This window comes from Urocampus carinirostris, chromosome 3 (genome assembly GCF_059441175.1).
Source record: "Urocampus carinirostris isolate Australia breed hairy pipefish chromosome 3, RoL_Ucar_1.0, whole genome shotgun sequence".
NCBI lineage: Eukaryota > Metazoa > Chordata > Actinopteri > Syngnathiformes > Syngnathidae > Urocampus > Urocampus carinirostris.
Genome location: NC_142351.1, coordinates 19504882 through 19626777, shown reverse-complemented (window position 1 = coordinate 19626777; position 121896 = coordinate 19504882). Strand labels below are relative to the sequence as shown.

Below are 121896 nucleotides of genomic sequence, written 5' to 3'. Positions count from 1 at the left end.
AATAACAATTTAAAAACTGCATTTTGTATGTCTTTGGGTGTTCTCAGTATAATATTAAACTTTGTTTGATGATCTGAAACCTTTGCGAGCAATAAATATGCAAACAACCCGAAATTCAGGAACGGGGAGGGAAAATATTTTACTTTTGCCACTTGCAATGCTTAGTATAAGCCAAGAAAAAGTGAAAAAAATGTACTGTATACCCATTTTTAATAACTTTGTTTTCTTATTTCTCTAACATTTGTATCTGGTTCCATGACTAAAAATAGTGTGATAATAAGACTAAACTTATTGCCTTTTTCTATGTCATCTATATCCCTAGTGGTCTGGTGGTCAGGATTCAGCGCTCCATCCATGCCACGATTGTTTTAATTTACTTGCGATCGGTAATAATTATCGATTGATCAATATTTGTACAAATACGATAATACACTGGTGTGCATTTACATTTTTTTTAGTACATAAGGCGCACGGTCAAATTTATGGCCGATTTGGAGTTTTTGGGTGCACCTTATAGTGCGGAAAATACGGTACTTTATTTATATTCATTTTTACACTAAAGCCCAAGTGTTTACTCTATAAGTCTAGCTTTGATCAATCCTAAAGTCAAACAATATTGTATGAGCCTCTACTAGTCTATAAGTACATTCTCTACCTAATGACCAAAATTGGCTCAGTTTTAGAACACTGGTGAACCATGATCTCCATCTCTCTCACGCCATGTGGAAAAATGTTCTGCCACAAGAAATATTAATTAATACAGTATGTTTCGCACTATAAGGCGCACAAGATTATAAACCGCACCTCCCAAAAAAATGGCCATATTTTTCATATATAAGGCGCATAGAACTACAGTAAGAGCTACTGTATGCATAACCGTTGCACATCTTATACAATATTTATTAGTACAATTAGTCAAACATGACCAGAATTGCAAAGCATTGTATGCAACGGGAATCGAACCCAGACCACGACACAGCGCTGGATCCCAACCACTACACTAATAGTGGTTTAGGTAGCGTATGAAGAGATTTTGTGTCATTATCACACTATTTTTACTCGGTGCCAGAAACGAATGTTAGATAAAAAAGGTATAAATAAGCGCAAAAAAAACACAAATTTTTGGTGTGTCTGATGATAAATCGAACGTTGTGTTTAATTATATCTTTCAGGACGACTTTGTTTTCTCTATTCTCTAACTTTCCTTTCAGCACAGTAACAATAGTGTGATGATTAGGTCAAATGGCATGCCTTTTCATTTGTCATCTGTATTAATGGCATTCTAGTCTGGTTAAGAGTCGGCACTCTCACCTGTTGCATACAATATTTTGTGAATTTGGTGAGCAATATTTTTGGATTGATCAATCATCGCACAAATTTGGTAGTGTACCGTAAAACATTGTGTAGCGACGCATTTACGCTAAGTGAAGTTTGAGTTTTTTTTTTTGCTTACATTCTACTGACTCAATATTATTCAAAACTCTGTTTCTAGACTAGTAGAGGCCCATTAATAACATTATTGTTTGGTCATCAATGTATTAAATTCCGCTTCTATGAGCTTTTGATCTTGCGCCCGTAACAACTCTTTAACAGTCTTAGAACTGATTTTTTCCACACATAGTAAAAGAGCTGAGGTGTCTCCACAGACTCATGCTCAAGCATTTGCTCATTTATCTCATTCTGATGTGAAAGGTGAAATCCAATATTGTCTTTCTCTGTTTCACATTGGGTGATTACATTTCTCACCTCTAAGTTTTCAATTAGACAAAGATGATCCGATTCCTGCTCCCTCATCAGCTGACCTTCGAAACTTCAACTCGGACCTGGTCAAGCGGCGAGAAAGCCTTGGCAAGAGATTGCGCTTCACATTTTACAATCAACCTCGAACATCTGTCTTTTGTGATAAAACCGTTGACTGGCAGAGCTCCTGGCAGAGTGTGTTCCGGTTGTGAACCGGTTTCTGGCTGAGCCTTGATTCCAGACTACATTTCTCAGTTGAAGAGCCACATTTGGCTTAAACAGTGGTCTCATACTCCAGCACCTCTTTGCTGCCCATCATGCTACTCCTATACTGTATCCTAGGGCTGGATGCTGATGTAGTTTCCAGAAGCAAAATGGTCTTGCGGAGGCGACGGTCGATGAAGTGGGCGTCCCAGGCCGGGTACCTCTTCCTCGGGAGGTCGATCCGGATCACGGGGCCCTCTTGCGAAGTTCTGTGGAGGAGTGCCGGTGAGGATGAAGGCGACGGACGCACCTGGAAAACAGGCAGGCAACTGTCCCGATCCCTTTCTTGCTCTCCGGGAACTATGTCCCCCGTGTCTTTAGTCCTTGGTAGAGTCCTCGGAGGACTGGTGATGACCATGTCCGTTTGTGAACCTTGGGACGGTGTGAGACAGGCGTCGATCACACCAACCACTCCGCTAGCACTCACTATGCCCTCATCTACACACCCTGCCCAACTTGTGCCCAGGACTGGCCCGTCGGGATGCAGCCAGCAATAGTAGACCAACATGAAGAACGTTCCCAAAGCGAAGCTGCAGGCCATTAGGCACACCACCACGAGGGCGTAGGAGTCGGAAGTGTGAGGGCCACGGTAGGTGTACCAGGCAGTTGTCAGGGCCACATTCTCTGCCAGTGTGACCGTGTAGTAGACGGTCATTCGGACCCGGCTGGGCCCCTCCTTGACGTTGAACCAGCAAAAGATGTATATGATGCCCACCACCATGTTGTAGATTATCTCCTCCCACTTGGACATGCAGAAGTCAGTCTCACCTTGGATTATCCAGAATGTCATTATACACCTGAAAGTCAGAAAAATATCAAAGAACAACGAAAATTGTTTTGATCGTTACCTAAGTAAGACTTAAGTTTGGCTTGGGGATATCGGTCATATAGTGGGATGTGGAAATGCTACAAAAAAGCGCTGACATGTGTTTATAGACAGAGCTAAATGTCAAGTTGGTTTGTAATGAACTTGCCCATCAGGAATGCTTGAAAATTCTCAGTCGAAATATTGCTTTTGAATTTTTTTTCCAAATCTCTCTTTTCTTCTGTCTTTTACTAAAAATAATTCTTGAAATAATGCTTATTTTCTCTTGTTTTACTCAAAACACTTCTTAAATTATACTCACAATAATATTCTGGATTAAAAATGAATAGAAGGGACATTGTGTAATATTTGACCATTAGATATTGTTGTGGTTCAAGCCTCGCCCGAGTCATTCCTAAGACTTAAACATTGGTACCCGTTGCCTCCCTGCTTTCGTTCAGCATTAGGGGTTGGAATTGGGGGGGTTTGGTCACCTAATGACTGAGCGAGGGGGCTGGGAATCCCCTCCTCTGAATCAATCTCCCAAAAAGAGTCAGAAATGACTCTAGCCACCTCCCACTAGGGGGATATGGCTGTGGTATATAATAATAATAATAAAAATATATCGCTGTATTGTGTAGTGCAACCGAAAACAAGGTCTTCTAAGAAATTACAAACTACGGAGACTCAACGTAAACCAATCACCATTTCACTAATTGTTTTTGTTTTTGTTTTTCCCCCCTGGGATTTTGGGTACCCATAGCAGCAAGATGGCGGAAAATTTATGTCAGCCATTTTAGGTGAGGCTCATCTTGTATTAAATGAACGTTAATTACTTGACCTACGATCATTTAAAAAAAAAAAGTTTTATTGTTCAATTGTTCGATTTTTTTTCCTCATTATTTAAACAAATATTGTTTTTTCATCATTACTTTTTTTTTAGCTATAAGAGGCTAACTCATAAACAGATTTGTATATGGTTAAAATAGTTTAACAATTAAATCTATAGACAAAGTTCACGGTTCACGGATCCCTGAACGGCATGGGTCGCCGGGGCACTAATGAGGATGCAACTCCGGAAAGCTTTCTCCACTGTTGTCGGTCCCTGGCTTGTTTTTGGGTTGTGGCAAAGTTGGCACCAGTCCATTCCATAATGTTGTTTTTTGGTCTCCCTCTCTTCCTCCCCCCTTGAACTGTGTCCTAGAGAATTTTCTAGGCCAGTCCTGAATATTTTGCGACCATACCACTGAAGTTTATGTCCGCACACAGTTGAAAACAGTTTTTCGTAGGGTCCAATGTGCCCTCTGATGGTGTTGTCACATGGGTTAAGTAGCTGAAACCTAGAATATTCCTGTAACATCGCATCAGCCTGGCCTGGATTTTCTTTTCCAGTTTTGCTGAGAGAATCCAAATCCCGCAAGTGTAGAGGAAGATGGAAGTAACTAGCTCTTGCATCTGAGTCTGATCTTTGAATTCGCTGCTATGCTCTTGTCCCTCCAGATGGGTTTGAGTCTGGCAAGTGCGGCTGTGGGTTGAGCTATCCTGCCCATGATTTCTGGTTCTGATATGACGGCTCCAAGATATTTAAATTGGGTGACATGTTCTAGCTCTCTGTGGTGATGTTTGTGGTAATACCTTGGGGATTGTTGGTCATTACTTTAGTTTTTTTCTGTGCCGATTTCCATCCCATACTGCGACTGACCAGATCTCTGACTTCTTCGTCTCCTGCCAATCTGGCAATATCATCAGAAAAACTGAAGTTAATAATGTTGTGTCCCTCAAGAGTGATTGTACCTTCATGTTGCTCCAGAGCTTTGGACATAATCCTCTCCAGGAAGATGTTGAATAAAGTTGGAGGAGAATGCAGCCTTGTCTCACACCGGCTGTGGTTCAAAACCACAGCCAGTTCCATGAGAATTCTTAATTCTCAGGGTCTCCCTGTGTCAGGTGGTTGTAGAGTTTGGAGCAGTATTCTGTCCATCTATTGAAGATCTCTTTTTTTTCAGGTCGCTTAATTACTGCCTTAGCCTGAATGCTGCCAAATATTGCCTGTTTCGTTAGGGTGAGGAGTTTTACAAAATCAAAGGATTTCTTAGAATTGTTTTTGTTGAGAAACTTTTCTAACTCCGAGCACTGGTCTCTGATCCATTTCTCCTTTTCTCCTCTCAAGCTTTTTCTACCTTTCTTGTTGGCTGCTAGATACTTGGCTGCTCCTCCAGGGCTGTTTCTTTTCTTCTTTAGTTCTCGTCTCGTGTCGCACTTTTGGGGAATTTCGTTTGTAAACCATGGCTTGATCTTCTTCGGGTGCTTTCCTAAAATGTATTTTGCTACTTCAGTCACCGTCTGAGAACTTGGTGGTCAGGGTTTCGAGATTTTCCTGCCAATAATAACCTGGAAGCTCTCGACCACGTGTGGGTCTTTCAATTGTCAAGGTCAAACTTGATGCTTGGGTTCCGTTACTACTTGACCTTCTGCAAGAAAACGCAGAAGTTCATTATGACCAGGCCGTGATCGTTTCCCATTTCGGCTCCTGGATATGTGCGCATGCCTGCTGTCTTGATTCCACTTTGTGGACGTTGTGATGCAGTCCACCTAACTGTGGTGGATTCCATCCGAATGGTGCCATGTCCATTTTCTGGAGTTCTTGTGGTTGCCAAGAGTGTTTGCCAGCACCAAATTGTTTCAGCTAGCTTGTTGAAGAAGCCATTGTCCTCTGTCATTGTTTTGTAGGTTGGAGCTTGTTCCACATGTTTTCCTCCAGTCTCTGTGAGCATTCACACCAATTTAGGCGTTCCAGTTGCCTTGCAAGATGACGATATCATTCTTTGGTGCTTTGACAATTGTGTCTTGCATAGTTAAAATAATACCGTAAAAGGAATAATAGTTGAAATATTTTACCATTAATTTTAAGTAACATTTAGAGTAAAATTTGAAAATACGTAAAATGTGCTAAATTACCTGCAATCTGGCATAATTAAAGCTTTGGAATATTTAATATTATTTTCTTATTTTACCCGAAATTCTAATGAAAAGCAGAGTGCATTTTTTAAAAATCTTTTTAAGTTTTATTTTAGATTTCTTTCGATTTAGTAGTTATCATTGTCTCCTATGTTACCCGGTAATGTTGTTACTATTATTAAATACTTTATAAAGTGTCCCATCTTCTAGCAATTGAGGACACAATCCAACCATGCTCAGAAAATAATTGCAATTTGCTCAAATGAGAAATACTTGTCTAATTGAAAAAAGTCATTGTGAGTGGTTCTGAATAGGCAGATGGACAAGCTACTATTAGGGAATTCTTTCTCACGAGTAACAAAAACACCAAGCAATTTGTGATGTTGCATGACAGCATTCTCATGTTCCTTGACAAAATATAAGCTTATTCTCTACCCTGGAAGTAATGATTAGTGACTTTTAAAAACTTATGATGTGTTACTAAACTCCAAATGTATCAGAAACAAGCCTTACTCAAAAGTTGACGTCCTCTGAGGAAAATATCAAACTTCGTCATTTTCGCACCAATCAACAAAATGTGGCCTAATTAAAACCTGTGGCATGTTAAAGTTATGAAAACCGTTTTTTCTACAGTTAGACCTTAGAAACTCCCAGCACGACACGGGGAGCAAATGTGCCATTATTCAATGTACTGTATGTTATTTGTAAAGCAATCAAACTCGGGTTCGCTGTGGCATGTGTTGATTTGACACACCAATGACTGACGATGAAGATCCCGAAATAGAGCTGGAAGACGGAGGCAAAGAGGGCAAAGGCCACGGTTCGGGCCCCAATGGTAAAGAGGTGCCAGAGGATCTGGGCAATGACGGCCTTGTAAGACATGGGCAGCTTGTCATCACGCGAATCCCTCAAAACCTTCTGGTAGGACGCAATCATCCAGGCCAACGACACCAGTGAAGCTGAGGCTGACAGACCTGTGCCAAGACAATGAATAACTTTTATTAACCGAATTGCCTTAAAAAAATGACAGCTTTTTTCACCCTTTAGATTCCCCGATTTTGAACCAATTCCTGTCTACAGATTTTGACAAATATACTTTATTTTTGGACGATAACTAACGCACCCATAAACCCCAATTTGGCCTAAAATGTAAAAGTGTGCCTTATAATCCAAGTACGCCTTATGTATCGCAGGTTACGGTGGATAAAATTGGTAATGCATACTGTGATTATGGGGTTGTTGTGCAATGGCTGATTCATCGATCAAGATCGCTGACGCAACGGGAATTAAACCCGACACTTAACAACTAGACCACCACTGGTACGGTGATATAAAAAAAACATTAGAAGTTATCTCATTTTGGATTTTGTTCTGCATTCTGATAGGTTAAACAGTCTTTTCACTTTTTCACCAGTTCATCAATTACTTTGCGGTTTGATTTGTTATATATACTACAGCCATTTCCCCCTAGTGGGAGGTGGCTAGAGTCATTTCTGACTCTTTTTGGGAGTATATACATGTATATACATGGAAAAGCTTGTATAGTCTTTTGTTGAAAGACTTTCTATTATCTCTATTTTCTAACTTTTGTGGAATTGAAGACAATTGGAGAGACCGTTTAACCGAGTGACAATGAAATACGCTCAAATGCATTTTCATATGGAACCTACATCATTGATGGTCTAGTGGTAATGTGTCACTGTTATTTGGTTTTGAGTCCCGTTGCATACAATGGTATGCAATTTTTGATCAGCAATGTTTAGAGATTGATCAATCTTTGCTTTGATACATACCGTAGGTGTATAAAGAGCCCAACGTTTACCCAAAAACACGCGATAGCTCTTACTGTACTCTCAATTTCATGCACTTTATAGTCTGATGCTCCTGTATGTATAAAAGATATGACAAAAGACTACTTTTTGAGGTGCACCTCATAATCTGGTGCACCTTATAGTGCCGGAAACAAGTTACTACCGGTATTAGACATTTTGCAGTCACACACAGTAATTTTTGTCTGTGACTATAGTTGTCGATCTTTGTCAATGTTCATATTTTTTTGAAAAGAGGTATTTTCCAAAATTCTAGGAACATATCTTGAGTATTATATATAAGTAACGAACAAATTTCACAAACAGTTACCAAAATTATTTCATACCTGTCAAGCTCCATGGCTCCATGCCCGTACAAACTGTTGTATTTTCCCGTACAAAATACAAAATAATCGTACACCATATATATATTTTTTTCGGAATGATGCATGATGGGAAATCCCAAGGCGGCAGTCGCATGCGACAGGTATGTTATTCGTTGATTCAGTTTCAACGGAATTGTCCCAATTTAATCAACTCCTTAATATATTAACTTTTATACATAAGCATTTGCACTCATTCACTCACATACACACCAGCACAGATTGTGTAAAAATACACAGTGAGGCATAGCAAAACAATACGGGAAAAACACCCAAAGGAGGCTTATCTTCCTGGACAGCCCACGGCCTAAAAAAATAGACCAAGACAGGCCACATCAGTTTCCTGGGCCCAAGCAGCCCCTATAAAAAACCCTAAATTACCTTTTTTTGTCACACCCAATTCAAAAATGAAGTACACGGATCAAGGAAATTCATGCAATGCACAAAAATTGCAGAGATTTGAGAAAATAATACAATCCAATCAAAACAATAACTAGCTGGGATAATTAAATAAAACACACAAAATGTTCACATTTAAACAGATTAGAGTAGCAAAAAGAGGAAGTTTTTAAAAAAAAAAAAGTTCAATGTTTTCCCTCCATAAATCCAAAGTAACATTCGGCAAATTTATTATTATCAAAAAAAATAAATCATACTACTTACTGTAGTTTTTCTTTTCAAAAATATTAGTGTTTCCGGAATGTGTCTGCAGCCATCAATCTCAACTCCCGCTGCAGCCAACATTAATTGAATTGGCACTAATGTACTCGCAGGAGGGCGGCACGGTGGATGAGTGGTTAGCATAACATAGCATAGCGTACGCAGCATAGTTCTGAGGTCATGTAATCAGATCCAGCTACCATCCCTCCTGTGTGGCGTTTGCATGTTCTTCCCGTACTTGCATGGGTTTTCTCCGGGGGCTCCGGTTTCCTCCCACATTCCAAAAACATGCGTTTCAGGTTAATTGGCGAGTCCAAATTGTCCCAAGGTGTGAATGAGAGAAAGAGTGGTTGTCTCTGTGTGCCCTGCAACTGGTTAGCAACCAGTTCGGGGTGTTCCCTGCCCACTGCCCGAAGACAGCTGTGATGGGCCCCAGCACCCTTGCGACCCTACTGAGGATAAGCGGTGCAGATAATGGATGGAAGGATGGATACGATTTATTACATTTCAAAGGGGATGTCTACAATGTTCCCCCTAATTTTCCACGGTGAGCGTTCACACAAAGTCGGTGAGCAACGCTTAAAACAACAGTGAGCAACAGCAACCCCAAGTGTGGCAACTAAATCATTATCAAACATGTCCAAACCTTGACATCAAGTTACATTTTGCTGAGTCTCTGGCAATGCACAAATTTTTTTCATTTTCTTTGAATTGACTCATGTACGATTGCAACGGTTGTACGGCCTACAAACGTCATTTGTTTTTACAACAATTCTTTCACAAATTTCCATTTCTTTTTTTTCCCTGATATATTTTGTCGCATAATACAAACATTTTTGGGGGCTTATTTAGACGGTTGCAAGATACAGAACTGTACTTAATCACATTTTTTAGAGGAAGTACAATGTTGGCAACATGATTCACTTGATATAATTGGAAATTATTTGAAAGCAACACAAACCTTTTCTTCTTTTTCCGTGTTTCTTTCTACTTTTTAAAAATTCCTTTAAAAAAATCTCTTTGTGTCTATTTTTTTCCTAGCTGTAACTTTTTCTTTTTGTTCTCTATTTACTTTTTTCCTACATTTCTTTCTTTTCTTTTTTTCTGGCTTTTTTTCTAAATTTACTTCTTTTTTTCGCTTTCTTTTGTTTCTTTTTTTTCTCAGCTTTTCATTACTTTTTCATTTTGGTATTTTTTTTCTTTTTTGTTCTATTCCCCCCTTCCCTTAAGTCATTTTGTGCATAATTTTACATAATATTTGGTCATGTTGGGATTAAAGAAGCAAAAACAACCCGAAGAGCCGTTTAGGACCCGGAAGAGTCGGTTCCTTTTAGTGAGCCGAGCCGATGAAGCCGGTTCTCGAAAACTCTACTGACTTTACTCAACTTCGTTCAACTCCGACATTGACTTCAAAATACCGCATTTAGAACACAGCGTGTATTTTTACCTTCATGCACTGTAACTTTAACTTAATTCGCTTCTTAATTAGCAATTTTGAGCCCTGATTTGTGAGCCGGCTAGATTTGCTTGTGCGCTGAGAATGTGCGGGCAGTGCGCAATTGCGCACGCGCGCAGCTTAGAGGGAACATTGGATGTCTATAATGTTTATATTCTGTGTTGGCATTACTGGCCTATGCTGATGTCAATACATCAAAATCTTCGACTGTCTCACCTTGCAGCGGGAGGACGGCATTTCCATGGATCATGATGCTCAGCTGGAGCACAAGCTGTGGTGCCGACTTAAGGAAGGCCTCCAGGAGACGGAGCATGGTGATGTCAGCGCTTTCAAACATCAGCCGCCAGTGGAAGCGGCCATTGGAGCCGTCGCCATGCCAGCGACTCTGGGCACCAAGGTAGAGTGCGTGGATGTACCTGTTGAATAGAAAGATATACAGCTTTGTTCATTACCGCAATAGAGAGACAACAACATTATCTAGGACTCCTCTCATCTCAGCTAAGACCCCTTTGACCAGCTGCCCCCTGGTTGTCGCTACCGGTCCCTTAAAACAAGGTCTAACAGGCTTAGAGACGGTTTATTCCCCAGGGCCATCACCACCCTAAACAAGCGCGCGAGGCTGGGAAAAATGTACAGTATATCTTTTCTATTTTAAAGCAGTTTTAGGGTGTTGGAGTATATGCAATGTGGGCGTGTATGCAAGTATATACAGTATATGATTTGTACCAGTTGTGTTGAATTGGGGGGGAACTGTTATGTTATGAATTGGTCCCCATCATTTCCAAGACCAAACCTACGCCCTTGGATAGAAACGCATGACCAGGCAAAATGATGTGGGAGGAAAGGATCAGAGGAGGAAGAAATACTGTTTATGAGCAACATCATTTGCAATTACTTACTTATTCTATTCTTTTTAGAAACATAAGCCTCCATTTTTTTAGTCGCTCCGGGTGAGTCATAACTAACTTTGGGTGAGTTGGGTATACCTGCCGATCACAGGACCTATACAGAAAAGTATTTGTTCACACGTCTGTGAAAAATAGCAAGCAGGTGAAGAATATAAATTGGAGGTGGATACAATGAGAGAGAATGGAAAGACGACTGAGCTGCCACCTCTGCTGATCCATCACAGTTTATGGAGCACTCCCAGAAAAACTGGGAGCTGAAGATGAATGGGTGGACGCGAGAAGGAGAGAAATGAATGATAATAGGCTCATAAAAGTGATGAATGTGGATTGTCGTATCCTTTTTTCTTGTTGCACTTTTCAGCACTTTCATCCATGCCTCTATTCATCCATTGTGCCAGGAACATCTCAGATTTAAGGAAACAATTCCCTATTTGTTTGGAAGGAATTGGTCTCTTACTGTGACTGTGGTCCACATCAGGCATCGGTTTGACAAAATATGAAATCTGATTTGAGGTTTTCAAAATTAGTGACCAACAATCCCCAAGGTATCACCACAAACATCACCATCACCCGCAGAGAGCTAGAACCTGTTTACAAATTTAACCATCTTGGAGCCGTCATTTCAGAAGAGGGGTCAGAACCAGAAATCATGGCCAGGTTAGCTCAAACCCAAACCACACTTGCCAGACTTAAACCCATCTGGAGGGACAAGAACATAGCAGTGAAATCAAAGATCAGACTCATGCAAGAGCTGGTTACTTCCATCTTACGCTACACTTGCGGGATATAGATTCTCTCAGCAAAACTGGAAAAGAAAATCCAGGCCATGGAGAGGTGATGCAGCAGGAAACTTCTAGGCATCAGTTACTTAGCCCAGAGTGCGCAACACTATAGGAGGGTACATTGGACCCTACGAACAACTGTGCGCGGACAGAAACTTCAGTGGTATTGTCCATCACAAGATCATCAGGACTGGCCAAGATAGTTCTCCAGGGCACAATCCAAGGGAGCAACAGGAGAGGAAGACTGAAAAGAACTGGGCCGACAACCTTATGGAATGGACTGGAGCCAACTTTGCCATGACCCCAAAATAGTGAAAATGCATTTATAATAAAGTCATGTTGGTGCCTTGGTGCCCATAAGTGCAATTGATTGTGTGTGAAACAGTCCGAAACTGTATAGCCCAGGTGTTCTCAAGATTTTTGTTGTGAGGGGCACATAACTTTTCCCATGGTCATTTTTAACAGAAAAAGAGTGACAATTGCATGAGTGCCTGAAGGTAAACAATATACTGTTTCCCAAAAGCCACAATCAAATAACCCTTCTGGCTTTTTCACAAAAAAGTCAATAAATAAATAATAACACTATTAAAGAGATAAAACCTAGCCCAAAACAAAACTTTTGCTAAATTCTTCACAAAGAAAAATCACAAAAAAATAATACTATTTATCGAATAAATAGTAACTAAATAACGCTGTGCATTCTTCACAAAAAAGTCCACGGAACATAAACTCTCCGTCGTGCTGGGAACAGTCTTTACAGTTCCAAGTTTAGCTTAGTTATCAGAGCACAGGAGATATAGATGACTTCCCAAAAGGCAGTAGATTTTATCTCATTATCACACTGTTTTTAAACATAGTAGCAGAGGCTAATTTTAATTTCATTGTGCTTTTCACATGCTACAATGACAACAAATTCCGTGTTCTTCTTTTCGAAGCATTGTCAAATTTAATTTAATTGTACTATACATGTAAAATGCATAACAAAGTTATTCTTCTCTGGTACTGTTACTAAAGTTACTGTTATCATAAGGTCAAACCCAGTCCGTTTTCATTTGTCATCTATACCAGTGGTTCTCAACTGTAGATAGATGGATAGATAATGTTTCTGCTATATCTGTGTTTGGCCATGCTTGAAATGTGTAAAAAAAAGCTTTTTTTTTTTCAGTGGTGTGAAATGTGTGTAGCATTTGCAGGGAATTATCGCCATCTACTGTAAAGGAGTTTAACTGATTGTTATTTTTTTCTGTTCCTTGCATTATTTTGCCAAAATAAAGGCCTGCGACCCATTGAAAACAGGGCTGCAACCCACTTTTGGGTCCTGACCCACCAGTTGAGAAAAGTTGATCAATATCTCTGGTAGTCGAGTGGTAAGAGATCTGCTCTCTTGCTTCCAGTACCTGGTTTCAAAACCAAAAACGCGCACCCAGGTTTTGAACTGTTTTCAAGTAAAAAAACAAAACAAAATGCTCTCTGGTATTCAGGGAGTCGGACCAAATGTGGAGGAGGGCCCTAGTTTGGGGACCACTGGTACAGCCTCTTAAAACACATTACCACCAAGATTACATAGCAACAAGAACCACCGCCAAAACATTGTCATGAGCATCCATCTTTAAAACACATAGACACACAATTTCATTGGCATTTTAGGTTAATGACTATAAAGAATCTTGAATTCCCAAAGCCGCCTCTATACACACACTAACATGCACACAATTCCAATCAGACAAACTATAAATATCCACGTGCCACTCAAAGTGAATCAGTTGTCTATCCTCAAGCTGCTGTCCCACATAGGCACTCAAGTGAGCCGTGTGAGTGTGTCTGTGTGAACGTTTGAGCTATTTTAAGCCGTGTGTTTGAAATCCAGGGAGAGGGATGTGTTGTGTGTGCAATGTTCCTGCTGTGGTTGGATTATTTTTTTGCAGTATAAACACGGCGTCCCCTGCTAGTGATGCAGGCATCCCTCAGGCCAATCAGGGTAGGGAAAACTAACGGAGTTCTAACCTCGGGCGCGAGTTACTGAACAAAGTCTAGATTGAAAAGATGCAAATCCTAATAGACTGACACCATGGGCGATGGCAGCCAGTGCTTAAATTATGGAAATTGAATTGATGAAAAGTAAAAGGTTTGATAAGTTAATTCAGTTTTTCGTATCAAACAAGTGCAAAGGAGATTTCATAGCCAGTTCCTTATTTGAAAGATTATTGTGCACTCCTATATGTTGTTTTGACTGTTACAGTACATGATTGTTGCTATCAACCAAATATGTTGTTGATGGATCCAACATTGCAAACAAATATGTTGCTGTACATTTTTTTCCCCAGGTTTTTCTTTTTTTTTGGGATGCCCTTAGAAGCAAGATGGCGGACAATAATGTCTATGTAAGACACATTATAATCAATAAATTCAAATTTCTTGACCTATGACTATTTTGTCCTCCTTCCATCACACTATACCCACTGCCTGTCTCAGCTTAGACACTGCAAAAAAAACCCCTGAAAACTCGTGCCAACACTACCTCATACTAATATAATGGTACTCATGTCTATGTTCTTGCACATGTCGACTGCACTACGTTTACTGCTCACCTTGCACAATGTCTGACCATTTCCTTTTTCTGCACTATGATGTCTATGTTTGCACCAATGCATATGCTGACTATTTTTTGCACTATGATGACTTTGCACCAAATGCAATATTGCACAACCCTTACGATACCAACGGTATCACGATAACACTGTATGTAACATCCCACATGCCGACATTTCTTGTGTAAATACCATGTAAATTATAACTATAGCCTTATCCCCCTTGTTTTATAACCTTATCTTCTCTGTTCCTTTATCTTCTTGGCTCATACCTCACTGTGAATGTGTAAAACTGGAGTGTCATGCCCAATTTCGTTGTCACAATATGTTAACCCATTTTGTAACAATGACAATAAAGGTATATTCTATTTTATTCTATTCCATGGGGAGCAGAGCTTTCAGCCGCTCTGTCCCCCAGCTCTGGAACTCATTACCACCTGACCTCCAGAATTCCATCACCCACTTTCAAATGCGGACTCAAAACCCACCTTTTTATACTGGTCTATTCATAATTATCTGCATCACATACCGACCCAAGTTTTTAAATTTTATTTTGTTTCATAAAGGTACCTATTTTTGATTGTTTCATTCTTGTTTTACTGTTGTTTGATATACTGTGTACAGCTGTCAGAGTTGCCATGGCGCCCAATTGGCCCCCTCCGTGTGGCACCAGCTTCTGTCACGGTTGGGCCCGCCCATGGCTCCCTGTCAATATTTAAACGCTGTCCTGTCATTAGCCTTTGGTCGGTGCGTCTGAGAATCTCCGTTTTTCCTTTGTTTTTGCTCCTGTTTTTCTCCCGCCACGATCTGATTGATTTTTACTTTTTCCGTTCCCGACACCGTCATCGCTACCCACGGAAGTCCCACTTCCACGGCTGAGCAACCTACTCCCCGCGACCAACGATCTCTGGATCGAGTGTGCGCTCCTTTCTCCTTTCCCCAATAAAACTGTGAGTAACGTTACGCGAGTGGGTCCTGTTTCCTGTTCTGGTCCTGACAACAGCGACCTTGGGTGTCCTGAAAGGCACTTTGTAGTAAAATGTTTTTTCAACGAACTGTTTTTTTTTCTTTACCTCAAGTAGGTACTAAATAGCAAACAATGTCATTTTAAAGGCTTTTTAATTAAAAAACAAAACAAAAAAATTAATTAGCATTTCCATCCCTTTACAAGAAAAGCCAGGTTCTTACTTATTACATTCTAACCAGCATTGTCTGTGCTGCTGCTGAAAAATGGCCAAATCACAGCGGGAACTAAACAGTCTCCCCACTAAAGTACAGAATGAGATTCCCACCCACAGATAAAAAGGAGGTTGGAGACAGAACCGGTAGAGGAAGCGGAGGAAGTGCTGTTTCTAATTTGGGAGGTGAAATGAGCAGGCAGGTTAGGACAAATAACACCCAAAACTCAAAAAATAAATCCCTTAAGAGACGATTGCGAATGACGGCAGATTATTTCCTCACATTTTCCTCTCTGCTTTGCAACTCACAGAAACGATTCTGCAGCTGTTGCGCTATTCATCTCTTTATGGCAACTGTGAATGCTTCTAATGAGGAGCTAGGTTATGAATGTATCAGTTAGTGTGTGCGAGTCTAAGTTGCTGTAAACTACATAAACCAAAGAAGTGGCAAAAAGGCCAAGATGAAAAGAGAGGAGGCAAGAAAGTGTCTCCAGTAACTGTACAGGAAGCTACATTCACGTTTTTAAAACACAACTCTTGGTAGTTAATGACTCAAAGCATCTGTGCATTAAAGCTCAAAACTCAAAAGGGTCCAAAAGAATAACCCCAAAATCCTCTTTGACGCTGTAGCATCGCTAATGAGGCAACAGATTATTCCAGATAGTTCTACCCATTCATGACTTTATGATCTTCTTTAATAAGAAGATTCAACGATGAGGAAAGAGATTTCTAAAGACCATGTAAATACGTCACATGTCAAAGGTCAGAAAATAATAGATGGTCTGCATTTATATAGCGCTTTTCAAGTCAATGAAGACCTACCAAAGCACTTTACAATGTACTTCACACTTTTCCCTTTTACACACGAATTAACTGATAGCAGCATCAGCTATGCAAGGCAACTACCCGCTATCGGGGCATTAGGGATTCAGTGTCTCGTCCAAGGACACTTCGACATATAACAAGGAGGAAATGGGAATCGAACATGCATCCTCTTGATGTCAAGACGAGCGCTCTACCTCCTGAGCTAATGCGGCCCCAGATGGGCGAAGTGGTGGCGTTTTGTGGATTTTTTTTCCAAATTTAGTTATCAGTCACGGCCGGTGAGTACAGCCAAACCAAATAATTGCCTGTTTGACCCGCTTCCGGATTCGCTGATATAGGTATTTTTGGGGTCCTGGGACCTTCAGTTCTAAATATTACAGTCTACACAAATCACTCTCTTCAGTTGTGGTTCCAGCGGCTTTTAAATTCGCTGTTATTAAACCTACACTTAAACGATCCAACCTTGACCCAGAAAACTTCATTGTCATTCCAGACTTGTCAAACCTGCTGTTTCTTTCTAAAGTACTTGAAAAAGTTGTGGCACAGCAGCTGAATGATTTTATATCTGAGAATGATCTTTTATAATCTATGCAATCAGGATTCAGGGCTAATCGCCTTACTGAGAAAGCCCTGGTTAAGGTAACAAATTTTCTTCTACTGGCAATGGACTCCGCCGCTTCATCACTGTTGCTGCTGCTGCTGTTGTTGTTGTTGTTGTTGTTAGATCGCTTCAAGTCGTCTAAAGATGATCTTTAGGAACGACATGGAACGCTTCGGTTGTGTTACGAGTTCCGCGAATTGGCCGCTCCGAAAGCGGATGAGGTCAGCTTTGGGTAACTTGTACCGAAGCGTTCGTGTAGCGGGTGGGAGACGCATTCGTTGGCCATGTGGCCGTCCACAGGACACCACGTGGAGGTTGCGTTCCTTGTCCTGCTGCTGCTGCTGCTGGACCTTAGTGCTGCCTTTGACAGTGTGGACCATAATATCTTACTAGAACAGTTGGAAAAATGGATTGGTCTCTCAGGAACCGTCCTCTTATGGTTCAGACCCTACCTCTCAGATAGGAAACATTGTGTTAAATATGGCAAAATGACATCTGAGTCTATTAGTGTTACTTGTGGTGTTCCGCAGGGTTCAGTACTTGGTCCCCTTCTTTTCAACATTTACATGCTTGTATTAGGTGATATTATTCACAAGTATGTTATCAGATTTCATTGCCACGCAGATTAAACTTTATCTTCCGAAGGAGGAATCTGCCCCACTAAACTGTGGAAATTGCCTCACTGAGATAAAAACATGGATGTCAGTTAACTTATTGCGCCTCAACTCTGAAAAGACCAAAATGTTCATTATTGGTCCATCTAAATGCTGTGACTTGTTCTCAAAAACTGCTCTGAATATTGACGAATTTAATATTACCCAAATTGACTCAGTCAAAAATTTAGGAGTCACACCTGACCCCAATCTGTCCAAACTCCAAACACACGTGAAGAATATTACTAGAACAGCTTTTTTCCCCCATCTTCCCAATATTGCAAAATGCTGTCCCGGTCGGATGCGGGGATTGTAATTCATAAGTTTGTTACCTCCTGTCTCGATTACTGTAATGTACTACCCTCCGGTCTCCTGAAGTCCAAAACCAAGAGCCTGCAGCTGGTTCAAAATGTTACAGCAGGGCTTTTAACAAAGACAAAACAGTTTTATCACATTACCCTTAGTTTAAGATGTGATTTTAAGATTCCGTTGGTATGATACAAAATCATGCATGCTCCCTCATATCTTTCAGATTCAATTGCCCACTATGTTCCTGTCCGGAGCCTCGGCTCGAAAACTTCTGGTCTACGAGTGATACCAAGAGCCAAGTAGAGATGCGCAATTCAAGAGCGTTCTCGATTCAGGCTCCGGTGCTGTGGAATGCTCTGCCCTCAGATATCTGATCTGGAACCTCAGTGGAACCGTTTAAAACACACTTACATTCTATAGCTTATGAATAACCTATGTTTCATGTTGACAATATTTGTGTATTAATTGTTATTGCAACATCTATTGAAGCCTGGTCATTCTGGAAGCGGGATTATCTCATGTGCGGCCCCTTCTCAAGGATTCTTCATTTTCCTCATGTTAAGGTTTTTAAGTTTTTCCTTGCCCTCATCTAGGTTTTGGATCAGAGGATGGTGTAATAATAATCTGTTGTTTGGAATAATCTGTGGTCTGTGCAGCCCCTTGAGACTCCTTGTGATTAAGGGCTATACAAATAAAAACATGACTTGACTTGATTTAAATTTAATTTTAAAAGATACTTGTTTTTTATGATTTCGTTCTCTCATAAATTCGTCACAAGTTATATAGATCATTTCATTTCATTTCATTTCATATTTTATTTTTTTCTTTCATTATATTTATATTTACATTTTCATTGTGTGTTTTGTATTGGTTTCCTATTTTAAGTCCTTTGTATGGAAAAAGACTTATTTTTTTCACAAATTTGCAAGGTTATTTTTTTTATACATGTCACATATATGTACGCGTGTAATAGTAGTAGGTAGTCTGTACAGTCCTTTTAGACGTCTTGTGAGTCAGGGCTATACAAATAAACATGACTTGACCATTTCTAGAAAAACTAGCACCTGGATCAGGGGTGTCAAACTCATTTTAACTTGGGGGCCACATGATAGAACAAACATTCTGTCCGGACTAGTAGATTAAAGAGAAAGAAAAAGAGAGATAAACAAATAAGGGAAAGAGGGAGGGAAAAAAAGAGTGGGTGGGACAAAGAAAGAGAGAGAGGGAGAGAGCCTGAGAAACAAAAGAGGTAAAAAGAGAAGTCGTGAGAGAGGGGGAAAGAAATCCAAAGAGAAATAGAAAGACAGAGGAAGAGAAAAGAGAGAAGAAAGCGCGAAGGGTAGGAAGAGACAAAGAGAAAAGCGAGAAAAGAAAAAAAGGAGGTTAGAGCAAAAGAGGTTAAAAGACACAGAGAGAGAAAGAGACAAAGAGCAACAAAGGAAGAGAAAAAGACAGACAGAGAGAGTGAAAAAGTCAGAGACAGAGTGGGAGAAAAGGGGTGGAAAAGAAAGAGAGAGAGAGAAATAAACACAAGTACAGTGTCTTTGTGAGAGACACCTGGCTTTGGCAACATCAAGTTGACATATTTCAGCCTTCAGTTTGTTTTTCTCTTTCGCTTCTCTGAGTGTTGTCTCGCGGGCCGGATTCAATCCCTTAGTGGGCCTGATTTGGCCCGCGGGCTGCCTGTTTGACACCGGTGACCTGGATGATGGCCTTGCACAAGGACCGGAAGAGTAGAGGAAGAACATTAACATAAGAGCATGACGCAAAAGCAGGAAAGCGCAGCCAGCCATCTGATGCAGCCGAAGGCTTCAGAGCTGCCAAGCAGGTAAAGGCAACAACCCAGGAACCACAAATACATTTTGCGTTCACTTTTCAGGTTAAATCCAACAGAAACACGCTTTCTTAAAATTATGGAATTAAATAAAAGAAAATGACGATTCTTGTCAAATTTATCTGGGAAATAAAAACTCTGGACCGAGGAGTGTTGAATAGGTGCCCTATTGGAGTAGAGTGAGGAATTTTAACTAACAATATATCTTGAAAGCAAAATGAAGTTTGTAAACAAACCAGAACTTGTATCTTATTTGGACCTTTCTGTGGTTAACACAATTTAAAGAGTGAAGATGAGTGGTAAGAGATTGAATGAGTAAATTAATTCAATATAATTTTTTTTATTAACAGAGTGCATTTGCATAATTTCAAAACACAAAAAAAAATGAAGGGCAGCACGCTGGTTGAGAGGTTAGCGCATCTGCGGCACAGTTCTGAGGTCATGGGATCCTGTGTGGAGTTTGCATGTTCTCCCCGTGCTTGCGTTGATTTCCTCCCACATTCTAAAAACATGCATGTTGGGTTAATTGGCTGGTGTGAATGGGCAAGTGGTTGTATTTCTCTGTGTGCCCTGCGACTGGCTGGCAACCAGTTCAGGGTGTCCCCTGCCCACTGCCCAATGATAGCTGGGATGGGCTCCAGCACCCCCGCAACCCTTCTGAGGATAAGCGGTGGAGATAATGGATAGATGGATGGATGAAAAAAAAGGAAAAAAAAGGAAAATTGACTAATTGTAATCTGTACATTGTGCTTATTGAGGAATTCATATCTTTGACAGTTAAAAAAAATACCTAAAATGGTGGATTGCATAATTATGTGTGCGTGTTTCAGCCGGATCACAATTTTCTTAACAATAAGCACAAAAAAACAACAATTTGTGACACCGACGGAGATCAAAATTGTTTTTTTTCCAAACCTCAAAAAAGGCCCGATTTGCAGTCCCATCCAGAATTTGGGGAACTTTTTGAGATTTTTGTAATAAATAAAAAAGCCAGATGTTGCATAAGTTTTCTCGAGGTTTATATGGCAATTTTATTGCAATAAGTCAGTGTTGGGAAAAAAATGCTATTTTCCCTCTTTGGAGTTAAGTTGAGGGATTCTACATTTTCAATATTCAGCTTTCACTGTGAAGAAATAATACACATAAACCCAAAACATTTATATTTCGAACATAAATGAGAACATTTCTGAGCTCTCTACTTATTTTTCTAATACTCTCACTGTTGGGACATTATAAGGAAAATACAAAATATTTTAAGTCTAATATATTTGAGCAGTATTGAAGAGACATTGTGCCACTTGGAGAGGTATTTATTTATGAATAGTTCCAGGGTTCCAACCTGGTGCCCGCGGGAACTAGGGTGCCCCCTAAGGACAGTGGGGGTGCCTGTTGAACTCTTCTAAAAATAGCTCACCAGTGCTGGATCAATGAGATGGGTAAATGTGTTTTCTTTGTTGGTTGACTGAGTCTATTTAACCCCTATTTTAATAATTAACATGGTAATAACATAGTCATGACATAGTAATATCACAGTAATAAAATGATAAAATTCTTGTTATAGAAATTAAAAAATAAATTCCAGTTCATGAACTTATTTTGAAGAAATTTATTAAGAAAGTAGAATTTTATTATATTTGCGTATTTCTCTGATGTATTTAGTCACATCTTTTTTTTTATTTTATAGGAAATACAACAAACTAAATTCAAATTTATGAGTTTCATAAAGCGATTGAGCAAACAATGTGAGTTTTTTTATTAGTTAGCTATCTGGCTATCTTTTTAGCTATTTAGCAATCTAGCTAGCTAGATCTTTTGCATTTGTTTGCTAGTTATCAAGAAAAAATTTTGGGCTCCTTTTGTAGCTTTGTAAACGTTTTAATCAAAAGAAAAAATTAAATCATGAGAAGGATCAAGATAAGTCTTTTTCGAATAGCAGTAACAATATTTTTGTGACATTCAGTGGATGGTAAAATGGCCAACACGAGAGATGAATGAAAATGATTAGATGTTGCTTCTAAATTATCATTCTACGAAGCCCTATATGAATCTCATTAGTGTGTTTAGACTTATGGGGATCAAAAACAAAATTGGATAGAATGGAAAATCTTCAAGTTGACTTTACCTTTCAACATTTTTCCACTTACTCGTACGCAAAAGTCTGTACTTTCGCAAACGTTTTCTTTTGTGTATGACCACTTGCTGTTATTTTTCAGCAACTCTCTGTGAAAAATGAAATGTCATTGCCAAGAGTAATGTGATTTTTGTTCATTGGGATTCACGGCATTTTCTTTAGAGGGGACCTTTGTAACATTTGTAAAAGTGGAAACTGCAATTGATAAAAGTCAAACTATGCAGGTAGGAACCAAAGGCTGGCCTCGGATTAGAATCCGGGTTCGATTTATGAGACTGAAAGGCTGCAACTAAAGACTATTTTAATTTAATTTTAATATCTCTGTATTATTTGTGATTGCAACATCCTTTGCTGTCTGGTCATCCTGAAAGGGGGATGCCACATGTGCGGTCCCATCTCAAGGTTTCTTCATTTTCCTCATGTTGAGGTTTTTGAGTTTTTCCTTGCCCTCATGTTGGCTCCAGATCAGGGGATGGCGTAATAATAGTCTGAAAAAATAGTCTGTGTGATAACCTGTGAAGCCCTTTGAGACTCTTTGTGATTAAGGGCTATACAAATAAAAATGACTTGACTTGAATAGTCGACTAGTCACCGACTACTGGAAGGATCAATCGAATAATCGAGTAATTGTGATTTTCTTCTTAAATTTAGCATAAAGCGGATTTAATTATTTGGAAAATGGGTACAATAAAAAATATCCAAATTTTATTGAGCAAACTGTGTAGATTGTACAAAAATTCAATAAAAAGGCCCGATCTAAAATCAATTAGGCACAGTGCTCAGTCAGTAGAGACATACGGTAAATCCATAAATAAATAAATCTTTGGGCATTTTTTAGACACAGGCACATCCATGAAAAAGTAAAATCAAGTTACAAGAAATCTATCCCTGTCCAGCAAGAACAGGCTCGTTAGCAGCGGGAGAACGCTAAATAAAATAAATGTGCATTTTGTGAAGTGGTTTTCAGTAGTCCACTGCAAACTCTGTAATAAAAGTACTTACCTATTCTCACCAGATTGAAATCAAACTGTTTTAACGACTGACAGTTGTCATTTTCAACTTTTGAACAACTGACGTTAGTTCTTCGGAATGCATGCATTTACTGTAATTTTAAATACATTTGTCAGGCACACTCTGGCATAACGGTCAAATGCTCCTTTATAGCAAATCACAGTACACGACGATAAAATGTACAATGCATGTTATCAAAACCTAATAGGATTGAACGTTACTTAAATTTTACCGAGGCGAGTCAGACTCTGTTCCGTTCAACTGTCCGACGCGCTCTTAAAATGTTGGTGTGTCACCCAAGCTGCTGCAATGACATGAAAAGTCTTATTTGCAAACTTTTCAATAAGTATTTAAAGTTTTAGCACGCAGCCATTTCTGTATGTTTATGTTACCGCACCAGATGCTATTTTGTATGGGTGACTTTCGGCAGAGATCCTATTAATGTAGAGATGCCTTTGTTGGAAAAACATGTCTGGAGACAATGGATTGGTCTCTCAGGAACCGTCTTCTTATGGTTCAGATCCTACCTCTCAGATAATTGTGTTAAAAATGGTAAAATGACATCTGAGCCCTGTAGTGTTAACTGTGGTGTTCCGCAGGGCTCAGTACTTGGCCCCCTTCTTTTCAGGATTTACATACTTCCATTAGATGAAATTATTCGCAAGTATAATATCAGTTTCCATTGCTACGCAGATGACACTCAACTATATCTTCAGATGGAGGAATCTGCCCCACTAAACCTTGGAAATTTGAAAATCCTGCCTTGCTTGGATAAAAAGATGGATGTCACTTAACTTCTTGCGCCTCAACTGGAAAATACTGAAATGTTAATACTTGGTCCATTTAAATGCTATGACTTGTTCTCAAAAGCTGCTCTGAATATTGTCAAATGTAATTTCACCCAGAGTGAATCAGTTAAAAATTTAGATGTCACATTTGATCCCAATCTGTCCTTCTACACACACGTTAAGAATATTTCTAGAATAGCATTTTCCATCCCCGCAACATTTCTGAAATTCGCCCCATGCTGTCCCAGTCTGATGGGGAGATTATTATTCATGCGTTTATTACTTCTCGTCTCGATTACTGTAATGAACATCTCTCTGGCCATGCGCAGTCTCTTCTCAAGGTTTCTTCATTGTCCTCACGTGGAGGTTTTTCCTTGTCTTCGTGTAGGTTTTAGATCAGGGGATGGTGTAATAATAGTCTGTAGTTTACAATAATCTGTGGTCTGTGCAGCCCTTTGAGACTGATTGTAATTAAGGGCTATACAAATAAAAATGACTTGAATTGACCTAAACCAGGGCCGAATGAGCACAACATAATAGCAAGATGCCGGAGAAACATTTTCGACTATTCCCATTATCGATTTTGGTCGACGGCATTGACTAATTGTTGAAGCCCTTAAAGACTACCTTTCGCGGTTGTTTCTTTAGCGACATCCACAGACTTTCTGATTGCTCTGTGCCTGATTTTGAGAAATTGATTCTTTCGACTCCACTTGTTTGTCAAAACTTTTTGTGTCCTTGTCTTGTCATTCCACCATCACTTGACTTCTTTTTCATCTTCAATCAAAAAGGAGTCATTTTAATTGTTCCTCATTTTCCCTCACTCCCAGCTTCCTCATCTCCTCCTCCCCTTCTCCCAGCCGTTCCCCGCCTCGCTATCTTAATTGAGTTGAGTGTTAGAGAAAATAGCGTTGCTGGACTGCCTGCTGCCTGTATTTTCAGTTCTCGTTTTTATTGCGGCGAGCAGAAAACAAGAAAGTCTTTTGTTTCCCTTTGATTGGCACCCCAACAATGGCTGTTGCAAAATAGAAAAAAAAAATGTTGCTCAGTGACTTCTTCCGCTTTGTATTGGTGAAGTGACACATTATTCTACATAGGGTTGATTATTAGAGGCTTGGAATAATTTAGTTTTACAACAAAGCTTGACAAATACAAGGCAAAGGCTTTATATCATAATTCATAGAAGCAGGCCGGCTGACTCACGTTGAATTCCTTCTCTCACACATGGTAACTAAAAGGAATGATAAAAAAATGTATGTGCATGCTTTTGAAATGTGCGAGATCGCTTAGAGACTCTATTCAAGATAGTTTAACACAAACTGAGAACCTTTAAATATTTGGATGAAAAAAGCTCAAGTGTAGTAGTTTAAAGGACAGCAACTGAAAGGTACTTTTTAGTTAGAGCGGCACATATTATTTAATCTTGAGTGATCACTTTCTTCACCTATGGTTGACTACATTTTCTCACAGTCCACATATAAATAAGGGAATTGTTCTCATTTGCTTTTATGTGTTTGAACGTAACTTGCTTACCGGCCTTTTAGAAAATAAGGGGTGTTTTTTGTTTTCTTTTTTATTTGATAGACAAAATCGTTCAACAAAATAGGCAATTGTACATGGTTTTGTTTTTCTCCCCGTTGCAAAGATAAGACAGATAATAAAAACTTTTCTTATTCAATATTCTCAATTATACAATATACTCAAAATTCATGGAGATGCAACCTCCCCAAACATACAAGCCTCTGAGATACCGAAACACAAAAAACAAAAAATAGCACATATTAAACAAAAACAAAACAAAAATGAAAATATAAATACAAATTATATACATACACATACATACATACATACATGCATGTATACACATGCATACACACATATACACATGTACATACTGTACATATATCATCTCATCTCATCAGCTGTACCGCTTATCCTCATTAGGGTCGCGGGGGGGCTGGAGCCCATCCCAGCCATCTCCGGGCAGTGGGCAGGGGACACCCTGAACTGGTTGCCAGCCAATCGCAGGGCACACAGGGACAGACAACTCATTCGCTCATTCACACCTAGGGACAATTTGGACCGGCCAATTCATCTGATAATCTTAAACTGCTACTAAACTAAACATTATACCTTTACTGCTTGTATCTCGTTCAGCAAGTAAAACCAATGTTTCAGTTACCCAGCCTTGGACCTAATATATGGATCCACTCCAGTTTGTCTACCAGCCTGGCATTGGGGTGGATGATGCTGTTAACTTCCTCCAACACTGAGCTCTCTCTCCCCTGGAGAAACCTGGGAGCCCTGTCAGAGTCAAGTTCTTTGACTTCTCCAGTGCTTTCAACACTATACCGCCTGCACTTCTGGGGGACAAGTTGGAGAACACAGGGATGGACCCTCACCCCGCAGACTGGATTTTGGAAAACCTTACCAACCGTCCACAATATGTGAGGACCCAGGACTGTGTGTCTGACACAGTGGTCTGCAGTAAGGGGGCCCCGCAGGGAACGGTGCTGGCTCCTTTCCTCTTCACCCTCTACACTGCTGACTTTTCATTTTACACACCCACCTGTCACCTGCAGAAGTTCTCTGATGACTCGGCAATCGTCGGACTCATCACAGATGGGGACGACACTGAGTACAGAGAACTGACACAGGAATTTGTGGACTGGTGCCAGCGGAACTGCCTTCAGATCAACGGGGGGAAAACAAAAGAACTGGTGGCGGACTTCCGCAACCAAAGACTATACCCCGCAACAATGGTGAACACTCAGGGAATGGATATCGAGAGGGTGAGATCCTACAAGCACCTGGGCATTTAACTGAATGATAAACTGGACTGGACCCATCACAAAACTGCTCTGTACAAAAAAAGGGCAGAGCAGACTCTATCTGCTTAGGAGGCTAAGGTCTTTTGGAGTGCAGTGGGCACTCCTGAAGAACTTCTATGACACCGTAGTGGCATCAGACATCTTCGACGGAGTAGTCTACTGGGGGAGCAGCATTTTGATGGCTGACAGGAAAAGACGGGAGAGTCTGATCAGGAAGGCCAGCTGTGTCCTGGGATGCTCCCTCGACTCAGTGGAGGTGGCAGGGGAGAGGAGGATGATGGCTAAGCTGTCATGAATGACTAGGAACATCTCCCATCCCCTGCAGGACATTGTATCTGCTCTGGAGAGCTCCTTCAGTGACAGGCTGCTTCACAGTGTGTGAAGGAGCAGTTCGGCAGGTCCTTCCGTCCTGCAGCCGTCAGACTATAACATAAGCAGTGCTCTCGATGGACTGCACACATGTCTCAAACATGTTGGCCTGCCACTTCATATACAAATTCAACACTGCCATCTAGCGACTGGAGGGAGCATTTGGTTTGCATTTATTCAAAAAAAATCACAACTTTGGATATAAATGACCTAGAGACTCACTTTTCTTTGACATACACATTTATGGCGGGCCAGCTTAAATCATCTAACAGGCCGGATTTGGCCTGCTGGCCGTATGTTTGACATGCCTGGTTAAAAGGTTTGGCTCCCCAGTTTTATTTGTTTTGTTAGAAGAGGTAACTCTTAAAAACATGCATGACTTTGGCAAATATGAAGCGACTCTAAAACCGTGACTGTGTAACAAATTAATAGAAACTTAATATGTTCATTACAGAGCCCCCCTTTAGATTTCTAATCCATTTATTGAAGTTACTCAATACTTTTCTTGCTTAGGCATTGTGGGAATGTCGTTATGCCTAAAGTCTGATTTAGCAGTCGAGAGAGTGTATCGTTTTTGGTAAATGTGTAAAAGTGGGGGATGTGAAAACAGAATTCAATGAAGTGTGATGAATATTTGTGCCCTTTAAAGTTTAGCTCCTGGCAAACAAGCTCTGTGAGTCAAGTAAAAGCAGAAGCTCCACTAGGTTGATGATGGATTGTTTGGGCTTGGTGCTTATAAAATTTCCTCTGTCATTAGGATTGGGCTGGGCCTGATCCTATTGCAACATCCATCAATAGAGCAGACATAATAATTAAATAAATGCTCTCAAATGAGGCAATTACTTTGTTTCCCTGCGTTGCTTACTTCTTTTGCAAAGTTTGATCGAGTTTAGATTTGTTCATATGAAGCTACCTCAGAATAAAACTGGATGGATGTGATCGGTGGGTGTTTATTTAGGCCCAGGTTGGTTTCTCGGTCCAATTACCTCTTAAATACTAAGTTAATATATGGGGCGTTTTTTTTTCTGATGCAGAGGCCCCATCAAATCAAAAATTTTGCCTAAAGAGACAGTGTATAATATTTAGTGCCTTCTAGTGGTACAAACACCTTCATTCAGTAAACAAAATTATTTGAATAGTCAAAAGTACATGAACTACTGTACCAATGTCTCTTTTTATTAATATTATTTTTTATTATTTTCATTTGTATTTCTTTTATATACTGTAGCGGAATCCATAGCTAGTAGTCTGTCGTTTTGCTGTTACGCAGTGCTCATTTGAAATTGGTTTTCATTCTAATTAGACAACACAGAGTCATTTAACGGTCAAATATTACACAATGCGAACATTTATGAGATCCGGTCCTAAACTAAATTGACTCGTGTATTTTATGATTTTGTATTTGTGTAGCAAACAGGAACATTTCGTAATGGGATCAAGCATTTTTCCTTTCGCCACCAGGTTGTAGTTGCCCAAATAACACCACAGGAAATGGTGCCACTACTCCCCTAGTGGTTAAGGGATACATCCACACCCACCCACCAATCGTTCTTAATTAATTAATTAAATGGTGGGTGACATTAATCAAATTATCATTTAGTAATTGTAAAAATGTGGAAAGAGAATATGCAAATGAATGTCATGGTTACGGTATATTCACAATCATGTCTACAGTCTTGTCACTGTTCAAAGTGAATACATTCTCTATTAGGTATGTGTCAACAATCTCCAACTGAGTTCAAAGAGCCCTTGTGCATCTTCATCCCTCTGCGCCAATCTGCTGTTACTTTTTTGAAAACCCCAAGAAGGCTGAAAAAGAAGCATTTATTCGAACGCGTCTAAGATATGCGCATACTTGCACACACTTCATAAGGAGCTTGACAGAGTGGTTGGCGCGAGTAAAAAAAGTTCAGTACAGCTTCTTGAAGTCATTATTATGAGCAAATCAAACAATGTTTAATTAGTTATCAATTACAATAAAGGGCAGCACGGCGGCGCAGTGGTTAGCGCTTGTGCGGCACAGTTCATGTCATGGGAACCTGTCGTGGGTTCAAATCCAGCTCCAGACTTCCTGTGCGGAGTTTGTAAGTTCTCCCCGTGCTTGCGTGGGTTTCCTCCGGGCACTCCGGTTTCCTCCCACGTTCCAAAAACATGTATTTCAGGTGAATTGGTCGGTCCAAATTGTCCCTAGGTGTGAATGAGCGAATGCGTTGTCTGTCCCTGTGTGCCCTGCGATTGGCTGGCAACCAGTTCAGGGTGTCCCCTGCCCACTGCCCGGAGATGGCTGGGATGGGCTCCAGCCCCCCGTGACCCTAATGAGGATAAGCGGTACGGCTGATGAGATGAGATGAATTACAATAAAGACAGTTCAAGTCCACGTAGAAAGCCAGTGAGGTATCTTATCTCAGAAATTAAAGCTGGTTCACAGCATAAAAAGGAAGATTTAACTACATTACTAAATAATTACAAGGAATAGTATTGTAATGTCTGTTACTTTTGTTACTTGTGTTTATTTTTGCGTATGGACCCTCTATGGAAGACAAGATGCCAGGGTGGAGGGAGGTGATTGGGCAGAAGTTTGGCTCTGTTGGTTTCAGATTGTGTGTGGACAAACGGGTGTGAGTTACGGCCGACAGTAGCTCCTTGTTAAATGTATTTTTACAACTGATATTTGTTTATTAAATCGGCGATCAGACCTCATCAGCTGTTTTGTGCATCTTTGACCACATGTTCGGGCATTCCATTGGGGTCAGAGGTTTTGGATTATCGCATACCAAGTGTGCATTAGAGAATTGTCAGCAACCCACTCTGCAATGGGAAATGAAGGAAGAAGCCACGGAGTGCGTGATCGACATGTCAGGTTGCACCGAGAGCAGTAGCCGTAACACCTGTATTTCACAAAATCTATCGGCTCAATGAGGGGCTTGCTAATATTGTACTGTGTGACGACATATCGCAGGATGTCGCGGTGGCACAGCTGGGTGAAAACACGCACGACGGTGCCCAGCAGCTCCAAGACCTGCCATTAAAGGGCCCAAGTTCTCAGGTAAGGGGAATTGGCATTCTTATAAAGCACAATCTGAATTAGTGGCTGCAAGGTGGTCAGAAAAATGAAAGCCGTGCTAATGGGGCTTTCCCTGACTTATGAGAATACATTCTGTTTGCTGCCTCTGAATAACATAGAGACTAGATTACTGTGCACTGGTGGGGGTATTGCAAAGCGTTATGGAGAGTTTAATTTGAAAGACTCGCTGCGTAGCGAATTTAAGCAGCGTGTTCAACAGCCAGGGGAGCCGCTCCGTTGCCTGGCTCATGAGATTGAGAGTTTAGGTCGGCGGGCATTTGCTGGAATGCCCAACGCAGTCCAAAAGGAATTGATACTCGACCAGTTTATTCAAGCTCTTAGACCACATGAGCTGCACCTGCATGTCCAGCCTGCAACCCTGGTAGAGGAGCTTTTGTCCTCTTAAGCTGTGTCACTCAATATTTGGGGGACCTTAAAAACTCCTGTGCAATAACACACAGAACCATGCAAAAAGATATAGGCAGTTTGTCTTTTCCTCCTTTTTATCTCTTGAAACAGAGAAGGATTGGGTAGTGGATCCTATGAGGCGTCACAGATTTCCAGGTCGGATGGGCCAAGAGCTGTTCATCTCATAAAAGCTGTAGAGAATCACAGCTCATTTCTTTCAGTCTGCATTTAATGGGCTTCAAAAATTATTTCGAGCTCATTTCACAGCAAAATAGTTTAAGCACAGTTTGCCTTTCAAACAGCATTAACTGCTTAAGATTTAATTCCACAGCTAAATTGAAGCAATTCTGACAGAGTGCATCATTTGAAGCAAAAGGTTGTAAAACGAGTGGAACGTTAGTGGTCCCTGAGGAGTAGATAGTAACAGAATTTATCCGTTAATGAAGATGAAGTAATTTACTGAGGATAATTTTAACCACCGAGGTAGGCTACAGTACAGTTTTGTCCCCAAACCATACATTAAAGAAACAAGATGATACAAGAATAGCACAAGTTTAGTACAGACTACTACAATGATTTAGCCTGTAGTCACGTGACCTTTTGAAGCATGCCAGCGAGCGCTATTTATGGCCAGCAGAAAAAAGGCAAACCTAGAGAACAGTAGGCTAAGGGGCCGAGCCTGGTTTTCTATGCAACTTTTATGGGACAATTGTTCAGGTATACAGAAAAACAGTATATCAATGTAAACCGGGATCTAGGGCCGTAACCAAACAGTTTTCTTCAACCAAAAGTAAGATTGAAACTCTGTAAATTAAGTAAACTTTCTTTTTCTATTCATATCTGCACATTATATACGTCAGTTTCCTACAAAACTGAGCTTACCGGAGGAAAATGCACCCAAGAAGAGAAAAGAACACTCCACACAAAATGACAGCCGAAATTTGCACCTACAACCTTAGAGTGACTGTAAAAAAACATTCTCAAACTATTCAAACATCAACCTGCCGACTGTTGAAGCCATTCAAGGACAAACAATTAGAAACCAAGGTAACTTCACAAAAATCAATGGCACTGAGTATTATGATGTCTGACTAAAATAGACAACCACATTAAAATGAAATCATTTACAACTATTAACGAATATCCGTTAAACAATTATTATGACATGAGTTGTTTTTCCATTACGATGATTGGCTAAAGAGGGTCCTCCTCAGTGACTTCACATTGCTTGCATCTACTGCTGCTGCTTGGACTGTTTTAAATAGAAGACGAAGGTATTGATGGTGGTTCCAAGGTAAATAAGTTTTGCCTGAGAAGTTCCAAATGTGGACACACAAGTCAACAGCTTTATTGGGGGTAAAGGGAATTTTACAAAAAGTGCTCCACATGGGGAGAAAACGATAAAAAGGGCAACACAAAACACAGTTTAAATTTCATGGCTGGTATTCTCATAAAATGCTTTTATAAGAAATATTTTGTGCACAGTACGGCGAGTCAGAATCAAGCATGGGAAGGAAGGAACAGCCTCAGTAAGTAAAGCCATGATCCGACAGAGGAAGCTGTCAGTGCAGTACTTTTATTTAGCATCGTTAATGAGCATTAGGTGTGGGAGATTGCCTCAGAAATTGAAATACTGACCCTAATGTTGCTTTGAAGTAAACGCGCTATGGTAGTAGCAAAAAGGCCATTCAAGATAATTCAGTCAAATCCAATTAAAATGTTTATATTTTGATTTTGATATAGAATTAATACTAGTTCAGCCCATTTTTGTTGAATGAATTGATGGCTGTGCTATCAATGAACACCAGACCTACCAAGTCTTCTGTGGAATCCTTGAAGGTCCATATGAGAAGGGATATAGGGTGTTCGATTCCCCCCAAAAAACAATACATCAGAAAAAAAAGAAATAACATGTTAACCATAAGAATATTTTCATTGTGTAATGAAAACCTCTGGCACATGTCAAAAAGTATGTCAACTTAGAGATCATGTACGGGCAATCCAATCTGACCTGTGCATACCGAATTTTAGGTGTGGAAAAGCCAAATAAATAGTGGGCCTCGAACGTTTGACGCATAAAAAAAACACAGGCCATTTGATTGACAACTACCCACGGGGCTGTTGTGAATTATTCAGCAGAGTCTGACAGACAAATATCAGTTGGTGCATCAGACAAGCAGGTGGCTGCGGATCATCAACACTTTCCCTGCAGGCAAATTTTTATTCATAATCAATAATCCGATCGAATTTTACATGAGCCTCTGTGCATTCAGGCACTGACACCATCACGTATTTAATGAAAAAAATCATTTTGAAAGAAATGGCTTGATACACTGCTGGCCATTGCCAGAATGAGGGGCTACAACATCGATTCCCTTGTGAATGGAAAGATAATTGTCCTTGGCTTTTAAGAGTTTCTTGGGAATTTATCAAGGCCTAAAAAATGTTGTCAGTTAAAAGATTAATCAACTAGTCCACCATTTAACAGAAGAAGGCATTTTACATATTCCGTCTTCTGATAGTACAGCCATGCTCACCTCCTTACTCTACTAGCATCAAACCCCACACACTTGATGCCAGTAGTGTGGATAATTTGGCTTTCAACACCATTGGCTTCCGACCGCCTCTGGCAGTGCTCCGTTTTCAGCTCGACTCCAAATTGTGCCTGTCTCGTGTTTTTTCGGATTTGTGACCATTCAAGATGGTGACTTCGACAAATGTAGATAGTGACTATGAAGACAAGCGCCTATTGTTATGCATTCTAATACGTCAATGAAAGAGAAGATGAATGAAGGCTGCGTTTCATAAAATGTGGTGTAAGCCATATATTACTAGAAAACAGCATCAGGGCGCTTTCAGCTTCCCCACAATGAATCATACAGTGAAGAATAAGGCTAGATTACAGCACAGACGTGAAAAGCAGTATTTTTCTGTCGTTGTCATAGGTGGTTGCCACGGTGTCATCATTCCTTAAGGATTAAGGGGAACTCCAGCGACAAGACCATGACTTATAGGAAACTACAGTATATGTGTAGCTTCCTCCACTGTTTGATTACAATGTATACATTTAGGTCTTTGCTTGATTTGTGGGTAAAACTCGTGAATTATTGTGAGTACATAGTACATATATTGAATAGAGTACCATCGAACCACCTGTTATAGATAAAACTAAGAATTTTGGCAACTGAGTAATCTTCCAGAAGCGCGACTGAAATGTTTTCAGTCGTCACTCCTGACACCGGGGTGTCTTGTATTTAGAGCAGCTGGTGGTTTTCTCCTGTGCCTCACACTCAGGAGGAATTTTGGAATCAAGTGCTTGAATTATCAAACATGTTTGATACTCTACACCTTTGGCACCGCACTGTTTTGGTCCCAAAAGTGTCCTCGCGCACCCACCGCTGAAAGAAAAACTCTGCCAGATAGGCTAGTCACAAATAGCAAATGTTCATATTTAGCCGTCAAGTAGCCTGACCATTTGTGGACATGGAAATAAAGTTGTAATTCGAATTCTCTTTATTATCATTGATAACATTGAACATTTGCAATAAGATTAAAATCGGCACTCCAGGATAAACTTAAAAGAGAAAAATACAATTAGAAAATAATAATAGGACAAATAAGCAAATATAGAGGAGTTATTTTTGCAGTTTAGTAGTACAGTGGAACCTCGGTTCTCGACCATAATCCGTTCCAGAACCCTGTTCGAGAACAGATTTGTTCAATCACCGAAATCATTTTTCCTATTAAAAATAATGTAAATCGTTTTAATCCGTTCCAACACCCTGAATGTTTACCATGAATGTTTAACGTAAACATGAAGCTAACCCAGGCTAATCGTACGTTCGTGTTATCTTCCGTACGAAAGATTACGCTAACATGAACGTGTAAAAATAAAAGAATCAGGTCGTTTACAAGTCATTTAGCACCACAAGTGGCTAGCGCTTCATTGGAAAGGGGGCTCCGTTCTAACACCCTGAATTTTGGGCTCAGTTCCAACACCCTGAATGTTCAACGTAATCATAGAGCTAACCCAGGCTAATCGTACGTTTGCGTTATCGTAATCTTCCGTACGAAAGATTACGCTAACACGAACGTGTAAGAAACAAAAAAAAGGATAAAAAAAAAAAATTATGAAAAGGATTTCTTACCTTAGTGGTGGTCAGCAGAAGGTGCATGCTGTATTCCGTAGCAAGATCGGAAACTCGCACACCTCTTTCATATTTAGCTATTATGTCTTTCTTAAAGGTAATAGTTCTACGAACAACTTTTCTTTTTTCGCCTGTCCTGCTTGCACCGACCTTCTTCAGAGGCATAGTTAGGGGCTAAAACACTCCGTTCACCGATATTAAAAGCAAAAGCAAAAAGAGGCAAGTGTGGACGTGATAACAGTTGGTCACGAGGGGTGGGGGCGATCTACACGATCTACACCCGTACGCCGCTCAGCATCGCACTCTAGCGTACGCACTCACGCATTACCGGCGTTCGAACTCCGAATTTTTGACCGAACAGCGAAGCAAGAATTTCTCAAAATTTTGGGTCGAACACCGATTTGTTCGAACTGAGAGGCGTTCGAAAACCGAGGTTCCACTCTAGTTATATGTTCAGTTTTCATTTTATTTGGGTTCTAGAAAGTTTAACTGTCTAACTCACATCAAAAACCGGACTGTTTAGTCACTTTGAGTCGCCATAGTTTTATTCTTACTTGTGCTTTGTAGCAGGGGTTTTCCGCTATACTAACTATACAGTGACACATATTGGTAAAATACGAGTGTCCCTTTAAGAGCACAAATTTCAACACCTACTTCTTATGCACTGTACAACAAAACCAGCTCATTCATCTATGACGTGCATGACAACCCTTTTTAATGTTTGACTTGACTTGAAGAGAAAATTTGTTAAATCATTCATTTTTTTTCCAAACCACTTATCCACCCTAGGGTACCCATCCCAGCTGACATCGGGGAAGTAGGCAGGGGACACCCAGGACTGGTTGCAAGCCAATTACAGGCCATACATCGACATAAAACCCATTAGAGTCTAATGATTAGACAGACAACCATACCTAGGGATAATTTAGAGTCACCAATCAACCTGATATTGTAATGTGGGACCAAAGTGCCTAGAGAAAACCGATTTAAGGGAAGAACATGCAAACTCAAACCAGATAGCGAACCAATAGCTGGAATTGAACCCAGGATATCTGAACTGTGAGGCAGATGTGCTCACAAGTCAGCAGCCATGCCGCCCTATGGTTAAATCAATAAATCAATTTTTATTTGGTTGAAGTGCACCTCGCCTTGGCCGACACATTTCTCACGTAATTTTTATTAATCGTGAACGATTTGGTATCAACCTGAAGGGGCATTGAAGAAAAACTATAACTAAGCCATAAGTGTGATTGTTTGTCTCAGGAGGTAGTGCGCCTGAGGGCTCTCTGAATGTGCAGCATCTCACCTTTCAGATAGACTTCACAAAGCATACAGATGAAATGACTTTTCTATCTAAAACCCTTAGTGGAACACAATGGCTCTCACCCTAGACAACCCAGCCTATCCTGTTGTGATAGAATTGCTGCAGCTCTAATGGAAGTATTCTACTCACTGACGACAAAATGAGGTGTGACAGCTTAATATGCAAGGATGTGATTGCCCTAATGAAGCACCGGCGAGGGGTAAGGCAAAAGTTAAGTAATTGACTGTGAGCTCAACTACATTTTGCTGTTCTAACAAAAAAGATCAAGAACAAAACCACAAAATTTGGATCTTATGGCCGAGTGCTGTGTTTTTCAACCTTTTTTGACACAAGGCACACTTATTTTCCTGAAAGAAATTTGAGGCACATCGTCCGTAGAAAATGTTTAAAGATGAATGCCAGTACCAGTTTCATGTTGTTTTTTTTCTTAAATTATCATGTTGACAAAGCGACAGTATAAAGCAGGGGTCGGCAACCTATGACACGTGTGCCAGCAGTGGCACGCGAAGGGTTAACCAGTGGGATGCGAGCACACGGCAAAATAATATTTTTTTATAAATGCGCATTTTTATCTGATGTTATATATTTTCAATTGCGCGCCGTGTTGTTTAGAGGCATTACGGTAGCGCCCCTCCTCTTCTTGTCGTGATTGCCTAAGTGAAGTCACCGGGGGCAATCGTTTGGCACGCTGGAGCGCACTTCCTGATTGGCTGACGTTCTCCACTTAAGCGGTCTGCGTCCATAGATGGACGTCCGGGTATACTCTTCGTATCCCTGAGTGTTTCTCCAGACTACAAGATACCCACGACTTCTCTTGCCTGATTCATGCCTGTCTCTCGTTTTTGACCTATTTCCGTTCCACGTTTTGCGACCTACTCTTCCGCCCCGGCCATCGACTTACCTGCTAAGCTGCACCTTCCGTCTGTCCGTGACGGAGCTGCCATTCCGCCCGAAGAGGCTGACGACCAACAAGCGCCGACGTCCCAAGCCAGCTCCAACAACTCTTTCAAATAAAACCCTGAAACTAACGCTATTGGATCCGAGAGTCTGTTCTGGTTCATGACACTTCTGCTCCGTGTGCGAGTGAAATCCGTGTTTTGACCTAGCTACAGAAACACCGGCGCGCGATAAATGAATGAATGACAGCTCCTTCAGCGAAAAAAATCTCGTTCTTTGACTGACGACTGGGGGCTTGTGCAAAAAATGACTGTGCTGTTTGTGTGTTATGCCTCGAGAGCGTTGTACCTCCCACATCCAGTGTTAAACGTTATTACGAGACGAAACATGTATTCAAGGCGTAGACATTAAAACACGCTGCGTCGAGGTACAGAGACCCTAAACACCTTTGTCACTGCTAAAAACACCACCACTGAAGCAAGCTATCACATTTCTCACTGCATAGCAAAGCATGGAAAACTATATCTGAGAACAAATCAGCTGTTAATTCTGTTGCACTTATTTTTAAGTAGCCTTCTGCCTTGTTGCTGTTATTTCAAGTTTTTATATTTTCTGCAATAAGATTTCATTGATGAATGGTATGGTAGTTGTCCATATAACTTGTTTTTGATTGTAGTTTATGTTGATGAAGAATTTTTGATTCAGGTTGATTCTTGTGGTAAAAAGTTGAAGACGTGGATGTCTACAGGCCTCTCCACATGTTGCTCACATTATTTTTTGAACAAGAATAGTGGAAGATAAATTGGTCAGTTATACTATTTCAATGTATATCCATGTTGTATATTCGGACAGGTGTAAAATTACAGCTCTTTCGGACATAAAAAAAAAATCTTGTGTGAGTCATTGATCTTGGTGTGGCACACTGATTTACAAGGAAATTTGAAAGTGGCACTCCACACCAAAAATGTTGCTGACCCCTGGTATAAAGTATAGGAATAAGCACTTTGGTACATTAAAAGGACGGTTGTAAAGGGCTGTGTAAATAAAGTACTGTACATTTTTATCATTCATTCTGGTTAATAATTCTGCTGTGATTTCGGATTGTATTACAGTATATGTTTCATCTGTTTTCAAGTTTTACTATATTTTTATGATGTTTTTCTCGAAAAATAATAGACTAAAAATGAAAAAAATATATATTTTCTAGTGGAACAAAACATGTTTCACTAAGTTCTAACTCTTTCAGTCCTTTTTTTGTAAAATATCAAGATAATATTTAAATTATGATTCTTACTTTTACATTTATTTTATTATTTTCTGTTGAAAAATGTTAAACAGCTTCATTAAAAATAAAATATGTGTTCAATATATGTACCTGTTCTGTCTTATCAGCAGATAATTGCTTTATAAAAAGAGAGAAAGTAAATGCTGCCACCTACCGGTATGGATGAATGTTACAGCAGGGTGATCAATGGCAGAAAGCTATTTTTTTTAAATACTAATAAAATACTAATAAAACTGGGCAATTTCCTGTGGCACACTAGACAAGGTGTCACGGCACACTAGTGTGACCCGGCACACTGGTTGAAAAACACTGGTGTAGTGCTCAACAACCCAACATTAGCTGACGAGTTTGGTGCCTTGAATTCCGATTAAATTCAATGCAATATAAAAATGCATCTCAATGGCTGTTTCTCATGTAGTCAAATACACGCAGTGTATGAAAAGCACAATTACGCGTGGGATTCTGCCTCAAGTGGGAAAATGCTGGCTTTGTCATTTGGTTAGTACAGTGGAACCGTGTTTTAGCCCCTTATTATGCCTCCGAAGAAAGTCAGTGCAAGCAGCAAAGTTGCTACAGGTGAAAAAAGAAAAGTAGTGCGTACAACTATTGCATTTAAGAAAGAAATAATAGCAAAATATGAAGGAGGTGAGCGAGTGTCTGATCCTCTCCCCACCGTCCACCTGCGCCTTCTGCTGACCACCACAAAGGTAAGAAATCCTATGCATAATTATTTTCTTTATACTTTTTAAAATTGTTACACGTTCATGTTAGCGCAATCTTTCGTACGGAAGATTACGATAACGCGAACGTACGATTAGCCTGGGTTAGCTTCATGTTTACGTTAAACATTCAAGGTAAACATTCAGGGTGTTGGAACTGAGCCCAACATTCAGGGTGTTGGAACGCAGCCCCCTTTCCAATGAACCGCTCACCACTTGTTGTGAAGACCCGGGTGCTAAATGACTTGTAAACGACCTGATATTTTTTATTTTTACACGTTCATGTTAGCGTAATCTTTCGTACTGAAGATTACAATCATGCGAACGTACAATTAGCCTGGGTTAGCTTTATTTTTACGTTAAACATTCAAGGTAAACATTCAGGGTGTTAAAACGATTTACATTATTTTTAATGGTAAAAATGATTTCGGTGATCAAACAAATCGGTTTTCGAACAGGGTTCTGGACCGGATTAGGGTCGAGAACCGAGGTTCCACTGTATTATCGAAGGCTTGCTACCCATGGAGGGCATTTTTAAAACCGTCCCCTTGACAGGCTGGCAAAATTCAAATGAAATGTGAGGGCAGAATTTCACACACGCATGCACTCTCACACACACATAGATGAATGAGCCTGCAGTGCCCCACTTTAAACCAACGGTCCATTTCAAACTGCTCAGGACAGTTGAACTCTACCATCAATCGTATGTACTCCAATTGAGACAGCTGGATCTCTGGTTGGTGCCAATTCAGTAGCAGGCAGATTGAAAACAGGTAAGTCCAAATGGTGCAAACCAGGTTTTGTTATAGAATGTGTATCAATCATTAAAGTACAGTATGAAAATCAAAGGAGGTCTGTTTGTTTCAGATTCGTTGAAAATACTATAAAACGACTGTATTTTCCGCACTATAAGGCGCACCAGTTGATAAAGTGCACCCCCTAAAAACAGTATCATCATATGTTTCATTAATAAGGCGATCAAATTGAAACTACAGTAAGCAATACCTTATTATTTGATGCACAATTTATACACTTCGGTGTATATTGAAAAAATAAGGCTAAAAATGTCTCTAACCAATATTGCATAACATTGGGCGGCAGTAGCTAAGGAGGTAAAGCACTCATCTTGGGATCAAGAGGTCGCAGGTTTGATTCCTGGCTCCTCCGTCTTATATGTCAAATGTCCTTGGGCAAGACACCGAATCCCTCAATAAGATGATAGTTGCCTTGCATGGCTGACGCCGCTATCGGTGTGCGAGTGTGTGTGAATGGGTAAGTGTGAAGCTTTGGGAGGTCTTCATTGACTTGAAAAGCGCTATATAAATTTACATTTACATTTACTGTATTGCAACGGGAATTGTACCTGGGTCACGATGATGAGAACGCCAAAACCTAACCACCTGACCACTAGTGATGCAGATAGCATACAAAAAAGTATTAGCTTTAATCTTATCATCACACCAAAAAGATTTAATGTAGAAACCAATTGTGGAGAATGAAAAAACAAAAGGTTGTCCTGAAAAACATAAATAAGTGCAAGAAAAGCATTACTAGAAAACAACTCTGGTGAATCTGATGTTAAATCGGATTTTGTGTTTATTTGTATCATTCATGAAGACTCTCTGTTTACTTCATTCTCTAACACTCGTTTCTGGCACCGTGAATAAGAATACAATTGAATGCCTTTTCACATGTCAACTGTATCACTGGTGAGAAAGTGGTTAAGTTTCAGTGCTCTCACTGCTGAAACCCGGAATCGATTCCTGTTGCATGCAATGATATGCAATATTGGTCAGCAATGTTTTTTAATTGATCAATTATTGCACTAAAGGGGGTATACTGTAAAACTTTGTGCAGTAACGCACATGTAAAAATACAATATGCTTTTCCAAATTTCTCCACCAATAATTTGCAGTATGTAAGGTGCATAGGTTTAGTAAGAATGCTTTCAAATTTCTGGCCAATTTGGGTTTTTTAAATGTGCCTTTTAGTCAAGAAATTACAGTAATAAGAAGTAATCTGTCTGATCTGTTGTTACATCTGCAATCTTTTTGGAATTACAATTGCTTTTATTGTTATTGATAACAATGTTGTTCACGTTGTTTACTATATTAGACACGACAATCCAAGATAAACGCACAATAGTTGGCATGATTACTGATGCGGGACACCTGAGTCTGCTCCTTTGGCGCGAACTGCCTCGGACGCTGATTGGCTGCCTGTCACTTTTTAAACCCCCCGTCTTCCCGTCACCGGTTGTCAGTCCGTCTGCGAACCTCAGCTCACGCTAGGCAAGCCTTTCGACCCTGGCTCTTTCCTCTTCTGATTCGCGTCTGTTTCCCGGCTCCGACCCATTTTCTGAACTTGACTACGATTTTTGCTCCCCCGTCCCGGCCACAGATCTGTTTTTTTCCCGCTCTCGACACTGGCTTCGCTCGCCACAGAAATACCACTTCCGCGTCCGAGCAACCTGCTCCCCGCGATCGACGGATCATGTGTACTATCCTTTCCCTTCTTCCAAATAAAACTAAGAGAAACGCACACAAGTGGTTCCTGTCTTCGTTCTGGTCCTGACAATAGTCTTAAAACTGAGAAACGTAAAATAAAAAGAAGGTTCGGATAAAAAGGCAGAAATATTTGCAAACTACTGTAGTGCTTGCGGATTGGCCCAAGTTGTGGTAATAGTGCAATGAAAAAGAGGGAATAGTTGACATCTAGTATAAGAGCAGTTACATATTGTATTCTATCCTTGCAAAAAATAAAAACTGTGCAGTTTTATTTTACTTTGAGATGATTTAACACAACCTTATGTTTCTTGTTTTTACACCGTGATTCAGTGACGTTTACAAGTTTCACATAGCTCGAGTTTAATATTCTGATTAAGCACCCAATTATCATCATCCACTTAATGTACACCTCTCTGCGAGTTATTGTTGATTATTAATGCACTTTATTACCATCTATGCATATAATTATGTAAAATCCCACGTGCCCTCTTAAGAATTTTGCTGGCGTATAGTGAATCACAATTTTTTTCACTGTGTTGTGGCCACTCATCTCTCAAGGTAACTACTTTTATTTAACACTCAAGTATTTATGTAGGTAAAAAATAGGATACGGCACATGTGCTTATTCTTTTTATTTGTATGACTAATATTTCATAAAAATTGTCCACATAGACTTCTAAGAGTTTGTGGTGAGTTTATGGTGGTAAAACCATTACTGTCTGATACAAATGTATTTTTTGATCAACTGCAAAAAACGTTTTTTTTCAAGAGACCATCTGAGTATTATGTATACTAACAATACCACAACTTTGTGGGGATATTTACAATACAGCAAACAGAAAATATCTCAAACAACTAAGATCATATTAGAAAAAAAAAACGCTTATAATATTGTGCTTTTATTGATAACACTAGTGAGTGGTAGGGCAGCACGGCGGTTCAGTGGTTATCGCGTGTGCGGCACAGTTCTAAGGTCTTGGGAACCTCCTGTGTGGGTTCAAATCCAGCTACCGGACTTCCTGTGCGGAGTTTGTATGCTCTCCCCATGCTTGCGTGGGTTTCCTCCGGGCACTCCGGTTTCCTCCCACTTTCCAAAGACATGCATTTCAGGTGGATTGGCCGGTCCAAATTGTCCCTAGGTGTGAATGAGCCAGTGAGTTGTCTGTCCCCTGTGTGCCCTGCGATTGGCTAGCAACCAGTTCAGGGTTTCCCCTGCCCCATGCCCGTTGATTGCTGGGATGGGCTCCAGCACCCCCGCGACCCTACTGAGGATAAGCGGTGCAGCTGATGAGATGAGATGAGACTAGTGAGTGGTCCATACATTTCCAATTAGCTCATAGTTGTATGGTGTAGGAGTACAGGTAACACACATTAATCTAGAAAATGACATACAATCACCCGTTTTCTAATGCATTTACATAATGTATATGAACGCAACTTGTAGACACGTTACTTCTTCTGCTTGATTTGATAATGAACATAAACAAGCACAATGACCGGGTGTTGACATTCTACTTGATCGATGTTTTTGGGGTCATGGTTTGTTGAAAAACCATCCCGGAGCAACTAGGGAGTGCCAAACAGCTGCATGCAGCTCCAGGTCTGCTTGTACACAAAAGCAGATGATTATCGATCCTGTTGGTATTTATTAGGGGCACTTTGACAAGAAAACTAGCTAAAGACACTTCCAGAGGCCTCAAGTATTAATGTGTAAATTTTTGCCAAAATTGGTTCAGCCGTTTCCGAGCCTGTGAGCTATTTTGCATTAAACTGCAAGCGTTTTTGTCATCTTGGGAGAATAAACGTATTCAAGAATACTTTAATACATATATGCTCCTCTCCCTGAGAGGGTGGTACCATGAAAAGTTTTTTAATGGTGAATTTCTTTAAGAAAAATTAGCTGCAGATTTGGCTTCTCATGGTTTTATTAACATGGCAATGGCTGAGTTGAAAAATGGAAAATTTTACACAAACCAATATCGTAAAACATACCCATTGTCAGAGCTAAAAAAAACAGTAATACAGATGCTGCCCTACTTATGAACGAGATCGTTCGTAAGTTGCTTCAGTGTTATATTTTGTATGTTTATGGCTTGTATAAGTAACCTGTATTGTTTTGTACTGAAAATAAAGTTTAATTTCCTTTTGGAATATGCGCTTCAAGAGGTCCTCCTCTGTGGTAAAAAGTGGTCGAAAAAAGCGTTCCAACCATTTTTTTTCAACCGCACAAAGCTTTCTTAGGCCACTTTCATTTCAAAAGGGACGGCTCGCCCATTCTTTACATTTTACACCAACTATATTGAATGTATGCAGAAGATATTAAACAATAAAAATGTCAAAGTTCTTAGTGCGCTGGAGATATTATAAACATAGTAAGACTGTATAGAATGTTTACATACGAACTAGAAAGAGGAAAGGGAATTATTTTTCTTCAGGGTGGATGATGGGTGACCTCTCACAGCGCCACACGCCAGTAGCGGCGGAAAGAAACACTACAGTTATGTCCTGTAATCGGAAAAAGGTGCACACAATACAAAATCTAACTTACAGCAATGTCTGGACATTTTTCGACATCCCCCAAAAATGTTCGTATGTATCGTTTTTCGTAAGTCAAAAGGTCGTAAGTAGGGGAGCGTGTGTATGTATTCGTATTATAAAACACAAAACATATGCACACCAACCACTTTTCATCCTGGATTGTATTTAAACTGTCCACATACAGATAACAGCCTAACATTTTTAGCATTTTATTTACACACTTTGATCTTACTAGTGTCTTGATGTTTTAGTAAATGTAGGATATATCGTCTGTGCCAGGTTTATAGTTTTTATTTATCACAATAGCGTTAAAGCGGTATTTATTTTAAAAAACAGATGCTGTCTCTCTCACTGCTTTGTCAGTCTCATTGTAGAAAAAAGAAAATCAGCCCACAAGCTTTTAAACATCAAGATAATAGATAATTTCAGAGAAGTAAAAATGCCAAATAAGTTCATAGTCTACAACCTTGAAGAAAAAATGGGAAGAAATCAGGACACAATGACATTTCCCGTTTAGAATTTCAGAAATGTGGCATACCGGACACACTTCATATTGTATATGTCGCAAAAATGTGCTCTGTAAACAATGTAAGGTATTTCTCAACAATGAAGTTCTGTACATTTGTGTTTCCCAAATGTATAAAATCAATTTCATGATTTATGGCTTCACATAAATAACATTTGTTATTTATGACATTGTTGGTAGATGGACTGCATTTCTATACCACTTTTTAACCAGACCCTGTAGACCTCCCAACCTGCTTTACAATGCACTTCACTCACACATGCATACACAGCAGTCAGCCATGCAAGGCGCCTAACTGTTTATCAGTGGCATTAGAGGTTTGGATGTACTCTTGTAAAGAGCCAAATCTGGCTCTCCAAACATCGGTTTCTAAATCAGGTTTTTCATCAAAAACAACAGTGACTAGACAATTAAGTTGGTGGATCTGAGTCATATCAATAAGCTTCTCCTGCAACTGGTATCCATAAAATACAGTACTATCCGTTTCATGTGAGGGAGGAATCCCCTACCCCAAGGACACTTTGACATTTAACCTGGAGGGAGCCAGGAATTGAACCGCCTACTTCTTGGTCCCAAGAGCAAGCGCTCTATCTCCGGCCACCCTGGTTGAAGGGCAAATTAAGATTACCGTAAATTCCGCTAAATTTTTCCCAAATCTTCAACCCTGCGACTTATTCAGTGACGCGGCCAATCTTTTGCCTGCTGCTATCAATAAACAGCAGCTTGCACACCCCAACGGAGCTTTAAAAAAAAGAGGGGCGGAGCAAACGCAGGCTGATGGGAAGTGGGGTAAAGGTGAGTGAGATGAGCCCTGTTGTCGCGGCGGACCATAGTGGATATATATTTTTCCCACCCTTACCTTTGGAAATATAGACTTTTTTTCCTTGGATTAGTTTCAACTGATACCCGGACTCTGCAGGTCTGCATCAAACTTTAAGCACCGGTATCATTCTTTGTTCATTTTGCCGGCTGTGGTTTTTGGCACAACCCTACTTTATATTTAGTTACAAGCGCGGGACTCAAAGCCAGGTTTGGGCTAATTTTGTGATTGTGTCATATGTTAAAATGTGGGCACATGCGGCTAATATACAGGTGCGGCTTGTGTAAGTACAAAATCGGTTTTCCTCTTAAAATGTGGTGGGTGCGGCTTATAATCAGGTGCGCTCTATAGTCCGGAATTTACGGTAGATGCAGAAAGATTGTTGACCTAACCAGCCACTTTCCTGAAGGACAAGATTGACCATAAGCAGATAGTGGAACTTGAAGCTCTACCACACGGCATATTGAAAAAACACATGTTTTTACCATGGAAGTTGTACCACCAACACAACAGCGAACACAATTTTTAGAAGGGAGTTATCTGCCGAGTTTGTGATTTTGCCTGGCTTTAATTTCGACCTTGAAGTACTTAAAGGAGCTGTACGGAATTTGGAACTTTGTTACTCTCTGCCGCCATCTCCTTGCTTAAAGTTCTGATTGCAGCTTTAGTCAGCTAATTCACTCGTTCATCAAGTACATGAATTTGTTAGACGTGGTCAGAAAAACTCATCTTTCGTCTTTTGGGGGGTTTGGGTTGGAAGCGTTTTCTTAGTATTACAATTTTAATGCTACTCTGACAAATGAAAATAAGAAATACAAAATATCAGAACTAACATGTTGTCACTCTCCAGCACTCCCCCAGACCATATTCCTTGAACCTAATGTGGGAGGAAATAGTAAAAAAAACTGACACAACAATCGAGTTGAAGAAGGAAATGATGGCAAAATATATGAACAAGTGAAGGTAAAGTATATCGTTTACATTTTTAATATTTCTAGCTCATTACTAGTATATTATTCCTTACGGTCTACTTTATTTAATAATTGTCATATTTTAGGTACTTGTTTTATCAATGTTTTGAATTTCTTTTAGTATGTGGTAATTAAAACAGATATAGGGTGTCGCTTATATGCGACAGGCTTATATGCGACATAGGCTTATATGCGACATAGGCTTATATGCCAGTATATATCGTACTTAATCTTAGTATTTTTTGTTTAGAAAAAAAGGGAATATAATCTACGATCTCTGTTTTAATGTCATACCTGTCAACCTGTACATGTTTGCCGTACAAAGTACGTTTATTATGCATTTTAAAACGTTTACGACGTACGAGAAAATCTGTACGGAAAAACGCAAATTTGTCAGTTATGGGTACCATCCGGTATACACCGACTATCACGAAACGGCAAATCAATCAAGTCAAATGAGTTCGAGTTGTGTAGTGAAAGGAAGTCCGTCTCTTTTTAGAGAACCGGCTTTTTCGGCTCAACTCATTAAAGAGAGCCGCCTCTCAAACGGCTCACTTGCTTTGATGCATTATATTACGAATATTATGTTGTATAAAGAAGTTAAGAAAAAAAGGAAGTATAAAAGGAGAAAATGAAAAAAGACAGTTTTGTGGTTATCCCTTTAGTCAGTATATTACCAACAATAATTTAATGCAGAAAATGAATGAATAATTTGAATAAGAAAATTCTACTTAATTATATTTGCATGTTTTTTTTCCTTCTACAGTGAACGTCCAAGCTACTTAATTTTTGAACTTTTTATAATAAACCTCTTTCATGTCCGGCAACTCAGTATCTCACAACAAAATGTTAATTAACCATATATACATGATATAACAAAACACATGTAGACACTGAACCCCTAATGCCCCCAATAAGCAGGTTGGCGCCTTGCATGGCTGCACGGCCGCTATTGGTGTGAGTGTGTGTGTGAATGGGTAAATGTGAAGCACATTGTAAAGCGCTTTGGGAAGTCTTCATTGACTTGAAAAGCACTATATAAAATGCAGATCATTTCATTTCATGTGCAATATAACATGTTAAACTACATAAATAAACATGTTACCTAGTGTGTACTATGCTTGTGTAAAGTAATGCTAATTGTGATTCACCCTGGTCATCCTCGAAGGGGGATTACCACTTGTGAGGTCCTTTCTCAAGGTTTCTCTTTTTCCTCACGCTGAGGTTTTGAGTTGTTCCTTGCCCGCATGTTGGTTTAAGATCAGGTAATTATGTCATTGTAATCCTGTGCAGTCCTTTGAGACATTTTTGTGATTAAGGGCTATATAAATAAATGTGACTTGACTTGACGTTTGAAAACAAATATGGTATACGATTATTTTGTATTTTGTAAGGGAAAATACAACAGTTTGTAAGGGCATGGAGCCCTGGAGCTTGACAGGTATGTAATGTACACAATCCTTTCATACAAGTCAATAAAATTATGACTCACAAAACGTGGTAAGCTTTCTCTCCTGGCTTTGATCTCTTTGATATCCGGCAAAACTAACATAAAATGCGACAGAAACAAAATGAAAATAAATCCAAACAGCTTGCCAACATCATTTTTGCCATTCCATGTATTCCGTTACTCCCCAAGCCTGCACAAAATTTAGTCATTTTATTCATATTTAGTTTCTTTTGTCTTTTATTAGCATATTTGGTATTGGAGTAATCCAAAAGTAATTGAAAGTAATCAAGTTCAAGTATCCCTACCTAACCCTGAATATATTGGAGGAGTAATTTTTTTTTTCTTAAATTGGGTCGCAGCTTGCCATTAGGGTGAAACGATGGGTCCAGTTTGATTGAGAACCAAGCAGAAATGTGCGAATGGAGATTGCAGACACGTGTGTGTATAGAACAAAAAAAAAAAAAAAAATCAGCATAGCACACACACACAGACACATGCACACAACCGCATGGATGCACGCATGCCCTACCTCCACACTTGTCCCAGCTGTAAGGCGTGGAGCACCGTCTGAAAGACCCACATGCACACGGTGCAACATCTCCGAGGCGGCCCGCCCCTCTCGGCGGTCGCAGCCGGGCAAGAGGAGGCGGGGACGGCGGTGGCGTTGGCCGGCAGGTCGCTGTCCTTGGTCCCCGAAACGGCGTCGCCGCTCGCTTGGCCCGCCGCATTCAGCTCCGTGTAGTCGTACACAAACCACCTGAAACTGAGAACCTGGACGACCGCGGAAGGCACCACCACGAAGACGAGCGTCAGCCCGAACCACCAGTAGTCGTCTCGCAGGTAGTAGTCGGCGGCCAGCCACAGGTCGGTGGCGCCGTCGGAGAAGAAGACGAGAAGGGCGCAAAGAACCCAGCAGCAGTCCAGCAGCGTGTAGGCCTGCCCGCCCGGGGGACAGCGCTGGGGCCGGGCGGAGGTCGCGTCAGAGGCGGCGGGGGTGGCTTGGCCCGGCTCCGAGAGGCTCTTGGGCGGGTTGTCGTCTTCGGCAGCCACCGCTGCTCCATCAGACTTAGCGGCCATGTTGGTTGGGGTAGGAGAGAAAGACGGAGGAGGTGATGGAGGTGGGCAGGAGGAGGAGGAGGAGAGGGAAGGGATGACGTCATAAATAGCCTCATCAGCAGCCAATTAAGCGCAGAGGGTTTGGAACCCTTGCAAAAGACAGCATCGCGATTTGGGCGGTTTTGTCGATTTATACTGTATGTTTCCCACAGATTTTGTACGTTTTTTCATCATTTGAACAATTTTAGTACCAAACATATACATACCTGTCAACCTCCACGGCTCCATGCCATCACAAACTGTCGAATTTTCCCTTACAAAATACAAATGAGTCTTACACCATATTTTTTTCTCAAACGTGTTTATTTATGTATTTTTATTTTTTATTCGTTATATCATATATATTGTAACATTTCGATATATATATATATATATATATATATATATATATATATATATATTTGTTACAATATATATGATACATTTTTGTTGTGAGATATTGAGTTGCTCGACATGAATGAGGTTTATTATAAAAAAAGTTCAAAAATTAAGTAGCTTGGACGTTCACTGTAGAAGGAAAAAATACATGCAAATATAATTAAGTAGAATAATACATTTTCTTATTCAAATTATCAATTCATTTTCTGCATTAAATTATTGTTGGTAATATAATGCATCAAGGCAAGTGAGCCGTTTGAGAGCCGGCTCTCTTTGATGAGTTGAGCCGAAAAAGCCGGTTCTCGAAAAAGAGACGGACTTCCTTTCACTACACAACTACGACATGAAATCCGAGGCGACAGACGCATGCGCACAGTAGCATCAAACCGCTCGCTTCGTTTGCAACGAAAAAAAAACAATAGAGAAAAAAAAGGCTACCGCGGCGATCTGGTTTGACTTGATTGATTTGCCGTTTCGTGATAGTCGGTGAATACCGGATGGTACCCATTATTGACAATTTGCGTTTTTCCATACAGATTTTCTTGTACGTCGTACATGTCTTATAATGCATAATAAACGTACTTTGTACAGGTTGACAGGTATGCATATACTGTACATATTATTTTTTGTCGTTTTATTTTTTTGTTAGACCCATCTGTCTTGCTCTAACCCGGATCATCTCGGTCACTGGTAGCAGACGACGTCATCTAGTATATTATGTGATACTCAGGCATTAAAAAAAGAAAGAAAAATGCAACCAGCTTCATTTGGGTTACTGATATACAAAAAGGATTTGTGTTGCTTTATAAAATTACGGTAAAAAAATTCTTATCAGTACCCCTTGGCGTTAGGACACAAACACACACACACATCCACAAAAGTATTTATCCCTCATATGGTTTGAAAATACTGTTTGATGGTTATTATTATTTTCTTCTTGCCCATTTTTAGAAAAGGACTCAGTTTGTCAAAGGATAAACGTGTGTTTTATATATATAAAAAAAAAACAATAAAAAAACAAATAAAAACTAGTTATTTATTTGTCTGTTTTTCATTATTCCACATTTATTTCCTCTGAATGGAGTGATTCCATATTGTATTTCCTTGTGCTTGGTCCATAAGAGTAGCATTTTCTGACCACCACAAAAAAAATTAAATCATTTTTTTAGTGTTTCTGAATCCCAAAGAGGTGCATTTTTATGTATATTTTACGCTTTTCATCTGAGTTTGTCCTACAGAATAAAATGTCAGAACGATTACATGTCCAAGACTGATGATGCCATATTTTTTGCTTGGGGTTGTATAACTGCAATGTGACAGTGATATTAGTGAGCGCGACTATACGTTTTAAACGTGTGAAAAAGGGATTATTAATGTTTGTGTCAAAAAGGCTGGATTAACTTTGCACCTCAATTTAATTTATAAGATGACAGAGAAGACAAAATCTCTATAAAAACAGGGAATGCGATCATTCCTATCCCAATATGTTGATCTGTATTTTTGACATGAACCTGGAATCAAATACGAACATGCAGAAAAGAAATACAGTTTCGACGCAAGGAGGAAAAAAAAACAACTTTATTAAAAATTGACAGAGATTTCTAATGTGGTTCCAAGGTACAGTAATTGCTTTAGCCATCCTCCCAGCTCGGGCGTCAATTCCCTCTTGCGCCTTAACTCTGAAAAAACCTAAATGTTAGTTATTGGTCCATCTAAATGCCGTGACTTGTTGTCAAAAACTGTTCTGAACATTGAGAAATGGAATATCACCAGTCAAAATTTAGTCATATTTGACTGTCCATTAAAACACAAGTTAAGAATATTACTAGAACAGCTTTTTTCCATTTTCGCAACATTGCTAAAATTCGCCCTATGCTGTCTCAGTCGGATGCAAAGATTATAATTCATGCGTTTGTTACCTCCCGTCACGATTACTGTAATGCACTACTCTCCGGTCTCCCGAAGTCCAAAATCAAGAGCCTTCAGCTGCTGCAAAATGCTGCAGCGAGGCTTTTGACTAAGACAAGAAAGTTTGATCACACTACCCCGATTTTAGCTAACCTGTGTTGGCTCCCTGTAAGCTTAAGATGTGATTTTAAGGTTCTGTTAGTATTACACAAAACCATGCATGGACTTGCTCCCTCATATGTTTCAGATTTAATTTCGCCCTATGTTCCGGTCTGGAGCCTTCGCTCTGAAAATGCTGGTCTACTATTGATCTCAAGAGCCAAGAAGAGATCCGCAGGTTCAAGAGCGTTCTCCATTCGGGCACCAGTGCTATGGAATGCTCTGCCCTCTGAGATCCGATCTGCAACCTCAGTGGAACTGTTTAAATCTAGGCTTAAAACACACTTCTATTCTATAGCATATAAATGACCTATATTTTATGTTGACAATATCTGTGTATTATTTGTTATTGCAACATGAAAACGGAAGGAGACCAAGAGGGAGGTCGCGATTGACGTGGATGGATGGTGTTATGAGTGCACTGCAGGAAAGAGGTCTTATTCTAGTGGAAGCCAGCGCTCTTGTTGGTGATAGGAATGAGTGGAGAGTTGTTGTGAAAGGATAGTGGCATGTTTGGACACCTTTTAAGGGATGGAGAGGGCATCTGTATGATGCGTCAGGGGTAAACCAGTGAAAGCTGACGGGCCCTGCTATTGAACAGAAGAGTGTGTTGTGTCACCCTGACCCAAGTGACATGGCCGCTTTCTTATGTCCCGTTTCATCTGGTGGGACGAAAGCATGACCTACTTCGGTGCCGAGGTGCCTAACTTGTTTGGGTGTTCGGGCATTTGGGTTGGCCATGGTCCAAAAAATTTTTGTTTGTGTTTTTTGCTATGTTTTCCCTTTTTTATTTTTTTATTTTATTTTTGTTTATTTTCTTGGTCATTGTATGTGTTTGTCTTGCTGTTGGTCAACCCTCTTGAGGGATATGACCAAGATAGATAGATTGCAACATACATTGCAGCCTGGTCATCCTGGAGGGGGGATTGCCTCATGTACAGTCCCTTCTCGAGATTTCTTCATAGTCCTCATGTTGAGGTTTTTGAGTTTTTCCTTGCCCTCATGTAGGTTTTAGATCAGGGGATGGTGTAATAATAGTCTGTAGTTTGCTATAATCTGTGGTCTGGAAGTCCTTTGAGACTCCTTGTGATTAAGGGCGTCACAAATAAACATGACTTGACCTGACTTGACCTTATAAGAACCACAACCAGAGTTTACTAATGTGCAAAAATCACAATTGAATAGCTGCTTAATCTCTATGAATTTTATATATACAGACGCTGCCTTATTTACGAACGAGATATGTTTCAGACGATCGTTCATAAGTTTAATTTGTTCAAAAGTTGCCTCAGTACTATATTTTGTATGTTTAAGGTTTTTATTAGTATGTTTAAGGCGTGTATAAGTAACCTGTATTGTTTTATACTAAAAAAATAAACATTTCATAAAATAATATTCTCTATAAAGATAAAGAAAGTTATGTTTAACTTACTTTTGGAAGATGAGCTTTGCGACTTCCTCCTCCGTGATAGAAAGTGGCCGAGAAAAAGCGATCCAACGATTTTCTCAACCGCATCAGGCTTTCTTATTCCAATTTCATATCAAAATAAACTGCTCTCCTCTTCTTAATAGTTTACACCAACCATATTGAATGGATGCACGAGATATTAAAAAATAAAAATGTCAAACTTTTTAGCGCGCTGGAGATACAGAATAGAATATTTACACATGAACTACGAAGAAGAAGCGGATTTCTTCTTCAGGGTGGATGCTGGGTGACCTCTCATACCGCCATTCGCTGTTAGCAGTGGAGATAAGCACTACAGTAACGTCCTGTGCTCAGAAAAAAGGTGCACACAATACAAAATCGAATGTACAGCGATGTACGGATATTTCTCAACATCCTGAAAAAAATGTTCGTATCTACCGTTTTAAGTAAGTTGAATGTTCGTAAGTAGGGGATCGTCTGTATGTATGTGTATATATAATATGCTTGTGTGTGTGTATGTATAATTAAACTTGCATCAGCACCTTAATTCGCACACCAAAATGTAAACATGTATTTCTACTATTGACGTACTATATCCTGTTTGTTTTGGTCAAGAGTCGTGGTAATGTTCCCTGGACACAAGGTAATGCTTAATAAACATGCCATAATGAGTTTGAGAGAAGAGGAAGCTCATTAAAAGGTCTCAGATCAGTGGGCAATCCTACACACAGAAACCCAGGGATGTTTAATTCATTGGCACTGCTCCAGCGTTGCTTTGAATATTGATTTAATGTCTATGCAGGCATACTATACTAACCTAAATCACCATAAAGTAAGCATAAGAAAAAATGTTGAATGTATACTAATTTATTTTTGGATTTATCTCTTTGTTTGTGCCGTCCAATTAAAAATAATAATACGTTTTTCTTGCATGTACAGTCAGTAGTTTGTATGTAAGTGTATATAATAAAACATGATTTTTCGTGTATGGGATTTAATGATTGGCTGTTCTGTGACTTGGTTCAGTGTTTCAGGGAAAATGCACCGTATATCGAAAGATAGAGAACTGAATTTACATTTACAGATTTGCTGACAGTATTCTACTGATATTTAAGAAACTTTTTTTTTGTTTATTTTTTTTTAAATACATTTTATTGATTTTCTGTTCGGTCTAGGAAAAACTACAAAAAACATCCATTATCCTTTGCTTATCCAGGGTCAGGTCATGGGGGCAGCAGCCTTAACAGGGAAGCCCAGACCTCCTTATCCCGAAGCCTTCCCAGGCCAGCCTAGAGACAGAGTCTCTCCAGAATGTCCTGGGTCATCCTTGGGCCTCCTGCCGGTGGGACATGCCCGGAACACCTCTCAAGGGAGGCTTCCAGGGGGCATCCTTATCAGATGCCTGAGCCACCTCTCAATGCGGAGGAGCAGTGGCTCTTCACAGAGTCCCTCCCTGATGACTGAGCTTCTCACCTTATCTCTAAGGGAGAGCCCAGCTACCCTGGGGGGAAACTCATTTCAGCCACTTGTATCCGGGATCTTGATCTTTTGGGCTTAAACCACAGTTCATGACCATAGATGAGGGCAGGAACGTAGATCGACCGGTAAATTAATAGTTTGACTTTATAGCTCAGCAACTTTTTCACCTCAACGGACCGGTACAGGGTCTGCATGATGGCAGACGCTCCACCGATTCGTCTGTCGATTTCCCGTTCCATCCTACCCTCACTCGTAAACAAGACCCCGAGATACATGAACTCCTCCACTTGGGGCAGGATCTCATCCCCAACTCGGAAAGAGATTACCACCCTTTTTCCGGCTGAGTACTATGGTCTCATACTCGGAGGTGCTGATCTTCATCCTAGTCGCTTCCCACTCGGCTGCAAACGGCTCCAGTGAGAGCTGAAAATCAAAGCCTGAGGAACCTGACAGCACTACATCATCTGTAAAAAGCAGATAGATGCTGAGCCCCCCAAATTAGACACCTTCCCCACCAAGGCTGCGCTTAGAAATTCTGTCCATGAAAGTTATGAACAGAATCAGTGACAAAGGGCTGCCCTGGCAGAGTCCAACTCCCACTGCAAACAAATCCGACTTACTGCCGACAATGCGGACCAAACTCTGGGACCAGGCACGCGGGGAACGCACAGCCCGGATAAGATTCTGCGGTACCCCATACTCCCAAAGGACCGCCCACAGGGCTTCCAGAGGAACACAGTCGAATGCCTTCTCCAAGTCCACAAAACACATGTAGACCAGATGCGACCCTACAGAGTGTGCAGAGCTGGTCCGGGACGAAAACCACACTGCTCCTCTTGAATTCGAGATTTGACTTCCTGACGGAACTTCTTCTCCAGTACCCCCAAAAAGACCTTACCACGGAAGCAAAAAGGGACCACAAATTCGGACCTGATTTCAACAAATGACTGTTCACACCAAAAGTGATTAAAAACAATGTTTACCTTGCACTTTCCGATGCATTTCTTTCCCCATTCAAAGGAGTTCGTGCCAATTTAATTCAATAAAAGCTGCGGAAACCCAAGACAATTAACAGGATGAATTTATGAGTTTGAAAAAAAACACCCAGGCTGATGTGGCTTAGTTCACAGCCCCTCTGCAGCAACTCAGCATTTCAGTCTAAATCGCTGCAAATGTGATGAACACATTAAGGCATCATTTTTGTTTTTGCTTCGTCCTCAAAGTCGTTTACATTCACACCAAGAATCCACATGAAGTAAAATGTAGCCACCACAAATCGGTTCATACGTGGGATTTTAATTACCGGTATAAAGGGTGAAGTCAAAAATGTATTGAAGCAAACTTGTTGATGGTGTCACATTCGGTAACATGTCACAGCATGTATTTTATCTTCATCTGTGACTAAAATCCACAGGTAAAGTAAGACGGTTAACTCATGTAAAACAACGTACTTCTTTCCTCATCAAGGGCAGGAAATAAATAAATGAATACATTAATAAATAAAGGAAGAAAGAAAGAAAGAGCGAAAGCAAAAAGAGAAATGGAATGAGAGCAAGAAAAAAGAAAGAAAGAAATTAATAAATGAATAAAATGATAAATTAATATAGCAAGAAAGGAGAGAGATAATGAGAGATAAAACAGATAATAAGAAAGAGAGAAACACAGTGTGTGATAAGATAAAAAAGAAGTAGAGAAAAAGAGGGAGAGGAGGAGAGAGGGAAAAGATGGATAGCGAGATAAAAAGGAGAGATTTAGAGAGAGGTAGAAAAAAAGAGAGGTAGAATGAAAGAGAGTCAAGTGGTCATAACTAGGGGAGCGTCTGTACTCCGTTTTTGCCCGGAGGCCACCAAACAGCATTATAAACATACTTTTGTTTTAGACATGTGTTTGGAAGAATGAATGATACGGAATTATTTCTGTTCAGCTTACTATCCCTTAAATGTCCCTTCCTCAGATCTTCTTCTCGGTCAACTGTCTGAGCACGGATTTCTCCTCGCAGAAAGGCGGGAAGGGCCTCCCGTTCAACCGGTAGATCGACACGTACAGCTATGAATCTTAAATAAAGAAACAAAACGGTACAAAAGTCTGCGTGCATTATTGCCATCAAAGGGAACCACTCAGATTACCAAAGCACCAACCGGCCATCATGGGATGTATTTTCGCAAAGCTAACACAAGAGAATGGTTAACTAGAAATGTATGGTTGCTGAGCAACTGTCCATTACACCTCTTTGATATGTGTAGAGGAAAGGGGCTACAAGACAGTGGCATTAAAATAGTCAAGTCATGTTTATTTGTGTAGCCCTTAATCACAAGAAGTCTCAAAGGGCTGCAAAGACTACAGAGAGTAACAGAGTTCCAAATTACGTACAGCTCCTTGGATGTTGTAGTATTCTTAATAATCCTCGACATTCAACTACACCCACAAGCATGTTTCTAAACCTTTTAGCTTTAACCTAGTGCATCAATGTTTAAAGTTGAAATTTGACAAGGAAAATCCAAGTATGTGTTTGTACAACTGCATGATTTAGTATGAAATGAAATTACCGTAAATTCCGGACTAGAGAGTGCACCTGATTATAAGCCGCACCCACCACATTTCGGGGGGAAAACCGATTTTGTACATACACAAGCCGCAGCCGCATGCGCACACATTGAAAAAACGCAATACAAACACGAAATTAACCCATACCCGGTTCAGTCCAAAAAACACAGCCGTCAAAATAAACGGAAAATGATACCGGTACTTAACATTTAATGCAGACCTGCAGAGTCCATGTGCCAGTTGAAAGTAATCCAAGGAAAAAAGTGTATATTTCCAAAGGTAAGGGTGGGAAAAATATATATCCACTATTGTCAACTGCGTCCACAAACACGTCTGACCTTTATCCACTTCCCGTCAGCCCGCGTTTGCCCCACCCCTTCTTTCTCATTTGCTCGTACAAAACATATCAGAATATGTTTCTAAAATAAATACATTACAAAAATGTACAGTTGCAAAAACATATTATACATGGTTACACATATTTACAAAAAAAGACATCAAGAGAGTTTTCAAAGCTTTAATAATAATATTATTACTTTCATCCCAAACCGTGCCTGTGAAGGGTAGCAAAACGCTACTAGGAACACGCTCGCAACACAGCAAACAGCTCTGTTAAAAAAACATACCGTCCTTGTAGTGAGAGTAAGCCGTCCTCATCGACCTCCTTATAACTGACGTCATCAAAGTCGTCTTTCTTTGATCTGGGAAAGAGTCTTTGTCATATAGTCGTCGTCCCACGCTCCCTTTTTCAAAAACACGTTAGCCTCACGATCGCAAAGTAAAGTTTGCGCACGATAGTTCTGTTTCCTTCTATATCGGACTGCCTGATTGTGTTTAGCTTGAATGTTGCGTCATTTTCCTTTCTTTTTGCAATTTGCATGATGAAGATATGTCTAAGCCGTTAGAAAAATTACATAAATTGGCCGCATCACTGAATGAGCCGCAGGGTTGAAAGTTTGGGAAAAAAGTAGCGGCTTATAGTCCGGAATTTACGGGTACATAGCATTGATTTGTTTTTTTTGTGAGTTTGTCCGACTAAAAAGTCCTATATGAAGTCAATAATTTGTCTTTCATGGTTTCATGGTCGCATGTAATTCATCAAAAGCACAGAGTATGAGGTTGCTGAATTTCTCCCCACTTATATTCTGATATTCTCCCGACCGTATATACTCACATTCTAACAAAATTTAAAACTATAAAATAGAATACCAAAGTCAGGGAATCAGTTTATGTGCGTATATTATAAATACATGCATAAAATGTGAATAATTATCTTTCAGAAAACAAAATACACAAAAGAACACGCCAACACCTCGGGATAATGTTCTAACCACTCAATGATTGTGCTGCCTAACAGAACAATGATTTATAAGGAAATGGATGTGTCAGTCTAGGCTGAAGTCTATTTTCAGTGAAGTTATAAAATCTTTTACAGCTAAGTAGTACCTCATAAAACCATATAACTGTCGAAGAACGAGTCCAGCACCAGAAATGAACCCATCTCGGCATGTTGAACGTAGCTATGCATTGTATAGCGCATATCGGGAACAATAAAAGCAGGAGGAACACAAAGACATTTTAAATCATCCTCTATAAGACTGCCCCAGTTGTAAATTACCATAATCATATATCTCACGAAATGAAGCGCTACAGCGATGATTTACTGTATCCCGTGTGCTTTTTCCAAATCTTGCTTACGTCACATCATTTTGTAGCCTCGACATAGCCCTTTTGCCTTCTCCCGACACAGGCGTATTTTTAATTATTTAGCCGCAGCAGTACGATGAATTACTCGTGTCCCAAAATGGAACCAGTCTCGTTATGATATTAATGGCCCCCCGACGAGGGGAAGATAAATGACCTGCGTAGGCTATTTTGCCTACTACACATACTAAAATATTGAAATATAAATGACAATTTTCCCGCTCACTTGCCTTATTTACTAAAGCATGAATGAATGAAAATGTGTTTTTTTTAAATTTGTTATTTTTTTCAACAGCCTTTCGTATAAAAGAAAATTAGAAGTTTCTTATTAAAATACTTCATTCAGCTAAGCCTATGTCAATGTCAAGCATTGGAAGTTACAGTGAAGAAAATAAGTATTCGAACATCCTGCTATTTTATCGTAGGTGCATGTCCACTGTGAGAGAGCTAAACTAAAAAGAAAAATCCAGAAATCACAATGCATGATTTTTTAACAATTTATTTGTGTGATACAGCTGCAAACACCCGAGAAAATAAATGTTAATATTTGGTGCAGTAGCCTTTGTCTGCCATTAAAGAGGTCAAACGTTTCCTGTAGTCTTTCACCAGATTTGCACACATTGCAGGAGGGATCTTGGCCCAATCCTCCACACAGATCTTCTCTAGATCAGTGAGGTTTTTGGGATCTCACTGAGAAACACGGAGTTTGAGCTCCTTCCAAAGATTTTCGATTGGGTTCAGGTCCATGCTAGAACCTTGATATGCTTCTTACGGAGCCACTCATTGGTTTTCCTGGCTGTGTCCCTCAGGTCGTTATCGTGTTGGAAGACCCAGCCACGACTCATCTTCAGTGCTCTGAGGTTGTTCACAAAAATCTCACAATACATGGCCCCAGTCATCCTCTCTTTAATGCAGTGCGCTCGTCCTTTCTCATGTGCAGACGAAAAACCCCAAAGCACCCCCATGCTTCACAGTAGGGATGTGTTCTTTGGATTGTACTCTTCATTCTTCTTCCTCCAAACACACTTAGTGGTATTATGACCAAAAAGTTATATTTTGGTCTTATCTGACCACAAGACTGTCTCTCATGACTCCTCTGTATCATCCAAATGGTCATATGCAAACTTAAGACGGACCTTGGCATGTGGTGGTTTAAGCAGGGAAACCTTTTGTGCCATGCGTAATTTCAAATCATAAGGTCTTAGTGTATTACCTTCAGTAACCTTGGAAACAATGGTTTCAGCTCTTTTCAGGTCATTGACAATCTCCTGTCGTGTAGTTCTGGGCTGATGCCTCACCTTTCTTGGAATCATTGTGACCCCACAAGGTGATATCTTGCATGGGGCTCCACTCCAATTGAGATTATCCGTCATGTTTAGCTTCTTCCATTTTCTAATGATTGTTCCAACAGTGGACCTTTTTTCACCAAGCTGCTTGGCAATTGCACCGTAGCCCTTTCCAGCCTAGTGGAGGCATACAATTTTGTCTCTGGTGTCTTTGGAAAGTTCTTTGGTCTTGGCCGTGTTACAAGTTAAAGTCTTACTGATTGTATGGGGTGGACAGGTGTCTTTATGCTAACAACCTCAAACAGCTGCATCTGATTCAGGATCATACATGGAGTGCAGGTGGACCTCTAAAGGGTGGACTAAAAGGTTTTTCCAGGGTCAAAATTCTAGATTATAGACAGGTGTTTAAATACTTTTTTGCAGCTTAGCACACAAATAAATTTTTAAAATATGGATTTTGCTTTCTGTTTTTTTCTTTTTAGTTTATCCCTCTCACAGTTGACATGCACCTACGATGAAAATTTCATCCCTCTCCATGAATTTTAAGTGGGAGATATAGCAAAATAGGGTGTTCAAATACTTAATTTCTTCACTGTAAGTTTGATACCTCTCTTCGGGTTAATATTATTGAACTGGTCTTCTCATACTTGGTTACTGCAAAGTTGACAGAATATCTCATCCACCCATCTATCTATCTATCTATCTATCTATCTATCTATCTATCTATCTATCTATCTATCTATCTATCTATCTATCTATCTATCTATCTATCTATCTATCTATCTATCTATCTATCTATCTATCTATCTATCTATCTATCTATCTATCTATCTATCTATCTATCTATCTATCTATCTATCTATCTATCTATCTATCTATCTATCTATCTATCTATCTATCCATCTATCTATCTATCTATCTATCTATCTATCTATCTATCTATCTATCTATCTATCTATCTATCTATCTATCTATCTATCTATCTATCTGTGCGCCCGTCTCCGAGCACACAAGGACAAGATAACATCCAACTATTCTCTATTTCAGTGGATCTATGATCTACGTGTTCTGACATGGAAGAAGTAGCTTCAACCTCACAAAAAAGGTTTGGAGACCTAATTTTAAAGGGAGAAAAAAGCCGTCGGAATGTTTATTACAGTTCATCAGTCACAGCATCACGGTTGACTATCATCTTTCGCCGTCTAGTGGGCAAAGTCTGCAAGTACACAAAATCAAGCAAACCTCATGACCGTAAGCTCGTTGGGCAAAGAGATGAACGGAATACGTTCTTGCGATAGGCACAGGGTTGGGTAGGGTTACTTTAACTGGGTTACTTTCAATTACTTTTGGATTACTCCAATAGCAAGTATGCTAATAAAAGACAAAATAAACTAAATATTAATAAAATGACTACATTTTGTGCAGGCTTGGGGAGTAACGGAATACATGGATTGGCAAAAATGATGTTGGCAAGCTGTTTGGATTTATTTTCATTTTGTTTCCGTCGCATTTTATGTTAGTTTTGCCAGAGATCAAAACCAGGAGAGAAAGCTTACCACGTGTTGTGACTCATAATTGTATTCATATTTAGTTTATTTTGTATTTTATTAGGGCAGCACGGCGGCGCAGTGGTTAGCGCTTGTGCGGCACAGTTCATGTCATGGGAACCTGTCGTGGGTTCAAATCCAGCTCCAGACTTTCTGTGCGGAGTTTGTATGTTCTCCCCGTGCTTGCGTGGGTTTCCTCCGGGCACTCCGGTTTCCTCCCACATTCCAAAGACATGCATTTCAGGTGAATTGGCCGGTCCAAATTGTCCCTAGGTTTGAATGAGCGAATGAGTTGTCTGTCCCTGTGTGCCCTGCGATTGGCTGGCAACCAGTTCAGGGTGTCCCCTGCCCACTGCCCAATGATTGCTGAGATGGGCTCCAGCCCCCGTGACCCTACTGAGGATAAGCGGTACGGCTAATGAGATGAGATGAGATGAGATGTATTTTATTAGCATATTTGGTATTGGAGAAATCCAAAAATAATTGAAAGTAATCAAGTTAAAGTTAAAGTTATAGTCTCAAAGGGCTGCATAGACTACAGACTATTATTACACCATCCCCTGATCTAAAACCTACATGAGGGCAAGGAAAAACTCAAAAACCTCAACATGGGGAAGATGAAGAAACCTTGAGAAGGGACTGAACATGAGGTAATCCCCCCACCTCAAGTAAAATAACATAGGAATGGGTTTCCTCAAAGTTCTCTGGTTGATTAATGGCAGTCAGCAAATAGAACTACATTACATTGAACGGTTAGTCTGTGAGTGGCGCCTGGCTTTGGCACTAACCAGTGGACATATTTATAACTGCAAGTCATTATGTGAAGCTTATTTTTCTCATGTGCTTCCCTCAGCATTTTCTCGGGGGCCAGTTAAAATGTGCTTTAGCTGCAGTGACCGTTGTTGCCTGCAAGCTGCATTGTGGGATTCAAAGTTGTACAGATGTTGACCATGCTAGGCTAAATGTGTTATTTTTAGATACACCTGTTGTGGTATCAGAGGCGTTTCCTCCAACAGGATGTTTGCTGCCTGGACTTCCTCCATTTCCTGTAACTCTTCCTTTTCTCATTCTCGTATGATTCTCCCTTCCTCTCCCAACCCCTTGTCAGCTGTATCGGACCCTAAAACAGATGCTCCTAATTTTCTGAACCCAATATTGGCAAGGACATAATGCTGGAATAAACAGTGGAGGACTAGTGTTAAAAGAGAAATAATTCTCTGGTGTTAGTTCTATTTTGAATGTGTTTGTTCATTAGGTACTAAATGTTATTTAATTTCAATCAATAACCAAAGCAATGCCCTGTGACACAAGAACTTCAAATCAGCTTTTTCTGTCAGAACCGGAACAGGAGGAGGACCCAGATGCGTAACATTTTCAAACAAGCTTTTATTTTACGGGGATGAGGCAGTCATGCGCGTGAACACAAACGCCAGTGATTCGGTGATCGCTGGGCGGAAGAAGTAAGACAGAAGTCTGGCGTGTAAAAACAGGAAGCCAGAGATCGATACCAGATACACGAGCAGATACAGGACAGGCGGGCGTTGATACTGGACAGCATGGGACAGACAGGATCGATACCAGATACTGGAGGCTGGGGCTAGATATCATACAGGATGAGACAGGCGGAATCGATACCTGATACCAGAGACTGTGGCAAGATATCAAACAGGACGAGACAGATTAGTTCGATACCAGACACTGGAGACTGGAGTCAGATATCAAACAGGACGAGACAGACGGGATCGATACCAGCCACTGGGGACTGGATTGAGATATCAAACAGGACGAGATAGACGGGATCTATAACGGACAGGATACACAAGCAGGATACCGGACAGAGTCAAAACACACGTTTTGCGGGTGCAGGGTTTCGTTGACTGACAAAGGGTGAGTGAGAGTACTGAGCTTAAATAGGAGGGAAGCCAATCAGGCAACGAGCCGCAGCTGGCGCTAAACGGGCGGGGCCAAGTGAGGGCAACTGAAATAACTGGCGAATTACATTACACAAACCAGGAGTTTTTAGAACTGGAAAAAATGTTTATTATGTACGTTGGATGGAGTTAAAAATGAAATAAAATACTGTCAGTCTACTTTCCTTCTCCTAGAGTGCTCTATTTTCTTTCCCACTAGAAAGCATTAGAAAATGTATGTATGAAATCACTGCAATTGGGTCTTTTCAAATGATAAAGAAATGTCTTATGTGTATTACTATGCCATCTGCTTGTCAAACTTACTGTACAAAAAATAATGATAAAAGAAGCGCTGAGTTGTGTGTCATCCCCACAGTTCAGAAGTCCAGGAGTCAGTTGAAGCTACCAGTGTGGAGCTTGCGTGTTATCCCTGTTCTCCCACATTCCAAAAACATGCATGGCAGGTAAAATGGCCAATCCAAAACTTGTTCCTAGGTATGAGCATGCACGTGAATGGTTGTCTGTGTCTGTTTGCACTGTGACGGGCAACCAGTCCAGGGTGCCCCCTGCCCACTGCCTGATGTCAGCTGAGATGGACTCCATTATCCCCAATTTCTGGACAAATTTCTAAATTTCTGTTATTCTATTGATATCCACTATGTTTTGTGTACTGCTACCCAATGCTAAATCTATTGCACCCTGTTCATCCTGGAAAAGGGATGACCACTTGTGAGGCCCCTTCTCAAGGTTTCTTTTTTCCTCGCGCTGAGGTTTTGAGTTTTTCCTTGCCTGCATATTGGTTTAAGAACAGGCGATGGTGGAATTGTAACCTGTGCGAACCTTTGAGACATTTACTGATTAAGGCCTTTCCAAATATTTGTGACTTGACGAGTGTTGCAGAGTATGCGTTCTGACAGAGCTCTGTCATCATCTTGAGAACAAGGTAATTTTTGTGTGGTGTCAGCTACGGTACCTGTGAAAAACAAAATTAATCTCATTGTATTCATCTCTTGGTTTCGTTTTTCAAGAGTTACATACGCTCCCCTACTTACGACCATTCAACTTACAAAAAACGGTACATACGAACATTTTTCTCGGGATGTCGAAAAATATCCGGACATTGCTGTAAGTTAGATTTTGTAGTGTGCACCTTTAAGTGCAGGACATTACTGTAGTACTTCTCTCTGCAGCTACCGGGATGTGCTGGCGCTATGAGAGCTCACCCAGCATCAACCCCGAAGAAATCCGTCTTCCTCTTCTTAGTTCGTGAGTAAACATTCTATACTGTATCTCCAGCATGCTAAGAACTTTGACATTTTTATTTTGTAATATCTCGTGCATCCATTCAATATGGTTGGTGTAAAGTGTAAAGAAAAGGCGAGCTGTTTCTTTTGAAACGAAAGTTGAATAAGAAAGCTTGATGCGGTTGAGAAAATGGTTGGATCGCTTTTTTTCGGCCAGTATGAAGTCGCCCAACTCTTCAAGCGCATTTTACAAAAGTAAGTTAAACTTTATTTATCTGTACAGAGCATATTATATTATGAAATGTTCATTTTTTTAGTACAAAACCAGACAGGTTACATATACACGCCTTAAACATACTTCTATAAACCTTAAACATACATTCCATAAAAATAGGACTGAAGCAACTCACGAACAGATCTCGTACGTAAGAAGGGCAGCGTCTGTACTTGAAACCAATTATAAAAACATAAAGATTAAGGAAGACAAATGTACTGTAGGTCAGTTTTTGTGAAACTCGTTAAAGGATTGCATGCTAATTGTGTGTGACGCTGGCTCAAACTGTAATCATTTTTCAGAATTCTCACCCCAAAATGTCACAATTCAACTAATTCATCCTCAAGTTATTGTGTTTGGCTTCCCGTTGGCAGGGTTGGGTAGGGTTATTTTAACTGGATTACTTTCAATTACTTTTGGATTACTCCAATACAATGTTCCCTGTAATTTTCCACGGGTCTGAGCGTTCACACAAAGTCGGTGAGCAACGCTTGAAACAACAGTGAGCAACAGCAATCCCAAGTGTGGCAACTAAATCATTATTATCAAACATGTCCAAAACGTGACATCACGTTACATTTTGCTGAGTTTCCGGCAATGCAAAATTATTTTTCTCTTTTGAATGAATTGACTCATGCATTATTGAAAATGGTTGTACGGCCTACAAACGTCGTGGGGGCTTATTTAGTCGGTTGCAAGATACAGAACTGTATTTAATCACATTTTTTAGTGGAAGTACAATGTTGGCAACAAGATTCGCATGATATAATTGGAAATTATTTGAATGCAAAACAAACCTTTTCTTCTTTTTCCCATGTTTTTTTCTACTTTTTTAAAATTCCTTTAAAAAAAATCTCATTGTGTTTATTTTTTCCGAGCTGTTCCTTTTTCTTTTTGTTCTCTGTTCACTTTTTTCCTACATTTCTTTCTTTTGATTTTTTCTTTTTGTTTCTCTTTTTCTCAGCTTTTCAATACTTTTTCATTTTGGTATTTTTTTCTTTTTTGTTCTATTCCCCCCTTATTTTAAGTCATTTTGTGCATCGTTTTACATAATATTTGGTCATGTTGGGATTAAAGAAGCAAAAACAACCCGAAGAGCCGTTTAGGGCCCGAAAGAGCTGTTTAGATTTGATGACCGGTTCCTTTTAGTGAGCCGAGCCGAAGAAGCTGGTTCTCTACCAACTCTACTAACTTTACTCAACTTCGTTCTACTCCGACTCGACTTCAAAATACCACATTTAGGCACGACGTCAGGGGTACCTGTGTATTTTTACCTTCATGCACTGTAACTTTGACTTAAGTCGCTTCTTAATTGGTAATTTTGAGCCCTCATTTTTGTGCGCCGGCTAGATTTTCTTGTGCGCTGAGAATGTGCGAGCAGTGCGCAGCTTAGAGGGAACACTGCTCCAATACCAAATATGCTAATAAAAGACAAAATAAACTAAAAATGAATAAAATTACTAAATTTTGTGCAGGCTTGGGGAGTAACGGAATACATGGAACGGCAAAAATGATGTTGGCAAGCTGTTTGGATTTATTTTCATTTTGTTTCCGTCGCATTTTATGTTAGTTTTGCCGGATATCAAAGAGATCAAAGCCAGGAGAGAAAGCTTACCACGTGTTGTGAGTCATCATTTTATTCATATTTAGTTTCTTTTGTCTTTTATTAGCATATTTGGTATTGGAGTAATCCAAAAGTAAATGAAAGTAATCCAGTTAAAGTAACCCTACCCAACCCTACCCGTTGGAATGTGATGGAAACAATCAGGACGGGTATGGAGCACCAGGGTATGAGTTGCGGTGGACTTTAATACTTCACACATGGAGCTCACGTGACCTGGACAGGGGGGTTAAATGACAGAATGAGAGAGCTGACAGCAGACCTAGGAAGAGAGTGAGGTTCCCCACAGTCCATGAACATCACCAGCGGCTAACCACGCACTCCATCTTGTGGCTTCAGACACACATACAGATCCATGCACAGGCGCCGCCGATAATAGGATAGGAATAGCTTGCAGGAGGAAGAAAATACAATGGCGCCTAACTGTTATTCTAAGAGGCAACCAGGACCAGTGGACATCTGAAGTAGAGTGGCTCAAACAATGGATCAAAGAGTATCATGTAGGAATTTTCACACGGATGAGAAAATTACAGTCCCTGATTAATTGTATTTAGTTTTTTGCATTCAACGGGTATTTTGCTTTCAATCTGAAAAGAATAAAACTACAACAGAAATGCTGTTACAGAAACACTACGACATAAATACTACAAAAACACTACTGAAATAAAACAAAATATTACGACAGAATTACTGTAAAACAATTTCTAGCTTCTAGTGGGATTCTGAAAAAATAGTACGAAATTAACACTCAAATACTACTACTGAAATACTGCAAAAAAAGATTTAAAATAGTACTACAGCAATACTGAAAATACTACTACAGAAATACTACAAAAAATATTTCAAGCTTCTTGTGTAATACTACAAAAATGGTACAAAATCAACACTAAAATACATCTACTGAAATACTCCAAAAATATTACTTTAGTATTGCTATAACACAGAAATACTACTCCAGAAATCCTACAAAAATAATGTTGTACAGCAACAGCATTACGAGAAAAAAACTATTACGGAAATATCACAAAAACAAAAAAAAAGACTGACAAAAATAACATTTTTATGGTTGGTAGGTTGGATCCCTTAACCGCTAGGATCTAACGGGCACCATTTCCTGTGGTGTGTCTTGGGCAAGTCCAACATGGTGGCGCCATTTATAAAAAAAAAATGATACGAAACAAAATTTGAATTTTGGAATTAAAAAACAGAGACCTAATGTATTTGGTTTAATTGTGAATGTTTCAAAATCAACTTGATGACGAATTATTAAAGGGATAGTGTGTAATGTGTGGTGCCTCCTAGTGGTACGAAAACAACTTTATTCAGTAAAAAGACATTGATTTGAATAACAGGCAAAAATACATGAACTATCATAACAACATTAATTTGTGTAAACATTCATAGATTGAGAACATCGTATTTCTTCTACATGGCGGAATCCATACCTAGTAGTCGCCGCCATGTTTCTCTGGCATTTTGCTGTTATGTTGTGCTCATTTGGCCCTGGTTTAGGTCAATTCAAGTCACGTTTATTTACATAGCCCTTAATCACAAAGAGTCTCAAAGGGCTACTTAGATCACAGATTATTGCAAACTACGGACTATTATTACACCATCCCCTGATCTAAAACCTACATGAGGGCAAGGAAAAACTAAAAAAACCTCAACATGAGGAAAAAGTAGAAACCTTGAGAAGGGACCGCACATGACGTAATCCCTCTTCCAGGATGACCAGGCTGCAATGGATGTAGCATTACCAAACAATACAAAGGTATTGTCTACAGGGAATATAGGTCATTCATGAGCTAAAGAATAGAAGTGTGTTTTAAGCCTAGAAACATTCGCATTAGACAATTAAACGCTGTCTAGTGGTCAAATGTTACACAATGTACCCTGTAAAAACAACTCTAAAACAAATTATAACAAAATCATGCATGGACTTGCTCCCTCGTATCTTTCAGATTTAATTTCCCCCTATGCTCCAGTCCGGAGCCTTCGCTCTGATAATGCTGGTCTACTAGTGATCCCAAGAGCCAAGAAGAAAACCGCAGGTTCGAGAGCGTTCTCCATTCGGGCCCCGGTGCTGTGGAATGCTCTTCCCCCTGAGATTCAATCTGCAACCTCAGTGGAACGGTTTAAATCTAGGTCTACAACACACTTCTATTCTATAACTTATGAAAGACCTATATTTCATGTTGACAATATCTGTGTATTATTTGTTAATCCAACATCTGTTGCAGCCTGGTCATCCTGGAAGGGGGATTACCTCAAGTGCAGTCCCTTCTCAAGGTTTCTTCATTTTCCTCATATTGAGGTTTTTGAGTTTTTCCTTGCCCTCATGTAGGTTTTAGATCAGGGGATGGTGTGATAATGGTCTGTAACTTGCAATGATCTGTGCAGCCCTTTGAGACTCCTTGTGATTAATGCCGTCACAAATAAACATGACTTGACCTGTATGTATATTTTTGTCACAAATAAAAAAGTTAGGTCTCCAGGGACCGGCTCCCTGGGCAAATTTTTTAACCCGGAGCGGCTTTCTCCTCAAAACGTTTGCCCACCCCAAATATACAGTTTTATCGACTGTGTAACAACTCATCTCTGGTTCATTTAAACAACAATTCCAAGTCCAGAAATTTCAAACATCAAATCATAACATCACGAGCAATGTTCCCTCTAATTTTCCACGGGTCTGAGCGTTCACACAAAGTCAGTGAGCAGCGCTTGAAACAACAGTGAGCAACCATAATCCCAAGTGTGGCAAGATAATTACCGTAATTATCAAACGTGTCCAAAACTTGACATCAAGTTACATTTTGCTGAGTTTCCGGCAATGCAAAATAATTTTTCTCTTTTGAATGAATTGACTCATGTACTATTGAAAAAGGTTGTATTGGCCTACAAATGTCGTTTGTTCTTACAATTCTTTTAAAAGATATCCATTTCTTTTTATTTCCTGACATATTTTGTCGCATAATATTAACATTTTTGGGGGCTTATTTAGTCGGTTGTAAGATATGGAACTGTACTTAATCACATTTTTTAGTGCAAGTACAATTTTGGCAACAAGATTCACTTGATATGATTGGAAATAATTTGAATGCAACACAAACTTTTTCTTCTTTTTTCCTTTTTTTTTCCCCGCTTTTTAAAAAATTCCTTAAAAAAATCTCATTGTGTTTATTTTTTCCAAGCTGTTACTTTTTTTCTTTTTGTTCTCTATTTACTTATTTTCTTTTCTTTTTTCCTGGCTTTTTTCAAAATTTTCTCTCTTCCTTTTGTTTCTTTTTTTCTCAGCTTTTCACCACTTTTTCATTTTGGTATTTTTTTCTTTTTTGTTCTATCCCCCCTTTCTTTTAAGTCATTTTGCGCATAATTTTACATAATATTTGGTCATGTTGGGATTAAAGAAGCAAAGAAAACCTGAAGAGCCGTTTAGGACCCGAAAGAGCCGGTTCCTTTTAGTGAGCCGAGCCGAAGAAGCCAGTTCTCGACAAACTCTACTAACTTTACTCAACTTCGTTCTACTTCGACTCGACTTCAAAATACCGCATTTAGGACACAACGTCAAGGGAACCCGTGTATTTTTACCTTCATGCACTGTAACTTTGACTTAAGTCGCTTTTTAATTGGTAATTATGAGCCCTCATTTTTGTGCGCTGGCTAGATTTTCTTGTGCGCTGAGAATGTGCGAGCAGTGCGCAATTGCGCACGCGCGCAGCTTAGAGGGAACACTGTTCACGAGTGTATTTTAGCCAGAAGGCATTCTGGGCTATTTTTCCCTTTTCTGTTTTTTTTTTTTCAGTTTCCCACATTTTCTCTTTGTGTCTGCTGGCAGTGGCGCGCTCTTACCGCGGCGTCACTCTGCAGGGCCACGCTGCAAAGCCTCCCACGTGGAGTCAGAGCTTCTTATAGTGACCAAACCATCCATCTGACAAATATAGAAAGACTGGCTGAAATTCCATTTATTTTTAGTTCGATTTCCACTCTTGCTCCCAAAGCCGGTGTTTAGACCCACGCATGTCGATTCGGGGAAACCGAGCCATCCAGAAAGATAAATATTCTGAACTATAACTGAGAGTTTGGACACAGAAATAGCTTGAAGGCTGGAGTTGAGGGTTTACAAATAGATGTTGCGGATCACAGAAGGCCTCCGTTCCTAAAAATGCAACACCGTGGGCTACTGCGTCTTTCGGGTTATGCTACTTTTGTCCAGATTTGAATGTTTCTAACTAGACATAACATATAACTTAAGAACGACTTAAAATGTTTGATTAATTAAAACCATAAATTCAGAGCTGATTATTATCAATACCACTATTATATGGACAATAATAATAATAATAATAATTTCCTTTGTATTGTCATTCTTTGTAACAATGTACACAGAACGAAATGTCGATGCACCTGACCCGTTGTAGCGAGTCGGTGCAGCCGCAGCCAGAGGGCGCCGCCATTATACCAATTAGGTATGTCTCGGCCGAGGCGCGAACCAGCGACCTCCCAGTCTCAAAGCCGGCACACTACCATCTAGGCCTTTAGATAAAAATAGGATCGCTATAATATAAAACGGTTAACTTTTGGGAACTATTTCAATAAAATGGATGTTACACAACATCAGTCTAAACAGAGTATTATTAATAATATTGTGATAGAAAGCAAAATCCACCTGTATTTATTATTTTCAGCCAGGAAGCCTTAATGAGATTTCTGTCAAGTGTTAACGACCAATCGGAGTTAACCTGAGTTGTGATGTCATTTTCAGTGGACAGAAAGTTTCAAAATGGCTGTTTTCCTAGTAATGGATTCAAACAAGGTTGACATTGCGTCTTGACTCCTACATTACGATCACAAAATGCAGTGTTCAGCATGGTTTATAAAACACAATATTGACTTCTACTTTATTTCGCCTGTTTAAAAGAAATATTCTGAACCTTGGAATTGTGAGCATAATGTCTTCCTCTCCAGCTTTTATTTTTTTATTCTCTCTCTCTCACATTCTTTCTTTCTTTCTTTCTTTCTTTCTTTCTTTCTTTCTTTCTTTCTTTCTCTTTTTCTTTTTTTCCCCTTTTCTCTATCTCTCCTTTTCTCTCCTTTTCTCTTTGTCTCTTCTTGTCTCTCTCTCTTTCTTTCCCTCTTTTTTCTCTTTCTCTTTCTTTCTATCTTGCTTTCTTTTTCTTTCTCTGTCTCTCTTTATTTGTCTCTTTCTTTCTCTTTCTCTTTCTTTTTTTCTTTCTCTTTCTCTTTCTCTTTCTCTTTCTCTTTCTCTTTCTCTTTCTCTTTCTTTTTCTCTTTCTCTTTCTCTTTTTCACCCTTTCTCTCTCTGGCTCCCTTTTTTTCTGTCTCTCTTTTTTTCTCTCTTTCTCCCTCTCTATCTCTCTTCTATGTCATTCTTTTATAATATGTTCTCTAAAACAAGACCAAAATAAATCTCTTATGTACCTATAATTAATGAATAAGAGTCGAGGAAAAACCCAATAAAAGTAACTTTCAGCATTTTAACCCGGTTTCAGCAGCCAAAAATAGTTTGCATATTCTGAAATGATATATAATCTCATGGAGTTGGCTAAGGGATACACTGCACTCCAGAATCGCTTCTTGTTCAACATAACCAGAAATATCTTTGCTGCTGACTCAGATGCTGGCTGGACGCTTGGCTAGCTGTTGCCGCTGTGATAAATGGCCCCCACTAGTCAGTCAGTGGCTTTTCGGGGCTCGGGATCTCAACCCGCAGCCCACGAGACCTCGGGAGCCAAGGCCACCAAACCGAGCGAACTCGGAGCTTTGACACCAAAAACCTGGATCACAGTGCAAAAAGGGGCCAAGCAATGTGAGATGATTTGAAATGACCTGTTAAATGTACACTGAATTTAAAGATATGTATAGTAGGTCAATTATAAAAGTGAGCACAAGGAATAACAACAGATTAGACAACATAGCTAAAACCCAAGTCCGTGCTCACTTCTACCTTTCATTATGTAAGATAGGACAAGTTACCTGTGTTTGTAAATGAACACGTTATTTAATGTGATATTCTGTAAATTAGCATGTACATTAATCATCATTAATAATGACTAATTCATTTTAACATTTTGTTTTAATTTTATATTAAATATATAGCTGAATGAAACTACTTGGTAGCGGTCAGATGGGGCGTAAAAAATCAGCCCGACCTGACCCGCGGGTATACAAGCCCGAACCCGCCCAAACACGCACGAACCAGTCCGATTAACTCGATTTGAAGGGTAGATTTTGTATTGTGTGCACCTTTTTCCAAGAACACGACAGTACTGTAGTGCTTCTTTCCGCCACTACCAGCGTGTGGCGCTGTGAGAGGTCACCCAGCATCCACCCCGAAGAAGAAATCCGGCTTCCTGTTCTAGTTCGTGTGCAGACATTCTATATTGTATCTCCAGCGTGCTAAGAACTTGAAAATTTTTATTGTTTAATATCTTGTGCATCCATTCAATATGTTTGGTGTAAAGTATTAAGAAGAGGGGAGCAGTTTCTTTTGATATGAAATTGGAATAAGAAAGCCTGATGCGGTTGAGAAAATGGTTGGATTGCTTTTTTTCGGCCACTTTCTTCCACAGAGGAGGAAGTCGCAAAGCTCATCTTCCAAAAGTAAGTTAAACATAACTTTTTTTATCTTCGTAGAGAATATTATTTTATGAAATGTGTAAAGTGTCAAGAAGAGGCGATCCGTTTCTTTTGAAATGAAAGTGGAATAAGAAAGCTTGATGCGGTTGAGAAAATGGTTGGATCACTTTTTTTAGACCACTCTCTAACTCTTGTTGCTTATCTTTCAAAAGTGAGTTAAACTTCAATTTATTTATTTTTATAGAACATATTACTTCATGAAACATTCATTTTTTAGTACAAAAAAATACAGGTTACTCATACAAGCCTTATATAAATAAACCTTAAACAAAATGTACAAAATAGAGCACTGAAGCAACTTAAGAACAAATTCAACTTACGAAAGATCCTCCGAAAATCTCGTTCATAGGTAGGGCAGCGTTTGTGAGTTATAAATTGTGGACTAAAAAAAACGCTTTTTTTTACTGTAACTTCTAAAATGGAAGCTGCTCGTATGAAGACAAAATTTTACATGCGGCTTTAAATCAGGTAACATAACTAGTCCAGAATTCAGGGTAAACATATTTTTAAACTAGGAGTTGTGTTAAAATAAACTAGCCTAAATAATTGAAATATAATTAATAAGACTTTTCACGTTATAATTATTTCAGAAAAAGGCAAGATCGGCCATACTTTTTGAACCCTTTCATTTCCTTTCATGTTTAAAATAAGTATCTATACAGTTCTAAAAAGGATTTTTACCATGACCTCATGCCTCCTGCCAAATTTACTCCTGGAAATTCCCTCTGCTGACTGACAGGAAGTGAGTGGAGAGCTACTTCCTGCAGGGACAGGAAACAGGAAGTGGCAGGGGGGGTTTCAAGATGGGAAAAGGTGGGTTGGAGCACCTTTTCGACAATATCAAGTCCAGTAGTTCAGAAAACAGTTCACGTGTCATGCTGAGTTAACACTTGGTGGATTTATGGTTGCTTAATAAGAATTTGCAGGATTCTCTCAGGGTCTTACCCAATGGGCCCCGGGTCTATAGAGGACCAATCCTGCCATATGCAAGGAGTTTTCCTCAAAATATATTCAGCTTTAGGAACGATTTTTTTGTTCCTTAAAGGCAGTTTCTGAATTCGTCAGCAGAGAACGCCAGCAACCATTCCAGGGTTCTCGCAGTGTCTTACTCAATGGGCCCCAGGTCTATAGAGGACCAATCCTGCCATATGCAAGGAGTTTTGCTCAAAATATATTTAGTTTTAGGAACGATTTTTTGTTTCTAAAAGGCAGTTTCCGAATCCGCTAGAAAAATACGCCAGCGGTTCACCATGAAGTTTAGTTTCAATCAGTCTCATGATCTTAAAGGGGAAAAATCATTACATTAATTCAAATTTTCACTTAAAGGTATCGAACTTACAGTTCAGTTATTTTGATAAGAACTATTAATCTGAAAGAAATACAAGCAGCGCATTATATAACACACTATGATTTATTTATTCAAGGAATCAAATCGAAACAAGAAAAACAATGCAATCGGACAATTTCAAAACGTTCTAAAATCGACCGATCTCATGTAAAAGAAATGGGGTGGTGGGCTAACAATGGAGAGTGCCTGGCACGTGGTGTACACTTACCTGAAGTTACTGTTACTCAAAAGGAACAGGATTCTTTATTTCATCATATTCAATACGGAAAGTCATTTACACTGGAGTATTTCTCAAAATTAACCACCCATGACCTAAACAGCATTTGTCCAATTAGAAACTGTTACCTTAGAACCAGGGTTGGGTATGGTGACTTTAACTTGAATACTTTCAATTACCATATTTTCCGCAGTATAGGGCGCACCGGGTTATAGGGCGCACCCCCCAAAAATAGTTTTTGGTCCTATATCTTCCATAGATAAGGCGCACCGGATTATAAGGCGCTACAATGGGAACGTGGACAAAACAGTCAGAAAGGTCAGTCAAACTGATTACCCCCTTAACATTCCCAAAGCTTGCAAAGAAGCAAATACGTGTCGTAGACACGTGCGGATGCGGTGTCCGTATGATGTCACTCAAATGCATCATTTCAAATATCATTCGGAAGGTTAAAGTTTTGGGATTCAAGAAATGCCAACCATTCCTTAGTTTCTATTTCCTTTTTCGCTCGCAAATTTACTGTGCATATGACAATAAACACTTAGAATTGAGTTTAATTCACTCAACTCATCACAGCAACATCAAGATCGTTCTAAAACAAAATACCGGGAAAATATAAAGCCGCATAGCTCACCTAAGTTCTCACGTTCAATAATGATACGCAATCATGGTCTTCTTACAACCGTGAGTGTAGTAAATCCAGGAGAGTAAAATGTTTACAAATACAGACTAATGAAACATGTTTCTTTATGGCGTAGTTTAGCAAGCTTGCTATTCAGTCATCTTTTTCGGCCAATTGCAGGGTTTGTTTTGGCCCTCTCGCCTATCCGAGGCTCCGAATAACTTCAGCCAATAGCGATCGATTTAACGGATGATTGACACATCTTTTTCGGCCAATTGCAGGGTTTGTTTCGGCCCTCTAGCCTATCCGAGGCTCAGAATAACTTTAGCCAATAGCGATCGATTCAAATGATGATTGACACATTGGTTAGCCAATGAAACGCCGGTATGTAAATCCCAGCATACACCGCGGACTACTCCACGTTTGGGGGAAAATCTAGTCGGCGGCTGCTTGCCTTAGATGCAAGACTTTGCGACTTAATATTGATCCATATATAAGGCGCACTGTATTATAAGGCGCATGGTCAGCTTTTGAAAAAAATTAAGACTTTTAGGTGCGCCTTATAGTGCGGAAAATACGGTACTTTTGGATTACTCCAATGCCAAATATGCTAATAAAAGACAAAAGAAACTAAATATGAATAAAATGATGACTCACGACACGTGGTAAGCTTTCTCTCCTGGCTTTGATCTCTTTGATCTCCGGCAAAACTAACATAAAATGCGACAGAAACAAAATGAAAATAAATCCAAACAGCTTGCCAACATCATTTTTGCCATTCCATGTATTCCGTTACTCTCCAAGACTGCACAAAATTTAGTAATTTTACGGGTAATAATGACAATTTTGTGTCCAGAAAGTTGCGTCCCGGGGACGCACGTTGATTTGAGACTATGCATCCCCGGCAAAAATGATGCGTTTAGGACGCAGGGACGCGGGCAAACGAGAACACTGGGTATAGAAATGATCAAGTAATAGGGGCCCCCAAACATAATTTTGCTTCGGGCCCCTTAAAAATTCGGGCCGGTCCTGCTTAAATCAAATTAATTTATCCAGCCCAGGCTCGTGCTGGGCAGCGCTTTAAAACCCGCGTGCCGGATCGGGTCAGGCTGGATTTTTGTTAGCCCCTGTCTTACCTCATGCATACAGACAGAAACGCCACATGTCCAAATAAGAAAAAAACATGGGAAAATCCCTCCAATCTTCTTCCAAAACCTCTCCTCCTCCATGTGTGTTTCTCTCTTAAACACATGATCATCCAAACACCCCAAAGACATTTGTTTTGCCATCACGTGGGGCCACACGGGCCCCGCCCACAACAGAAAGCCTTGACGAGTCCATCCAGTCGACATAGCGCTCTTTGATGGTGTTTTTTACGACCAGGCTCATCTTTTTTATCCGTGTAAACACACAACGTTGTGCAACATGTGCGCACGACTCAATTCGGCCCGCGAACTTAATGAAAAACATCCATTCGATCGTTTATCATACTGTTTATCCTCTTCGGGGTCACGGGTGCAGCCGATTCCAACCGAGGTAGACCGTAGACTTGGATTGATACGCGCAGGAACAGACCTCAAAATTCACTCTGGCACTGAGAGGGTATTGAACCCACACTGTCTGTTCTAAATTTAGTCTGATGTACTACACCATCGGTTACTAATGATGAACATCGTAAAAGAAATGCTTCAGGGGAAAGTTGACTTTTCCCAGGCTCACAAAGCGACAAAGAATGTTTTCAATGTTCTTTTTAGATCGGGACTGTTGAAAAGGTTATTTCCCCCAAATAAGGGCCGGTCTACGTTAAAAGTCGAAGGTGTCTTGTGGATGGGCGCTCATTTACTCGTGACTACCCCCTCTGGCCTAAAGCGTAACTGCAGTTTTTTGCAAAAATGTATGACCGTGTGGGCACCACTTCCTTTAGTGTTTCTTGACCACGCCCATCTCTCAAGGCTGTTTTCTTTTTGGGTGGGGGGCTTTGGGATTCGCTCCCCCACATGAAACAGAAAGTCCTGGTTCCAAAAAACATTAATAGACTTAGTGACAGTGATTGTTGAGTCATGTGATGCGATGAGATTCCTTAAAGGAACATTGTGTATTACTTATCAATAAATGTTTCTGTAATGCGTCACACAAACGAAAACTAGTTTCAAAAGGGCACAAGAGGGAATAAAAACTACAGAGACTCAAAGTCAAGTCATGTTTTTTGTATAACCCTTAAGCACAGGGAGTCTCAAAAGGCTGCACAGACCATTGCAAACTACAGACTATTATGACACCATTCCATGATCTAAAACCTACACGAGGGCAAGGAAAAACTCAAAAACCTCAACATGAGGAAAATGGAGAAACCTTGAAGAAACATGAGGTAATCTCCTTCCAGGATGACCAGGCTGTCATGATGACTGATTTGGATCACCTGTGCCCGCTCGTTTGGCGCCAGCCGCTGCGGCCTACCTGATTGGTTCCCTGTCTTTTTTTAGCCCAGTCCTTTCACTCGACTGTTGTCAGTCCTTCAGTGAACCTCTGTTTCTACAAGGCAAGCATTTTGACTCTGACTCTCGTAGGTCCAACTTTTGCACCCGTTTTTCCACCCGCCCGTTCCTGATCTCCCAGTTTGTCTCCGGCTACGACCTGTTTTTGACCCAGACCACGTTTGCTCTCCCATCCCGGCTTACGACCCGTTTGTGATCCCAACCATGTTTTTGCTTTCCTGCAGCAGCAAGATGGCCAACCATTTTGTCAGCTCCCTTTAGGTGAGGCCAATGTTATGTAAAATAAATGCTAAATTCTGAATCTACAAATGTCGAAAAATGCACAGTTAATTGATGGTTCATGGATGTATGCTTTTTTTAAAAAATCAATTTTGTTTTTTAATAATTTACCTCTTCTTTATCATTAGGGGTCACTAAATTACACACTCTCTCTTCAAAATGTATTTGTTTGTTACTCTTTTCTCGATCACAACCATCTGAATTTTGATCACGGTTGTATTGTTGTCTTTCAGGATTGTTTTAGAAAATTTGAATATTGCGCTAAAGTTATTTATATAGATAGATAGATAGATTATTATTATTACTTTATTCATCCCCGTAGGGAAATTCACACTTCCAGCAGTCTCCTTTGTTGTTTATTAACAGATGAACAGGATGCCCTCGGGGTGCTTTGTTGTAGTTTAGCCACAGCGGAGTGGATGAGGTCACATGCTAGTCCCAAAGTTCAACGTCCCTGCGGCAGATGGAAATCTTTGTGCCCAGGGATACACCACCTCGTGTTAGCGAGTCCACCTCCTCTCTGCTTCCCGCAGGCTTTCGTGTCTCTGTCTAACAGCGCTGAAGCCGGGTAGCTCCGGATAGCTCTGGTCGCTCCGGGTAGCTCCGGGTAGCTCCGGGTGGCTCCACGTTAGCGTCCGGGATGCTAGAATGAGCCACGTTTCCGTAAAACACAGCAAACTGCACTCCCTGTGCGCTTTGATGTTTTTCACCAGCACAGCCAGTTCATTCGTCTTATTTGGTAGTGAGTTCACATTTACCATGATTACGGACGGTACCGAAGACTTCTAACGCCGCTAGCCGCTTAGCTAGCTCCGGCTCTCCATCCACGATAGGCCCCCTCATCACGCTCGCACGATAATTCTTCAGGGCAAGGAGTTGATTCCTCGAATAAACGCATTTTTGTGCGTTAAAACCCATAACGATAGGATCGAAAGTAATCCAAAGTGTAGTTGTCAAACGGGACGAAAAACACGGAAGATAGAAGCAGACACTTAAAACAATAAATCACAAAAAGTGCGAGATAACACGGAGCTGCTGGAAAGGCTTCAAATTTTATGAAACTATTGTAAAAAGTAGTGCTCAGTTTCAAAAAGGTTTACGACCCCTGGAAACAAAGTAGGTATTTGTGTTATTCTTCCGAGCCGAACAAGGTAGTAACTTTTGCATTAAGCATTCCGTGCCGTCTATTGATCTGTTGGACTTACGCTTCAACATCAAGGGAACTCTAAAATTTGTATTCTGGATCTAGGATTTGGATGCTTTCTCGTCAGGACCGCAGTCCCCCTGACAAATAATCTTGTGATGTGGTTTCCTGTATGAACTTGCGGTCTTGCATTTCAGCTTCTTCGATGTCACCCGCGATCCCACACCGCAACATTGGATTTCAAACTCCTCTTAAGTGCCTCTTAAGATCGCTTGACAAGCATCTGCGGTTGTGATGCAACGATCTTATTACGAAAACCTGGCCATGTTCTTTATTGTAATAATAATAATAGTGATAAGTATAATAATTAAAATATTCATGTTTAAAAATGCACCCCCCCCAAATGATTTGTTTAAAAGTCAGATAATTGGATCAATTTGCTTTTCCATCTGGGATCCATTGGAGGCCAGAATATGTGGCTAAAAATGTGGCTTTAGTTGAGAAACTTCCACAAAAGTTGAAAAAAGGGAGGACCTCTGAAGTTGATTAGGTGCACTGCAAAATGAACTGATAAATATATAAACAAGAAATAAAGTATTGTTTTATGTTTTTCTAGTAAACCCCCCTAAAACAATACTTGTTATATTATGTTATATTATATTATGGCAGCTCAGCAGTGCAGTTGTTAGCACGTATGCGGCACAGTTTTGAGGTCTTGGGATCGAACCTTCCTGTGTGGAGATTGCATGTTCTCCCCGTGCTCGCGTGGGTTTCCTCCTGGCACTCCGGTTTCCTCCCACATTCCAAAAACCTGCATTTCAAGTTAATTGGCCGGCCCAAATTGTCCCTAGGTGTGAATGGGTGAGTGAGTTGCGCTCTGCGACTGGAGTGCTCGGAGGAAACCTACGAAAGTATGGGGAGAACATGCAAACTCCGCACAGGAAGGCTGGTAGCTGGATTTGATTCCATGACCTCAGAACTGTGCCGCGGACATGCTAACCACTCACCCACCGTGCCGCCCTACATCTAAAATAAGCAAATTTAATATTTATTTTACTTTTTGTCTCTAAATAAGTGGACATTACTGTAGTGCTTCCTTCCACCGCTATCCGCGTGTGGTGGCGCTGTGAGAGGTCACCCAGCATTCACCCCGAAAAAATAATTCCTCTTCCTAGTTCGTGTGTAAACATATACTGTATCTGATTTTTGACATCTTTATTGTTTAATATCTTGTGCATCCATTCAATATGGTTGGTGTAAAGTATAAAAAAGAGGTGAGCCATTTATTTTGAAATGAAAGTGGAAAAAGAAAGCTTGATGCAGTTGAGAAAATGGTCGGATCGCTTTTTTTCGGTCACTCTTTACCACAGAGGAGGACCTCTTGAAGCGCATCTTCTAAAAGTAAGTTAAACTCAACTTTATTTACCTTTATAGAACATATTTTTTTAATGAAATGTTTCTTCTTTAGTACAAAACAATACATGTGACTTATACAAGCCTTAAACACCGTAAACAAACAAAATCAACTTAGGAACAATCGTCCATTCGTAAGTAGGACAGCGGTTGTACATATTTTCTTTCAAGGACTACAGTAAGTTTGATCATATGCAAAGAAAAACTTAGAATGCAATAGGGGCATCTCAGAAGTGGATTTTTTTATTCATTTGATTAATAATAATAATAATAATAATAACAATAATAATAACAATAACAATAATAATTTTGATCAAATCTGTCTTCTGCCATCTGGGATAATAAAGCAAGTAGAGAAAATGTAGCCCTCTATTTTAATGTTGGGGACACTGGGGATAATAGTGACACCAAATCAACTTCTTTTTAATAGTACTTTTTTTTTTAATCCATTTTATATATATAATTTAGTACATTGGAAAAAAACTAGCAGTTTGCCCACCCTGCACTAATGTAATGGTAGATAAATTTACCCATTTCATAATTTGTGTTTTTCATTTTTTCAAAATATTGCTTAAAATAAATCATAACATAAAAAAACATGATTTTAATTAACAAAAAGAAATAAAGTATTATTTTATTTTCAAACTTGTTTTCTGGTAACCCTAGCCCCCCAAAATAATAAGTATATTTTATAATACTATACTACAATACACTAATTCTACGATGGAGAAAATAAAATTATGCCTTTGACATAAATTGCTATTCCATTAGTTTTTAAATATTGGATAAAAAACAAAAATTCACCATAAAGCAGAACAAGGCATGAACTGATACCCCCTTTAAAAAGAAAAAACACAAGCGCCCAAAAAAAGACCTATGTCAACAAAATAACCCTGCCAAAAATATTGTGAACGGACTTGGGGGGAAAAAAATCCTGCTAATTTATTTTTGCAGCTTGAGAAAACGTCCTTTGTATCAATCCTCAAATATCACGCGTCCTTTTTTGTCCTGCCACCCCGAGCCCGCTGCACATAATTACAACCAAAAACCTCAGAGTTATTGCACGGCTCTAAAGAAACTCTTCTCTGATGTTTTTTTGCGTGTCACAGCTTATTAAAGTGGGAACAAAATGCTGGCGAAGAAGAACAAGGAGGACTTTTTCAGAACGTTGCTTCTCGGGGTGAACTTTAACCCTCCGAGGACACACTTGGAAAGAGCAATCCGGCCGGAAAGAAACGTGTGCTAAATACTGTAAAACATATCGTTTGACATGGACATGTACAAAAAAACGGATAGTATTGTGGCTTTAATGCACAACAGATGTAGAAAGAGATCACATTCAAAATCATGTGTGCAACAAAACTACTTGTTCTTGAAAGAACCCCAAAAAAGGGGGGTTTGGTCTGTCATTTTTTTCCCAGCAAAAGACAAAACCACAAATTCCCGTTACACTCAGCGGTAAAACGGATCATCTGGCCGCAGATGAATCCTTTCTTGCATTGATCGAAATAGAACTTATGTATCCACATTGTCGGATAATTCTCAGGAGTTACGCTCCAATCCACACCCATTCACATCTGCATAGAACATTTTCAGACAGCAAAAAATGCTCATTATTGAAGGCACATTACCCTATTTTCCAGGCTATAAATCAGGATTATTTTCATTGTTTGACCAGGGGTGCGACTTATACTCCAGTGTGACTTATGTGTGTTTTTCCTTCTTATTTATGCATTTTTTTGGCTGGTACGACTAACACTCCGGAAAATACATTAAGTATTATTTAGCACCCCCTAACGGTAAAAACAATTTTATACATTTTAAAAAAAAACAGATCTCGTGCATTTTAAAAATTAACTTACGTCAATAAAAAAAATTTTATTTGCTTGCTGTGGGATTTCGTGTTTGGTGTGGCCGCAGCATTGGGGCCATAATGAGTGTTATCTCCGCTTATTATTTTAATATCTCCATCCATTATCTGCTCCGCTTAGTAGGGACGCGGGGGTGCTGGAGTCCATCCCAACTGTCTTCAGGTAGTGGGCAGGGGACACCCTGAACTGGTTGCCAGCGAGTCGCAGGGCACACAGAGACAGACAACTCACTCCCTCATTCACACCTAGGGACAATTTGGACTGGCCGAATAACCTGACATGCATATTTTGGTAGGAAACCAGAGTGCCTGAAAATAGGGAGAACATGCAAACTCCACACAGGGAGGCTGCGGTAGCTGGACTTGAACCCTGTACCTCTGCACCCAGCCACTGTGCCGCCTCATTTTAATCTATATCTTAACATAATAAATGGATCTGGACATTGCAATTACCTGTACAAAGTATTAGTGCAAATACAGTACCGGGCTTTTTTTTTCCCGGAACTTCCAATAGTAACAAATAACAGTATCAGCTGCCTTCTAAGAGCCATTAAACAAACCTAGAAATATGTGTATCATTAGTTTGTTACAAATTAAAAAAACAACATATTTTTCCTTTTAAATTACTTTTTACTGTTTTGGGTGAAAAGTAAACATTCCTGTACATCTATTGGAATGTTTTGGGGGTGTACTGTCAAATATCTTTATTTTATACATATTTTTATCTGATTTTTTTTCTTACCCATTATGTGTATTTGATGTTCTGCTATGTTGGGTCTTATTTTTAATCTAATGTTTTCATAGAACACTTTGAGTTGCACTTTGGTGTTTAAAAAGTGCGATACAAATACATTTTGATTTGATTCGAAAAGAAGTTGTGGATTCCCCTTAAAACATTGCAATAATTAAGGGACATTATGTACTGTTTATCCTAGTGGTAAAAAAAACAAAAATGATTTAAACAATAAGCGAAAATACTATCATATAAACTTGCAATTTCTGAAAAAATACCTTGTAGGCCAAAAACTTTCTATTAATTTTACTTAATATGAGCCTCACCTAGAGGGAGCTGACATGCTGTGAAAGGTACCCCCAAGAAACAAAAACATTGTGTAAGGCTCAGCAAAAAAATAAACGAAAAATAGTGCGGTTTGGTCACTTTGAGTCCCCATAGTTTGTAATCCTGCCTTGTAGCACTTGTTTTCTGTTGTGCTGCACAATGCATCGACATCTACAGGTCAAATCGTAATCTCCCTTTAATCTTGTTCTGAAACATGAACAAAATAATCAGGATTTCAAGACGTGCCACATGACATACAGTATGTAGCCATGCATAGATCATAGTCATGATGCAACTGCTAGACATTTTCATACAGCTAACATTGCTTATTAGTTAAAGGGACATTGTATATTATTTAGCGCCCTCTGGTGGTAACAAAAAACGTTATTCATCAAAAAGTAGTAATTTGAGTAATGCGCAAAAGCTAGCGGAACTGAATGAGCCACCGAGTAGCCTGAGTCTGAGGAAGAACCCAAAATGACGGGTGCTGACTTTATCCCTGCAATAAACACGCCATAAAATGAAACCATATGCCTTGTATGTCATATTAGTTGTCATTGGGGGTATATTTTTATTGCTTGATCACTACAAAGGGTGGAAGCGTGATATGATTTTGAACTTTTTGAAAATAGTTATTGTTCTTTATTCTATTAGCGCTTGAAATGCCATTTTAAAGCAACAAAACGTTTTTACAGCAAATTATAAGACCCTTGAGTTCTGTTTGATCTAGAGTTATACATTGTTCAATGCTCATATACAATTAGAATTTGCGCTGTGTAGCGAATAGGGGTGGTGAATAAATAGTTCTAACAAAGAATTTATTGACCAATTGAATTAAAGAGCCGATTTTTATTTTTTTCTTATTTTCTAGAGTTATGAGCAATGTTCCCTTTAATTTTCCACGGGTCTGAGCGTTCACACAGTGAGCAACGGCAATCCCAAGTGTGGCAACTGAGTCATTATCAAACATGTCCAAAACTTGACATCACGTTACATTTTGCGGAGTTTTCGGCAATGCAAAATCATTTTTCACTTTTGAATGAATTGACTAAAGTACTATTGCAAAGGTTGTACGGCCAACAAACGTCATTTGTTTTTACAACAATTCTTTCACAAGATTTTCGTTTCTTTTTTTTCCTGGTATCTTTTGACTACTAGCATTTTTGAGGGCTTATTTAGTTGGTTGCACGATACAAAACTGTATTCAATCACATTTTTTTAGTGGAAGTACAATGTTGGCAAAAAGATTGACTTGGTATAATTGGAAATTATTTGAATGCAACACAAACTTTTTCTTCTTTTTCCCAGTTTTTTTAATTCCTTTAAAAAAATCACATTGTGTTTATTTTTCCTAGCTGTTACTTTTTTCTTTTTGTTCTCTATTTACTTTTTTTTACTTTGTTCCTTTCTTTTTTTTCTGTTTTTTTCTGAATTTTTCATTCTTTTTTCTCTCCCTTTTGTTTATTCTTTTCTCAGCTTTTCACTTCTTTTTCATTTTGGTATTTTTTTCTTTTTTGTTCTATTTCCCCCCTTTCTTTTAAGTCATTTTTTTGCACAATTTTACATAATATTTGGTCGTGTAGGGATTAAAGAAGCAAAAACAACCTGAATAGCCGTTTGGGACCCAAAAGAGCCGGTTCTCTTTGGTGAGCCGAGCCGAAGAAGCCGGTTCTCGAAAAACTCTACCGACTTTACTCAACTTCGTTCGACTTTCAAGATTGACTTCAAAATACCGCATTTAGAAAATAGCGTCAGGGGAACCCGTGTATTTTTACCTTCATGCACTGTAACTTTGACTTAATTCGCTTCTTAATTAGCAATTTCGAGCCCTGATTTTTGTGCGCTGGCTTGATTTTCTTGTTTGCTGAGAATGCTTGGAGAGAACATTGGTTATAAGACCCTTGAGTTCTGTTTGATCTAGAGTTATACGTTGTTCAATACTCGTATACAATTAGCATTTGCGCTGTGTAGCGAATAGGGGTGGTAAATAAATTATTCTAACAAACAATTTATTGACCAACTGAATTAAAGAGCTGATTTAATTTTTTTCAAAACTCGTCTTGCCTTTTTGGAGCACCACATAACGGCCCAGTCTTTATGTCCTCGGCTGTAGAGCGATGAGGAATCCTGGTAGGCCTGGTACGAGGACCACAGGAAGCAGGGTGTTAAGGCAGAGGTTGACTGCTGGTAGCTTGAGGCTTTTCTGAGGTTGCTGGCTTTGTCCCACCGGTTTGGCTGCTAGCTTGGCTACTGACATGGCAAGGTTCTCTGGCTGCATGTTGAGCTGAGACTTGATCAGGATCGGCCTGGATATTGATCCAGTTCTTCTTGTTAAGATTTGCCCTAATCCCTTGTTGCTGACCAAATTCAGACTGCACTTCGGAGTGAGACGTGTACCAGTTCTGAGTTGCGGTCTCCTGGGAGGGGCGGATCCCTTATGGCTGAGTTGTCACGGCAACTTTTGATACAAAAATGTAGCAAACGCCCCCCTCCCCAACCTCACATTCTAGCAGTATCAGTCAGATAGCATATCTATGTGATTGACTTAAAACACAGTATTCACCTCACATGGCTGGCTATTGTTTGATCATTTTCTGACATCGCAAAATGGAATTCTGACCAAACGTTGAATACTCTGCAACTGCAACCAGAACATTGCAAAGCTCTGCAATAGATGCGTTGGACCTTTTACAAAATAAATACAAATATTTTTCAGCATAAAACACATTTTATTTCACTTGTATGAAACATTTAATTTTTAACACATTCAGCTATAAAATGTCATATCAGTCCTTTGGGTGCGTTGAGATGTCATTAAAAATCACAGTTTTTTGGGAATATCTAAAGCAAAAAACAGCTAGGACTCCTCTATTCCAAAAAGATAAAACCAGAAAACACAAACATTTAAAACTACTCGAGAATTTGAATTTTATACAGAAAACCTTAAACCCAAAGAGAACATTTTACACTTCATATTCCTTTTCACAAAATATTTAACGGACTCGATATATTAAACACAGTAAATGTCTACCTCAAATCATCCTTCCAAACTTCACGCGTGCTAGTGTGAAAAATATTTAAAAAGTAGAGCTTTAGAGGTCATATTTTCTTGATGTACTATGGGGATGTGATGCCAAACAGAAAAAAAATGTGGCTCATGCTTGGATATAATGTAGCGTACACCGCATACTAATCTCAGTAAATGTATTAGCATGAGAACGGAGCGCCGATGTGAACAGTGCGGTTTACAGAGCATGAACAAAACATGGCAGTAATCACTGGCCTCGTATTATCTGTACTTCCATGTTTTGGTTGTACTACTTTCACATTGTGGCTAATTCTGGCTAGTACTCAAAATGAAAAAAATAAGAAAGAAAACTCTAATCCTAGAGCTGATTGTGATCTTGGAATTTCTAAGTTTCCGTGGTCTTCATAGCAAAGCCTGAAGCTACATCTTTTTCTGTTGAGTCTGTTTGAGAAGTCGACTGATTAAAACAAAGCACTTCTTAATCCTTACAAGGGTCACATATGCCAAAATACATGTTTGCCACAAAGTGAGGGAATTCGGAATATCACAATTCCCCTCAGAACAAACCTAAAGCTGTCTTGTAGAGACATCCAAATATTTTGTGGGAGACCTCAGTGGTCCAACCCGGCTTTGTGGCCGAGGCTTTCCCGGAAACGCGTTCATGGACTTGGATCAAGTTCTCCCATCAGCCCCGTTCTCTCCTGAGTTTGGCCTTCGTGCGGCCATCTCATAAGTGCCTTTAACTCATCTAAACTTTATGACCACAACATATTTCCCTTTAACATTGCTTAATGCCCTCCAGTTTTTTCCCCCCAGTTGATCGGTTGTGCAATTTATCGAAGCAGTTTTGCTGCTAACGTCAAAAACCTGAATTTTTGGGTGCATACATTTCAGCACAACCTCAGTGAGTAAATAAAAACAAATCTAATATTAGTATTGGTAGGTGATGGTTCAGGCCTTAATGACTATGAAATTAGCTAATACAGTGTAGCAAATGTATTGATTCAATTTTACTGTCTTCTATACAAGTATTTTTTGTGTTATTCTTCTCTCAAATTCTGTTCTGTTCCAATTGGAAACACAAGAGCTGACTGAAACAAATGTTGCTAAAGGACTTCTGTCCAGTACTGAACCACGGAAGTGTCCTGACGCAGGGTGGAGCAAGGCAGATATGCTAGGTGTTACCTGATGATATGGAGATATTTACTATGTTGATTTAATGTGATCTAAAGTAACAACACTTAGATTGGTCTTCAGTTTGACTAAAACAATTCCCTTTATTTTACTTAATTCCATTGAAAAAAGGCGATGGAAAAAGACAAATTAGCCGAATAGACAACAAAAATCCAGCATTCGCATTAGCGTAGCGGTCAAAACTATTTGCCCTTTGGGACGGACAACACCAGCCTTGCTAACCATTATACACCTCCAAATTAACATTTGCCACCCCATGGATAAAAAAAGAATTATGATCAATAACACACACATTTTGGCTCCTATACATTTTCTTTCCACAAACTGTTAAAAAACAGACTCCTGTGCATGTGTATATTTCTATATTAGCCAGTGATACAAGCACTGTAATAGACAGCACTACTAGCATCAGAAAGAGCAGATATTAGAGGGCTGACTGCTTCTTCACTGCAGCCATCCCTGTCAGCGCTACCACGCCAAACTAGGACTTTGGACCCAGCTCCTCCTTGTCCATAGACATCCTCTCGGGTCCTTGTACTATTCATATACTGGTCCAATTCATGTCTGTCTACCTCTGACCAAAATTCGGATGTAGAAGTCGGCCCCAAATGAGCAGTTGAGTCTGAATTGGAAGAGTCTGTTATATGCACAGGAGGGAGGAAAGATGAACAGGAATTGGGGGATGACTCAGGTGGAGGAGAAAGCTGTCCCACGTGGGGAAAACTGGAGGTGGTACTGCCATAAATCTGGCCGTAGTAGCTGGTAGGAAGGGAGCCCTGGCTAATTGAAGACTGCGGATAGGACACAGAATTATGGTGTGGAGGTACGCATTTCAAAGGACTCCTCAATGTGATATGGCGACCTGATGTTTGCACCTGGGTCATCCGAGAAGCAGAAGCAGGGCTCAAGTTTGATTCTACGGGGGTCATTCTGGGATTCCGACCTGCATTCAGAGTGTTTAGTCCCATGTTCATTCCTGGACTCGGGCACTGTGGGTGTGCCCCATTCATAGAGTTATGGTGTTTGCCATAGTGATGGCTGTAATGTGCATTATGGTGCTGAGGATGGTGGTAGCTGTTCCAGCCTCCCATTCCTGCCTCCTCCTGCAAATGTTGAGGGAAGAAGACAGATTCACTACCTCCATTTTCCAGCACATCCAGTGGAGACATTTCTGGGGTAGGTAGGCCGTAGGCCTCCAGCTCCTGTTGGCCTGGTGCCTGCAGGTCCCTGAAGTGACCCAGTGAGGGAAGTAAATGGTGGGAGTGGTGATGGTGGTGGTGAGATGCTTGTTCATATGGAGATGACCTGGAGCCGCTTTCTCCACCCAGGGCAACAATGCCAGGACCAATGCCGTGGCTCTGAGTCAAGCTGTGAAGCAGCAGCCCCGGTTCCATGCGCTTAAGTTTCTTTGTGGTCTTCTTGCGGCGAGGCCTGTACTTATAGTTGGGGTGATCCTGGAGGTGTTGAAGGCGCAGACGTTCTGCTTCTTCTACAAAAGGGCGCTTCTCCAGAGAATTCAATGACTTCCATGACTGGCCTAACGGACACGAAGGAAAGAATTAAAACTTTTTGCATGAGGGAATGCCGAGTGCCTATTTGGTTAGGGTAAAAGACCAGAACAATAGAACACTTTGGCAAAATATATGTATAGATTTTTTTTAAAGAACGTTTTGTTTCCATGGAACTGAGGACTGAACTGTAATCTCTGACAAATTTTATCTTTCTGTTCTGTCACTTATCTGCAAGCAATCTGTCATCTGTTTGCTCACAAAAATACTCAGTCTTGCTTTAATCCACATAAAATACCGACTCAACAACAGATGTAGGTAGTTATATGTTACATTTACTCTGTTACATTTACATGAGTTAGTTTTAAGACATTTTGTAATTCTGGGAGTATTTTTAAATCGCTATTATTTTTACTTTTACTTGAGTAGATTTGTGAAGAAACTGTACTCTTACTCCACCACATTAGCCTACATTGAATTTGTTACTAAGTCACTAAAATCCCTTTGTGTGAATACACACATTTCTCCGAGTCCTTCCTTTGTTTTTCTCTCCGGTGTCCCCTGAGTGAGAGCCATTGTGCAATCCATGTCTAACCCCTTTTAAAGCTGCAGTGTCACATACCTAGCAGGTGGCTGTTAAAGCAAATCGGCGGGTGTGTGATAGGCCATGGGACCAAAGGTACAAAGAAAAAAAAAACTCCACAGAAATCAAACTTTAATTGTATCGATGGGATTTTATTTCGTTTACCTTTTCGTAAGGTTGCTATTTTATTTTTTGTAAATCCACGCTACGTTTCATTCCACCCTTTTTATTGGCCAGATGATTGGCACATCATGTACATATGTTTTGTTTTTTTTCAATCCTCAAAATAAAAATGACATCAAAAATGGAAATTCTTAACTGCATTTCTTTAATTGTATCCAAATCCAAACAATGAAACATTGCGTATTTCATTGATAAACTCGAGGCGGTATCATACGGTAGTCACGTCATTCTCCACTGGATGCGCTGCATCTAACTTAGTCATTTTGATAGTAGGCTAATATTATAAGGCTTTTACACTTTTGCAGCTACTACCGAATTTGTTTTTGTTTTTTTTGGGTCTATTACAACTTTTTCGACATCCTAGGTTGTCTACCCCTGGGCTAGCTGGTTTTTCTCCCTGCAGAGAATGTTTAAATAATTGCTTGGGCTTTAAATGTGCTATTTGTGCCAAATTTATACTATTATAATATTATTTTCTTATTAAGATTTATTGCATTTACCTTGATTATTTTATTCTATTTTTAAATTAAATGCAATTTATTGTCGATTCGATGGATTACGAAGAATAAATAAGACATTACTACAGTTATCAATACTTGAGTAGTTTCTTTTCAACAAGTACCTTTTTACTTTTAGTCAAGTAATTATTTGGATGATTACTTTTTACTTTTACTTGAGTCGTTATTATTTTGAAGTAACAGTATTTTTTGAGTACTGTTTTAAAACAGCTACCTACCTCTGCTAAACAACGACTTATGGCACCTAGTAGTAGTAAACATAGAACCTCAGTCTAATGTTCCAGTGATTGCTTTGTATCGCGCTTCTAACTTATTACTCCTCTACATGAGTGAAGCTGTGTTTGTAATTCATTACAAGTGGAATTACTTAATGTAAAATAAAGCGAACAGATCCTGGCATTTCAAATCCAGCTCCAAAGATTGGAACAATTAAATATTGTCTCTCAAGCTTTGAATTGATAGCAGTGTAACAGGGAAGATCAATTTTCAAGATTATAGGAATGCAACTTTTTGCCAATGTTTGAACTTTGAGATCGTTGTATAACTCAAATATAAAGAGATGTACGATTTATTTAGAGTCCATTTTTAATGGAAATGTTTTTCTTTTATTGGGTTCCTTAAACCTTACACCTTATAAATGACACAATCTCCTGAAGGTGACAGTTGACAGTGTTTTATAATTTATCTGAAGTCTCCAAGGTTCCAATTTGTGGTCGTTTCGGGTTCACTTTGGATGAAGCCTAACTCACTGAAAAAACTGTCATGTATGACATAACCTTCCCAAGGACACTCAAGGAAGGTAATTGATGCTCTGCTTTGTCATTTTAAGTTGTTGGCAAGATAGTAAGTGGACATTTCCATAATGATAGCTGATTATACAGATTCATATTTTCTCATTTAATGCCATTCTTGACGTCTGTGCTATATGATTTAGCTATATATACTTTGGAGTAGGTCCATGATGTATAAATTCCACAACGACTGCAAAATAGTTTACATTGTTTCTTAGAATTGCGTGATTATTATATTGACATTTTTAAGGATAACATTGCTAGACTCCGTATCCTCTCCTTGTCAATCCCAATTTCTTGATATGCAGAAAACACAGAATTTTATACTAGCAGCATTAATAAATATCCATAAAATAACTTTGCACTCTACGCAAAATTTAATGGGAGATAAATATTTTTCATTCTACAATAGCAATGCTTTAGTTAATTTAGAGAAGCAATGTTTTTTTACTTTCTTAATTTCAATGAAATTAGACATCAAAACGAAACAGTGATGATTTAAAAATGTTTCTGGTATTAGCCAAATACATTACGCTAGAAGCAGTCCAAGAGTAAGTTCAGCTATAAATTTGCTTTCAGGGGTCTTTTTTGTACTATATATTTATGCTCTTTGATATATCAACATACTTTTGCACATGCAGGCATGCTGGATTCCAAATAATAATAAAAAAATAAGTATATATTATTTTAGTTTATCCAAATGATTGCTAAAACTACAAAACATTATGTAGAACACCGTGTAGTGATAATTGTTGCCAAAATATCAGTCCTATTTTAATTGATTCTATTTTGAATTACAAAGTTTTAAAACTGACTTTTCCTGAATGCGAGGCAACCTTACCGAGCATCTTGCTGAGCACAGCATTGTGCAGGTCCGGGTTTTGTTGCGCCAGTCGTTTCCTCTCGTCTTTGGCCCACACCATGAAGGCGTTCATGGGCCTTCGGATCCTCTGCTCGGCCCCCACGCCCTTCCCATTGGTCTGGCCTCCTGCCAGATCTGGACTCTTACCCCCCTCCGCAGGATGACCCCTGTGCTCGGCTCTCCTGGTACCACCCTGGTCACTGGAAGAGCTGCAGTCTTCCGAGATGTTCTGCTCGAAACCCATTTCAAGATCAGAAGCAGGACTTGGGCTCCTTGAGGGCCAAGTAGGACTCACAAGTGACACCTGGCCAGGATGCAGCAGAGCGCGCCGAGACAAGCCGAGCTCGGTTAAATTCATTCCAAAACTGTCCGTGCCGTCTACTTTGATTTTAGTCCAAATGGAATTCTGCAAACGTCTGTCTCGATTCGTTAGGTCGCAAAGTTTCAGAGAATAGCACGTGCGATTTCAGATGAAGGGCAGACTCATCGAGAGATTGTGATGGATTTGGACCACAACTCACAAGTACAAACATGGAGATCCGATAGGGGCGGGACAATGGGATGAAAACCAAAATATTCCTCAGAAGATATTCCAAAAGTCTCTGTTTTTCCCAGTGCCCTCGTTTTGGAGCTGTAGCGTCTTGTAGATTCTGAGCCGTCTGAAAAGCTGGCTCGCCTCCGTCCTTTCTGCCAGGAACTTTTAGAACTTGTGGCCAGAGTTCACCGACCCACACCGAGCATATTTTTATATACGTGTGTATATACACACAGAGACGTACGCGCACACACTCCGGAGGCCAATGACACACACTCATAGATGAGAATTTAACCAATGAGATGCCGGGCAACTGTAAGGGGAGGGGACGTGAGTTTGTCAGTGTTTGTGAGGAAACGGCCATAAAGAAGGAAAGAGGGGGAGTCAAAGTTTTTAGGACCACCAGTACCCCCTCTCTTCCGAGAACACCCACCCCATGCCCTGCTTCTCTCCATCGCTCACACACATGCACACACACCCTGCCTGCTGTACAAGAGAGATGTAATCAGAGAGCTTCTATTGTTTCTGCCTAACCGAGAATTGACCGACCCTCACACACTTCAATACACACATTCAAGACCACACGCTACAAATGTCAGTACAGTTACACTAAAATGCTGGACACTGGCACAAGCACAAACATACACATGTACAGTAACGCCAACACTACCGCTTTTCGACCATTAAAAACCCTTAGCGCAGATTAAAAGAAATCAAGTTAAAACCACCCCAAAAAAAATCCTGACTCAAGACTAGTGTTTTAGTCTGCAGCAGCTTTATTTAAAGTTTTTTGGGGATAAATAAACCTATCCAATATCGCTTTAACATCAAAAGGTTTGTATGTATGCAGTACTGTGTGCGTCCCAAGTGAAACCCCAACGTGACCTCAGAAGTGCAACAATGTATAATTCAATCATTTAAACATTAAACGTAACCATCCCTTTAATTCCAGGTTCCTGATTGTTATAGAACCACAAGAGGGGTAGATGGTACTGATATAAACCACTTTCCATGTTTTTAAAATGTTTCACCAAGTTGAGATCAGGGTTGGGTAGGGTTACTTTAACTTGATTACTTTCAATTACTTTTGGATTACTCCAACACCAAATATGCTAATAAAAGACAAAAGAAACTAAATATGAATACAATTATGACTCACAACACGTGGTAAGCTTTCTCTCCTGGCTGTGATCTCTTTGATCTCCGGCAAAACTAACATAAAATGCGACAGAAACAAAATGAAAATAAATCCAAACAGCTTGCCAACATCATTTTTGCCATTCCATGTATTCCGTTACTCCCCAAGCCTGCACAAAGTTTAGTAATTTTATTCATATTTAGTTTCTTTTGTCTTTTATTAGCATATTTGGTATTGGAGTAATCCAAAAGTAATTGAAAGTAATCAAGTTAAAGTAACCCTACTCAACCCTGGTTAAGATGCAGGCGCAGAATTCATGTCAGTTTATTCCAGTCGATTGACCGAAAAAGATTGTGGATCGTATATTGACTGTAAAAAAGAAAACGGTGAAAAAACTTAAAATATCAAGGCAACATGATGTAAGAGATTCTTGAGTATTCTCAATTTTTGCATACTGTTGTTGACTCAACTAAGGTTTACAAGTTTTAGCATGAGTTCTGACGACTTGGGTTTCTTGTAGACCAAAATGGGATTATCATGATAGGCTAAAAAAATTCAAGATTCAGTACCATGTATTTCTGCCTTTGCCAAATGCATAAATTCTTTTTGAATAAACACACAATCATTCTTTCAATGTCATGTATTGCTGAATTCATCAAACACAGATATTCTTGTTGAAAAATCACACAATTTTTACTCCAGTAAGTTCAAAATGTACCGACTTTATTACAGGAAAATTAACGTTGCTCTAATTGTATTAATTGAATAAAGCAAAGGGCATTTGAATATTATCTGAAATCTTATTTATTTAGTTAAACAGTCAGTGGTCAGGTCAGTTCAGCCCGGAACAGAAAAATAAATCAAAAAATTATGGGACGAAAAAAGTGTCCAGCAACAGCATCTGTTGTTGTTACTATAGTAACATCTTAAGCAGCATGATAGCGACTTGATTTTACTGAAAAAAGTCAACCAAAAAAACTTTTGATCTACAATACACATAGATTGTTCAAGTCAGTTAATATCTGGTAAGTATTGTGTAAAATACCTTTTTATCCCAGCAAGTACACAAAAATATTGGTTTCGATGACCAGTTCATATTTACGGTAGCCCAGTTCATACTTAAATTACATATTTGAAGAATTGACTTTCCTTGGCTTGCAACCACCTTAAAAACATGACACATCGTTAGTGTTGGTGGGATGAATAATAATAAATGGAACAAGAATTATTAATCATGATTTTTAAATATTTTATGATGTATCACCATAAGAATACATTGTATAAAACATACATAAATAAGCTAGTTAATAATGCTATTATTACTGCTATAATTATTCTTCTTCTTTTTCTTCTTATTATTATTACCTTTCTTATTAACATTATTAACATTATTAATATCATTATTATTATTATTAACATTATTATTATTATGAAAATCTAATGCATAGCACCGGTAGTAGCAAACTTTAACTCAATGGTAAGCATTGAAAGCAAATACTTAGCGACACTTATCCTACTTACACTTACTAACGCATTCGGCATTCAAGTAATCGTAAACTAGATGGCCACGATAACTTACCAGATCCAAAATGGAAACCGCAAATGCGGGCATCCCTAAAAATGTAATTCAACATACAATTACTTCATAAAGGGTTCCATCGGTAATTGCCCAGCCCTGAAAACAATCGTCAGTATCATAAAGGTTACAGTGGCTAGATCCAGGGTGCGCAAACTATGGCCCGCAGACCACATGAGGCCTGTTAGGCTTTTTAATACGGCCTGACAAATGTTGAAAATGTAATGACGACATGTATAAAATATTAATAGAAATGATTTATTTGGTGTTACTCTTGTCCCCAATGTCGCCAATATCCAATTAGCTTGCTATATAAGTATATCTTTACCTGCAATTTTAAAAAATGTGATTAAGCAAGATTTTTTTGAAAATGTAATTAAGAAAACACTACTAAGCTTGACGTTTTGCAGTTTGAATTTAAAAATGCATATTATAAAAATGAGTGTAAAAAGGAGCATCATATATTACTTTGCTTTAATTCTGATGTTTCAAAACCAGTTAGTTAAATAGTCTTTTTTGTCACAGACCAGGAACGGAGACGGGACCCAATTGCGTTTGTTTTACTCAGTTTTTACTAAGAAGGAGAACAGGACTTGCATCCACGATTCGATGATCGTCCGTCCCGGGTGGCAGATAGCCGGAACGCAGAAGTGGCACTTCCGTGTCGAGCGAAGGTAGTCGTTGACAGCGAGAACAAGCAGGTCGATGGCCGGGGGGAGGAGCAAAAACATAAACGGGTCCAGAAAAGAGGTCAGCAACAGGTATCAGGCAGGAAACGGGGCAGGATAGAGTCAGGAGTAACAAAAGTTCGCCTAGTGTGTAGCGTAGGTTCGCAAAACGATCTGTCGTGTGTTGTCAGGAAGGCGGGGGTTTAAAAAAAAGGAAGCAGCCAATCAGCGTCCACGGCTGTTGGTGCCAAGATGACATAAACAATGAAATATAATATGCACATGTAGATGATTGCATGTTTCTTTATTCATGAATGCAAAACGTCAATGCTATTCTAAAAAGACTTACCTCTATCTTTTTGTCATTTATTTGTATGAATGGAAGGAATGTTAACAAAAAAAGATGGAAATACATCTTTTTAAAAATAGCAGTAGCCGTCTAAGAAAACTTGCATACACCTACATTATCTTTTTTCCTCATGTATAGTGCAGTGGTTAGGACACTCCCCGAACTCGTGAAAGGTCCCCGGTTCGAGACTGGGTGGAAACCTTTGTTGGCCTGGAGAGGGATGGGCGCCATCAGGTTGTATTTGCCCAAGACACATCATAGGAAATGATGCCCCTATGACCCTATTGGTTAAGGGAACCAACCAACGAACATTCTCAAAGTATTGGATTCGAGACTATCCCCTACCCCTCCGACCTCCTTTACATTGCAACGCCATCATTCTCCTTCCATCTCACTATACCTGCTGCCCATCTCAGCTCCTTGGGGAGGAGAGCTTTCAGCCACTCTGCCCCCAAGCTCTGGAACTCATAGTCGCCTGACTTTCGGAATTCTGCCACACTGTCCAGCTTCAAATGCGGACTCAAAGCTCACCTCTTCAGACTTGCCTATTCTTGACCATCTGCGTCTCAGACCACCCCCTTTGAACTCTACTGTGTTTTTATTGCTATATATTACTTCCTTGTGGCAGCACAGCGCGCAGTGGTCAGAGCGTGTGCGGCACAGTTCTGGGGTCAGGGTTCAAATCCAGCTACCAACCTTACTGTGCAGAGTTTGCATGTTCTCCCCGTGCTTGTGTGGGTTTCCTCCGGGCACTCCGGTTTCCTCCCACATTCCCCCCCAAAAAAACATGCATGTCAGGCCTGTCTAAATTGTCTCTAGGTGTGAATGAGCGAGCGATTTGTCTGTCCCTGTGTGCCCTGAGACTGGCTGGCAACCAGTTCAGGGTGTCCTCTGCCCACTGCCCGAAGAAGGCTGGGATGGGCTCCAGCACCCCTCGCGACCCTACTGAGGATAAGCGGTGCAGATAATGGATGGATGGATGGATGGATGGATTACTTGCTTGTTTTATTCATGTTTCATTCTTCCTTTATTGTTCTTTGTACAGAGACCTTTGGTGTCTTGAAAGGTGCTTGGAAGTACATTGTATTATTATCATCAGCGGCAGTAGCTCAGGAGGTAGAGCGCTCGTCTTGGGATCAAGCGATCCCAGTTCGAATCCCGGCTCGTCCGTGTTACATGTCGAAGTGTCCTTGGGTAAGACACTGAACCCCAATACCTGCAATAAGCAGGTTAGCGTCTTACATGGCTGCAATACAAGGCCGCAATACAAGGCCACTATTGGGAAATGTGGAGCACATTGTAAAGCGCTTTGGGAAGTCATTGCCATGAAAAGCCCTATATAAATGCAGATCATTTCATTATTATTATTATTAGTAGTAGTAGTAGTGGTAGTAGTAGTATCGGTAGTACTAGTAGTTTTCTTCCTGGCCCATCTGCCAAAATGTTTACCCAAATTGCCCTGCGAATTGATAGGTTTGTCCACCCCTGGTCAAGACGACATTATTACATTAGTTGAAATCATTTGCATCTTTCTCCCTGGCCCTAACTTTTCAAAAATCTAACATCAACGCCATCCTTGTTTAAGTCATAAGTTGTCTTTTGAAGCGAGCCATCTCTGCAGCAGTCTCATTTGCCGCGCTCCCGTCATGTTAAAAGTTGTCGGACGTTGTCGGGGGTGAACGGCAGAACAGCGACGAAAGCCAAGAAAGGATTTGCTGTAACAAATCCGCTCCGATGAAGCTATCAAAGCACCTGTTCCGCAAGCGTAAACAAGTCTGTATTTTCGACGTGAGTCTTCCGCGGCCAGTAAGATTAAACAAAAGCCACCCGGCTACAGCTCAGAATCACTCGCACCCGAATCGTCCCAAGTGTGAAATTCTTGAACACACAGAAACTAAGACGGCAGGACATAAGGCACGTTTACCTAAGATATAGAAGGAACATGTTAAGCCGGGTTCATACTGAAGATCTTAAATTGTCAAAAGATTTCTACACTCTGAAACAGTCAATAGACACAACACTCATGGATAGAAACATGTTGAACATACTGCACCCCACAACAAATATCATTCACACTAATATTAATGGGTATTTAATAACAATTTTAGAAAGAAAATCCCTCAAAATAAAATACATTTCTTTTTTTTGTACATCTGTAAATATTTGCATTTATGTTTCCTGTATTTTTTTTAGGGATAATATGTTTTACATGACAATTGTAAAGATTATTCTTGTATTTCATAGCCTGCAAGAAGGCCTTGACGCCAAATGGAAATCTGATTGGCTGAACCAACATCTTTTGGGAACACTGATGTTATGCTAACAGGGCCTACAGATCTGCTTGTGAAGTCCTCTGGGTGTATTTTTGAGACAGTCAACAAGTAATGACGGAAATGTGATTGGTCAAATGCATAAATATGAAAGCACTCCTCTGGAAGCAACACAACTAGGGGGAGAACAATGGAAGAAAGCTGACAGACAATTTGAAATGATTGAAAAAGTATTCCTGGACAAAATATGATTACATAACATGATTTTGATATTTTTTGGGGCCAGCAGAAAAGGCCTTGGAGGCCCTGACTGTCCATCACTGGTGTCAAGGCACCCCAATGAATACCAACAAAATCGATAAACATCTGCTTTCAGTCTGTTTTCGAGGGGTCTCTAACACCCTGTAGGGGCCAAATTGGGTACTGCATTTCCTGTACATCGACCACTCCAAGCATCTTCTATCCGCCCGGGGAATGTCAGCCCATTTTAGTTGTCATAAAAGACAAAAGAAACTAAATATGAATAAAATTACAAAATTTTGTGCAGGCTTGGGGAGTAACGGAACACATGGAACGGCAAAAATGATGTTGGCAAGCTGTTTGGATTTATTTTCATTTTGTTTCTGTCGCATTTTATGTTAGTTTTGCCGGAAATCAAAGAGATCAAAGCCAGGAGAGAAAGCTTACCACGTGTTGTGAGTCATAATTTTATTCATATTTAGTTTCTTTTGTCTTTTATTAGCATATTGGGTATTGGAGTAATCCAAAAGTAAATGAAAGTAATCAAGTTAAAGTAACCCTCCCCAACCCTGGGTATTTTGAAAGATGCACAATTATAACAAATAAAAATGTCAAAAAGAGAGAGCAGTCAAGTTGAATACAGCAGGATATGTTTGTGTCTGCTGTGGCCGCGCCCCCATCCTTCACCACAATGAAATGGCAAATGCACACACACACAAACGGCCACACTAATGGCTCCAGGGGGTGCTACAGTGGCGTCTCAGAGCCGTCTGCCTGACCACCAGGAAGCACCCCACCTAAACGCCACTGGCCAAAATATGCGCGAGAGCTTGCGTGCGTGGACTTGAGTCCAAGTGTGGGGATTTGAGGAGCCTTGTAAGTTTTTGTTTTGCACAAATGGTGTTTTCTGAGTTTTGTCTGGAAACAGCACGGTCATCTCTCAAACAAATGTCAATCATTACGTCGGGTTCGGGCTGGGCCGGGCTTCTCTCTCTCTGATTTTGTATTTATTTTATTAGATTATCCACCTGCGGTTTGTACCTTGTTTCTTATTCTTTGTGGAGGACCTGCAGCACGCACGCTCCTCAGCACGTGCACTCTTCGCTTCTGTCACTCCTTCTTCTCCCAACTCCTCACAAATAAAATCTGAAAATTTGGTTTTGCTTCGGGTTCAATCCCTCAAATTGAGTTAATTCGTTGGATTAGGGCTGCACGGCGGGGCAGTGGCTGGCGGGTGTGCAGCACAGTTCTTAAGTCATGAGATCGAACCTTCCTGTGTGGAGTTTGCATTTTCTCCTTGTGCTTGCGTGGGTTTCCTCCGGGCACTTCCTCCATCTCACTATACCCCCTGCTCGCCTCAACTCCATGGGTAGCTGAGCTTTCAGCTGCTCTGCCCCCCAGCTCTGGAACTCTAACCTCCGAAATTCTGCGACCCTGTCCACCTTCAAATCCGGACTCAAAACTCACTTCTTCAGACTTGCCTTTTCTTGATCATCTGCCTCACACACTGCCCCTTTTAACTATAAAGTTTTTGATTGGCTATTTATTACTTGCTTCCTTTACTCTTGTTTTACTCTTTGTTTATTGTTGTGTCCTACTCATATGCATGGTGACCTTGGGTGTCCTGAAAGGCACTTTGAAATGCGATGTAATATTATTATCATCAACATTAGTAGTACTACTATTACTATAAATGAGGGCTTGGATTTTTTTCTCATAAGATATTCTTCCTACCGTATATACTCGCATTATAGCTGTTTTAACAACTATAAAATAAAGTACTGAAATCAGGGAGTCAGTTTAAACGCCCATATTTTCTCGTGTGTCTCTAGAAGCAAATGTATGCAACATGTCGGAATGGGCCGTGGCGTTTGTAGGAACAATGAAATAAATGTGGGAAAAATAATCACAGAATTCACGGTAAAAGCGTGCTGAATTTTGGTCTTTAAGTTTGTGAAATTATGTTTGCATTACACCGTGCCTGGAAGTCTTGGACAGTATCTAGAAAAAAGACACGTTTCCTTCTTTTAATTCTACTATGTGGTTATTTTAAAGCAGTTTTAACAGGCCAGCTTCTCTGCAAGTTTGCACGGTAATTTTTAACAAGATAGTTACTTTAGTAGCTCGGGAGGTAAGCCCTCGTCTTGGGATCAAGCGGTCGCAGGTTCAATTTATGGCTCCTCCCTGTTATATGTAGAGATGTCCCTGGGCAAGACACTGAATCCCTAATGCCCCTGATAAGCAGTTAGTTGCCTTGCATGGCAGACACTGCTTTCGGTGTGTGAGTGTGTGTGAATGGGTAAGTGTGAAGCACATTATAAAGCACTTTGGGAGGTCTTCAGTGACTTGAAAAGTGCTATATAAATGCAGACCATTTACATTTTATGTTTTTTAAAGCTTACATTATCATGTCTTCCAAATTGATGTTATAAAGTTTTTGTGGTCACTGCAGTACAGGAAGTACTGCAGGTTATTTATTTTGATTTTACTATATTTCTAACTCATTTTTCAACCAATCTGAAAGAGACACTCATATTCGACCACTAGTTGTCTATGTATTGTGTTGTGCGACTGGAAATGAGTGCTACAAAACTTCTGTAAGAAGACAAACTACAGCGACTCAAAGTAACCAAACTGCACAATTTTTCATAAGGTTTTTGTTTTTTTGGAGTACCCATAGCGGCAAGGTGCGCCTCGTTTTGCATTAAATTATTAATTGATTTTAATTAATTTAATTATTTAATTTTTTAATTTAATTAATTTAATTAAATTAATTTAATTTAATTTTTAATTGATATTAATTATTAATAAATAATTTATTATTAATTGCATTAAGTATTAAAAAAGGCACATGTTTATGTGATAGTTCCTTCCTTTTTGCTTATCAATACGGTTTTATTTTATTTTAATTTTTTTAAATCTTTTTTTTTTATCACTCATGGTTCATGGCTCTTGGAAAGCTTAAACACCTGGGTCTTCATGGCACCACTGAAGATGCAACTCTGGACAGCTTTCTCCACTGCTGACGGGTCCTGGCCCATTTTTGGGTTGTGGCAAATTTGGCACCACATTTACATGAGGTACTATCCTATTTTCTTGGAGGTACGGGTGCTTGAAAAGGTTTGAGTTGTAATGTTGTGAAAAAATGCTTGAATTTGGGGTCAAGTGCATGAAGATGCTTGAAAATACTACAAAATAAACGTACAAAAATACAACTAAAGTAGTACTGCAAAATACTAGAGATATACTACAAAGATTCAATGAAAAAAAAATACAATTGCAGAACACTACCAAAAATACTACAAAATAACAACTTCAGTAATACTAGAAAAATACAACTACAATAACACTACAGTTATACTAAAAAAATGTATTATGGAAATATTACAAAAATACTACAGTATAAATACTGCAAGATACTTTAAGATAAAAGTACAATAATACAACAAAAATACTACAAAAATCTGAATGGATAATACTACAAAAATACAACTGAATTAATCATACAATAATACCACAGGTATACTACAAAGATTCTACAACGGAAATACGACAAAAATACGATTGCAAAACACTACAAAAAAATACTACAAAAACACAACTTCAAAAATATTAGAAAAATACAAGCACGATAATACTACAGTTATATTACTAAACAAATGCAGTATGGAAATACTAAAAAAATACTACTGTAAAACTACTGCAAAATACCTAGGTAAAAGTATAATAATACTACAAAAATACTACAAAAATCTGACTGCAGCAATACTACAAAAGTACAACTAAATTAATCCGACAATAATACTACAGATATGCTACAAAGATTCTACTACGGAAATACGACAAAAATACTCTTGCAAAACACTATAAAAAGTACAAGAAAAATAAAACTACAGTAATACTAGAAAATACAATGCAATATTACAGTTATACTACAAAATGTACTATGAAAACACTCCAAAAATACTACTGTAAAAATACTGCAAAATACTTTAAGATAAAAATACAATAATACTACAAAAAAAATACAAAAATATAACAAAATTAATCCTACAATAATACTACAGATATACTACAAAGATTCTACTACGGAAATACAACAAAAATACACTTGCAAAACACTATAAAAAGTACAAGAAAAATAAAACGACAGTAATAGTAGAAAAATACAACTACATATAATACTACAGTTATACTACAAAAAAATTCTTGATGTTTTACTTTTTACCACTAGGAAGCACCAAATAATACAAACTATCTCTTCAACATTTAGAGGTTTAGTTTTCCCAGTCTCATTGGTCAACCAAGCAAGAGGTTCTGATGTTTTTCCAACTGTTTTACATGCTTGAGGCATTGTTGCTATCATGTACTTTGAGGACAAATTTCAACACAGTACCTATTGTTTTTCTTTTATTTCATTATTTTTGTGTACTGTTAACCAAGTTTATATCTATTGCACCCTGGTCATCCTGGATGGACTATTACCAATTGTGAGGCCCCTTTCAAGGTATTTCCCTGTGCTGAGGTTTTGAGTTATTCCTTGCCCGCATGTTGGTTTAAGATCAGGGGACGGTGTAATTTTAACCTTCGCAGTCCTTTGAGACATTTTGTGATTAAGGGCTTTTAAACACCCTATTAATATAAATCAGCTATACAAACACCGTAATTTTGATGGGCCTTCGAGGAAAACTTTCCCCATAAAACCAAATTTCACAATCCTTTATACAAACAAACATTGTCTGTTTCCTACATCAGGTCATGTTGGAGCAAATGTGTATATGTTTGCATGAGAGATGCAACCACACCTTTGTGTCAAGGAAATTTGGCATGCACCGTAGACTTGGTGGCTAGGGTCGGAAAGCGAATCAAGGAGGGAGCATGGAGAAAAATGCAACAAACGCTCCCCATTATCCCCGACACGCACACATCGCACACACGGACGTAGGGACACAATGGCGTTACCAGTCTGGCGTGTTTACTTGTGTGAGTGTGAACGTGTTTATGTGTGGGAGAGGTCATGTTCACACACAATTCTATTTTTAATGGACGGAGAGAGGGAAGTGTGTGTGTGTGGTGATGGACGAGGACACACATGGACACACACTTCCAAAACAGGTCACTACGGGAATCCCCCAAATTATCACCAACTCGCACATGTACATTGTTCTACGGTGAGACCTTCATTCACATGCAAATGTAAAAATAAGTCCACAGGTTTTTGATAAAGCTACACCAACTGTTTTCTTTTAGGAGAAGATTGACACTTGCATTTCTTTCAGCTGGCTCTGTTTTATCGGTACTGTCATGATTACTAACTCAGATAACCTGGAGCAATCATGTGGCGCCTGGGTGGGTGCCTTCTGATTGGCTGGCACTCCTCTCTTAAGCGCCCTGCGCCCTGAGAGGAGTGTCAGAGCGTACATTTTTGTAACTCTGTGTGTTTCTCCCGATATCCCGTTTGTTTAGAACTCTGCTTACCTGATTTTTGCATGCCTCCGATCCGACCTGTTTCCGTCCCACGTTTTGATCTCTTCTCCAGCCCCGGTAAACACGACCTGCCTGATTGACGACTCATTCCGAAGTTATCTCCCTGGCGCCGCGACGGTCATCACGTCTCCAGCAAGCCCTAAACGCTTCCTTAATAAAAGACTAAAACGAATGCTCTGGGGTCCACTGGTCTGTTATGGTTTTCTGATGGGTACAGGCTCTGCTTTAATGGTTTGTGGTTGCTTTGTCAGCATGTAATATTCAATTGCTTGATTTACAATTTTTTTGGCTGTAAAATAAAAATAAAATGATTAAAATACAAAAAAGAAAAATACAAGTAAAGCCTAAATATCATTATACACAGACACACCTCGCTTCTTCAGTTATTGCTGGTTCACTGCATTGCAGATTTAAATTGTTTTGCAATTTGATTGGCGAAACAGAGGAAGATACTTTCCTTCGCCAACAAAGTTGGACCTCTCCATCAATCTGCTAAACCTGCCTTTTGAGCCACATGCAGGTCTCATTTTTGAAACTGTTTGATTTCTGTAGGACAGAACTTTAAGGTAAATGCCGTATTCCATGACGGCCACATGATGACGGCAAAATATCATTTAAAGTGAAGAGGATCGGGTCCTTATTTTATAAAGCTGCATTAAATGTATTCTTAAAATCATAATTTGACAGTACAGAAGTTATTTGTATCTGCCCTCTATTAACAGCAATAACCGAGGGATTACAGGATTAATTTCTATAATATCCATGTCCTGATCCTAAAGCTGTTAATGGTACAGCTATTTTGTAAACAATGTGTCAAGACCAGAACGAAGACAGGACCCACTTGCGTGCGTTTCTCTTATTTTCATTTGGAAGAAGGGAAAGGATATTACACACGATCCGTAGATCGCTGGTCGCGGGGAGCAGGTTGCTCAAACGCGCAAGTTGTATTTCCATGGCGAGCGATGGCGGTGTCGAGAGCGGAAAAAAACAGATCAGAAGCCAGGACGGGGGAGTAAAAATCGTGGTCGAGATCAGAAAAGGGGTCGGAGCCAGGAAAAAGACGGGAATCAGAACAGGAGAGAGTTTTGGTCGAAAAGCTTGCCTAGCGTAAGCTGAGGTTCACAGACGGACTGACAACCGGTGACAGGAAGACGGGGGTATAAAAAGTGACAGGTAGCCAATCAGCGTCCGAGGCAGTTGGCGCCAAAGGAGCAGGCTCGGTTTCCTCGCATCAGTAATAATGACACAATGACCAAAGAAAATGACATTTAATTAAATAAAATAACTTTCACTTAAAGGGAGAATGTGTATTATTTGAGCACTAGATGCCACTGTATAGTGTAGTGCAACCAAAAACAAGCTCTAAAAGGCATGAGGAAGTATTACAACTACGGAGACTTAGAGTGACCAAAATGCACCATTTTGCTTCTTAATTGTTTAGCCCAGTCTTTTACAAGCTTTTTAGATTTCTAGGGATACGCATAGCAGCAAGATGGCGGACAATCATGAATGCTCTCTCTAGGTGAGCATCGTGTCATGTACAATAAATGCAAATTGTTCAACCTATGAATAGTTTTTTAAAAAATGCACGTTTACAAGATAGTTCCTGTATTTTTACTTATTTTTCAAATCAATATTTCTTAAATAATTATTTCACCACTAGGAAGCAAAATAATACCCAAAGTTCCTTTAAGACAGACAAATGATATGCTCAATGAAAACCATAATTATTCCAGAACGTGATCATATTGAAATATTTTAGGAAAAATCTGATGTAATTGTAAGCGGATCGAGCTACTCTAGATAGGAACATTTTAGAAAATAATTTAACTCCGGGAAAATCATGCAAACTGTAACGTGACAAAAATAGCAAACAAAAACGAATTATTGTTCAAATATTATGATTATTTTTTTATTTTATTTATGTTTTTAATGAAAATGAAATATGCTGTTGAATCTATTAAATACATGAACTAAAGCTTCTTATTTTTTATTTTTTAATCCAGCTGCTAACCGATAATTTCCAATCACTGGGGATAAAAGCGTAGTTTATAAAGAAAGGTTGAGTTGAGAGAGACATCCATGCGGCAGTTTTAAGGAATATAACATTGGGATGGGGGGCAGCACTGTGGCGCAGTTATGAGGTCATGAGATCAAACCTTCCTGTGTGGAGTTTGCATGTTCTCCCCGTGCTTGCGTGGGTTTCCTCCAGGCACTCCGGTTTCCTCACACATTCCAAAAACATGCGTTTCAGGTTAATTGGCTGGTCCAAATTGTCCCTAGGTGTGAATGAGTGAGTGAACAACTGGCAACCAGTTCAGGGTGTCTTCTGCCCACTGCCCGAGGATAGCTGGGATGGGTTCCAGCACCCCCGCGACCCTAGTGAGGATAAGCGGTGCAGAAAATGGATGGATGGATAGAACATTGGGATGGGTGTTTACTCAAATGTTCTCTGGTTGATAAATGGCAGTCTACAGTAGGTGGTTTGCCTTCGGAGTGGTGTATGGCTTTGGTGACATCCAGTTGACATATGTGACGGGGCTCATTTTTTCACGTTGTGCTTCTTTTAGGATTGTCTCGCTGGCCCGATCGAATGGGTTGACGGGCCTGATCCGGCCTCCTAGCCGAATGTTTGACAATTTTGATCTAGACTGTGTTATATAAATGAACAAATGTATTTTCATGCCACATTGTATAAACGTCTTATCTTTGTCAAACTTCTGTGAGGAAACACTTTGCCAGCGTTTTGCATTGAACTCAGACTAACGTCATGTGTGGAATAGCTCACGTACACACGGAAGTGGAAGCGGCGGACATGTTAAATTTCACGTATTTGCTCTTTGTTTCTAGAACTAACTGCAGCCTGTTTAGTCTGCACATGTCCACTTATCGTGTCCTCCACCAACTTTCTGCCTTTGACTCTGCTTTCTATAAACTGTCAACATTTCTCACTCCAGTTTGGTTTCCGCTGCTGCATGAATATCTGCGTCCCATCGAGCGAGCGTTTCCGAACTAGAAGAGAAAATCGGATCGGAGCGGTTTGGGTGGGGGAACTTTGGATTGTTCGCTGCTGAGACAGCAGTAGTCTGGGAGGTGACATGGTTTTTTTTTGTTTTTTGTTGTTGTGTGCCAGTCAATTCTATTTGGTTCCTCCTATGTGTGGCCAACTTGTGGGAACAGCTAAAGGAGATGGAGTGATTCCTCAAGTCGATGCTATCAGACCGAGACATTCTCAAACAGTTCTGTAGGATGCTGGGGACACAAAGGAGAAGTTTGAGATGAATTCAGAAGCAGGAAGTTTTAAGGAATCCTTTAACTCAAACCTTAAAATCTAAAGCTTTGAAGCTATTTAAACACATGTTAAAGCAGGCTAGACTCTAGGTCACGGATGTTAAAATCAAATGGGCAGAAGGCCGAATCAAAAGTTGTACATTAAGCCGTAGGTTAATTTGACAAATATTTTCTCAATAAAATATTTTTTAGAATTAGATTGAAATACAGTATGACAATGTAATAACTACAAACAACACTTTCTTCGCAAAGATCCATTGTACAGTGAATAAAATACTCAACAATTCCTGTTGTAACATACAGGGGACAGAGAAAACCTTCTCGTGGGCCACATCTGGCCCCCGAGCCTTGACTTTGACGTTGGGCTGGATCTCCTCGTCCCCTACTCATGTTGTTTTTTTTAGAATTAGAATTGTCTTTATTGTCATTAATAATGAGAAAACAAGATTAGAGATGGCACTTAAGAACAAACACGTAATAAAGATTACCGTATTGTCTGTACTATAAACCGAAACTTTTGTTACATAATTTCAACCTTGCGGCTTATGCAGAAATGCAGCGTCTTACTAGTGTTGAGTAAGACGCATGCCACAACCGCCAATAAACACCATAGAAGAAGTTGACGTATGGTATCGCGCTTTGTACGTGAACAAAAATAGCATAAACTGAGCCTCAAACGCTTTCCATGTATTGTCTTTCTTTGTAAATATCTCATCTTTCAAAGCAGGTATACGCGGCTTGTAGTCAGGTGCGGGTTATAGTCCATGAATTCCGGTAAATTAGAAGAATAGAGTCAAAGGAATGTCAGGATGAATAGGTAAAAATGTTTACAAGGTAGTGATTTTGTCACGATTGCCAAAGTGAAGACACCTGTGGCAATCGTTTGGCGCGCTGGGGCGCGCTCTCTGATTGGCTGACGTTCTCTTCTTAAGTGGTCAGCGTCCAGAGAAGGACGTCAGACCGTACTTCTGTATTCCTGTGTTTTTCGCCAGATTACCAAGTACCAAAGACTACTCTCCTGTTTGATTCCTGCCTTCGGTTCCGACGTGTTTCTGCCCCGCGTTTCCGATCTACTCTCCTGCCCTGGCCATCGACCTGCGCGCTAAGACGTATTGATTCTGCTTACCTGTCACGGAACTGCCGTTCCGTCCAACGCTGCTAGCGACCGACAATCATCGGCTTCCAAAGCCAGCTCTGTCAGCTCAATCCAATAAAGATTCCTTTAAAACGAACGCAATTGGGTCTGAGATTCCATTCTGGGTCGTGACAGATTTGAAACTGACCTAAGTTGTAAGTGAATCATAGTAATATTGCAATAAAAATTAGAGCAATAAAATATGATAATTCCCAAATATGTTGATAAATAAGATATTTTCATTGAACAGTTTACTAAATTAAATAATAGCTGACTGTTTTAGAAAAGTTGTATTGTGAACCCTTGTGCAGAAATATCTCTATCCCCATTCAAGGTCAAAAATACCTTCCAAATGTACGTATCAACATTTCTGTCAATATATAGAGTTTACACTTATGAAGAAATGGGGAAAAGCGCCTTTATTCCCCTTTAAACACTTGCTCCCAAAATTTCAGGCAATTGACTTTAGGTATACTGTACATACAGTGAAGAAAATAAGTATTTGAACACCCTGCTATTTTGCTATTTCTCCCACTTAGAAACCATGGACAGGTCTGGAATTTTCATCGTAGGTGCATGTCCGCTGTGAGAGAGATAAACTAAAAAAAAACAAATCCAGAAATCACTATTTTTAACGATTTATTTGTGTGACACATGTGTATGTGTATGCAGTTTAAAATGATTTCCTACCTGAAAAAATAATATACGTGTAAACATAAATAATATTTAGTATAAAAATAATACATATGCTGTTATATAACTCTTTGAAAATCTTAATGGCTTCAATGTGAACTACTCAGTGACGTTGCTTTTTTGTAAAGTAGCTTGAATTACAATTTAGAACGGTAATTTTAACTCCGTTTTGTATAGTATTTATTCCGCATAGCAGAAAACTAGTCATTCTGTAGGTCTCGCAAAAAAAAATGCAGTTAAAGCTAATTGCTATAAAAATTGATCACTTAACGCCTAGGGTCTTGGGGGCACCATTGCCAGAATAAATCCTAGGTAAACTACTATACAAATACAACTACGGTAATAATACAAAAATATAAATACAAAATTACTACAAAATACTACAAAAATACAACTAAAGTAATTATACAAAAATACCATACAGAAAGACTACAACTATACAACAAAATAACTACAAAACAAAATATCAAATTTAGTGCTTAAAACAAAAACCTACTGTATTTGCTTTAGTTTTGAAATATTACCAAAAGACTACAGACACACAACAACAGAAATACTACTCCAGCAATACTACAGATATACTGCAACAAAAATTATATTACAATAATAATAAAAATACAACTTAAGTTATATTACAAAATTATGACTTCGGAGATAATACAAAACACTGTTATAGTAATACAACAGAAATACTACAACAACAGTGAAAAATTACTACAAAAGTAAATATCAAATTCAGTGCTTGAAAACAGGGACCTAATATATTATTTTGCCTTAATTCTATGTGTTTAAAAACAAATCTGATGAAATTAATGTATTTAAAGAAAAATCTAAAAGGAAATAAAACATGTACATATCTGCATATGTATTCATTTATAAATTTAAAGAAGAAATATTGGATTGGTCTCAAAGCTGTAAATTTTAACCCAAAGTTGCCCTCGACTCCCCAAAAATTCGCACACGGCATCCAAAAGGTTTGAAACAACGCAAGCAAACCTTTCTTCTTCTCCTCTCTTGATGCTTTTCAAAACTTCCACTGTAGCGAGTGCATCACATGGTAGTGATCTGTTCCTCTGTTTGAGCGGCCATAACTAAAGGAAATAATTTATTCGAGAAGCCAAACAACAAAGCCGATGCATTCATCACAAACAATAAAAATTAATTAAGCGGAAAAAAACAAACGTACAACGTTCGCAATATGTTTCTCTGATGTTTTGAATCGCTCAATTGTGAATGTTTAACCGGGATTCAAAATGCTTTGAAGAATCTAAGAATCTGGTATCACAAACGATGACAGTATCGCTCAAATGGTCAGGTTTTTAGTTTCTAGCAACACGCAACAGGTGATTAATATCAATTTTTTTTTTATAGATTAATTAAGTCTCTGAGTTAGGTAACCGCCTGAGAGAATAAGCATTATGAGTGGGCGGATGGATCCAAATATCGATATTGATATTCAGCGAGTACATGGATCGGATCTATACCAATGTCTTCACTATATTATTATACATATTACTATAAAATTGATGTTGGTGGGTCATAGTATTACATACAGGGTTGGGTGCATTACTCCAATACCAAATATGCTAATAAAAGACAAAAGAAACTAAATATGAATAAAATTATGACTCACAACACGTGGTAAGCTTTCTCTCCTGGCTTTGATCTCTTTGATCTCCGGCAAAACTAACATAAAATGCGACATAAACAAAATGAAAATAAATCCAAACAGCTTGCCAACATCATTTTTGCCGTTCCATGTATCCCGTTACTCCCCAAGCCTGCACAAAATTTAGAAATGTTATTCATATTTAGTTTCTTTTGTCTTTTATTAGCATATTTGGTATTGGAGTAATCCAAAAGTAATTGAAAGTAATCCAGTTAAAGTAACCCTACCCAACCCTGATTACATATGCATTATAACTTTTAAATTCAATCCAATTGTGGGTAAACTTTAGTTACATGACTGAGGTTTTTTTTTCTCAAAATATTGTCCCGTGAAACGTACCATATTTTCAGTGCTATAAGGCGCACCTGATTACAAGACACCCCTTCAAAATATCCCTTTGGAAAAGTTTCTTTTCATATACAGACGCTCCCCTACTTACGACCATTTGACTTACGAAAAACAGTAGATACGAACATTTTTTCCAGGAAGTCTACAAATATCCGGACATTGCTGTAAGTTAGATTTTGTATTGTGAACGTTTTTCTGAGTAGAGGACATTACTGTAGTGCTTCTTTCCGCCGCTACCGCCGTGTGGCGCTGTTAGAGGTCACTGAGCATCCACCCGAAAAAGAAATCCGTCTTCTACTTACTAGTCCGTGTGTAAACATTCTATACTGTATCTGCAGCGTTCTAAGAACTTTAGTGTTGTTATTGTTTACATTCAACATGGTTGGTGTAAAGTGTAAAGAAGAGGCGAGCCATTTCTTTTGAAACTAAAGTGGAATAAGAAAGCTTGATGCGGTTGAGAAAATGGTTGGATCGCTTTTTTGGTCCACTTTCTACCACAGAGGGGGAAGTAGCCCAACTCTTGAAGCTCATCTTCCAAAAGTAAGTTAAACCGAACTTTAGTTATCTTTATAGAGCATATTGTTTATGAAATGTTTATTTTTGAGTACAAAACAATACAGGTTACCCATACAAGACTTAAACATACTTATATAAACCTAAAACATACATTCAATACAAAATATAGCACTGAAGCAACTTACAAATTCAACTTACCAACGATCTTACGAACGATATCGTTTGTAAGAAGGGCAGCATCTGTAAACCGCTCATGGAACTATAAGGCACATACAAATAAGACGGAGGATAAAAACCAAATTTCATAAAACACAGATATGACAGAATCTTGCATCAACTAAAATGAATCGATTAGTTCACAAATGGTAATAGGATGTGGAAGTATTTTGTTGGATTTATTTACTGTATTTTCGGCTCTATATAAAGGTTTTGGGTGCACCTTATAGTCTAAAAAATACAGTTTTTTATTTGTTTTCTTGAAATTGTTATACACTGTTGGTATTCTACATTGCTACTTTTTTGGTTTGACTCTTACCTCGACTTTTGTTCAGAAACCGTTGTTATTGTAGAGGTAATCTATTTTTAATGCTGTTTAAGTTGTTTACATAGTTTTGTTTACACTATTTGTGCTTTGACTTCAGTTTCAATACATTGTGCAATGGAAAGTCTTATAGTTGTCATGTCATGTATATTTATTACATTTCTGGTTTTTTTTTGGTTCTGAAACAGTTGTAATAGAAATATTTTTTTTCTATTTATTTTTATACTGTTTTCATTGTAATTATTTATTGAAAAAAGTATCCTTTTTAGTGCCTAAAATAGTTGTGCTGTTTTTATATTAATTATAATTCAACTCAAACGGGGAGGGGTTTAATTATTCAATGATCAATACACTTCTAAGCAAAAAAGTATCTGTATCCGATCGGTATCGAGCGATACTACCCTATTTTTACTTGAATGGGATCAAGACCAAAAATCCCAGTATCGCCCACCCCTAACGTGCATACGAAGCATCACAAATGGGACACTTATTCTTCCAGAATTTATTGGATTGTTGTCCTGCCGAGACCTAAATTTGTGAACCAGATGAGCGCCAGCGTCAAGATTTAGTGTTTCGTGGCTTTGATAGAGTCTTTCGTTGGACTAAAGTGAGACGGGAAGAATCCCGAGAATCTTTCTGTAATTGTTCCGTCATGTTGTTGCGAGCCTGGTGGTCCCACAAGATATTCCAGTGGGTTCTTTACATGCTGTGGCTAATTGGATGCAAGTAAAATGATTTATGATTTATGTCCCAGAATTTCCCAAAGCATAGACTTTGCGAACAATTTATGTTTCCTCCTTTTAAGACATTTACAACTGCACTCGGTTAGAAAAACCTGTGATGTTTTGGTCGCACTTACAATGTAGTTTCTTTTGGGAAAGTAAAACCATCTCCAAAAAGCAGATGGTAGGATGTTCATTAGGATATATGGAATATTTGGTTTCCAGTTTGAAATTGCTTGTGACGTTTGGAAAAACAGAATTTGATGACTTCCACAAGATAAAAGTAGATGAATCACAAACCTTTCACTGGAAATTTAGTGATTTTAATTGTGTTTTACCATTATAATTAGATATTTTTGGTGTTCTGATGTGTCTTAATAGGTAATCTTTTACAGTACAGACAGTACGAATGAGATTTGATTTCCGGACGATCGTTCGTAAGTTGAATTTGTATGTAAGAGCTATATTTTGTATGGAATGTATATTTAAGGTTTAAGGCTTGTATAGGTGACCTGTATTGTTTTGTACTAAAAAGTAAATATTTCATAAAATAAAATGCTCAGTAAAAATAAATAGAAGCATTAAGAAGCATTACAGTAATGTCCTATACTCGGAAAAAGGTGCACACCATACAAAATCTAACTTACAGCAATGTCCAAGTATTTTTCGACATCCTAAATATTTTTTTCACATCTACCGTTTTTCGTAACTCGAATGTTCGTAAATAGCAAAGCGTCTGTATGTTCAAATTGTGTAATTTCATAAGGCCCGAGTTCTAATGTTTTTTTAGGATCCAAAAATTTACATAAAAGACAATTATTTTAGGTATTTACCACAACAAAACCAAAGATTTGTGGAGAATACAATTAACTATAAGGTATAGCTACATTCAGTTTGAGTGTCCATGGCTTTATGTTCATTGACTCATTGATAATTGCAACATCATAACATTATTATGCCCAACTGAGTTCAAAGAGCCCATATGCATTGTTTTTCACAGCGCCTATCTGCTTTATCTTACTTTTAGTAAAATAGTTCGGGCCGGAACACATTAAGTATGAGGAATGGTGTGGGGGAGGGCTGGAGAGTAATGGCATGCCCGTCCCTGAGGGTTTTTTTTCTATTTGTCAGTGTAGCATTAAAATGGTGAACACAAGAAAAGGCGTACTTCAAGTGCAGTCTTAATACCAACACAGATCCCAAGAAAAAAACGAAAAAAGAAACTATTCGAGCGAGTCTAAGAAATGCATGTACTTGTACTTGCATCATGAACAAGCTGGCAGAGGCTGCAACTTTGCAGTTTCTCCTCTGCCTGTTCCTCATTACGGTCCAAACGCTACAAGATATTCAGGGAAGATGTTAGAATAGACCAGGGGCCGGCCACTTTTTTGACCCAAAGAGTCATAAAAGCAAAAAATATATATTAAAAAAAAATATTAAGAAGTCACACCATATTTTTTAAGACAAAATTCAACAGAACCGCCGAACCCGCACTCCAGCCAAAAGCCACTTCTTCAACATATTTTATTCCATTGTGTGTCCTTTGATCAAATTCATAAAATAACAATAATACAAGAGCCTGTATCCTTTATCAATTGTAAATATACCACTTAAAAATAGTCTCCCTCCCTTGATAACTTAAAAGTGTTTGTCCTAAATAATGGTTTCAAAACAAGGTGAAAGCAAAGCTCTTTTGTACAAATGTTACAAAATACTGAAAATGACAATGAGTGAGAGAGAGAAGGGAATACCCGCCGCTGTCTGCAAAGATCCGCCCACCTCTACTGCTCACCCGATCAAATTGCTCTGAGTGGTTTGCTGGTGTTTTCCCCTTTTTACAGTTCCTTTGTGGGTTTTCATCATGAAGTATCTCAACAGTGAACATATATAGTTTTATGAGCTTCCATTTAAAGGGCTTCTCAGCGACCTACTGCCAAAACAGAGTCATTGCGACACCCGGATTGTAAACTCTAATTGCGAATGTGCCGGTTATATATACTGGACTGAACCTTAAATTGAGGCAGTGTTGCTTCGGCTTGCATGCACCAACAAGTAACTATGTATGGCCGCATAAATATTTGTTACGGACAAATGTTATCTCCCAGGCATATGTATTCATGAAAAAAAGCCATATAAGCAGTGTTCATTTTACCTCTGACAAGTGATGGGTCCCGGGGACTCGCATGCTCAAAAATCTATGGGTCCCAACAGAGATCTATGGGTCCCCAAAATTTAGTGTTATCGAAATTGTAAATCGGCGACAGATATATAATATAAATCTATATATTCATTCAGTTTTAATCATCACAGTTTATTGGTAATACAAATCAGTTATCACTTCAAGATTTTTCAGTTCACAACAATATTGTACATTATACAAAATAATATTGCTGAAATAATTATATTAATCTATATTTTCATTCAGTTTTAATCATCACAGTTAATTGGTAATACAAAGCAGTTATCACTTCAGATTTTTCAGTTCACAATATTGTACATTGCACAAAATAATATTGCTCAAATATTAGTCTATACATTCATGCAGTTTTAATCATCACAGTTAATTGGTAGTACAAAGCTAGTTATCACTTCAGATTTTTCAGTTTATATATTCTTCGTGGTTTGCTGTCCCGCCACAGTTGTAATGCCTTCTCAAGGTCCAATCCATTATCATCCTCCTCATAGCGTCACCAGGAATATAATTTACTCAATTTTGGCAGAAAAGTCCTTTTCTTGCTAGGAGTATTCTTTTGTTTATTTTATTTCGTCAAATCGTTCACTTCAACACCCAAAGAATTTCTCCGCCGTTTTTTCGTGCCAGAATTATTGCCATTGTTATCACTTTCTGCATTATGTTTCGACGTATTACTGACGACGTATTCACCTTCCCTTGACGAGAAGCACCACAACAATGACATAATCTCGGAGCAACGAGATCTCGTTTGCCGAGATCAGCGTGCAGACGAAAACTCGAACCGCGAGACCAAAACAACAATGGAGGATCTGCCTGACGAAAAGTTTGGAGTGCGGTAAATCTTTGTGGAAAAAAAAACTATCGGGTAATAATGACAATTTGGTGTCAAAAAAGTTGCGTCCTGAGGACGCACGTAGACTCGACACTAAACGTCCCCAGGAAAAATGATGCGTTCTAGGACGCAGGGACACGGGCAAACGAGAACACTGTATGAGGCTCCTTAGCCATAGATTCCCAACCCCTGGAGTAGACTGTGGGCGGCAGTAAGTCGAGATATGTCCACTTATTTTTGATCTTATATGATACAGTTGAACGGCAACACATATTCTCACCATTGACCCCCCGCCCCCTCCCCCAATCAGTGCTTGTCATCGTTCAAAGCAGAGTTGACTGAGGACAACAAACAAGTGACAGCGAACTCAGAGGCTCCAGTTCAGTCACCACAGCCTTGGCACCCAAGTTTTCTTGTGGTTGCTCCAACTATGCAGACAATGTTAAAAATGGTGTGTTTGAATGCGTGCGTGTATATGCATGTGAGGTCTGCAAGGCGTGCATGCAGATGACCCCACACACTGTGTTTATAATACAGTCTTCAGATTCATGTTGGTGGTTTTGTATCTCTAGTGCATGTTAACACAGAATATTTGTTTTAAACTGCTCGATAGGCTTTGTAGCGTACATCAAGACGATCTTGTCTCACTGGGCGTGACATGAAGAGAAGGTATTTGCAGAAAAAGGTATTGTAGAAAAAACTTCATTTCAATACCCGCCCCACAAGAGAAACATGGACTAAACACACACACACACATAAACACGGAGACAATGGAGGTAAGAATGGGCCGAAAATATCCAGCCTGACCCGACCCAGGCCCGCAGGTATTAAAATCCGGCCCAGCCTGAGCCAGACTAATTCATTTCATTTGAGGGACGAAGCCTGAAGCAAACACAAGTTTTCATATATTGTCTTTCAAAAGTAATGGAAAAAGTTACTTTCGCTGGTAACTAGTTAATTTTACTCCAGAATAACTCAGTTACTTTTTGGAAAAGGTAGTAACTATAACTGATCACTTTTTTAAAGTAACATCCCCAACACTGGTCCTTGGATGGTGAAGGACATCTGCATGACAAATAACCACATATTTCCAGCCTCCTAACATTGCCCCAGCGCACTAAGCCCGCATTTACAAATAGACACGGGTAAAATATACAGCGCTCATGTTGACAGAGTTTGCTTCAATCTATATAGTGCTTGTGCGGTCGTTTGGAGGATGAAAGGCAGTTTCTGGGAATTGTGCTGCTGCCACAGCAAGGAGCTGCAGAGAGCAGGAAGAAAGTGCATTGTGTGTGAGTGTATATGTACCTTGACTGTTTTTTTTTCTTTTTACACGGCAAGAGATTAGAGCAGCTTTCCAACACAAAGCGCACGCCCTTGTTTGACCTATAAGTAACTTTGCTTGCTAACTCACACTCCAACACGATAATGAGGGCAGACATGCTGAAAAGGGACAAAAGGCTCTTACTCCAAGACGACGCTGATGGAAAGTGACAAAGATCCGCCAGAGCTGCCGCATGTCTAATGTACAGTGGGAACTCCAAGTTCATTCCGGGAGCATGGTCATAATCCCATTTTTCTTCCATAAAATTTTTCAACAGAGTTAAGATAAACATGGAAATAATATGTTCCAACTATAACATCTTAAACGTGCATTTCCTTTGATAATTCAGATTCAGATATACTTTATTGTCATTCTTGTACACGTTTATACAGAACGAAATGTCGATACATCTGAGCCGCACAGTTTCCTTGAATGTACAGATATAAACAAAATGTTGTATTGAGTTGGAGTATTGAAGTACTAATAATATACTAAATAATTATAGCTATGTATAGTATTATACAGCAGTGCAAAGAGTGCAAGAGGAGCAGCTGACCAGATGTGCAAAATGGGCAGTCAGGTAAACAAGTCACTATACAATAACAATAACACTGGAGTACCATTATTCTAAATGGTGTGGAAATCAAAGCACAGCAACATGATTGGCTGATAGTGACAAGGATGTGTACACTCCATAATAGACATAACCAGAGGTTGGTAGTCCCAGGTTACATTTTCTAACTTACTTGATTAAGTTTTGGGACATTTTGTACTCTTCGGGGTATTTTGAAATCACTCTTCTTTTTCCTGATACTTGAGTATATTTTTGGAGAAAAAAGTGTAAACTTTTATTAGGCTACCTCAAAGCCGTTACTTAAATCCCATCCTAGTAAGTACACATCTGCCTGTCTTTGTTAAGGCACATTTATTTTGTCATAGACCTCTTTTATTTTATTTAGATTTGACCAAACAACCACAAGATAGCACTTGTAAATCAGGGTTAGGAACGTTCTTTCTTATTTTTTATGTTTTTAGCAACTGATTGAATGGTTGTTTTAAAAATTACGTTATTCCCGACACTGAGTATCAGTATTGTTACAGACACGCAGTTGCCCATCAATACCAAGATCTGGCTCATCTCCGAAGAGTGGGAGAATGCTTTGCACTGAAAAACAACAGCGACCAGAAGATGAAAGTGCTGTACCTGAGTCCAATAAGGTAGCTACTCTTGCTACTGGTAACCATGATGGGCACCGCCAGGCTGTATTAGCCCATAAGACACCACAGGAAGTAGTGCCTCTACAACCCAAGTGGTTCGGAGTCTGTGAATCGTGAAGGTGAACGTGATCCAAAGTTAAGGGTGGAGGAATCTGTTTATTATTTAGTGGAGTCTAGTAAGGAGACAGTATTGGAAGCATATTAGTACACAATATCTAGACTGAGACTGCCGTACTTGTGGCATCATAAAAGAAGTATGCAGACCATAATGGATAGAATGGCTCCATCCATCCTCCAGAGAGGACACTTCCCGTCTGACATCATCAGCAAACCGGCTGAATGGACTGGGCTAGGCTTTGGGTGGAGGACAATTCCTGGTGCCCAGGTTATTGGTCCGGCGGCGGCACATGAAGGACAACAGACATTTCCTGCTAGTCAGGGTCAAAGGCAGAGACTTCATAGATCTCGTTGAAGTGGAGAAGCACTTCCTGGCGTCAGAGGTGACTGTGAATGACTCCATAGATCACAGGGAAAGTCCACTTCCTGAATTGTGCCACTGATAATGGGAACAAACGCTTCCTGCTACAGGTGCGCCAAATAGGCTGTATCGCATTGTTCTTTGGTGGTCCGTTACAGGTCGAAATCTAGATTTGCCATGCACTGTCTTAAGAGAGAAAACTAATATATTTTTAAATAAGCAAATATGTTAGCCATCATACGTATCATACAATTTTGGTCATTTTCTTTTCATTTATTTAACTATAAAAACAAATCAAAACTATAGTAAAACTTATTATAATTCAAATATTATCCCATCATTGTACTAAAAAAAGGGTCAGAACACAGAATAAATGACAAAATAATAATCAAGCTTGAAAGAGCTTTACGGAATTTGGAATTGTTTCACCTGCTGCCACCCTCTCCTGCAAGTGACATGATTGCAGCCTCTGTCAGCTCGTTTGTGATGTGTAAGCAAATATGTGCTTTTCTCAAATGTGCTCAAATAAACTCTACTTTCTTAATCTTGGGACTGTACTTCAAACAGGTGTTTTCTTGCTTTCACATGGTTCATGCTACACTAACAAAACAAAACAGCGGGTATGAGAATGTAATCACTCCACACACACCCACATTCGTCCTACCTAATGTGTTCTGCCCCAAACAGCTTTGCTAAAAATAAAATTAAAGTGGATAGGAAAAGTGGGAAAAAAACATAAGGGCTCTTAGAACTCAGTTGGGCATTTTAACACATATTTAATGGAGAAAATAATGAACTTTCACTTTTTCACTTCAAACGACTCACCACAAATTGAACCTACTGATTTGCCGACTCAGAAATATTGTTCTTACCCCATTTCCATCAAAAAAGTGCTCATTTTAAAGTCATTTTTCTTATGTTAAGTATTTGTTTTTTTTTTTCAAATGAAGAAATCAGCATTCAATGTTCACAGATCCCTTAAACCGATAGGGTCATATAGGCACCACTTCTATTGAATATCAACACCATCTTTTTTTATGCAGTTAGGTAAGTTACCCTAGATGTGAAAAATGCCAAATAAGCTGGTTCGGCATTCAGCCTGTGGAGCCCTTTGGGACTTATAAAATATGACAAATAAATATGACTTGAGTTCACTTCCTGTAGTGTGACTTGAGCATGTACAGCCTGGCAGTGCCCATCACTCTCCAAGCAATTTTCTTGGTTAGGTGCTTTTCTCCTCAAATGAAACATGCAAAATTATTTCATTAGCAGATGATAATTTAGTTTATAATGTAATATTTTCTATTCAAATTTGAAACAAATACTTAAAATGAGCAAAACGACAGTCATGATAGGAGAGACGATTTTGATGAAATTGAGGTATTTTGTGATCTTTTTTCCTTCCAATAGGATAAACGTTTTTTGAGTATACTTTGAAATAAAGAGAAAAATACTTGTTGTTTCTCAATGACAAATCTTGCAATACAGGAGGGGGAAAACTTGGATGGGTGGCATAACAAATTAGAGCAACACGCAAACAAGACTGTACAACAAATACTTAAATAAACTACAGCGCACGATTTCCGACATTTTATCAGTCCTAAAAAATCTGCATTAAATAAAAACAATCGCTTTACAGTTGACTTAAGAAGAAAAGAAAACAAGTTCACATGCACACATTTATAATACATCAACAACATGTGTTTTTTTCTTTTTTACCACATTTTAACAGTTTATTTGGTTTTACTTACACTAGAATACCTCCAATTCCGTATACTTATATAATGAAAATAAATACAGTACTGTTCATTCATTTGTTCATTCATTCCATTACATCAAGCTTTTTGACGAGAGCTTGAATTCTATTGCAATCACTTCGCTTTTTCTATCTTCCCGTTGAAAAAATAGTAGCAGTGCACCATATTTCAAGATTTCCATGACGATTTAGTTCAGTACTAAACTTTCACAAAATAAAAAGTAAAAAACAAAATAGAGAGTTGGTAACACTGACACCCAGCGGTCAAAGTATGTGTGTGCATATCACTCGCGACTGGCATATAAAGATAGGCATGACGAAAATGCAATAAATCTTATGTAAAACAAACAAAAAAATGATCACAATTAATACATATATCCATAATAAGTGTAAACCTGTTTTTTTAGAATTATGTCAGTGAATTTGTTGTTGTTGTTGTTTTTTATCTTTAAGCTTGATGAACTCCCAGTGTCCAGGGGATTTATAAAATACGTAAGAACCTCAAACTTGTATTGACAATTTTTCTTGGTATTTCATTTTATTCATTTATTTTTTTTCTGTATTTCTCCAGCACCTTACGTTCTTTTGAAAATGTTAACTGTATTAGTTTTTCAATTTTCCATGCCAATTTTGTTTGTATTTGCAATGTTCAATCAAACAATGTCTAAGCATTTATCACTCTACTAATGGTACGAGTAGTATTTATATTAATGTATCAAAAAAAATCAAAAGGAAAACAACATAAGACGCTAAAAAAAAACGAAAAAAAGAAAGAAAAACTACGAATCCCAGCATGCTCCTGGCCACAATGTACCAGCTGTGAGCGAGGCAACAAGTCATCTAAAAGAAGAGACGCTGCAGACACCTTAGAAGACTTTCTTCATGAAAATCGTGGCAGTCCACTAAAAATGGCCACGGAACAAGAAGTGGTTGGTATCGGCAAAAAACTGGACAAGATGGTCCACAAGAACAACACGGTCAGTATTCCAACATATATAAAAAACTA

General features: G+C 39.3%; 3 protein-coding genes across 3 annotated transcripts in view; 1 reads left to right on the top strand and 2 right to left on the bottom strand.

Moving 5' to 3' along the window:
• Positions 1–744: 744 nt before the first annotated feature.
• On the bottom strand, positions 745–48633 carry LOC148369021 (XK-related protein 7-like). Its single transcript, XM_088330939.1, has 4 exons — positions 48069–48633; positions 10291–10490; positions 6522–6741; positions 745–2801 (listed from the first exon to the last, which is right to left on the bottom strand). Exons 1-4 carry the CDS (start codon positions 48614–48616, stop codon positions 2015–2017), a joined length of 1755 nt encoding a protein of 584 aa, XP_088187065.1. The 5' UTR covers positions 48617–48633; the 3' UTR covers positions 745–2014.
• Positions 48634–86064: 37431 nt separating this feature from the next.
• sox18 (SRY-box transcription factor 18) lies at positions 86065–92581 on the bottom strand. Its single transcript, XM_088329865.1, has 2 exons — positions 91890–92581; positions 86065–89002 (listed from the first exon to the last, which is right to left on the bottom strand). The coding sequence occupies exons 1-2, from the start codon at positions 92266–92268 to the stop codon at positions 87831–87833; spliced, it is 1551 nt and encodes a 516-aa protein (XP_088185991.1). The 5' UTR covers positions 92269–92581; the 3' UTR covers positions 86065–87830.
• Positions 92582–121685: 29104 nt separating this feature from the next.
• Positions 121686–121896, top strand: part of tcea2 (transcription elongation factor A (SII), 2) — a 13821-nt gene continuing 13610 nt past the window's right edge. Inside the window, exon 1 of the mRNA XM_088329864.1 lies at positions 121686–121867. Coding sequence (XP_088185990.1) covers positions 121799–121867 — 69 coding nt within the window. The 5' untranslated portion in view covers positions 121686–121798. The remainder of the gene's footprint in view (positions 121868–121896) is intronic.

Bases quoted from the DNA above. Each gene is read 5' to 3' on its own strand.
- sox18 (XM_088329865.1), bottom strand. From the start codon at position 92,268: ATGAATTTAACCGAGCTCGGCTTGTCTCGGCGCGCTCTGCTGCATCCT. The intron at 89,003-91,889 runs GTAAGGTTGCCT...CGTGTCCGTTAG, and splicing joins TGTGCTCAGCAAGATGCTCG to GCCAGTCATGGAAGTCATTG.
- LOC148369021 (XM_088330939.1), bottom strand. From the start codon at position 48,616: ATGGCCGCTAAGTCTGATGGAGCAGCGGTGGCTGCCGAAGACGACAAC. The intron at 6,742-10,290 runs GTGAGACAGTCG...GTCTTGGCACAG, and splicing joins TGCCGTCCTCCCGCTGCAAG to GTCTGTCAGCCTCAGCTTCA. The intron at 2,802-6,521 runs GTGTGTCAAATC...TCTGACTTTCAG, and splicing joins ATCTTCATCGTCAGTCATTG to GTGTATAATGACATTCTGGA.